At 42.7% G+C, this 144,179-nt stretch overlaps 1 protein-coding gene across 3 annotated transcripts; it reads left to right on the top strand.

Moving 5' to 3' along the window:
- The first annotated feature begins 57,869 nt into the window (after positions 1-57,869).
- On the top strand, positions 57,870-108,529 carry LOC147434819 (uncharacterized). Of its 3 annotated transcripts, none has more exons than XM_086491235.1 (8): positions 57,870-58,115; positions 58,743-59,080; positions 59,163-59,360; positions 60,000-60,272; positions 106,630-106,732; positions 106,817-106,935; positions 107,007-107,207; positions 107,268-108,529. In XM_086491235.1, the coding sequence occupies exons 2-8, from the start codon at positions 58,799-58,801 to the stop codon at positions 108,105-108,107; spliced, it is 2,016 nt and encodes a 671-aa protein (XP_086347361.1). In that variant the 5' UTR covers positions 57,870-58,115; positions 58,743-58,798; the 3' UTR covers positions 108,108-108,529. The 3 variants fall into 3 exon arrangements, with proteins under 3 accessions (XP_086347361.1, XP_086347362.1, XP_086347363.1); XM_086491236.1 differs by having other exon boundaries at positions 57,870-58,260; XM_086491237.1 differs by having other exon boundaries at positions 57,872-57,995.
- Positions 108,530-144,179: the final 35,650 nt, after the last annotated feature.

Below are 144,179 nucleotides of genomic sequence, written 5' to 3'. Positions count from 1 at the left end.
GCCACAAAGTCTTGCATGTGGGTTTTTTCCGCTTCCATGTGTCAGCTCCTGGGCTTCCAAGCCTCCAAAGCTTCAAAACTTCAAAAAAACCTCATAAAAATTTCCCTTTGAGTACCAATTTTACCCTTCCCTAGTTCCCCACTTGGTGACTGGAATTTCGAGCCGTGAAGCACTACTAACTTAGACTCCAAACTTGTTGATTCCCATTGCATTCCAAGGTCCCCAGGATCGCAAACTGAGGCCATCTAGATCGCCAAAAACTAGACTGACACCATGACGTCAGGAATGAATGTCAGGTTCAAATTGCAACATCTCTCTGGTTTGGACCCCGATTGAGGCACGGTCAGTCCCCGTTGACTCCACTCAATGTATGCTACCCTCTAGAACATTGTCGAGGCTTGAGAAATGCTAGATGGTACGTCCTCTAATGCAATCAACTGGGCACAAACCCAGCCCCTAGCAAAACTTCAACTGACCATAACTTGCTATCCAAAGCTCTGATTAGCAATCCGAGAAGATACACATGCTCCAATACTCAAGCACTACGTGTCTATATACTATTTTCCACTTGGGCCACTTGTCCTCAGCTGCCCTGTCTATCGGGAATTTGCTAAACCTTCTCACTTCAAACTTCAGTATCTTGTACATCGAGGCTCCGGTTGACGAGCCGTCTGGACCAGCTTCTAGAGCACCTCGAACACTACATCCTAGGCCAGTGACTTGGCACTTTGGGCACCTCTCCCTATCATCCTAATTGAACCATCCTTGAGTCTTTTTGGCCTAAAAAAACACTTTAGACATACATTCCCGCTGCCACCAGTCTACCCAGGGACTTCATACCTGCTCTAGCCTTCTGCATTGCACCTACCTGTAGCCTACTCCTGGCATATACCACTTTCCAGCTTGGACCAACTTTGGTTGCACCATCATTGCCCACCCCCTAGTTGAACATTTATGTTCAACCACATACAAGCTTATTACACCTAAAAAGACCATGCACCAAAACAAGCTCTCTGTACACCACAAAACACCTAGCATATGTACAAAAACTGGCTCCTGCTTCCCACCACCTTGGTTCATGTGGGTTGCCCAACCCCCTGCTTTACCTGTCATCATCTGCCTAGGTCAAACACCTTGCATTGGCCTTCTCCATCCACCTGTAACACCCTTGCATGATGCCATACCAAAGCACATAGCCAACCACATATCCAACCGCCAGCAGCATACTTCTACCACTGGCATACTGTCCACTTGCAACAAAGCACCTCCAAACACATCAACACTCCCATCAGTCAAGGACATACCTGACGCACCCTCCCAACCATGTAAAACTAGATCCTCCTCTAGCAGATCCTGTACCTTCTCAATAGCCCACTGCACAACTTCTCTTATCAGCATACCCTTCAACCACCACTCACAAATCCCTTTGGAAAGCTCAGACACCGCCTTGGAATCCGCATCACCTGTCATAGAGTGCACGAGCTGCATAGGAAGCACCTCTATCTTTGGCTCCATACTGTCCTTCTCACCTGCCATGCACTTAATTCTAGCATCGTTGAGCTCTTTCTCATCAAATGGCCCTTCAAGGTCGATCAGCACCACTTGCTTGTCGTCTTCCATCCTCTACTCTTCAAGTACTTACTCTTTAAGCACCCCTTCTATCATTGTATCAAGTTCCGCCAAGGAAGAGAGAAACTAGTTCTCTATTGTATCATCCTCGTCTTCCTCCATAGGCACAATTACTCTATCCCTCCTGGCAAAACTCTGCACCTTTTGCACCTCCATGGCACACTCCACTGCCACTTTCACCAACATGGCCATTAACATGGTACTGCACACTAGTTTTACATGTTCATCATCACTTATAAGCCTAGACTGCTCCACTTCATGCATTTTGGCTTGCACTTCATGCTGCTCCTCGCATACATTCACCGCCTCTCCACTCACATGCAAGAGATCAAACTCATCATAGCTGGATTGAGATGAGTCGATCTCCCAACTCATGTCTACATCCATAGATCTATTGTCACTCGACTTAGTCTCTTCCTCTGTCTCAAGATCAGGGATTTCCTCTAGCTTCACTGCTTTGACCTCATCTGTAAACCGTACCCTTTCGCCTTTACCATACTTCAATGGAGCTTCAACAACCACACTTGAACTTTGCAGCACATCCTTTGTCCATTCTGGAACCACCTGCACATCCTCCACAATTGGAATCGCTCTAGCTGGCATCCTCGACATATGCACCACCTTGTCTCTCTATAGCCAAAGAACCCTTGGCTCCCCTCGTACATGCACTTCTCTTTGCACCACCTGTGGCTCGGCTACCACCAAATATACTGCCTTGGCATCACAGCGCCTAGCAAACCTTGTCTAGCCTCACGCTTCTTTAGAATCTTTTTGGTCCGCCCTTTTGCTAGAGCTATCGCATCTTCGTATGACACTAGGCCATCTATCTCAACCTTGTTGCATACTTCCTCATGCAGGCAATCCATGAATTTACTCAACTTCAAAAAAATCAACATTTTTTGCAGCAGTTACCTCGATCAGCTTTCCCCAAAGGCCGTCAAACTCCCACTCGAACGCTTGAAAATCACCTTCCAAGCTCTCCTTCAACCCGTCCAGCTTCCTCTTTACTTCGTCCAGCTGCACATCCGCTACATATCTGCTTCAAAAAGCCGTCTCCAAGGCTTCACAACATGCTTTTTCTTCTTCACAGAGGCCATTGACCCATAGCCGGCTTTACCACAAACTAGGAGTGGGAACACCTGTACCACACCTTCTTCTCTCGACAAATCGCTTTCCAACACGAACAATTCGTAGTCTTCGATCTAGCTTTCCACATCTTCAACCCCATTGAAAATGGGGAATTCGGACCACACCATCTCTAGCAGTAGCTTCTCTTCAAAGGCCACACCTTTGGCATCACCAAAATCACCGCTTCGACATCAACTAGGAGCATCATACAGCTCCTCAGTGGGGGCACCAAAAGATGGAGAGGGGGAATGGGGGAGCACACCCTGCACAAAAAAGACTGCCTTATAGCCCAAGGCGTACACATCACCCCAATCCACTAGAGTTCACCTTTGAAACTCATGACACACACTGGTAGGCCACCACCCACACATGCACAGACACGTAAACGTGCACACAACAGCTAACCAAGCATTTCACTGCTCATTTCACATCACACATCACTATCACACACACAAAACCACACTCTCACTTCCATTCTGTACACAAGAAGGGGCCAGGGGGCACACACCTCCGTACCAGCATCGCACACACAAGCAAAAGAAGTATAGAAGTGGGAGCGGGAGCAAGGGAAACAACACGAGAGAAACAAAATGGAGGCTTTACCACTGCTCAAACACTCTTTGCAACTCATTTACATCAAACGGCACACCCACATAGTTGCCGGGCAAGAAAATGCACACTTGGGGCTTTGCAGGCACACACCTCTGCACAAAAAGCCAACCTAAGAACTCACACACACACTATCTTGGCTCTCTATAGATTCACCGGCTCAAGGCCCTAGCAAGAAGCCTACTGTGGCAAAAAGCATGAAAAATGGCTCAATTTTGACTTTTATAGGGGTGCCCCTTTCAATTTGGGCATCTAGGCTCTGATTGGTCCATCTTGCATCCACATTTGGTAACTTTGGGAGGGGGTAGCCTCCTTTGGCTTCATCTACTCTCTAACTGCTTTCTTTTGCACTTGATGGGGGTGCACTAGTGATGTGTTTTTTTTTTTCCTTTATTTTTTCCCCTTTGCGAGGCTTCCTCTTGCACTGCTTGTTTGACCTCTTCCACTTGCTTTTGACCGGCCTCTTGCCCACTCCTGCTCTTGGATCTGCCTCTCTCTGACACACTCTCTCTCTCTCTCTCACTCTCTGTCCTCTTTATGGGACTGATCCCCTGCACCCTCTCTCTTCCTCTCTCTCACATGGGCTCCCCCCCTACATGCGCAGGACCACTAGCAATATCGCTAGTGGTGCCTTGGCCTTTGCTTCAAAAAACTTGGTGGTGTGTGAACCCGGCCCGTAGCGGGCACCATGCCACATCACCACCATCGTGATCACCTTCGGTCCCGCCCTCTATCCACCACCATCGCCACCACCTTATCCGACCAAAACACCGCCAGGCTCCACCCATCGTGGCCGCACGCAGTGCCTAGGTGCCACCATAGCTCCCCGCCATCGCGCTGATATCCACGAGAGTTCTCTCCCCCTTCACACTCGCCTAATGGGCCATCACCCCAGTTATTATACTCTAGAGACTCCCGCCACAAAGTCCCGCATGCGGGTTTTTTTCGCTTCCAAGGGTCACCTCCTGGGCTTCCAAGCCTCCAAATCTTCAAAACTTCAAAAAAACCTCATTAAAAATTCCCTTTGAGTGCCAATTTTAACCTTCCCCACTTACATGCCTGGTGACTGGATTTTTGAGCCGTGTAGCACTACCAGAAGCCGACAACTCAGACTCCAAACTTACCGATTCCCATTGCATTCCAAGGTCCTCGGGATTGCAAACCGAGGCAGTCCAGATTGCCAAAAACTAGACTGACGCCATGATGTCGGGAACGAAAGTCAGCTTCAATTTGTAACATCTCTCTGGTCCGGACTGAGATTGAGGTGCGGTCAATCCCTGTTGACTCCACTCGATGCATGCTACCCTCTAGAACCCTGTTGAGGCTTAAGAAATGCCAAATGGCACGTCCTCCAATCCAACAAGGTGGACAAAAACTCGACCCCTGGCAAAACTTCAACTGACCATAACTTGCTATATAGAGCTCCAATCAGCAATCCGAGAAGACAGGCATGCTCCATAACTCGAGCACTACACGTCTATACACTGTCGTCCACTTGGGCCACCAGTCCTCAACTGCCCTGTCTGTTGGGATCTGCTAAACCTTCTCACTTTAAACTTCAGTATCTTGTACATCGGGGCTTCGTTTGACAAACCGGCTGGATCGGCTTCTAGAGAACCTTGAACACTACATCCTAGGCCACTGACTCGGCACTTTGAGCACCTCTACCTATCATCCTAATTGGACCATCCTTGAGTGTTTTTGCCCTAAAAAACCACTTTAGACATACATTCTTGCTGCCACCAGTCTTCCCAGGGACTTCATACCTGCTCTAGCCTTCTACACTGCATCTGCCTATAGCCTACTCCTGGCATATACCACTTTCCAGCTTGGACAACCTTTGGTTGCACCAGCATCCACATGTGCATCACAAAAGAGTTCAAAAGGGAAGGCAAAACTGCACGAGGCTACCTCTTTTGAATTTGTTTCAATGTTGAAGATTTTGAAGAGGAATTTGATGATAGAGAAATGGAATCATACATGTAAGTTGGAGAAAATTCTGGAGGTGAATTTCCAATATATGAAGATGTTATTCTCGGCCAAGATACACGGTCTAAACATCTTAAAAACCTTAAGGCATCTAGGAGCTTTTAAAGTGTAATGGAGCAATATTTCTGGTAAATTATGGTTATTAACATTTTTTGAACCCTGTAGGAAGAGCGTGAAACTCCATTGCCGTGGGTTCCACTTTGTCGATTGACAAAGTTGGAGAAGGCAAGACAAATAAGTTGGGACCCCCAACGATTGAAACCCTTGATGGGTTAGTCAATGCGGAAGCATGCTCCCTAATCACCAATGGTTAGTGTTAGGCAATGGAGGCTAAAGGCTTAGCTTAACCATGTGTTAGGGTTAGGGTTAGAGAGATGGTGATTAGGGTTATGCCAAAAGCAGACCACAAAGAGAGAGAGAGAGAGAGAGAGGAGAGAGAGAGAGAGAGAGTCAGTAGATACAATGATAGTGCTCAAAGTGCAATTGATTCAATAGAAAGTAACCTCTATGTAGGCTTTATGATTTACAATCATTGGCTAGATGCGTTGCATCCTTTTGCTATAGGACCATGTCAACATTTGTCCTTTTCTAGGTGGCTAGAGGGCTTTCCCACATGGTGCCACAAGTTGGTCTTACCTTAACAAATTATCCCTTAAGCCAAAATTGGGGTTTTACAAAGATTTGATGTGTTTTGTGGTTCATGTGTTCATATATGGGCACCATTTTGATGAGTCACATGTATCATCCAAAATACAAAGGTGTCCTCCCAGAGAATTTTCAACTGGGTGTAAGACCAAAGTCACAACATCCTCCCCAGAGAATCATCAATTGGGTGTAGGATCAAAGTGTGCAGCTCCCCTAGAGATTTGTAGGCAACTAGGTGGTAGGTCAAAATACAAATGTGGCGCTTTCAAATGTTTTTGTGTGTGTGACCACGATGTCGGAAGGCCAGATGTGTTGTTGATGCCATCTTCAAATTTGCAAATTTGTTCATCAAATTTTGCTTCAACTTCATTGTGTTGTTGTTGTTGTTGTTGTTGTTGTTTCTTGTCGTCTTTTTCTTCATGTCGTTGTCATCTACTTATTTTTTATGCTCATTGGTCCATTGTGTTGAGTATGCGGCCTTCATGGCCAATGGTGTAAAACACACATACATAGAATTTTGTGCACTTGTGTGTGTGCTCGTGCTTGTGATCATGATGATGGGCGGTCTTACCTTACACACAGTGTGTAGGCATTCTTGGCTTGATGCACATGCAATACATAATGGAGTGTGGCTTGTGCTCAAGCTTTGATGATGAGAACCTTCAACATTTGATGGGTTGGTTGCCGCTTGAAAGTTCTAAGAAGGAATGCCTTCAAAATGTGCATGGAAAGGCCTCTGTTGCTTGTCGCGGAGCTCTACAAAACTGTAGCTACAGGAAGGACCTTTAGTAAGGAGTGTGGCTCAAATTTGAAGCAAGTTGCACCGTGGGAACATTGTGCTGTGGACCCAAGATCCTCAATAAGCTTTGCTTAATGTGATTTGGCATCCGGGTGATGAGCACCAAGGGGTCGAGCATGGGAAAGATTGTTGTCGGACCTGCTAGCGCCAGCAAAGCAAGTTGAACTCCGTTTGAGATCCGCCCAAGGACCCCCACAAAATTAGAGTGTGTATTGGCCTCAAGACCCCACCACACCAAATTCAAGTATGTGCACATAGCCAACCTGCCAAAATTGGTTCGTTGCCATTGAGAGCGGGATCTGCAGATATTAGCCAAGCTGCAGTAGTAAGCTTGAGAACACAATGCTCATTGGACTTCAATTGGAGCATGCTTGGAGTCATTAGGTAGCTATGTTCAAAGGGCTCACATTACACACATCTGTAGCATAGATTTATGGCCATAAAATCTCAAACTTGAAGTACAAAAGGGAGGTTCAAAGCTTACACACACACACATTGCTACGGATAGTGTTTGTTAATATCCTTGTGGTGTTTTTTAATTGGGGACTATTTAACCTACGGAGCCTTGGGTAAATTACTGGAGTAAAATCAGTAGGGATACTTTTAAGGTGCCTTTAATAAACACCTAACCATTAGTAGCTAATTAAAGTGCTATGAAGGAAGGCGAGCAGGCTCGCTCTATCATTTTTGCCCTCTTCTGTGACCTACTACAAGTCTACAATATTGCGCATTACCTTCCTCTTTCCCATTCTCTCTTGCCCCTCTCTTATCTCTCTATCTCTCCCATCCATTGTGTTCTGTACGAGATGAGGTTGCTGTAGAAACTGGGCCCGCCTCACTAACTCAGGAGGTGAAGGAGTATGAGCGGAAGTGCAACGCGAGAGAGAGTGTGCGAGAAGAAGAGCACGACGATATGGTGAACTCGCTCTACTGTAATGTGTAGAGCATAGTGAGTTCTTATTAGGTTTATACAAAAGAATATGTGTACATACCTGGCGGCCCGCCCACTTACCTGGGTAACCACATTGGGCTTTATACCCCAACAACCTCCCACTTAAAGTCCAATGTGGTACTTTAAGTGTGAGAGAAGCTACTATACAAGCCAATATACAAAAGATGTAGAGAAGTGATGTACTACCCTACACCTAACTGCTTGCGAAAATGCGCAAAGCTCTCTGAGGGAAGTCCTTTTGTAAGTAGATCAGCAGGATTTTCTGTGGTGTGAACTTTGACAAGCTGAAGTTTCTTATCCTCGAGCATTTCCGTGATGAAATGATACTTCACATCCACATGCTTTGTCTTTGAGTGATAAACTGGATTGCGAGCCAATTGTATAGCACTTTGACTATCACAATATAACACAGGCATCTCTTCTTTGATTCCCAAATCTGTTACTAGTCGATTAAGCCAAATTGATTCTTTGCATGCCTCTGATACTGCAACATATTCAGCCTCTGTAGTAGACTGAGTAACACAATCTTGTAATCTAGAACGCCATGATACTGCTCCCACCAGCCAATGTAAAGACATACCCTGACATAGACCTTCGGTTGTCTAAGTCACCTGCTCCCATAGCATATACGCATACTCTTTGTAGCTTTCAGGTATCTCAATATTCCTTTCACTGCCTCCCAATGTTTCTTGCCTGGGTTTGACATGTATCGACTTACTACTCCCACTGCAAATGCAATGTCTGGGCGAGTAGAAATCATTGCATACATTAAACTACCCACTGCAGACACATATGGAATCTTATCCATTTCAGCATGTTCTTCCTCAAACACAGGACAATCTTGTTTGCTAAGTTTCACATATGGTGGCAATGGAACACTCAGTGCCTTTCCCTTCTCCATATTGAAACGTTGCAAAACCTTGTCAATATACTCTGTTTGAGATAACCAAATCAACTTCTTTGATCTGTCTCTCTCAATGCGCATACCAAGTATATGACTTGCCTCACCCATGTCTTTCATGTCAAACAATTTTGCCATCTTTGACTTCAAAGCTGAAATTTTTTCCAAGTTCTTGCCAGCAATCAACATGTCGTCCACATACAAAATAAGGATTAGCCAACTACCATCCTTAGCCTTCTTTGTATATAGATAGTGATCGAACTCACTATGTTTGTAGCCTTGAGAAAGCATAAACTTGTGGAACTTATGGTACCATGCCCTCGGTGATTGTTTTAAGCCATAAAGACTCTTTAACAACTGGCATACCAAATCTTCCTTGCCTTTCTCAACAAACCCTTCTGGCTGCTGCATGTAAATTTCCACATCTAAATCACCATGCAAGAACGCTGTCTTGACATCCATTTGGTGCAACACCAAATCTAATATGGCAACCAATGCAAGAAAGCATCTCAATGTAGTCATCTTGACCACTGGAGAGAAGACTTCATCAAAGTCAATGCCTTGTTCTTGCTTAAAGCCCTTGGCAACAAGCCTTGCTTTGTACTTTTGCTAACTTCATGAGCGGTGATCTTATACCTGTAAACCCATTTACAAGGTAGAGCCTTTTTGCCCCGTGGTAATTTAACTAGCTTCCATGTCTGGTTTTTATGCAGAGCTGTCATCTCTGACTGCATGGCCAATTGCCAATTCCCGGAGTCCTTCATTTGCACTGCTTCCTTGTAACATGAAGGCTCATTGCAATCATCAACATGACATAGTTCATAGATGGAACAAACCTATCAGGAGGTCGCGTGACATGTCCAGATCTACGCACAATAGGTGGCTCAGGCTCAGCCACAACCTGTGGTTCCACTCTATCCTGTCCTTGCTCCTCTTGAGCCCTGACATTTTGTCTTGCACGTGCAGGTCCATCTTCTTGGAAGACAACTCTTCTAATCTCCTCAACCCTCTCTGGTTTAGAATAATATTTGGATTCATTAAAGTGAACATCATTGCTGCGGACAACCTTTCTGGATTCGGGATCCCAAAGTCTGTACCCCATCTCACCAGAATTACCATAGCCTAGAAAGATGCACTTTCTACTCTTTGGCTCAAGTTTGTTCCTAAATTCCTTTGGAACGTGAGTATATGCCTCACAGCCAAAGACTCTGAGATGCTTGTATGAGGGCATTTTGCCTGACCATACCATCTCTGGCACTGAATCCTTCTACAAAACCTTGCTAGGAGATCTATTTACAAGATGAACAGCTGTTGATACAGCTTCAGCCCAAAACCCATTTGGCAGATGTGCATTAGACAACATACTTCTGACCTTCTCTTGTATGGTCCTATTCATCCTCTCAGCAACACCATTTTGAGGAGGATTGTAAGGAGCAGTAAGTTCACGTTTTATACCTTTTGACTCACAAAAGTCCTGAAAGGCCTTTGAAACATACTCTCCACCATTGTCAGTGCGTAAGCATTTAAGCTTCTTGCCACTCTGATTCTCCACAAGTGTCACAACGTTTTGAAAACACTAAATGCTTCATCCTTGTGCTTGAGAAAGTAAACCCATACTTTCCTCGAGTAATCATCTATAAATGTCATAAAGTAAGAAGCTCCCCTTTGAGATAGGTTAGGCATAGGTCCACACAAATCACTATGAACAAGTGCCAACTGTGTATCTCTTCTACTGCTTCTATGCTTATGTGGCTGCTGTGTTTGCTTACCATACAGACAATGTTCACAGAATTCAAAATCATTAAATGAAAAGCCAGGCAAATAACCAAAACGAGACAAGATTTCCATTCCCTTCTTGGACATATGTCCTAACCGGCTATGCCACAAAGAAACGTTCGGCTGCTCGGTTACATTGATTACATTTTTAGAGACATTTGATACATAAATCATGTAAAGTCCTCCAGACTTTACTCCATGTGCTACTGTCATAGAACCCTTGGATATCTTCCACATGTTTTGTCCAAAAGTGGTGACGTAGCCAGCATCATCAAGTAAACCTGTGCTGATCAAGCTCTTTGTAATTGCGGGAACATGTCTCACATTCTTCAGTGTGAAAGAAGAGCCATTCTGAAACTTCAATTGAACATCTCCAACACCTAAGATCTCACATGTTTGCCCATTGCCTAGCCGAACATGATCTTTAGTGGTCACATAAGAAGTAAACCACTCCTTGTTTGGAGACACATGAAGTGATGCCCCTGAGTCTATAATCCAGTCACTCAGTGCATTTCCATCAGATGTTGTAAGAAGAGCTGAGTCCATTGTATTCTTCAAGAAGTAGATGTCTCCTGACACTAGACTGTCATCCTCTGCAACAGTGTTTGTCACATTTATTTCTTGAATCTTCACTGAGGACTTGTTCTTCTCACCATGGTCTTCAGCTTTCTCTTTGCCTTATTCTGCTTTCCATTCTCTGCAGTCTCTTTTCATGTGACCCTTCTTGCCACAATGGTAGCATTCTATGTCACTCTTGCCTTTAGCACTGCGGGACTTGCTACGAGACTGGTTCCTCTTTCCACCTTTGTACTTTTCTTTGGTCCTTCCCCTAACAACTAAGGTTGTTCCTTTGTCTTTGTCCATTGTCTTTCTATTGGTTTCTTCAGTAAGCAGACTTCCTTCTACACCGCTATGTTCAAACCATCTGGAGGTGCAGAATTACTCAAAGCTGTGCAAAAAGTGTCCCAACTTTCCGGCAATGTGATCAACAGGAACATAGCTCTAACAGGTTCATCAAACTTGACACCTTGAGCTGACAATTGACTGTAGATTGTGCTGAATTCATTCAGATGATTGGACATAGGTGTCCCTTCTTTCATCTTCAAGTCAACAAGCTTCTTAAGCCAGTATACCTGTGAAGCTGCACTCTGCTTCTCATAAAGATCACTCAGCTTTAACCATGCTTGATAAGCCGACATCTCGTCTGCTACATTGAAGTAAACGCTTTCTGCCAAAGTCAGCATAATGGTAGAAAGTGCCAATTCATCCATTTCGCTCCATTCATCTTCGTCCATATCTTCTCGTTTTATCCCCTTGAGCTTTATAGGTTTATCTGCTTCTTTTGTACCAACACGTGCCAAATCTGCTTCTTCCACAATGGGAAATTGGTTCCATCCAGCTTCTTGATATTGTAAAGAGCAGTGTCCTGTGATCCAGCCATAGCTACGCTTCACAGTAGTTTACTTTTCTGGGAAAAATTCGGCAGAGTTTCCCCTGTAAACTGACCTCTGAACCAATATCAACTTGTCAAATGAACCAAGAAATCTTCAGATTCTGCATAAATTTCGGTAGAGTCTCCTTTGTAAAATGGCTCTGGTGTACTAAAAACAGACCAAAAAACAGCTCAAAAAACACTGTCTCTCTGACACTGTAAGCTGCGGGTAAACTGTCCTGCACCTGTACTGTCTGTCACTGTCCTGTAAGCATAGACTGCGACAATGCCTCAACGGCAGTAAAGCAAAGATGCAATCCCAACTGTCTAACTCAAAGTCAATACATCCTAGCTGCCTATCTAAGGGTGCTCGAGGGATCGCTCCAAGACCTGTATCACCGAAAGGATCTCAACATTCGAGAATCCCCCAGCTCAATAAAACCTCACTGACCCTCAACAAAGGCTGCAGTAAATCTGACAGTACATAGACTTCCCACAAAGTCATACATCCACAAATTTCCCACTGTATGCTGTAACCGCTGCGGCGGTTGTTTGCTGCGTGACTCACAGCCACCAAACCCTCAACAGAGATACATCATCTTTGACAATACATCCCATGTGGAAGTACCTGCAATGTCAAGATGAAATCTGGAATATCAAGCAGCAAACACAAGCTACCTGATGAACTAGTGGATGTCGCCTACAGTCTGTGTGTAGATACGCCCGTGTCGTATGTGACACACCTCCAAGAACTGTGAGCCGTCCTTCGATGTGTAGATAGCCACAAATCAACACTCTGGGAGTGTCGATATCCTCAGCACCTGTAGTCGTAGGCCGAAAACCCCAAATTTGCAAAGTCGGATCTGCACCCGCCGAGACCACGTAGTCGAAAATGGCCTGCGCAGACCTTTGTAGAAGCCGAACGGTGGCCGAGATGACCTCAGAATGAAATTTGGGGCCGAGATTTGGGGCCGTGTCTTCGCTTGTCGAATTTCACTCCAATCTGAGTTGGTGACTCTAGCCTCCTGCAGTGTTCCCGAGCCTCGATCTGAGCTTTGATACCAGTTGAAGGAGTACGAGTGGAAGTGCGACGCGAGAGAGAGATGTGCGAGAAGAAGAGCACGACGATATGGTGAACTCGCTCTACTGTAATGTGTAGAGCATAGTGAGTTCTTATTAGTTTTATACAAAAGAATATGTGTACATACCTGGCGGCCCGCCCACTTACCCGGGCGACCACATTGGGCTTTATACCCCAACAGAAGGAATGCGGACACTTAACGATGTGTGGTGTTGCTGTATCATCTTCATCTTGAAGCTGGCCTGCCACACTACTGTAATGGGAAATGGCCATGACCTCCATCACTATAAAGGTGAGTGAGTATTTTTTGCTCACTTAGCATTGGTACTGTGTGGCTTCTATGAGCGTGTGAGTACTTGTGTGCTTTGAGAGTGTGAGGTTTTTTTCCGCAAGGGTGTCGGGTTTAGTAATTGTCTATATAGCTAAAGGCAAGGATAAGCATCCTATTGTAGATTTGGCGCTCTGACTCCATCTCAGGTGAGTTATGGACTACTATCCAATTGATGTGGTATGATTTTTTGATGCTTTGTTACCATCCCTCATACTTGTACTGTAATGTGACTTCTACTGACCCCCTTTTTTTTGCTATGGTTGGCTGGTTTATTTCCTTGAAGGAAATGCTTTCCTTTTATGGTAAATCTTAAGAAGTCCAATCGTGTGTATCAACAGCCTTGGTTTGTGATTGCCTGTCAAAATGTAGGGCTTGTCAATGAATATAGATGATCATGTCATTAGCTTGAACTGTTTCACATGGAAGGAAAGTAGCCTCTTGCAATAATGGATAGCTTTTGGTGAAAGTACACTATATGAAATGTTGACCTCCCAGGATGGGAATACTCAAACTTGGTGAGGCATGGTACAACCGGTCATTGGCCTTACAAGGTCATGGCATGGTTTATAATAAAAATCATTGAATAAATCTTTCCACTTACAGTACTAGTTGATTGTTAACTTGAACATTTGTTTTGATTAAAATAAGATGATTGAAGTCCTGCCTATTACTTGGTGATAGAACCTATAAAGTTAACCTACTAGTAGGTAATAAACCATGACCTGGTAAATTTGGTTTATTTTTATAAAATTAAGCAACAAGTATGCTTCTAGTGGGTGATTCTAAGTTGGATACTGAGATTACTACTCTTGCTCAAATCTGGTTTATACCATCTGTGTAGAGGGTGATTTTGGGTTGGAAACCGAGCTTACCACTCGTGCTCAAATCTGGTCTATATACTGTCGAATTATGCTCACTTAGCCATGATTGGGTGGTTGTGATTGATGGTGGCCACAATGGTTATTCTATTGTACCTATATAGAGGGTTGATTGGTATATGACCCTTAATAATGGGGTAACCTACTTGTGGGGTGATAGACATTGGCATGTATGGTCTGGTAATTCTGTTGTGGTGGTTACACTAAGGTAATGTGACTCTGGTTGGTTATCAAGGGTTCCACTCTTGTTCAGTTAAGGTCCATGTTGTTGCGTCTATGGCTCTTGGGCATAATTGATTAAATGCACCGATGATTGGTTGGTTATAATGGATGGTGGCCAAATATGGTTATGGTTAGGATGGGTTGTGAATTATGGTAATTTTGGTTGTAAATTAAGATGATCATAAGGCCGTATATGGTCGCATATTACATAGAGGATATGGGCATTTGTGGCACACATTCATGGCTTTTTTTGAACAAATAATGAATATAGGGTTTAACACTTACTACCCTACATATGGTCTCCGACTCTGACTAAATAGTGTTGGGATTATTTACTATTTTTTTTTTATGTTACAGGTGACTCTTAGGTATAGATTGACCGCACGTATGAGTACTATCATTGACCCTGAAAAAATAGCGGCAATTAATGCCAAACTCTATAAAGGCAAGAAACAAGAATATGTGGCCCACTTTGAGGCTAAATTGCCTTTCAAAACTCGTCTCCGGCTTTATCTCATGAGAGCTTGTAAAGCACAAGGGGCTCCAGTAGGTTGTCCACCTTGTAATTGAAACCATGTCCAAATATATAACTAATTTACCTTTCGTATTATTTTTCTTTGAAAGCAGTTAAGTTGGGTGACATCTATAACATGTGGGATACCCATGCATCACCTGCATACAGTGCCAATGCTAACTGAAAGTTGTGTTGTTTCCATGGATGCAGGTGAGGGTTACCTTCTCAACTATGGTTTTCAAAGTTTTTTGGATTGAAGATGGAGGATTTATATATCTTTAGGCTCTTAACTCTTCTTGTACTTATGTATAAAGTCATTTCTATACTATAAAGGGGAATTTTACCACCTTTTCATTGACATAGTCTAGAGTCTTTTGTAATTTGAAAAAATTCTTTGGTGTTTATGTTATATTGTTACTAGAACACACACACACACACACACACAAATAAACTACCAACGCAATTTTATTATGCAATCACTAAATGCAATGAAAAAATATATGATTCACGACTAGATCAAGCAACGAAGAGAAAGTATGCTTGAATACTCTAGCTTAGAAGATGCTAATGCAAGAATGCCTAAGACCTAAGAGAGAAGAGATTAATTAGGTCTAGGTTTTTGATACCACTAGATGGGTTAGTCGATGTGGAAGCATACTATCATCAATGATTAGCATTAGGCTATGGAGGGTGAAACCTTAGCTTAACCATGGTGTTAGGGTTAGGGTTAGAGAGATGGTGATTCGAGTTAGGTTATGCCAAAAGCAAGAGTGATTTATAATCATTGGCTAGATGGGTTGCATCCTTTTGCTATTGGACCATGTCAACATTTATCCTTTCCTAGGTGGCTAGAGGGCTTTCCCACGTGTGCCACAAGTTGGGCTTACCCTAACAACCCTTGGCCAACACATTCTTTCTCAAAAGTTATTATGATCCAAAGGGATCTTTCATATGTTCATTGGATGCAGTAGGGCACTCATCAATCGACATCAACGTTTACTTCTTGAAAACATGGAATCCATTGCGGCAAGAATTGAATGATGAGTTTGAGACAGAAATTAAAGATACTTGTTGGGATTACTTGTCTGGTAAAATTCTATACACATGGGATGGAAACCATAGATTGGCCACATGGTTTTTGAAAGAAATTAAGTCTTGTATTGTGAGACGTTGAGGATAAACTCAGATATGTGTGTCCTTTATCGTTTGTTTGTTTCTTTGATTTTAGGTGTTGCTTACAAGAGAGACATCAATCTGCACCCCAAAGTTTGAGTCAACTTAGTGATTGTGGACTTCTCGAACGAGGAAAATATGTCAAGCATAGTTATTTGTATAAATAAGTAAGCCTCCTTCACTTGTTAAGACATTGTTCGTCGCCTTTTTTTTCATAACCATGTAGATTAAACAACATAAGTTACGTAGCAAAGTCTTACACAAACATGTTATAGATGGTGAAGTCAATGGGACTTGCTTCCAAAGAGGCTTTCATGGCTAAGCTTTTGTGTGTTGTATATAGTTGGATGCAAACAGGCGTTAACAAATATTTGGGAAAAAAACACGGTACAATGTTCATGTGGCTCTCATGTCACAACTATTGCATCTGATAAGTTGCATCATTTTGTCATTAATTGACCTAATAAACCATGTTGCATCTGATGGTGAATTAAAGAAACATTAGAAAATATTGTGTAGGACAAGTATGCTCTTGCCATGAAGAATATTATGGTAAAAAAAGAATCAATGCTCTCATTAGAGTTCCAAGCCCAATACAAAAAGTCCTTCTTTGAAACAAATGGGACCTCTAGAAGAATGACAAAACACACATTGACCATTGTTGATCCGGCATTGGGAGATGATTGGTGGAGATTAGCTATGAGTGATCGGTTTATAGTGTATGCATACTACCATGGAGTTTGGAAATTGATATTGATCTACAGGACATTGCAAACAGAGTGGAACAACCGACCAAAGTGGATTCAAGAAGAGTGATTGTACAGATTGGCTTGTGCAAACCTCCCTGCAAGAAAGCAGACGTACTTTCTTTGGGCAATGGCTTCAAGTGATCCTATTGATGTGAAGAGTTTGGAGATCCTTCAATCTAGTAACTCCCGTAACCTTCAAAGATTCGATTAAATTTTGAAATTGTGTAAGGCATAAGATGTGTGATTGGAACAAGAGAATTGATTGTCTTCCAAGAGTGGTTGCGGATCAAGATTCTGTGGTTGTCTATTGAAAGAGAGGCCAAAAATATCTATAACTATGTTAGGATCCTTTATTTGAAAGCAATACTTGGTTTGAACCTTGACTCATTCTTTGACGACACCAAAAAAAAACAAAGGGGTAAGACCTTTTCTTACGAGCTTGGCTTAATGAAGAAAGGAGCATCAGCCGAGGTATGGCATTGGCAAACACGGAAAAAAAGGTGTCTATGTAGGTGTGTACAATTAATTTATGTGTTGTGTTGGAGCAAGTTCATTTGCATACTGATAACATTTTCAATTTTTTTAGATGGTTGCGTAATCACAACTTCAAGATGATGTCGTATTGCTTGATGAGATGAAAGCGGATTACTTTTTCACCCCAATGCAAATAGCACGTAATTTTAAGAGCACCGTGTACTTGAGTATGTCGTGGTTCTTGGAGTATGGAGATGGGTACTTTACTCCAAACAAAGAAAAGGCACACAATGACATAGTGAAGGATAGGGAGGATTGAGCTCGTCAAGCAACACATGTGCCACAATATACCCTTGAGATGCCAACACCTACATAGTCTAGTGTGCAGGTGTCTCAAAGAGAAGAGATAGCTATTACGTCTCAGGTGTGCAATAAGTGTGTACTATATAAAAACCAAATTTCCAATTGATTATGAAAGTTTGCCTTGCCAACAATTCAATATTTGTTATGCAGATGGAGCATTCTAGAGAGGTTGGAGGCTGTCAAAAACCTATTCATGCTAAGGAAAAAAGTAGGTTGTGAACTTGTAGTGTTGTGTTAACATTCATAGAAGAGTTGACAAGAGTTTTCAATATGTGTAATTGCTATCTTTCTAATGTTGTTCAAGAAAAAGGTTTGTGATGTCTGCAAAGGACATAATTGACTTTGCTACAAGTCTTGAAATAGAAATATTGGATGTGTAAGACTTGCCAATATTTACGTACTTATCATTTGATGGATGTCCCCTAAAAAATGGTTTTTGCCTTTCGTGTGGAATAGAGTGAGGCTTGAACTGCATGATGTGTTCTAACATTTAACTTTGAAATTTTTCAAAATACTGACAAAGTGTGGTATTGGAGATATATTACAGATAGTAATGGAGGTCGCATTCAGATTGCACATTTTAGTTCAAATAAGATAGAGGAAGAAATGAAAGATACCTTGTTGAGCATTGTCAAGCCACAATTGTCAAGAAACGCCTTTGTCCGTTTCGTTATGGGGTGGCTGTTGAGTCTGTGGTGAATGCATCAATTTTATTTTTGCCTGCTAATACTTTTGTGCATGGAATTTTAAAATTTGAGGTACCAAAGTGGAACAAAATGGAAGTATGCCAATAAACGACTCACTCAACTCGTGTATGCAATAAACGAAGACAAAGACGTGTTTGCGGTTGTTTGTTAAGCTAATAATTATGCCATGGTCTATGACATCTCGTGTTCTGCTGGATGGCATGAGGACCACTTAAATGTAGTGTTCTGCAAGACACCAATCTGCAAGAAACAGACAAGGACTATGCATTCTTGCTAGTCTCTGTAATGAGGAAAGAGCTTCCTTTGCTAACCCAAGGCATACAGTTTTCCACAAGATGACACATAGTTTGATACGCTAAAAGAGGGTGATTGGACAAAACAAGAAGATGGAACACCATTACAAGGTATAATTTGGCATTTTGAAATTGAGAAAATGGTTTCACAACTTCATTTGACCATGTTTGGTTTTGCAGGAGGTATGGAACATGGACATGGCTTTGTTTGGCAATTGCTTGCATAGTCAAATGGTTACAATATTTGAGGACAACAAGGAATTTTCCACCAAAATTTGTTTCGTTGTGGATCTGCAAGCCCTTCACCTTAGAGAGATGGAGGAGCATCAAAAGAGGCACATGGATGAGATGGATCTTGCGACAGGGGAAGAATCGTTGGTGGGACAGAATTCAAGCATTGTAGAGCTAGAATCGTCAGCCCATGCCTTAAAGTAGAAATGTCTACCTGAGCCCAACAATATGCAAGATGTGAACTTTTTGTAACCCAATGTGAACGACCGCATTTCTAATGTGATTCAATCGAGAAAAAAAAATCAGATTCTCTATGCTTGCAATTGTTTGGCTTTCTTGTCAGCAAATGAAATTTTTGCAAATTGTAAGAAAGAAAGGGTGGGGAAGAGATAGAGAGAGGGAGAAATTGGGGGGGGGGGGGGAGAGAGAGAGAATTTGAGAGAGAAAGAATTTGAGAAGAAAGAGAAAAGGATGAGAGATAGTGTTATATGGCTCGACTTTCTTAATTGGTGCAAACAATTGATAGTTTTTTTATTGGAATTGGTATAACATGTGCACGCCGTTGGATAGACATAAATTTAGAAAAAATGATTTGCTCGAGAGAGCTTTCTTGAATTGTTTTTAAAAGCAAGCTCTCTAGAGCGAGCATTTTGGAGAGAGATCTTTTTCTAGTCAAGTTTATGGGGTGAACTTTTTGGGAGAGAGCTTTTTGGAGTAGTTTACCATTTGGTTCGATATCTGAAAAAACCTCTCTCTGAAGCTCGCTCCGAAAGCTCGCTTGATACCTCAACTTGATCTAATGTAGTTGAAGAATAACAGCTCAAAGATGTGTTGAGTTCTCCCACTGTGTGCACTTTGAAATTGAGTTGCTTTGTGAGAGCAAAGGACATTCAAAGGGAATCCTTTGGCTCAGAGGACTTGGTTAAAATTGAAGACATTGATGACCTAGTGGCCGCAAAGAAAGTTCATAAACCTCCTTAAATGGTCTAGGGTGAGAGGAATTGTGTGTGTGTGTGTGTGTGTGTGTGTGTGTGTGTGTGTGTGTGTGTGTGTGTGTGTGTGTGTGTGAGAGAGAGAGAGAGAGAGAGAGAGAGAGAGGATATTTCACAAACACTTTGCATTCATACACAAAAGAAACTACAAGCATGCTCTTATATAGCACTTTAGGGCTAGATTTGAGTGACATCATTGTGATGTTCAAGATACATCACAAAGGTGATTCATGCGGAGGGTAGAGATGACTATTTGACACATTAACTAAAGAGGCAAGGGCATACCACTAAGACTACATGCCATAAACAATTGCCATTGATTGGCTCATTATTGTCATATGTTTCCATACCTTGTTGGGCCTAACTATCCATGTACTGAGATTTTTGATGGACTACTACATGTAGCTAGCTATTATGCTTGGAGACTTTGACAACATTTCATCTTAATGTGAAAATATACTACATTGTGGATATGGTGTTAGCTTATGCCCATCAAAAAGCTAGGAGGTGTGCATTCTTGTTTCATTAACAACATCTTTTGTATAAGTTTGATTATTGAGGCATACTGTGAGGAAGTTTTATATAACCATGCACAAGATGAAATGATCATTGAGGCATACTGTGAGAAAGTTTTTATATAATCATGCACAAGATGAAATGACCATTGAGGAATTCTGTGAGGAAGTTTTTGTTGAGATGTCGAGCTCTACACCTTGAGCTAGCATCCACTACGGGTCTTGGCCGCTTACGGCATTTACTCACTGGCGCGTTAGGTGACCGACACGGAGGATCTCTGACAGTGATTCTACAGCTGGACAACACTTATAGTGCCAGCCTAGTACGCTTCTAGCGAGTTCACACTTAGTGACCGCATGTACATATGTGCTACTTTTCAGCTTTAGCACTTAGTCATTTTGTACTCTCTTTTCTGTGAAGAAGAACAAGAAGCTTTCCATCTCTGTGTGCTTTGTGCTTGTCTTGTGTAGCTCTCTTGCATCCTCATTCTTTACATGGTATCAGAGCCTGGTGCAGGCAAGAGAGGCTAAGAGAGCAAGAGCATCACAATCCCTTCGTTCGCAATCCACGACCAGATGCCGAGTTCGCACAAGTTTCTGAACAGGTCTCCAAAGTGCAGTATACAGAGATTTATTGTACAAGTACAGTGGTTGTATGTACGCTTGATTGTGGACACTCGTTGAGTGTATAAAGCGTTACAGGTACCACGATAGCAGGTTCAGCAGATTTGCAGGTTTTTGCAGATTACAGCTATTTTGTCTTAGTGCTTCAAGATGTCTGACGGTTTCAGTCAAATTGTTACTAAGAAGCTTGAGAAAAATAACTACCCTGCATGGAAGTTCAGAATAACAAATTTCCTAAAAGGAAAAGGTTATTGGGACTATGTAGAAGGAGACAATGAAAAGGAACCAGAGATTCCCAGGCAAATGCTACAGCAGAACAAAGGAAATCTTTGAGAGACTGGCAACAAGGCCAGAGCAAAGTGATGTATTGGCTTTCTATGAGCATCATAGATGGCATGATGGGCTATCTACAGGATGCTGAAACCCCCGCCATTGCATGGAGAAACTTAGGCAGAGTGTTCGAGGTGAACACCAAGGCCAGGAAGCTTCAACTAAAGTCGGAGCTAAATCAGGTTAAGAGGAACAACCTCTCAATCAATGATTATGCCTTGAAGATCAAGAGTATCATTGAGGCTCTTGGATCTATTAAAGTTTCAGTGGAAGACGATGACATTGTCCGTGCATGCTTGGATGGTCTAGGAGATGAGTATGTACATTTTAGGTCTTCCATGAATACAAGAGACGACATCCCCGTGTTCCAAGATTTGATTTCTATGCTTATTCTTGAGGAGAAGAACCTTGACACATCTTCTTCTCATGGCAGAAATAATTTTGAACAATTCTAACTCCAACAGAGGTAGAGGTAGAGGTCGTGGTCGAGGCCCAAGGGGTTGCAGGGGCCAATTTCTAGAAGGTCAATCAAATCAAAACAATACAGGTGGCAGGGGAAACCAGTCTCAAGGCAGGGGGAGTCAAAGAGGTCGTGGTGCAGGATCAAGCAGGCAGCAACATACTCCAGATAGCAAAGAATGTTGGACTTGTGGTGAAAGAGGTCACATGTCACGTGACTGTCCAAAGGGAAAAGCAAGTGGAAAGAGAGAACAGGGCAACTATGCATCTACTAGCAGAGATGCAGATGACAGCAAAAACGAGCGCATGTTTGTTATGCAGCATGTAATGAATACAATGACTGCAGAGAATTCCACCCAAGATGATGTTTGGTATGTGGATTCAGGTGCCTCTAATCACATGACGTCTCGTGGAGAGTGGTTTAGAGATATGCGCAAACCAGATGTGTCAGGCTATGTGCAGACAGGAGATGACACAGCTCACCCCATTGCTCATGTAGGGGACATACCTCTAAATACGAAGAGTGGGAAATCAAAGTACTTAGCAGATGTACTTCATGTCCCAAACATTACAAAGAATCTTGTTTCTGTTGGACAAATGGTTGAGCAGGGTTTGCAGGTTCGCTTAAATCCAAATGGTTGTTATGTAGAAGATTTCCAGAATGGCTGTAAGCTGATCATAGAGGGCAAATGTGTGGGCAGAATGTTTACGCTGAATGTAGACATGCCTGAGGTAAAAGCTGCATTATTTGCACAGGGCACAGGTGTTGTGGCTGATGTTGACATTTGGCACAAACGCATTGGCCATGTCCATGAGCAGAGATTGCGTAGCATGCAATCAAAACAGATTGTAAAAGGTTTGCCCAAATTCAAGGTGGATGGTATGCATAAAGTGTGTGCAGCATGCCAGTTTGGAAAACAGTCAAAGGGCTCATTTCCACATGAGCGCAATGTATGTAAAAATCCACTTGAGGTGGTGCACACAGATGTTTGGGGTCCAACCAATACTGCAAGTATACATGGTTGCAGGTATTATGTCTCTTTCATTGATGACCATACAAGGAAAGTATGGGTCTACTTCATGCGTAACAAAAGTGAAGTGTTTGGTCACTTTCAAGACTTCAAAGTCATGATTGAGAAGGAGACAGATATGCAAATCAAGACATTGAGGTCAGATGGAGGGGGAGAGTACTTCTCCAATGATTTTTCAGATTTTCTGCGAATGCATGGTATACGCAGGCAGTTTACATGCAGATATACTCCACAACAGAATGGGGTTGCAGAAAGGAAAAACAGGCACATTGCAGAGGTTGCACGTGCATTGATGAATGAGAAGAACATGCCTCATCATTTCTGGGCTGAAGCCGTAAATACAATTGTGTACATTATGAACAGGACACCTACAGCTGTGGTGCATGATGTAACACCTGAGGAAAAGTTTACAGGTACAAAGCCTGATTTGGCACACTTGAAAGTGTTTGGCTGCATAGCTTACGTGCATGTACCAGATGAGTTGCGTAGGAAATTGGATCCTAAAGCAAAGAAATGTATTCTTGTGGGATATTCCCTTGAACAAAAGGGGTACAGGTGCTACAATCCTACTACACGAGAATTACGAGTGAGCAGAGATGTAGTCTTTGATGAGATGAGCAGCTGGTACAGTAATGCACATGGCACTATTGGGGCTGATGTAAAAGATGATGTGGTTGTACAAAATGTGAGGCCACAGTCACAGGTTTTGAGTGGACCACAAGATTCCTCTTCTCGTGGCTCTGTTGAGAAACCATGGAATGGAAGACTACGTATGCAAGTTACTCCACCAACAGGTACAGGGAATGTATCACGAAAAGGAAAGGAAAAGGTTGATGAACCTCCCTTTATGGCTGATGCATCATCAGGTTTTTCACATGTAGACATGGATTCAGATGGTTCTGAACAAATTCTTGATGAGGAATTTGGAATTCCGACTGTCAGGACACCTGGTGTAAGGAAAGTACAAGAAGATGCTAGAGGGCAAAGGAGTGACCCAGGACCGCGCAGATCTAATAGAGTCAGAAATCCAATTCAGAAATTGACTTATGATGGGTATCTAGCGCATCACCAAGCCTACATGGCTAAGGTGATACAGGATGTGGAGCCCACATGTTTTGAGGATGCAGTTGGAAATGTGCATTGGGATGATGCAATGAATGAAGAGATGGCTGCATTGGAAGCAAACGACACATGGGAGTTGGTGCCATTGCCAAGTGGCAAGAAAGCTATTGGCTGTAAATGGGTGTATAAAACCAAGCATAAGGCTAATGGTAACATTGAGCATCACAAGGCAAGGCTGGTCGCAAAGGGTTATGCACAGACGTATGGCATAGACTATGAGGAGACCGATGACGACTGTGAGAGCTGTCATAGCAGTGGCTGCATCTAGAGGATGGATTATGCATCAAATGGATGTAAATAATGCCTTCTTGAATGGTGAGTTGCAAGAGGAAGTGTATATGGATCAGCCACCTGGTTATGTCGATCCAGGTTACCCAGATTATGTATGCAGACTTCTCAAAGCTTTGTATGGTTTGAAGCAAGGCTCTAGAGCATGGTATGACAGGATTGCCAAGTATCTTTTCAGTATTGGTTTTAGGAGAGCTCATGTTGATCATTCACTCTATGTACGTGAGAGTGATGTGGGGATTGTGGTCATTACCATATATGTAGATGACCTTATTATTGTTGGTGACAATGCTATGGAGATTGACCATGTGAAGGGTCTTCTCAAACAGGAATTTGAAATGAAAGATTTAGGCGAGTTGCGCTACTTTCTTGGCATTGAGGTGATCAGGACTCCAGAGGGTGTATGGATATCACAGAGACAGTATGCTTTGGACATGTTGTCAAAGTATGGTATGGCTGATTGTAAGCCAATTTCTATTCCCTTGGATGTGAATGCAAAGCTGAGTGCAGAGAAGGGTGATGTTGTTGAGGATGTCAACATGTACAGGAAGATTGTGGGTAGTCTAATCTACTTAACTATCACGAGGCCAGACTTGAGCTACACAGTAGACTTGGAGAGTCAGTTCATGCAGCTTCCGAGGAAGCCACACTTGGATGGAGTACGACGCACACTTAGGTATGTGAGGTACTCTTGACTACGCATTGTTCTATGCAGCAGATGCACCATTAGCATTGTATGGGTATACAGATGCAGATTGGGCAGGTAGCATTGTTGATAGGAGATCTACGAGTGGCTTCATGTTCTCTTTTGGGAGTGCTGCTGTTACTTGGAGCAACAAAAAGCAGCCTACGGTTGCTTTATCGAGCACAGAGGCCGAGTACAGAGGTGCAGCAGTTGTGGCGTGCGAGGTAGCTTGGCTACGCACATTACTTGAGGACTTGGGAGTGCACGTGGACCAGCAGATTTTCATCCATTGTAACAACCTTAGCAGCATGCAGTTGGCTAGGAACCCAGTGTTCCATGCCAGGACCAAACACATAGAGGTCCATTACCACTACGTTCGAGAGCGAGTGTTGGCGGGCGACATCGACATGGTCTACGTCAGCACAGAGGAGCAGATAGCGGATATCTTTACCAAGGCCCTCAGAACTGAGAAGCTTCGATGTTTCCGGACTATGCTTGGACTCTGCGACATGCAGAGCTCGAGGGGGAGTGTTGAGATGTCGAGCTCTACACCTTGAGCTGGCATCCACTACGGGTCTTGGCCGCTTACGGCATTTGCTCACTGGCGCGTTAAGTGACCGACACGGAGGATCTCTGCCAGTGATTCTACAGCTGGACTACACTTATAGTGCCAGCCTAGTACGCTTCTAGCGAGTTCACACTTAGTGACCACATGTACATATGTGCTACTTTTCAGCTTTAGCACTTAGTCATTTTGTACTCTCTTTTCTGTGAAGAAGAAGAAGAAGCTTTCCATCTCTGTGTGCTTTGTGCTTGTCTTGTGTAGCTCTCTTGCATCTTCATTCTTTACAGTTTTTATATAATTATGTACAAAATGAATTGAAACAAATGTTTTTAAGAAGCCATCCTCACAATTGTGAGTGGCATTGAAAGGCTTCTTATTGGCAAAGCTGTTGAAGGGCTGGACAATTGCTTAGTGTAATACAAAATTGTATTTTCCATTATACACACATAATCACAAATGCCTTAAATGATATGAAGGGTGGCCCCACTTAAACAACAAGGTGAAAAGCTCACATTGGCATTCTAAAACAAATTAAAATGAAATGGAAGTAGAATAAAAACAATAAAATAAAGGAACTCATTGACAAACTAAAATAAAAAAAGTATATTATTGTAACATTTAATGGCCTAGAAACTTGTGCGTAGCGAAAAATAGCATGAACATAGTGATAATTTCATTAGAATAGATTCCTAATGAGCATAGCAAGAGTGCTTGGATGGAGAGAGCAACAAAAAGTATAACACCTAGTTAGATAGGCATGAACAATACTTCAAAAGAGAGAGAAATTGAGTTATTGACAACAGTTCATGATTGGATTTACATGGAGTAGATCCCCCCTCCAAAAGGCTTTGTATTAAAGGTTTCCCCCATCAAAGGAGACATTTTACAATACAATACTTCGTGTTCCTTCAATAACTTGCTGGTGCAATGAAGATGGAACCTTCAAGCACCATGCACACACTTATAAAACACAACATCAATTCCCTCACGGTCTCAGACCCAAGACCTCACACACCTTCGAAGATGGTGAGAGCTAGCGAGGTATGAGAGTAGACTGAGAGGAAGAAGTAGTATTCTTACGATAAATAAGTATATCTCCTCACATAATCACTCATAAAAGCTTAGCATAGCTTAGTAATTAGCATGGTAGAGGAGATGAGCATGCATTGGAGCTTGGCTCTTGGTTGGATTTGCATCACAAGGCCAAGAGTTGTTGGTGTAGGCCTCCCTTCTCACAAGCTTGGAGTAGGTGATGAGCTTTCCATTTAAGCTTGATAAGGAGAGAGAGTCTTCTTTGCTTCACACATGAGATTGTGTGAGTGTGTGTGTGATAATGCCTTGCCAAAATCAGCCCCCTCTCTCTCTCTTGGTCGACCCCTATTCCATTTTACTCATGCTGGCACCACATTGGACCCTACAAAGCTTAGCCAATAATTATTAAGAAGCATAAGTGATAGCCTTGTGACATGTGTCTGCCTTTCCCCTTTTGTAAGAGCTTTAGGTATTTAATTACTGCAATTAAACTCTCATTGAACCCCTTATTCTTCTGGCCAATAGGAATCAGGCAAGCCATTGGGATGTTGAATGCTCATTGGACCCCTTGGGAGACTGTTCAATAGTCTTCTAAAGAGCTTTATTTCTATTGGTTCTTTTATCAAGTGTTTTAAAATGAATTAAACTAAATGTACTCTAGCCTAATTCTCATTGGTCCACCTCTATGGCCATCCAATAGGAATTGAATGCATCTTGGGGGCAACTGGCCTAGGGAGCTGACATGTGTCCCCTATTCCCTTTGTGTAAAGGGAACTGACATGTGTCCCCTATTCCCTTTGTGTAAAGGGATCCTGCTAGGTGGAGATCATTGCAAAGGCTAGATAGCTTTCTTTTAGTCCTTCAAGTTAGCAAGTTCACACTTCCAAATACCAAGAAACATTTGGTACAAAATAAAGAAAACAAGTGAAAGGGTCATAGTGGCTTTCTAAAACAATAATAAGATAGTGATAAAACTATTAGGTTGAGCTTAACTAGAATTATATAAGGTTTGGGAATCTCTTTGTTTTTTTTTCCCATACTCACAATTGTGAGGTGAGAGAATTTCTATTAACTCAAAAAGAATACAATTGCCCACAAGCACTACATGTGCTTGGGGGGGACTAGGGTTCCAACACAAAGGATTGTACACAAATAAAAATACAATATTAGCTATTACAAACCTACCCTCTTGAGTGTTCCAAGCAGCTCAGTGCATGAGTCCAATCTTCATCTTTACATCATCAAAACAGGCTACCGCCAGCTTGGCTTCAAAAACCCAAAGATATATAGACTTCCAAACGTGATTTAGGTAGCAAAATCTAATAATATGGGTGCATACCAAAATGGCATGACTTTGGAATCCACGCCCTCCCAAGATCAGGTCATCAGTAAAGAAAATTTTCTTCCAAGTTCTCTGTACCCATTTGCACACCTTAGCGGCCAACCCGCGTGAAGTAGGGCACATGATGAATAGATGAAGGGGATCTTCGAAGGCTGGCCTACAGCCAAAACAGGTGTTGGAGCCGAGCCCTCTAGTTTGCACCTTAATACCAGTAGGCAAGGCTCCCCATAGCACCTTTCAAATGAAAATCTTCATGTATTCTGGCCGTTGAGTCTCCCAAATCCCCTTAACACTCTTTTGCCATACCAGTTTTTCTTTCAGATTTTGGTGAGTGGGATGAACCAATGTGCTTTGTATATTAGCACATTATAGGTATTCTAGGTCTTGGGAAGCACGAACACTCGATCCTCCGGCCAATGCCACGCTCTCCAATCAATTTCTAATCCATTAACAGGTGGGGGTGAGGCTGCTAGCACTTCCAGGAGTCTACCAATCAGAAGCCTTTTGCACATACCCACGTTATGTTGAATCACTACAAGCTCCACATCCTTCCAGCAAAAGCTTCTGTCATCCCAAAGATGAGAGAGTTTAGAAACTCCTTTGTTGTTTGCCAAGCGTGCAACTTCCCTCCATAAGGGGTCCAGGGAACCCTTCCCCAATTTTGACAGCCAAGTGGACCAATTGAGAGAGGAATCCCTGAAGTACCTAAAATTCTTCCCCCATTCCAAGGTTGAAGCTGCTTGTTGCACTTTCGAGCAAGCTCCCATGTGCAGCCTCCAAGCTTTAGGAGTGTCCAAAAGGGTACTAAGATCTTATCCTACACTTTGGCATTCTTCCAAGTGCCCCCTTTTGAGGCAGGATTTGCTTCCTTAATCATGTCCCATGCCATAATAGCCCATTCCTCCTTTTGGTCAATCAATGAGGTCACCAGTTTGGCACACAAAGCTTCTGCATGAACCATGGGGTCAATAATCCCAATTCCTCCTTGACTCTTTGGTCTTGCTACCCATTCCCATTTCCCCCATTGGCAAGGGGTTGAGGATTTTGTATTGTTCTTCCACAAGAACAGTTTGATAGGCTTCAAAAATTATTTCCAATTGTATTTGCTCCTTTTTAGCAACAGTGATACAAATGAGATGTACAGGATTATAAAAGCATTGATCATCACACTGACTCTGCTATGGAAGGGGAAGAGCACAAAATTCCACCTTCTCATTTTGTTATTTATTTTGGTCAGGGCCGAGTCAAATCTTTGCTTATCCATGATGCTCTCCCCAAGAGGAGCGCCTAGGTGCCTGAAAACAGTGTCTTTGCCTATCACTTCCTAACACCATTCCGTGGGGTCAAATGAGTCGCTTTCAGAGAGAGAAATCAATCTTGATTTCTCAATACTACACATCGAGCGAGAAGCAGAAGGAAACAATTGAACAATCTCGAGGGCTATTCTCAGTACATCTGAGTTGGCTTTAAGAAAGAGAAAAGAGTCATCTGCAAACAACTTAGCAAGCAGTTGCTTTCCTCTAGGGAGTGACAGACCTTGAATTTCCCCTTTTCTCACGCTATCCTTGAGTGTGGTCACCAGAGGGTGAGAGCCGATTGTAAAAAGCAGCGGGGCAAGGGGGCAACCTTGCTTGATCGAACGCTTGACTTCAAACCCTCCCGCTATCTTGTTGTTGAAGAGGATCTCAGAGTAACTTCCTTCCTCGAGCATGCAAACAATCGCACACATTTTGGGTCCAAAGTCCAAAGCCTTCATAACAGCCTCAACGTAAGACCACAAGATTCTATCGTAGGCCTTATCTAGGTCTAGTTGAAGGAGAATACATTCTTACTTGGTAAAGGAAGTGTAGTCTATGCCAACCATGGCAACGAGGATGTTGTCAAACCCAAGTTGGTTTGTTGGGAATATCTCTCTCATTAGGCGACCAAGTTTCCTCCTCGCAAAGAAGCAAACTGAAAATACTTTGAAATTTGTAAAATTTTTTAATTAAGCTCTCACATATTTCATCGGTTTTCTTTCTCTTTACCATGGTTTGATCATATATATATATATATACACACACACATACACATACACACACACACACACATGTGTGTGTGTGTGTGTGTGAGAGAGAGAGAGAGAGAGAGAGAAATTTACAAGAATTATGCAAGGTGAAGCTTCACTTTATCATTCTAAAAGGATAGAATGCAAGAGATGTCAAGCCATGTTAGGATGTGAAATGAAAGGTGAAATAAAACGATCCATTCAATATTTCAAAACTGAAATAACTTTTAAGTAAGTCTCAATCATCACTAAAAACATTAAAAGTATGCATAACTCAACTCTCCTCTAAGGTTTCTTTTAAAAAACCAAAAATGTTTACATTATACAAACATGGCTAACACATGACAATGCGTTTAAAGTGTTTTAAAAAGAAAAGCTATAAAGAAAAATAGCAAGAGATGCTTTTCGCAACATATTTGTAGCCTAGATGTTTGGATGTGTGTGTGTGTGTGTGTGTGTGTGTGTGTGTGTGTGTGTGTGAGAGAGAGAGAGAGAGAGAGAGAGAATAACGATCCATATTAAATCTATAGTGTCGTACTCCCAAAAAGGAAAAGACTAGAATGCTTTGTTAGTTGGTTGATTTGGTGCTTGAAAAGAGTACAATAGCCCTCAAGCACAACATGTGTCTTGAGGTGGAAGGCTATAGAGCCATTTTGCTTGCACACAAGGAAAACAAGGTGAGAAGGCACGAAGGGCCTGCTAAGTTAAGGGGAGACAAGGGAGAGTAAGTTTAAATACGTGCCCATAATCACATTGAATTTTTGTTGTGCTTTAATATAAATTTGTATGATCTATTATATATGTATAATCACAAGTAGTTTATATATTACAAAGAGCCCCACTTAAATAATGTGAAAGGTGCACATTGCATATCAACATTTTGACATAAAATAAAATGAGAAAGAAGTAAAATAAAACAATAAAATGAAAATTTACAACACAAAAATAATTTAGTGCTTTTATTTAAAAATAATTTAATAAACATACTAAGACAAGATAGTGAAATGAATTTGTATTAAGTTTGAAATGAAAGGGCCTTTAACAATACCTTTTATCATGGATCAAACTATTATGAATACACTTTTTGGCTTTCTAAAAGAAACCCTTAGTGTTGGGCTCGGTTAGGGGGGCTTTCATAGTTTTGAGTGCATGATAAAGACTTACCTTTCACATCCTGTCTTTACTTTTGTTTGCATTCTATTGTTTTAGAATGCTATGCAGCATTTACTTTCTCTGCATACTTGAAAATGACTTTAGAGATCAAAACATTAAACAAAATATCCATAGGAGTTTGATTTTATGATGCAGTCTCGAGAAAATCCTTTTTGTCTAAGTGGCAAGTTTCCTCCTTATACAAATACAAAATGAAAATACTAGTAGAAATTTTTAAATTTGTAAAATATTCGAACTATTTTCTAGTATATTTTATCAAGTTTTTCTCATTTGCCATCCTTTGCAACCGGCTAATCTCTATTTTCAATCAGCTTAAGCCTAAGCTCAGACACATCTTTCTCAAACACTGAGGTATTGATAAACAATTCTCTCATTTGAGGATTTCAAAAAAAATCACTTCATTAAATTATTTAATTATTTTCGATGCTTATTTGAAAGCTTTAAAATATTCTTTTGTTGTGATTTTTAATGTGTCTTTTTATTTTACTTCCTTTTTGTTTTATTTTGTTTCAAAATACTAATGTGCAATGTGCACCATTTACCTTATTATTGGGAACCTTTCATAATATATAAGCTATTTGCAAGTAGCGAGTACCGACTAGAAGAACATTAAAAAATGGCATGATTGATACTTACCTTAAATGTTATTTAAATTTTATTTGTTTTCTCTCACATAGCCTTATGTAGACCATAATGAACTTTCACATTGTTTTTTTGGGACTCCATAAGGCCATTGTAAAAGGGTTACATTTTGGGTGCAATTGTGGACCTACGTATTATTGGAGTCCAATAAAAACCAATCCATGATGGCATTAAGGGTACAACCGACGGCTCTAAAAAATTTTAGTATACATACCTATGAGCTAGATTCATCAACATAGATGGCTATGAGCCTATTTCAAGTACAAGGAAAACAAACATAGACTGAAATTCACTCTCAAAAAACCAACTTCCTATGAATTTCAGGATCACAAACCATGGAGGGGCAACAAGGTTATCCAATTTCAAGTTCTTCTTGTTTTGTTGTGTTTCACCTTTCATTGGACATGATTTTTTGGTTGTGCAAATCAAGTGCTTTAATAGTTTAATGAGAAGCAAGGCTTCCATTTTTGTTCCAAATTACTATCCATTGATTTAGGATCAAGGATCATGGCACACAAATTGGCAAACTGGCAATAACGTGATATAAGCTCACAGTTATGTTGGGTAACAACAAACTATGATTTATCCATGCCATTACAAATCATGCAAAGCACGTATGCTACCGGCTCAAATTGTTGAGACCATCATTGACACCAAAGGCTTATCACACTATTTTTTTAAAAAGCATACATGGCATGCCAATATTGTGGACTCGTTCCACTAAAGCATGGTTTACGCTTCCGCCATAACATCAGCTATTCTTTTCAAAAAGAGTTGATTCTAATATATTTTCTTGTGATTGTTGTATATGACTATGGCGGCGTGCAATTTTCGTGCACAAGGTGCTAGAAATATAGATGATGCTTTATGTGGATAGCAAGTAGGCATGGCCTTGCTATCAAGAAATAATTTATGGGACGACATGAATAGATTAAGACAGCTTCAAAGAAGGTGATCTCTTGTTCGAAGAGTAATGTCAGGCCAAGGGCGAGCACGAACAAGCGTTCAAGGGGTGCTATATTAGTTGGCTATGAGCATATATATGGCATGGTTGGGTGCAGGGTCACATGTTGATCTCATCACAGTTTTACTTTCAAGAAAAGAAGTCTACATCTACCAAGGGTAGTGGACAAGTTGAAGTTTCAAAGTTTGGTAGACTGAATTGGTCATCATCTGCTAGTTTGAGTAGTTCTCATATAGCGTCTAACCAAGAGGTTTTACATTCTACATTTTAACAAAATTATTTGGTTTGCAAAGGCAACACCCAGGGTTACAAGTGCAATACTACTCAATTTTCACTAATCTTTCAATAAGCGGTACTACGCCTTTTCAGGTAGGAGATTTGGTCATGTCCATTTGACTACGGGTAAGTGAACAATATGTTCAACCTCTAGGTATGCATCTGATTTGGTTTATTTTCATTTTTGAATATGCTTTGATTTATTTTCCAAGTAAGATGTATAAGATTCAATGCTTTCACTCACTTTGCTCTTCAGATACATGACAAGGTCATGTAGGAGCAAAGAATTTTTGGATGTAGTGTCCTAGATACATTTTTGCATTATGCAGATACGGACCTACATGGTTGAGCTTTGTTTGGCACATGTTGTCACAAGAGGAGCAACATGGTCTAGGAACTCATGGAGTTTGGTTTAGCCACTGTGGAGCAAGGATAACAAGGGTCTTTCTCACTCATGTCGTAGAGTGTTTATATTTACCTCCACACACAACTACACCTTGTACTTGCTAGATGTCACTTTTTTAACATCATTTTTTTATACATATTCCACATGTGGAGAATATGAGTCTAACACAGTGGCACCTATTTCCTAATGGTATCATGACAAAGTCCCTAGGTGTTGGTCACATTCGTTTGTTTGACCATTTTGAGCACACAATATTAGGAACAATTTTAGTGGCCAAAAATTATCGCGGGTACTAATAAGTACACACTTATTGAGGTTACAAGTATTGTAAACAACATTGATGGATGGTTATTTACACTTATATCAAGGCCATGCTCTGTTAATGAAAATGTTTCATGGTTGGTAGTTAGATGTGATTATTTTTCCAAGTCTATGATGGTTCAATGGTTTAGCAAGACTTTCAAGTGATTACAAAGGGCTATTTACCCATTGTTTTTCCTTCTATTATTGGAGTGCTATAAGAGTACAATTGGAAATTAATATAATGAAAATACAGGTTAGCAAATGCTTACTTGGAGTGGCATGAAAATTCATGAAGTTCATTTCTCATGAAGCATTTTTGCACCATAGGTGCAGTATCTCTATGAGATTTATTGTGGATCTACCAACCACCATACGAGTTCATGGCTCAGTATGGGTGCTTGTAGATAAGTTGATTGGAATTTGTGAAGTTTTTTCATTTCTTTATTCAATCTCTAAAGTTAACCAAGTTGGTTGTGAGTCACTATGACCCCTATTTACAAGTCATTTTTGGAAGACTGTCTATAAAAGGTTGAGGAGATACAACTCACTACAATACTGCCACTCTTACATAGACAGATGGGCAATTGGTAAGTATTAATCTAGTGCTAAAGGATATGCTATGAGCATACATTAGCAAGAAGTAACCCAAATGGATAGATTATCTTTTTGGTTTGGAGTATGTTTATCATGAAGCAAAGCATGTCACAACTAGGTTTAGTCCTTGCATGTTTATGTCAAGATTTCAACCTTGATCATCAGTTTTTGTGGGGTTGTCTATTGATAGAAATGACAGCAAGTCAAGGACTTAATACAAGCTGACGAGTTATGCCTACATGTCACTTGTATGGAAAGTTGAAAAGAGGTATTCCCGAACGTTTTAGTATCTTCAAAAAGTTTGACTCTTGGTCATTCACTTAAACACCTCTCAATTGTGGTAACTTGTTTACATACTCAAGTGAATTATTAATAGAGTCTACACGCTATGTTGGATCTAAGCCGGATACTTCAACAATTGCATAGGGACAACAATGTGGAAAATCAAGATGTTTCTCTTTGTTTCATTGAACCTATTGAACTGTGTACTGGTCACATGAACAGCTAGACCTTTGAGACGTGCCACTGCAAAAAACATTAGTGTTCTTGAGAAGATCTTACCACTTTTCTTTTTGAGGAAAAAAACGCTTCTCCAAGGAAGGAGTAATGGCATTCCAAGTGTAGGACTAAGAGGACACGGCCCTGGCAAAGTGCCGAGCACACTTGCAGTATAGGGATCTATATAAAGCTAAGAGCCAGAGGGTCAGGGGCTTATATATAGGACATTTGGATGATTATTTGTAGGTATGTCTCCTCTCGTCTTACAGATTGAAGAGATAGGTAGATATATAGGTTTATTATCATCCTTGGAGGTCAAATATGACCTATGGGACCAAAGTTACATGTAATGTAGTATGTGTGTGGCTGATGAGTGATTCTCGATGCTCCAAAATTTTGGTGATGAGAGTCACAATAGGGAGCCCACACTGTGGCTAGGAGAGGAAAGTGTGTAGGTCTAAGTCATGGCTAAAAATGTGAGGGAAGCAAGTTCGAATGTGACCAAAAATTGAGAACTCTAGTAGTGTGTGGTACTCAAACTCGAACTTGCAAAGAGCATAATGTGCACAATTGATTTGATTCTTTTCCATTTTCCCAATGCCCTGTCTTGCATTGAAGTGAGTGGGAGCGCCAAATGGCTGCAATAGTGCGTACCACTGACAAAGGGATAGGCTCCAATATATAAGGGTGAGTACGGTTTCCTCTTTCAATGAAGAACATGGTTTTGTAGATGGGGGCAATATGGGTGGTGTAATGTATGAAGCATGATACATTCACGTTGTAGAAAAGCTTCATTCACTAGGAGACTAATGAGGCATCATGTAGCAAGTTTAATGCACCTCATCTCCGCACCTCATCTCCCAAACCACTTCTTTATGTCTTGCATCCATCCCATGATTAAGATCTTGCTTTTATGCATCTTCTGAATTTTCTTTTTTGCTTCCCATGAAATTGTAGGAAGTCAATGTGAGGGATTTTGATGCATCTTTATCATGTACTTCACAACCCTTTCCATGCCCATGACCTCAATTGGAAGAGATCCCAACTCAAGAAGTAGGAGCATATATGGTGTTTGTGTCTCTAAGCAGTACCAAACATCCACTATCTCTCAAATATCTCATCGAGATAAAACTCTGTGCAATCTCAAGAACATAATGCACATGTCATAGCATATAAGGTGCACCACTAAGTAATGACAAGTATACATCTCCTGCACCCTCTATGTCATATGCTGATACATCAGCTAGATGCACACAACCAAAGCTAGCAAAAGTGCTAAACCACTCATGACATGTAGTGACATGGAACATTGCATACTCATCTAGTACCCATCAAGAGCAAGTGGCATCTCTAACACGCATAAATACAAGAGGAGAACTAGAAGAAAACATGACATCATCGTCACTAGCATATGAAGCCACCTCTCTAGTCTGTGTCAAAACCGTTTCGGCATCACGCATACATCTACGTCGCTACCTCATGCATCTAAAAAAATGTTGTCTAATGTGCCTCACTTGACCACAATGCCAACATCTCTAGTGTCGACATGAATGAAACCGCTATCTCACACGAGTCATCGTCGTAGACTCAGAGTTGTCACACATATCAATTACCATAAGTAAAGCTATGGCTCTACATCATGTACCAGGGAAATGTGTAATATCCGATGTTGAATAGAAGTGCACCAAACTTGGAACAAAAGGATCTCCCCATGTGGAGAAAACACTGTCAAAAGAGTTCACCAACACTCGTAGTGCTCAAGTGCATCAATGCATAAAATCTCCCGTGGAGTGTAACCACACTGTGCTCTACAATCATCACATTGATGCAAGCCTCAATTTCCAAAAGAACATGGAACATGTAACCACTGACTACCTATAAGTTTTATATAGTAGACTCATGATCAAAAATTTATCGATTGAAATTAGTGCATTTCATAAGTCTACTTGTAGCCACTGCGAGCATACATGACACATGTTTATCATGTACTCCACAACCTTTTCTATCCCTTTAACCTCAATTGGAAGAGATCTTGACTCAAGAGGAAGGAGCATACATGGTGTTGTGTCTTAACTTGGAGAAAGTTTATAGGAAAATGCTTTTGGACATTCTCAAACTATTTCCAAGTAGACTTTGAGATGCTCTTGCCTCACACCTCAACTCCATTAAGAAGAATAGGTGTCACCAGTGTGTCAAAAAGGTGCTCCTTGAGAATTCAACATTTTATGTTTCTCGAATTACACGTGTTCTCAAAGGCATAGTATGCTCTCTTTCCGGCTTCCAAACAATGCATAGAACATTCACTTTTGTTTAGAGGAACCTCAAGGCCAAGGTACTTAAAGCTCTCAACAAATTCCAAGTGTCTCATCAAGCACCTCAAGCACCTTAGTCAGCAAGCACGACAAGCACCTCAGGCTTGGGTCCGGTTCCCACCTCAAGCTCAGTCCTAGCTTGCCTAAGGTCCTAGGTCTAAGGAATTTTAACACTAACTTTTGGAGGTCTTAAATAAAGCTAACCCTAAGGTCTTTCAAGCTCCATTAGCTAACATTGCTCTTTGACAGACCGTCTCTCATTTGGACCCATGGACTTTGGTCCGGTGGACTTTGGTCCGGTGCTGAGATAGATTCATAAGCACATGTCTATATTCTAACTCTTGTTCCCAATTATTCTCCCACATTAAATCATCAGTTTAATATGGGAAAATCATTTGGGTTAGTTAGATATTAGATTTTATGACATTACCTCTCTCTTGAAATCATAGTCATCCTCGACTATGAAGTAGAGGAGATACAGCCTTAGTCATTAGTCTATGTTTCTTAGCGGGTAGAGGATCCCTTTTTACTCTACGACATCATTCCAAGATGGACGACTAATCCATTTGCGGCTTGGGAGACTTAGCTGCCAGAAACATGTCTGCTCTTGAGTCCATTTCATTCTTAGAGTGACAAATTCTACTTGGTGTTTGAGAGACGTCATCATCACAAACATGATTCTAAGTATGCATAGTACTTAAATTTGTGCACAATAAAAAAAGAACTAGTCTTATAAGATAAAAACATTGATCATTTAAAAGAAACATATACATTTGCTTACTCTAAAGTAGCATTGTAAGCATTGACAAGGTTCATACTATCCTTAAGTTGTGTTCCTTGCATCCATCTAGCATCTTCAAAAGGATAATTTTTGAGCTTAATAAGATATCGTCTGATAGTCTTACCATGTCTTGGTACCTTGTCTTCATTCCAAAGAATCGAGTCGAGCTGAAACACCTCTTCTTGATCTTTGATCTCGAGCGGATCCTCAATGATTGGTTCTTGTGGTGGCTCTCCTTTGTAAGGCTTCAGTAGGCTCACATAAAAAGAATTCATCTCATTGATTGGTTTTAGGATTTGAAAAGGACCATAGTATCTTTTTTCTAGTTTAGCATAATACTTTTAGTGGCCAGTAGGATTTTTGTCCGTAGTCTGCCTCAATCGAGCCTTGGGAAATTTGAGTAGGACCCAATCATTTTCCTTGAAAGCTAAAGCCCTTTTGCGCTTATTAGCAGCAGCCTTTTGCCTTTGTTGCGAGATGGATATAACCTGCTTAATCTTTTGGAAAGATACTTGTAGGTCTCGGCTATACTCATCGACAGCGAAGATCTTCCCATGTACCTTAAGTAGCAAGGGACTTATTGGTCTTACTTCAATGGTTTCGAAAGGTGCCTTCCTTGTAGTAATATGGACAATGTTATTGTATGCATACTCTACAAGAGGTAGGTACTTTTCCCATTGTCAACATTGATCTATTTCGATAATATAGGTCTTAAGTAGATCCCGGGGTGGTCACTTATCAAAAGCTTCCTATATCATGTGCGTTCAAGAGGTTATTAATAATACCTCAATATACATACTATATTTACATTACGTGCCTATTTAAAAAACCCCCAGCCCCCTCTGTATGTATACATTTTGATACATTTTGATCTTTTAATAATCCTCTCCGGTTAACTCACGTGATAGCATACACATTCTAAAAAGTGATCGCCCCGGGAAGTAGATTTAGAATCGTAAGGTTGGCTATTTCATTTTGGCCATCCGTTTGTGGGTGATAGGCCGAAGAGAAATTAAGCCTAGTGCCTAGATTCTCAAAGAGACCCTTCCAAAAATTATTGGTCATTTTGAGGATCTCTATCTGACATTATTAATGTTGGAAAGCCATGGTGTTAAAATTTTTGGGATATGAAAAGGGTTGCCATTTGGTGTGCCTTAATATTCTTTTTGATAGGTATAAAATGTGCTTGTTTACTAAACCTCTCTATTATTGTCCATATTCCCATATTCCCATGGATGGACTTGGGTAATCCAAAGATAAAATATATGGATATGCTCTACCATGGTGATTTAAGAATTGGCAAAGGTTGGAGTAATCCAGGTTGCTTCCCCCTATCATACTTTGTCTTTTGGTGTACCACACATTTTGACACAGAGTCTTGTATGTCCGTCTTCATGGTAGGCCAATAGAAATACGTCTCTACTCCACAAAGGGTAGGTTGAATCCCTCAATGCCCTGCATAGGGAGGAGCATGGGATTCAACTTTCTCACGGAGAGAGTGAGTAACACATAGCCTATTGCCGTAGAGAAGATAACCATCTTTCAAGGTGAATGGTTCTTCTTTCTTCCCTACGGCAAGGGCTGAAATTACATTTTTAAAATTGGGGTCAGTAGCATACTCATATATCATAGAAGAGGGGTATCAACTTCTCAAGCTTGGAGAAGGAGATGGAGTTCTTCCTCAAAACACCATGAGAATGAGTGTCTATGTGAGTGTGAGTGTGAGAGAGAGAGTATATGGTCAAGCTACGCCCCTACTTGCTTGGATCGACCCCCCTTCCTAGCTCAAGCTTGAAGTTGATTGGATGTCATAATAATCAATATCTAATTCTCCTAAATGATTTTCTCATGTTAAACTGATCATTTAATATGGGGAAGTGCCAGGGGAGAAAAAGCTAGAATATTGGTTAAGCTAGCAGACCAGCCACAGTAGGGATCGAAAGGAGGGAAAATAGGGATCCAAAGGGGGGGCCATCTTCAAAAGAGCAATGTGCAACAATGGTGTTAAAAGACCCTAAGGTTCAGCCCATTAAGACTTCCAAAATGCTAAGGTTCCAAAATTCAAAGGTTGTGTCCAAAGACCAAACACTAGGGAAATTGGATGCTTAATGTGTGTCACAAAAAGTCTTTATCAATCCCTACATAGGAGGGGGAGAGCCTTGCAAGTAGGGGATGAGAGAGAACCTCACACACACAGAAGCTCCATTTACACAAAGGGAATAAGGGACACATGTCAGCTCCCTAGCCCAGATGCCCACAAGGTGTACTCAAATCCTATTGGATGGCCTTGGAGGTGGACCAATGAGAATTAGGCTAGAGTAAATCCATATTAACTAATTTAAAAACACTTAATAAAAGAACCAATGGGAATTAAGCTCTCTAGAAGACTATTGGACAGTCTCCCAAGGGGTCTAATGAGCATTCAGTAGCCCAATGGCTTGCCTGATTCCTATTGGCCAGGAGGCAAAGGGGTCCAATGAGAGTTTAGTTGCATTTATTAATTACCTAAAGCTCTCACAAAAGGGGAAAGGGGGACACATGTCAGAAGGCTATCACTTATGCTGCTTAATTACCATTGGCTAAGCCTGGGGAGGTCCAATAGGATGCTAGCAAGAGCAAATAGAAAGAGGGGTCGACCAAGAGAGAGAGGGGGCTGATTTTTCAAAGGCATTATCACTTACACACTCACACTAGCTCATGTGTCGAGTAAGAAAAGCTTTAATGGAAAGCTTATCACCTACTCCAAGCTTGTGAGAAGGGAGGCCTACACCAACAACTCTTGGCTTTGTGATGCAAATCCAACCAAGAGCCAAGCTTCAATGCATGCTCATCTCCTCTACCATGCTAATTACTAAGCTAAGCTTTGCTAATATGAGTGATTATGTGAGGAGATGTATATCTTTCTCGTAAGAATACTCCTTCTTCCTCTCAACCTACTCTCATATCCCGCTAGCTCTCACCATCTTTAAAGGTGTGTGAGGTCTTGGGTCTGAGACCGTGAGGGAATTGATGTTGTGTTTGATAAGTGTTTTGCTTAGTGCATGAAGTTTCCATCTTCATTGCACTAGCTAGTATTGAAGGAACACAAGAAATTGTATTGTAAAATGTCTCTCTTGCTGGGAGAAACCATAATACAAAGCCTTTTGGAGGGGGGACCGGCTCCATGCAAATCCGGTCCTCAATTGTTGTCAATTGCTTAATTTCTCTCTCTTTTGAAGTATTGTTCATGCTATCTAACTAGGTGTTATGCTTTTTGTTGCTTTCTCCACCCAAGCACTCTTGTTAATCTCATTAGGAATCTATTCTAATGAAATGCTCACTATGTTCATGCTATTTTCCGCTACACACAAGCTACTAGGACATTAAATGTTACATTAGTATCAGAGCACGAGGTTTCTCTTTTCTTGCTCAAGAAGGGAGGTCCTCAAGATAGCTATAAATGGTTGGTACTATTAATTGCATGTGAGTAATTAGAATAGGGATTTTTCAACCTTGAAGTGCACTTGCCTTTGTGCAGTTAATGGGGCATCACCGTCGAGAGCTATGGTCTTAATAGTGGAGTGCTACGGGGCTTGCCTACGGCTTAACCACTATTGAGCTATTAGAAGCTTGACAGGAGTCGGTGCTTTTTTGGTGTTGAACGACCCTCTTTTCTATTCCTTGCAATTAAAGGTATTCGAGCCACGGGTACGGTAGCTTGAGTGCTTTTTCTAAAGGGGTAAAGAGGAGTAGCAACTAGGGCTTGAAGTGCCAAAGTACACCTAAAAGTTGTTAGAATGGCTGACAATAGTAAAGAGAGTGAAATTAATGTTGATTACTTTGATTTTGCTAATGAGCAAGCTACTAATGATGCCCCGATGCTTGTTAACTATCTTTTTTCTAGGCTTCAACAAGCCATTGGAAATCCATCCCTCCAAAGTGAAGTGCAACAATAACTTCATGCTCATGGGATTCTCCAAGCTCCCCACCATGACGAGAGAACACCTAGGAAGCCTCCTTGCGAGACTTCTAAAAGAGGTCTCTCTCTGATTGGGGAAGAAGAAGAGGATCCCTATGAAGGGCTCAGAAATTTTCTCCTTGATGACGCATCTCCTTCTCAAAGGAGAACTCAAGAGCCTCCACTAAAGGAACGAGAAAGAAGTGAGTCTCCCGCCACCTCCGGAGAGATGGCTCCACGAAGACGGCGGGCTAAACGCTCTCTATCGCCTCCAAAATGGAGAAGACCATCGCATACTTCTCCACACCATACTTCAAAGAGGGATGACAAAAGGCAAGAGAAAAAAAAGGTAAGAAATAGGACACCCTCTTCTCCATCTTCTTCATCCTCTTCCTCTTATAAAAGTGATGGTGAAGACAACGAAGATCAAGGCAAGAAAAAGGCGAGAAAGAGGTCACCCTCTTCTCCATCTTCCTCAAACTCTTTATCTTCTGAAGAAAGTGATCGTGCAACCATTGAACCATAAAAAAGAAGAGGCCATAGGAAATCCTATGCCACGTGGAAGAGGTCATCCAAGCTCAATAAGTTCAAAGAGGGAGGGAAGAGCATCTTTTTCCTTACCTACAATGGCACTTTTGGTGCTACGGACAAAGTCTTGGCCTTTATCCAACAATTCGATGCGGCGTTTGGAAATGAGGGCTTCACGGAGTCCTCTAAGCTACGCCATGTAGCTATGCTCTTTCAAAAGTCCGCCAAGCAATGGTGGTCTAGCCTACTGGCCAATGGTGAAGCTCCACAAACATGGAAAGCTTTAAGAGCTTCCATTATGAAGCAGTTTTTGGTCACCTATGCCAAAGACAAACTACTCACTGAATGGCGAAGCTTGAAGTTCTCTCCTTATGAATCCATCCACAAATATGTAGACAAGTTTTGGGACCTACAACTCAAAGCCACCGTCTTCAAAAAGTTGGATTTTGGAGAGCAAAAGCAGCAAGTTTGTGCGGGCTTAACCGAAGAAATGTCGGAGTATGTCAACTCCCAAAGACCACGCACCATATCGACGGTAATACATCATACTATGGTGGCCTCTCAAATCAATTTCCAAACAGGGGCTAAGAAGAATTCTAAGCCCCCTGAAAACAAGGGTTCCAATGAGCCTAAGGGGAAGGACAATGTCCAAAAGTCTCCTAAGGGCAACTCCAACAAAGCTAAGGAGAAGGGAGTTTACAAAGGCAAAAATAAACTCTCTCTTGAAGAGCTTGAGCGTTATCGCAAGGATAACCGGTGTTTCAAGTGCGGTGAACAAGGGCATGCGTACCGCGCTTGTCCCCAAAAGAACAACCGCCATGATCCTCCTAGAGCTACCTTGGTCAAAATCCAAGAGGAGGAAACTCACCACAAGGGATCTCCTCTATTTCATGCTTGGGGAAAGGTAAGAGAACATGATGCTTTTATTCTCTTTGACCCTGGTTCTACTCACAATATTATATTTATAGAGTTGGCCACCAAGCTAGGCATAAAAGCCTACGAGATGGGAGATGTCCTACCCGTAGACGGTGCTTTCAAGGGGCAAGAAGCTTCAGTTACTCCCCTAATCGGGAAATTGAGGCTCCATGATAAGCTACAAGGGTCCACCTACTGGATTGACCTTAAAAAAGTGGCTATTATCAAATAAGGATAGTTGATCAAGACATTGTAAAGACCGCATTCCGCACTACGATTGGTCTTTATGAATACATTGTCTTGCCTTTTGGCTTGACCAATGCACCATCCACATTCAACCGCTTTATGGAGAAGCTATTCAGGCCTCACCAAACCTTTACTGGAGTGTTCTTTGATGATATCATCATCTACTCTTTCATTAGACGAACACAAACAGCACCTCCAAGTAATATTTCAAGTTCTAAGAGAGAATAAACTTTATGTTAATCGAAAGAAAAGTGAATTTTTCCTACAAGAGATTCAGTATTTAGGTCACATTATCTCTCAAGATGGCATCCAAATGTATAGAGGTAATAAAAGGATGGCCTAAACCAAGGAATCTTCATGAGTTAAGAAGCTTTATAGGTATGTGCGCTTACTATAGATGCTTCACAGAAAAGTTCTCACTAATAGCACGACCATTACATGACCTAACAAAGAAAAATGTTAGGTACACATGGTCTGCCAAGGAGAACAATGCTTTTGAAAAGCTTAAAGAAAACCTGTGCTTACATTACTGGATCTCTCAAAGCCATTTGAGGTCCAATATGATGCTTGTGGTGATTGCCTTGGAGTTGTTTTGCTTCAAGAAGGGCACGCCATAGGGTATGAAAGTCGAAGGCTCGACCCTGTTGAGCAAGCTCTAGGCATATATGAAAAGGAACTCCTTGCAGTTCTACATGCCTTAGACTCATGGAAGCACTATTTATTGGGGACTCCTTTCACTCTGCGAACGGATCACCAAAGTCTTAAGTACTTCATGACGCAGACCAAGCTCTCCAACAAACAAATGAGGTGGGCAAATTTTCTTTCGCAATTTCATTTTCATAGTGCTCACATTGCTGGCAAGCATAATCAAGTAGCCGATGCACTCTCAAGACTACCGAGAGTGAATGCGGTTTCCATAGCAACTCACAATGATCTATCTTGTATGATAGATGAGTATGCTATTGATCCCGATTTTAGAGATGTGATTTCAGCCCTTGCACTAGGTAAGAAAGAGGAACCATTTACTTTACAAGATGGTTATCTTCTCTATGGAAATAGACTATGTGTTACTAGCTCACTACGTGAGAAATTAATGTATGAATCTCATGCTTCTCCTCATAGAGGGATTTAGTCTACCCTAAAGGGGATTGAAACATATTTCTATTGGGCTACCATGAAAGAAAACATACAAGAGTATGTTTCTAAATGTGTGGTATGCCAAAAGATGAAGTTTGATAGAGGGAAGCAACTTGGATTGCTTCAACCTTTGCCAATCCCTAATTCACCATGGGAGAGCATATCCATGGATTTTATCTTTGGATTGCCTAAGTCTATCCATGGGAATACAGAAATATGGACGATAGTAGACAAGTTTAGTAAACAAGCTCATTTTGTCAAAAAGACTATCAAAGCCCATCAAATGGCAACCCTCTTCATTTCACAAATCTTCAAGTACCATGGCTTGCCAATGTCCATAGTGTCAGATAGAGAACCTAGAATGACCACTGATTTCTGGAAGGATCTCTTTAAGAATTTAGGAACAAGGCTAAACTTCTCTTCGGCCTATCACCCGCAAACGGATGGCCAAAGTGAAATAGCTAACCTAACAATTATCGATCTACTAAAAGCCTATGTAACGGAAGTAGATCAAAGATCCCAATGGGAGAAGTACTTACCTTTAGTGGAGTATGCCTACAATAACCCTGTACATACTTCCACAAAAAAAGCACCTTTTGAGGTAATTGAGGGAAGATCAAAAAGTCCCTTGCTACTTAAGGTACACGGGAAGATCTTCGCTGCAGATGAGTATAGCCGAGACCTACAAGAATCTTTCCAAAAGATTAAGGATGCTATCTCTATCTCACAACAAAGGCAAAAGGCTGCTGCTGACAAGAACAGAAGAGCCCAAGCCTTTAAAGAAAATGAATGGGTCTTACTCAAATTTCCCAAGGCTCAATTAAGGCACACGACGGGCAAGAATCCTACGGGACACCAAAAGTACTATGCTAAGTTAGCAAAAAGGTACTATGGTCCCTTCCAGATTCTTAGGCCAATCAATGAGATGGCCTATCAACTCAAGTTTCCCAACCATTGGCTCATACACAATGCTTTCCATGTGAGCCTACTAAAGCCTTACAAAGGAGAGCCACCTCAAGAACCAACTATTGAAGACCCACCGGAGATCGAGGACCAAGAAGAGGTGTTGCAGCCCGAGTCCATTCTCCGACATGAAGACAAGGTACTAAGAGGCGGTAAGACTATCAACGATATCTTATTAAGTTTAAGAATTATCCTTTTGAAGATGCTAGATGGATGCAAGGCATATAATTAAAGGATAACCTAAACCTTGTCAATGCTTACAATGCTTCCCAAGAGTAAGAAAATGTACAAATGTTAAAAATGAACAAAATTTTTGTCTTATAGGACTCTCTTTTTCTTTATTGTGCATAAAAATGAAGTAGTATGCATGCTTATATCAAGTTTGCGGAAACAATGTCTCCCGAACACCAAGTAGAGCTTGTCACTCTACTATGGAAGATGATAGGACTAATGTGCAGACATGCTTGGCAGCCTCAGGCTCTCACACGCCAAATGGACTAGTCATCCATTGTGGAACGATGTCGTAGGGTAACATAGGGATCCTCTACCCGCTAGGAAAAAAGGACTAATGAAAATGCTTTATCTTCTCTACCCCATAGTCGAGGAGGACTATGATTTCAAGAGAGAGATAATGTCATAATAATCAATATCTAATTCTCCTAAATGATTTTCTCGTGTTAAACTGATCATTTAATATGGAAAAGTGCCAGGGGAGAAAAAGCTAGAATATTGGTTAAGCTAGCAGACCAACCACCACATTAGGGATCCAAAGGAGGGAAAATAGGCATCCAAAGGGGGGGACCATCTGCAAAAGAGCAACGTGCAACAATGGGGTTAAATGACCCTAAGGTTCAGCCCATTAAGACTTCCAAAATGCTAAGGTTCCAAAATTCAAAGGTTGTGTCCAAAGACCAAACACTAGGGAAATTAAATGCTTAATGTGTGTCACAAAAAGTCTTTATCAATCCCTACATAGGAGGGGGCAAGCCTTGCAAGTAGGGGATGAGAGAGAAACTCACACACACACACACACACACACACACACACACAAGCTCCCTTTACACAAAGGGAATGAGGGACACATGTCAGCTCCCTAGCCCAGATGCCCACAAGGTGTACTCAAATCCTATTGGATGGCCTTGGAGGTGGACCAATGAGAATTAGGCTAGAGTAAATCTAGTTTAATTAACTTAAAAACAGTTAAAAAAAGAACCAATGGGAATTAAGCTCTCTAGAAGACTATTGGACAGTCTCCCAAGGGGTCCAATGAGCATTCAGCAGCCCAATGGCTTGCCTGATTCCTATTGGCCAGGAGGCAAAGGGGTCCAATGAGAGTTTAGTTGCATTTATTAATTACCTAAAGCTCTCACAAAAGGGGAAAGGGGGACACATGTCATAAGGCTATCACTTATGCTGCTTAATTACCATTGGCGAAGCCTGGGGAGGTCCAATAGGATGCTAGCAAGAGCAAATAGCAAGAGGGGTCGACCAAGAGAGAGAGGGGGCTGATTTTTCAAAGGCATTATCACTTACACACTCACACTAGCTCATGTGTGGAGTAAGAAGACTCTCTCTCCTTCTCAAGCTTTAATGGAAAGCTTATCACCTACTCCAAGCTTGTGAGAAGGGAGGCCTACACCAACAACTCTTGGCTTTGTGATGCAAATCCAACCAAGAGCCAAGCTTCAATGCATGCCATCTCCTCTACCATGCTAATTACTAAGCTAAGCTTTGCCAATATGAGTGATTATGTGAGGAGATGTACATCTTTCTCGTAAGAATACTCCTTCTTCCTCTCAACCTACTCTCATACCCCGCTAGCTCTCACCATCTTTCAAGGTGTGTGAGGTCTTGGGTCTGAAACCGTGAGGGAATTGATGTTGTGTTTGATAAGTGTTTTTCTTAGTGCATGAAGTTTCCATCTTCGTTGCACTAGCTAGTATTGAAGGAACACAAGAAATTGTATTGTAAAATGTCTCTCTTGATGGGAGAAACCATAATACAAAGCCTTTTGGAGGGGGGACCGGCTCCATGCAAATCCGGTCCTCAATTGTTGTCAATTGCTTAATTTCTCTCTCTTTTGAAGTATTGTTCATGCTATCTAACTAGGTGTTATGCTTTTTGTTGCTTTCTCCACCCAAGCACTCTTGTTAATCTCATTAGGAATCTATTCTAATGAAATGCTCACTATGTTCATGCTATTTTCCGCTACACACAAGTTACTAGGCCATTAAATGTTACATTGGACCTTCTCTAGACTAGCCAATCACATGCATTAGACACTCACACACCATGAGAATGAGTGTGTGTGTGTGTGTGTGTGTGTGTGTGTGAGAGAGAGAGAGAGAGAGAGAGAGAGAGAGAGAGAGAGAGAGTATATGGTGCAAGCTACCCCCCTCGTTGCTTGGATCGACCCCTCTTCCTAGGTCAAGCTTGAAGTTGATTGTACCTTCTCTAGAGTAGCCAATCACAAGCATTAGACATATCAAGCAACCATGGTAGCATTTGAACAAGTGTCCTCCTTCCCCCTTTGAGAGAGAGGGTTTGAAAAACTGTTTAAAAAATTAATTAAATAAACTAAATTCTCATTGGATCCCTTTAGAGGTCCACCAATAGGCTTTAGGCACTACATGAGGGAAGCATGTGTAGGTGCTTCACATGTGTCCTTGTTACCTCTTAGTTCTTGGGCTTGCCTTGAGTGAGCGCCCCTAGCTTTAGGGCTTGCCCCCCTTCTTGTAGGGATCATGTTGACTTTCAAACACTTCACCCCTTTGCACCTTAGTCATGAAGCCCCTCAAGCACCTTAGTCATAAAACATGACAAGCACCTCAAGTACCTTAGTTAGCAAGCACTAAAAGCACCTCAAGCACCTTAGTCAGCAAGCACGACAAGCACCTTAGTCATCAAGCACAACAAGCACCTCAAGCACCTTACTCAGCAAGCATGAAAAGCACCTCGGGCTTGGGGCCAGGGCTTGGGGCCAGGCTCCCACCTCCAACTCAGCCCTATCTTGCCTAAGGTCCTAGATCTAAGAACTTTTAACACTAGCTTTTGGAGGTCTTTAATGGAGCTAAGTCTAAGGTCTTTCAAGCTCCATTAGCTAACATTGCTCTTTGATAGACCATATCTCATTTGGACCCATTGACTTTGGTCCCATGCTAAGATAGATCCATATGCACATGTCTATATTCTAACTCTTGTTCCCGTTTATTCTCCCACATTAAATGATCAGTTTAATGCGGCAAAATCATTTGGGTTAGTTAGATATTAGATTTTATGACATCCATTTTTCCAAAGTCTAGTGCCAAACTCATCTGAATCTATTTATCTAGTAATTAATTCTATACCTTGTCTGGTTCTATGACATCTAGTCATGTGATCTCTGGAATTGTGAACCATTGACCATACCTTACCAGCTCATCTGGTACTCAGATTCCCTGTCCATTAAGTTTGAATCTAAATCTAGAAGAGTTGTCAAGCTCCAATTCATTCCACTTTGCTTAAGGGAGTTGGATGGGAGGAGATCAACATGCTGGTACCCAAGGCCTTTATAGAGAGGAAGATGAAAATTTTCTTTCAATCAGCCCCTAAAAGAGTAAGCCGATCCCTCATTTTAGGTGAGTAATTTCCATGCTCTTACCAAGGGTGGTTGTAGGGTAAGTGAGTTAGAAATTAGTCCTAAAATCCAAGGAAAATACAATGAACAAGAGATAGCATGGGCCAACATTCACAACACAATGGCATCACTAGGGATGAGGCAAGAAAGGTGCTTCACAAACTAGGGATGGACTATAATTCCATGCATGGATGTCCCAATGAGTGCAATTTGTTTAAAGATGACTATGAAAAAATGGAGACATGTCCAAAGTGTGGAGGAGATAGATATTGCAAAGACCTCCAAGGGGATAAAGTGCCACAAAAGTTGCTTAGGTATTTTTTGCTTGTGCCTCAAATAAATGGTGAGATTTGTAGCCTTACTGACCTCTCTATAGATGATGTGCTAAGAATATTCACAAAGATTTGGATTGGAAGCACAATTATGACATGATTTTGTGTAAGACCCAAGGAATTTGTGGCTCATCTTGGCATTAGAGGATGTCCTAACAATATGTGGCCTATCATTGTTAACAACTAGAACATCCTCCAAGAACGGAATCATAGAAGGGGGTGCATGTTCTTGAGCTTAATCATTTTATTTCCAGTACAAAGTGGAGAACGTGGATGTGTGTGTTTGTCCTTTGGTAGAATGGTAGATATGAACACACATGTTGATCAATGCAACTCATTGCTGAGAGGTTTCATAATGAGAATAATGCATGACTTAGTTGTATCCAATGAATCTGAAGGGCACCAAATATTAATAGCACCAAAACCACCAAGCTCACAACCAATGTGCTTAGTTTCCAAGGTCAACCTAGGAAACGATCAACAACATGCTTCATTGACAAATGAACATCAAATTATAGGAGCCTCCATAACCTCTAGGCCACCTACAAAGTAATAGGCAATGTCATATTCCAAAAAGCCAAAGGAGCCCCATAATACACTTAGCAAGCATAAGCTTTAAGCCACTAAGGAACAGGGAGAAGTGGGCCAACTATACCAAAGAGCACTTCACTCAATTGGAAGCACCTCCACTAGTCAAAGACAAATCTTTAAAGGTACTTTATCCTTCTTCACAAAACCTTTACAAGATATGCACCTAATGACCATGTTAAACTCTCAATGAGGATTGCAATAGTGCTTCACTATGCAAATGGCTTTAATTTGAGGTGTACCTCATTACTTGGCAAGGATGCTATATCCAACATGGTTTCCAAAGCATTTGGCATGGCACAACGCCAATGATATAGAGGGAATACTATGTTCTTAATATCCATCCCAAGTGATAATGAGCAATTTATGCTAGTACCCTTAGTGTTGAACTATGCCTTTCCATCAAAGCAAGCTCTTTCAAATCACAATTCCAACATCTTCCAATACCAAGCCAAGACATGATGATAAGGGCAAAGCCAAGTGGATCAAGCACCAAAGAACTTGGGAATAGAGATATCGCTTCCACATCACAAAATCCATAAGGCCTTTCATTGAAGCAAACATTCAATTTTGAGCCACAACAACCAACATTCTCGTAAGCCACCATGAAAGAGAGCGTGCAAGACAACCTCAAGCTTTACTACATGGTATGAGCTATCTCACATAGAGTAAAGTTGCCGAGCAGAAAAAGTGAAAAGAACTTTTGGCATAGTGAAGAGTCGAGGAAAAAGAGCCATTAAGCAAGCGAAACGTTAGTCCCAAAGCTTCAAGTAATATTATACTCTGTGTTGAGGGTCGTAGTTAATGCATTATGCTCAAATTGAAAGAGTTAAGCTACTTCTCTGTGTCACTCATGCTAGTTTAGATTAGTATAAGAGTTTAAATCTACTATTTTATGAGTAAGGTGAAGGGTCGTAGAGTCCTACACTCACGCATGAGTGCATTTAGTGAGATGAGGGCACAAAGCCTCTCCCTAAAGGGGTAATAGCTTGTAAAGCTGATCAAAATGCTTTGATATCTATGCCTCGTTTTAGAGGTACCCATAAATTCTCTCTCTTGAGAAACAAATTGTCCTAGATGCATTTCACGTGTATGCATATAGATGTACCAACGTTGGACATATGAACTAGACACTATTTTATGTTTCCACCCATGCACTTACTTTCCAACAATGGTAGCGACAATCAACCATCAAAACCATCTTCTAGCTTGATATCTCAATGAATTCCATAGCATTGTTTCTCCTATTTCATGGTAGTTCACTTCACAACTATATATATTCCTAGTACATATAATATATTTATGAGTATTTCATGGTTATCTAGGTATTGAGGTCCTAGTTTAGTTCTTCAATAATAGCTTTTACCTTTTAGATGCTAGACGCATAAATTCATAGTGTCTCCATAGCCAATTGCAAATGGATATCAATTCAAATAATCAAAGATATTCTTCTCCACAATGTTTTTGTCATAAAATCTAATATCTAACCAACCCAAACGATTTTATCATATTAAATTGATCATTTAATGTGGGAGAATAAACGGGAACAAGGGTTAGGATATAGACATGTGCTTATGGATCTATCTCAACACGGGGCCACGGTAAAAGGGTCGAAATGAGAGATGGTCTATCAAAGAGCAACGCTACCTAATAGAGCTTAAAGACCTTAGGGTTAGCTTCATTAAAGACCTCCAAAGGTTAGTGTTAAAAAGTCCTTAGACCTAGGACCTTAAGCAAGCTGGGGCTGACCTTGAGGTGGAAACCATACCCAAGCTTGAAGGTGCTTGTCGTGCTTGTTGACTAAGGTGCTTAAGGTGTTTGTGGGAACCTTGCCCAAGCTTGAGGTGCTTGTCATGCTTAAATGACTAAGGTGCTTGAAGTGCTCAATTCAAACAAGATCTCTCAAGAGGAATAAATGATTGTCATGCTTAAATGACTAAGGTGCTTGAAGTGTTCAACTCAAACATGATCCTTAAGAAGCATAAAAGACACATGTCAAGATCCTCCCCATTTTGTCCCCATCCTATTGGATAGGATTTAAAGGGGTCCAATGAGAATTTAGATGCATTTAAATAAATAATTAAGCTATTTCTCTTAAAGAGGGAAAAGAGGACACTTGTCTAAATGATATATTTAAATAATACAAAAGAGAGAGAGAGAGAGAGAGAGAGAGAGAGAGAGAGAGAGAGAGAGTTGGACCAAGCATGAGAGGGGGGACTGATTTGGGCATCCATATACTCTCCCACACACACACACACACACTCTCTCTCTCTCTCTCTCATCGTGTGAAGTGCAAAGTGCAAGAGCTCCATCTCCTTCTCCAAGGTTATTGAGAAGTTGAAAGCATACACCAACACTCTTGGCTATGGAATGCAAATCCAACCAAGAGCCATGCTTCAATGCTTAAGCTTGCCATCTTCTTCATCTTCATTACTATGCTATTATGCTATGCTAAGCAAGAAGAGTGATGATAAGTGAGGAACTATTTCTTTCTCCTATTGAATGCTTCTTCTTTCTCTTCCCTACCCTCATTCCCCACTAGCTCTCTCCACCTTTGAAGGTGTGTTTGAGGCCTTGGGACTGAAGCCGGGGATGGTTAATGCTTTTGCAAAGTTTATGTTATGCTCGTGATGCATGAAGCTTTACATTTTCATCGCATCACCTAGGTCACAAGGAACACAAAGATTGTATTGTACCAAGTCTCTCTTGATGGGAGAATCTATAATTACAAAAGCCTATTGGAGGGGGGACTGAAGGGGATCGAGGAGCACCACAGACAGAGAGTGAGAGGGAGAAGGAGACACATGACACATAGATATGGGTGGGGAGACTCAAAGAGTGAGCAACCCCCTATACACTTATGCTATGTATAAGGTATACAAGTCAGTGGGCGCCCAGACTCTGGGCGACCGGGCAAGGCACATGCGCCTATACCCCAACAACCTCCCACTTATAGGCGACTGTGCCTTTAAGCAAGAGAACCTAGTTTAAAGACTACAAAAGGCGAGAGAAAACCGCTCTCAACCAATGCCCACTGGCTGGCTGTGATCATGTGCATCTGGCTCTACTGATAGACAAACATCCCGCTGCGGAAGCCACACAGAGCTAGCTCCAAGCTCTGCAAATAGTCTATAAGAGCTCATGCACTCCTGCAAGTATCGGTCCAATACCTACAAACCTCCCCTATGCTCTATGCCGAGATCAGTCATCGAACGACTGATTAACCCTGCTGCAAATGCTCCCACTGCAGCTGCTATGTCGGGCCTCAAGATCAGCATCTCGTACATGAGGACACTGAACGTTGATGAAACCCTGGCAACCTCTGCCACCTCCAACTCAGAACTCAACTCATGGCAATCCTGTCCCCTATCATAGAGACCATGGCACTCTGACTCGAGCTCTGGAGTGACTCCTCATGCCCACCACATATCACATGTGTACCAAGTGTATCCATATGTCCTGAATCTGCATCAAGCTCTGGCATAAGCATATCAAGAAATGACTCCACAATAGCCGACATCTCAGCATCCATGTGAGTCATCTCTGTCATCACCTCTGATGACTCATCCTGCTGTGACTTACTAGAGCTGTCCCGCTCTACCTGTGCATCCGTAGACGCAACCTGCACAACAAGGTCACTGCTCTGCACTCCATGCAAAGCACCCTGCAACCCACAAGCAAAAGAGACTCGCCTGCTCTCTCGCTCTCTACCTGGATGCGTGATCACAGAGACAACACCGTCTCTCCCGTGATCCACATGCAATGTGTAACGTGTACCGCTCTTGGCACCTCTCGCAATCACTAGCGAACCCAAATGCATCACAAAATGTCGCTCTCGTAGTGAAATTTGACATCCACAATCTCTAAGCTGACCAATCGAGATCAAACTCATCGTCAAATCTGGTACATAGCGCACATGTCGTAACAAGTAAGATGCACCACTCGGTAATGATAGTCTCACATCTCCTGCACCTGCTATCGCATGCACTGATCCATTGGTCAAACGTACACTGCCAAGCATCCCGCTAGAATAGCTACAAAACCATGCACGATGCGGCGTGACATGAAACATAGCATCTGCGTCTAGCAACCACTGCGAAGGGAGTGCACTATCCACATGTATAGCATCTCGTGCATAGCTCGAGGTAAAAGTGACATCCCCGTCACTAGTATACTCCGACACTACATGTGCCTCAGCTGTCAAAGCAACTGAGTCCATGGCATCACTACATACATCTCTGAGACTGCAATGTCTCCTACGATGTCGCATACGACGAAAACAACGCCGTCTAACGTGTCCAGAATGACCACAATACCAACATGTCACCTGTCGGCGTGCTCGTGAATGTACATGTCTCACACGAGTCCGTGATGACTCAGATCTATCATACATATCATGTAATCTGTGCCAAAGTGCTCTCGAAGTAGTCTCATACATAACAAGAGCATATACAGATTCCGCAAGGTGCAAAGAGAGCGTAGATAGTGCCATCTCCTCTAGCTCCTGCCACTGATCGTCAGACATGTTTGAAGGTCTACCTACATCACCACTCAATGGTCGATGCAACCCTCGCTGTGTCAATGCATCAAGCATACACTCTCTCCATGCCGCAAAGTCTGACCCATCAAACACGCGCATCTGTGAGAGGTCACAATCTGATCGATCACCTGTCTCTGCCATGAGCACAATGTAGCAAACTAGAAAGCAAAACCACCTCACCAACAACACCTGGAAACTGTCTACAAATATGGCCAGAAACACAATGTAAAACCTGTGAGACACACTCCAAAATAGAGCTCCCGCAATGTCAATACAAGCCTCGCATGCTCTAGTATCACACTGCAATCTGTGAGCTAATCACCAAGCCCACACTGTGCGGTATCGATGTAGACACACGCACAAATCTCCCACCTGCAGAGAACACTGCACGCAAATGCTGAGTGCAACCCGCAATCTCTACCTAGATCGCATAAATGATACGCATAAAACTCCTGGGAAAATTTCGCCAGAGTTTCGACGCACAATGGCTATCAACACAAAATAACCATTGTCCTGCAAGCTCAATACAATGAGCAATCAATGCGCATCAAACTACACTCAATATACATGCATAAGCTCTGCAAAACTATGGCAAACAATGCTCGAGATCACAAGACTCTCCCACCTGAGAGCAAACCACTGTCTCAAGCAAAGAAAGATACACAACTCCTCACTCTTGCGAGAGTGGATACAAAAACACAAAACTGTGTCCAAACTGACAAAACCTGTCAAAGTGAGAGTAAACACTCGATCACAAACTATGGCGAGAATCTGGGAAAAATCGGACAGAATTTCCCCTGAAAACTGAGCAAAAACTCAAGTACAATCTCTACCATAAACCATAACACTACTCAATGCCAATGAGTAAGAATGCCAAAATGGCTCCACATTTTCACATACAATGGCAATCCGCACTCAACGTACATCAACGGAGTGACCGCGCATAAGCAAGCGCCAAAAGATTTGCAATCCGAAAACTTGATCAATGCGAAAACAATGCTCTCAAGAGAGCTCACTGGCACTTGAAAGTGCTCGCCAAAATGCATGTATAATGGGCATCAACCATGTGCCATAACCATATGCAAACCATTCGCAAAGACCATGAATCCAAGCACAAAATCACTGCCAAAGTATCATGTGAAAACCAGTGAAAGAAGCTCCACGTGTGTGCTCCAAAAACCTGCGTCTCTCAAGAGACCGCTTCGGTGGTGTGTAAACGCCTCCGTACTTCGTTGCCCAAGTCTATCAAAAAACCCTCAAACCACAAGTTTAACACAAGCTGCAATTGCATCTTCAGCTCAGAATTTATGCACTCAACTTCAAGCATCTCCCGTGCTTCCAAAAGTGCATCAAACTCGCACACAATGCGACAACCGAAAATCTGGAATTTCTGTATACAGTCAGTCTGAGCTGAATATCAGCAAAACGGTGAGGAATTTGCAAAAAGTTTCTTCTGCAAAGTTGTAGACCACGTCGAAACGGATGGGCACATTGTGAGTGAATTCTCAGATCTGCATTCTACAAGGAGAAAAATGAATATGAAAACTGTGCTGCTGCGCACACAGTTTTAGGGCAGCACCTTCACTTACACACAATCTTCCACACTCCTTTCTGAGCTTCCACAAGAGCATACATCACTCTCAACTGAGCTCACAAGCTCCCATTGCATTCTCACAGCAAGTCTTTTGCTTTCTTAATCTCTCTACCGTCGAGAGAGAGCGAGCTATCGCCTCGAAGCTCTCAAAGCCGTCGTGCTCTCCGCGGTCACCAAAGCTCTGATACCAATTGAAGGGGATCGGGGAGCACCACAGACAGAGAGTGAGAGGGAGAAGGAAACACACGACACACAGATATGGGTGGGGAGACTCAAAGAGTGAGCAGCCCCCTATACACTTATGCTATGTATAAGGTATACAAGTCAGTGGGCGCCCAGACTCTGGGCGGCCGGGTAAGGCACATGCGCCTATACCCCAACAGGGAAATCCGGTCCTCAATTTTTGTCAGGTTCTCTAAACTCTCTCTCTTGCAAAAGTATTGTTCATGCCAAGTTAATTAAGTATTATGGTTATGTCGCTACCGCTAATTAATTTCACCCTCTATGTTCTCCAAGTAGTCTCACAAAAATGCTCACGCTAATTCTCTTAATTCCGCTATTCTCAAAGTTTATAGGCCATTTTCATTACAGTTTTAGTGAACCTATCAACCAACCCTCCATTGGTAACCTCATATTTTTGCCAACTCCCTTGGCTAGATGGAAAACAATGCCATACTGACAAGTCATCGATAAAAGAGTCGTTCACACTTGGTTAACACTAACCTCTCCTTGCTCTGTATTAACTCCATTATCATCTCAATTACTATGGCATAATCAATGTGCCAACAAACAACTATTAGAGTCCATCAACATTGACCATGGACTAGTGCGTGCTTGCTTATACAACAAAGGCCGTACATAAATAACCATCTTTCTCTCTTCCATATCTTACATCAAAATTAACTCTTTTTGGTAAGTAAGTTGTGACCATATTCTAATTTTTTTCAATGCACTTTGTCAACATCTTCACCGGGTTACATCAACAATCACAAATTCATGACTACCAAAACAAACAACACTTTATACTAGTGTTCACCTATAGCTTCATGACAATCATCTTGGGCCCCTACAACCTTTTGTACCATGGAACCTAAGAATGTACACCTTTAGGAAGGGGGGAGTTGTGTAGTGATTTTGGCACAATACACAAGCTTGGAGCGCAATACTAGATTGAATGTTGAAATGGTAGGACTACCTTGCCAAGGCAATTGTCAAAATGCGTACCCATAAACATTTCTTATGTAATTTCTACAATGTGGGATCTTGAAATGTTAAATAGAATCTTTACTAGTTCCAATTTGTAATAATGATGCCAAATTAAGAGCCTAGATAATTATTGTGTGATTAAAATGAGCTTTAAACACCTTGGACACTCGGGCATTGCCACTGCAACCCACCCTTAAGTATAAATGATAATATGAGCTAATAGAAAAGAGAGTTTGGAGAAAGCTTTGGCTATGGAGTCTCCTTCTTCTTCTTAGACCCATAGAGTGTCAACCCTCAGATCCAAATTGACGGTCGATTGCCGACCCGGGACGTGTAATCTTGACCATAGATCCCCTTCCCTCAGCTTCACGTTACTTTTGCCATTTAAACTTACAAGACCAAATTTTACATAGCAAGGGTGTAGAAAGCGTCCCCGTCCTTTCAATGTCGGCGCAGGGAATTATACGTGAGCATTACACATAGCACCATCGCCATTAAGAGCAAGCTTTGGAAACGAACGCATGATCTGCGATTAGGTCTGTCGTGAGGCGTTTTGATCTCGATCTTCCGTCGAGAAATTTAGCAGGGTGTGGAGAAGTGGAAAGCTAGAGCAGAACGCATAGAGTTAGCAGTAGCAAAACCTTTTCGGAGCACAGGTTGTCCTGCTTTCTCTGATTTCACGTCGTCAACGGTTCCTACATTCTAAGAGAAGCTTTAGAAGCCCTACGCGCATTGGATAGGAAACAATTTAACTTTGATACTGCATTCACTCTTGTCGAGAGCATAGAAATTTACTTTCAGGTGAAAAGCTTCCACATTATTCAATAATGCAGGCGACATGTGTCATAACAAAGACTCTGATGTTGTATGGTTGTGTGTAAGAGTTGGCATGGACTGGTTTTAAATTGTCTCATCAATATGATAAAGCGAGCTTATGATTGTCATTCCATAAATGTTTTTAGGTCAACATTTAAAGATTAAGCCATACTCACTTCTTTGCCAGAGAGAGGGATCTTTTCTTTGATGTTTGGATGATGTTGTTTTTTGGAGACCCAGATACCCATTAAGAGACTACACTCTTTGTCCGCAGTCGAAGACTCAATCAAATAGGCCTTTCAGGATGATACACATATTTTTGCTTGCCAAGCATTTTCTATATTTTAAGTTTTCAGCTTCTGAGTGACCCAGATAGTGCACATGGATTCTGTGTTGTTTGTCTCTAGTCCTTGCTGGATGTACACAATTTCTCCTTACCAAGTTTCTCTACATGGTTTGGATTGCAGTGAACTGGTTGGATATCAATACAAAACTTGGTCCCTGATGCTCTTGAGTTGTCATTATGGCAACAGCGACTATGGCAACCGCGGCAGGTGCTGCGGCTCTGCTATATTACACTTTAAAGCGCCGTGCCGAAGGTGGTAGTGAGATGCTACAAGAGGGCGCTTCCATTGATTCAAGCAGGTCAAGAGTCAGGCTGGGGCTTGCGCGCCATGCCCCTTCTACATGGTTTGAGGCCATCGCTACTTTGTCGGAGACATTAAGGTTCACTTATGCAGAGACCCTTGGAAAATGGCCCATAGTGGACTTGGCATTTGGCATCAACTTTTTGATGAAACGTCAGGTGAGATTGTATTTTTGTGCATCTATAGAGTGGCGCTAAGAAATGCATTAGGAGATTTTAAGTGCTTACTGTATGTGTGCAGGGCCAGTCACAAGTGGTAAGTGCCTATGCAGGGGAGGGAAATCAGGAGCTAAGAGGTCCAGATGTCGTAGAAGAACTGAAGGAGCTGCTGATTCTAATCACTGCTTGCATACATTTCTCAAAAAAACCGTTTCCTCAATTTTTGGAGGCTTCTGGATACACCCTGGACTGTGTTCTTCTTCAAGAACCTAAAGCAGGGGTATGTTCATTGTCTCATTTTTTACCAAATATCGGTTTTGTGGGTGGGGGGCTTCATTTACATGAGCTATTGACAACATTCATTGGGATTTCATAGCATCTAGTTAATACCATATGTGATAAATCTGGTGATTGTATTCTTACAAAATACCATAATCTTTACAACAGCGTGGGGTGAATCCAGGGAAAGCCCAAGGGAATTATACACAAGATGGTCACTTAGTTGAGTTGTGTGGTGCTCTAGGTGTTTTTGCAGCTATTCGTGTTTGTCACCTTTTCTTCTCTTCCATGTTGCATGCATGAATCTTCTACTTATCGTTGGCATTCGTGTCCAAAGGTTGATTACGGCTTCTGTTCCGTAGGAAGATTCCTTATTCTGAGAGAGCCGTCTGCTCTAAAGTTTTTCGCGGAAAGTTCAGCAGATGTTTTAATATTTGCTCTTATATTGCAATACTTATTGTTTGGATCACATTGTGTGATCATCAACTGAATGATATTATAGTGTAGGAAATTATTATGGTTTGCCATAAATGTTTGTGTCACTCTTCAAAAACTTTGAGCAGCCCTTGCCTGTGGTGATTGTTAAAATATACAAACATTGTTTTTAATTATGAACATATGTGGTCTTGTTCATTAACAGCTTCTGAAACCGGCTTTCACTATTTTACTGGACGCAAAGTTGCAAAGCATACTTTTGCTAATTAGAGGCACACACAGTGTCAAAGACACTTTGACAGCTGTTACCGGAGCGGTGGTTCCCTTCCATCACACTGTCCTGGAAGAGGGTGGTGTGAGCAATATTGTGCTTGGATATGCTCATTGTGGAATGGTTGCAGCAGCTCGATGGATTGCTCAACTTGCGACACCTGTTTTGTTACAGGCTCAGAAAGACCACCCATTGTACAAGATGAAGGTATGTTTTCTCATGTTATCCATGGCAGCTAAGCCACTTTTCTCGAGGTGTTGAGCTGTGGAGTGGCAAGGGGGATGGAATCAACAGCTCAGCTGGTTTCAGCTCCAGTACACTTTCTCTGTTTTGAGTGATGTGCTGATGCGCTTTGAGTGAGAGCTTTGCGGTAATCGTGCATTGTTCGCAGTCTCTCTATGGCTCACATTTCCTGGTTTGAATTTAATGTTTTCAATGATTGAGGGCAACTGAATTTGCTATCTTACATTAACTGGACCATACACTTGAGTAGTCAACAAAATTCCAACTTTACTGCTTAGAATAAGAGGTGACCCAGTCTGGTGGCCATATAGCTTCTTCGTCTGACGACGTGAGTAGGGATGTCATAGCTGTTGTCCAAGCTATGCATGATAACGGTGATAATCGTATTCTTCCTGTTTGGGCAAGCAGCGAAGTTGAGGTAACATATTGTCAAATTTGGACCTTTGTACTTCTTTGGTTATTTTCAGCCTCTTCTTCGTAGGTTGTAGTAGTATTCATTTCTAGTATTTAGCTTACATTAGGACTTAAAAATTTGTTCCTTTAGAAGTTGTTGTGTGGAGTTTGATTTTTAGGATTAAGTCTTTGAGATGGCTTATTCTTTTTAATTTAAGGTTGAGTACTTGTTTCAAGGTTTAGCCAAGTAAGTTGCTTCACTTTATTTTGCGTATGGCTTTTTTTAAAACATTTTTAAGTGAATAATGGTTTGTTTTATCTAGTTTCGTTTAGTAGCAAATAAAGTGATTTAGTCCCCCCCCCCCCCCCCCCCCCCCCCCCCCCCCTTCTCCTTGTTTTCTTGTGTCCCTTTCTTTTGTAGTTTTGTGAGTGTTTTATCCCCTCTTACAATTCGTGAGTTCAGACTATTCTGAACTTATGAAGCTATACATTGATTTGTCTCATAGATCGAGTTCGTCCTCTTGAAAACATTGATGTAATCTTTGTCTTTCTCACTGTCTTGAAGGCGTTGGTCCCAAGTGTAGACCTTTTCCAAGCGAACTAAGAACTTTCGAGCATTCGTCATCTGTGAATACGTCCATGTGCTAGTTGAATACAATTTAGGAAGATAAAAAGATTGGACCCAAGCATTCAACTGGTTTCAAGAGCTTTAGTAATGCCCAGACTCTGAACTCTTGGAAAAGAGCTTACGGTCAGGAGCCTTTGGCCGACCAATCTTGTCCTTCACCATCTAGGTAAGGTTGCAGGTCTTCAGCACTGCCTCCATAAGCATTTTCCAATCCTGGTAGTCGGGTGGCATCAAGCTTTTGATCCTTGGAAAACACTAGCAACACTGGAATGTTTTTGTCTAGTAATTCTTCCAAGGCCGTGTTATGAGTAGATCTCAAATGTTCCAATGAATGTGCGTCGGTCGGCCATGAGAACTCTCTACAAAATCCTTTGGTGCCATGGTCAAGACACTCCCAAGGGCAAAAGTGAATCCTCGTAGAGAGGTACAAACTGGGCAGCCCGGGCTCAAGGCTGCAAGCAATCTCATGTGAGAAGAATCTCCAACCTCCTCAACAAGGACAGATCCAGTGGGCTGAAAAAATTTCAAAAACAGCCCCCTCTATTTCATAAAACACTCTTGGCTGCCGGCTGAAAATGAGCAAATGTACTGTGCGGGAAATAGGCATGAATCACAACACACAAGCCCCCTCTTACCTCCAAATGCAGCCACGAACCCGACCAACTCCACGTTGACGAACAGCAGCACTCCTCCGTCACCTACTGGCTGCAAAACGCAAGTTCTCAAGGATTCTTTGTGACACAATCGAAGCAAAGCCATCTCGATGCAGAAACACAGATTTGGGGGAGGTCTCCGTGATGAAAACACCACAAGTTGCCATCCTACCCGGGGCGGTCACTTTTTAGAATGTGTATGCTATCACGTGAGTTAACCGGAGAGGATTATTAAAAGATCAAAATGTATACATACAGAGGGGGGAGGGGTTTTTTTAAATAGGCACGTAGTGTAAATATAGTATGTATATTGAGGTATTATTAATAACCTCTTGAACGCATGTGATATAGGAAGCTTTTGATAAGTGACCGCCCCGGGCCCTCCTACTGGCTGAAAATTTGCCAGCCCAATCAGCCCCTTGGGACGCTCTTGATTGCAAGTCTGGCTGGACCCCCTCTTATGATCGTAGACAATGGATGAGTTTGACAGGGCCGGGCATAGCCACAAAGAAGCCCTCATACTGGCTAGAAATTTGCAGCCCAATCAGCCCCTTGAGACGCTCTTGATCGTGTAACAGACTTGGGACACTCCAAGTCAAGAATCTACCGCGATAGCACCAAAGAACCACTTCAAAACAGTTCACAGTTCACAATTTATTCGACACTGGCCCGGCGGAGTTCCGTGCCTAGAGATATTGGCCCCAAAGACTGGCGCCCCTTTCGGTATTTCTTTTTGTATTAATCTGTGTTAAAAGTACAAGAGTGCTGGCAGGCGCTCACACTCAAGACTTTGCGTCCAGATGCTCTGAGTTATGAGGCCTTGCCCACGTATTTAAAGAGTACAAAGGGATGCTAAAAGCAGAGCCCCCAAAAGCTGTCCCAAAAGCTGAAAATTAAAAGCTTTGAAAATAAAGCAAAAGCTTTCTCTGCTTTTCACAATCTCTCATGAGAGGGAATAAAGCAAACAAAAGAACTCTCTCTCTCTCTTGCTTAAATAGAAATAAAGCAAAGAGGCTTCTCTCTCTCTCTTTCTCAACTTGCGTAGGAAAAGCAAGTCCAAAAGCTGAAATCAAAAACTGCCGCCTTGTTGTCCGAAAATCACGCCGCAATTCGCGGGGGTCCGTACAGTTGCCACGTGTCAGGCCACGTCAGCAAATTAGGGTTTCTGATTTTTAGGGTTAGGGTTTCAGTAAATTAGGGTTTCTGATTTTTAGGCTTAGGGTTTCAGCAAATTAGGGTTTCTGACTTTCTTGCAGAGCGGGCAGCCACGTCATCACTTTGTGACATACCCCCCTCTTGAAAGCATTGTAATCGCCCTTGATTACGCCTACAAAATAGACAGTGGCCATAAATTGTCTTAGCAGACACTGACTGTTAGTACCTACGTACTAGGAACACACATCTAGCACATGTACCAATCGACAATCACATCACTCGACATCACAAGACATCACTAGACATCACAGGACATTCAACATTCATTCGAATCTTAGACCATGATTATCGGCAATGTAGTTAGCAATCGCATCTAGATCCGGTCGGGACCTTATAGATGCCCGATTGACTAACCCCTATTGCAACCATGTCTATTCGAGATCTATTAGATAAAAATGCTGCCGTCATTTCGTCTATCAGTTCTTGCACTTAAAAACAAGTCAAGAAAAAATCAGTTTCATATTCCAGAATTCCATTTCATAAAGTCATCCAGCAGAATACTGTCAGCTCTCAGTATCCTTGAAGCTCAAAGAGACATCAGTGACTCTAGTATTCAAAAATCGAGGCATCTGTTGACAACGGAGCGGAGTAACTTCCCTCTTGTGCAAACCCACTGCACCAGATCTCCGGCCAAGCTGAATTCCGGGTTCCCTTTGGAATAGACTATGCTAAACCAAAAAGCTTCAAGGTAAAGATTCACATTCCGAGGAATATCTGCTAGGTCTTCCTCCTCCATTCGCTTTGCGTCCATTGCGAAGTAGGTCTTGAATTTAACCAAGAACCGTCAGTTCGCTTTACCTTCTTTCTTTCTTTTCATGCCAATTTTTGTTCTGGAACGAGTATCTGCTCGTTTTCGTCCAATTCGGGTTGTTCATCAACAGGTACATCGCCTTCAAAAGGCTTCAAGAGACTCACAAAAAAAAACATTGTGAATCCTCCAAGTATTCTGGCAGCTTCAGTCCAAAGGGAATATCATTTATCTTTCCGAAAAACCTGGAAAGGTCCACACTATGTCATGCTAAGCTTACAAAGAAGCCGCTCCTTTCCCTTTTGTTTTCTTTCTCGGTCGTGCCTTCCCATAATGTAAGAGCACCCAATCCTTCTCCTTCAATTTCAAATCGCGACAAAGGCGATCTGCTGTCTTTTTCTGTCTTTCCTGAAATTTTTGCAAAGCCTTCCGGACCAAGTCCCTCGTGAACTAGTCAACTTCAAAGAAAAATCTTATCTTTCGCGCTAAGGAAGGGTAGAACCTTCATAGCAAATTCAAAAATCTCAAATGGCATCTTCCCCATCAAAGAGTCAAACGTGTTTCTGTAGGCATATTCCACCAAAGGTAAAAACCTTTCCCAAGTAGTCTTCTGATCCAACGAAGAAGACTTCAACAAATCCAGTACCACTAAATTAGCAATCTCTGATTGCCCGTCAGTTTGCGGGTGGAAGGAGAACTGCAATCGCGTGTCTATGTTCTCCCAAATAGCCGTCCAAAACAAACTTGTGAACCTGGAGCCCTGTCGGAGACAATTCTCTCAGGCATGCCATGTAATCTAAAGACTTGGGCAATAAACAATCGTGCCCACGCTGTGTTCTCGGGAGATGAAATTCATTGCAATACTTTCCCAGGGCGGGTGGGTATGGGTAAAAGGCTGTAACAAATTACAATCCCTGTGCTTTATGCTTGTCAAACTTGACCTTTGGACATACCAAGCAACTGCACACAAACTCGTCCACATCCTTCTTGAGTCTCGGCCAAAAGAACTATCCCTCTACCCGTTTCAAGGTGGTAGCAATGCCGCAATGACCTGTGAAAGGCGGACAGTGGCATTCGGTTAGAACCTTTTCCCTCAACGGCTGTGTAACGCACAACATGGTTTTCTTCATCAAGTAGCCATCCCGAATGGAATAATCCGCTACTATCTCCCCTTGTTGTATTCAACAGAATACATCTACAAAATCTGTTCTGTGGCGTACTGACCGACCATATCCTCGAAGTTCATGTGATGTATCCCGGAAATAGCTAGAACCAACGGCTTTCGGAGAAAAGTATTTGCCACCAATTTCTTCTATCCCTACACATGGACAATCCGGAAGTAAACCGTGATAAGAAGTTTTGCCCACCGCATCTTCTTTTTCCGATAGCTGTTTCCGTGACAAGAAGTAGCGTAAACTCCCATTATCTGTGAAAACCGTAAAACCGGCTCCGAGTAGGTAATGTTGCCACTAATAAGACATGGATAGCCACCAAAAGCTCTTTCTCACAAATCTGTGCTGTTAATTCTGGCCTTGAGAACAATCGGCTCTCGTAGGCAATGACATTGGCCTTCTTGCATTAAGACCGCATCCAGACTACGACCACAAGTATCACAATATACTTCAAACGACTTCTGCAAGTCGGGCAAAGTCAAAACTTGTCCCGTAGTCAATTTCTCTTTCAAAGTCTGAAAGGTAGTCACCTCTGTGGGTCCCCACGAGAAAGGGACTCCTTATTTGTGTCAAGATATGCAAAGGGGAAGCAACCTCTGCAAACTTTCGAATGAACCGCCTGTACTACTAACACAATCCCAAGAAGCTTCTAACTTCATGGACATTCTTCAAATCGGGCCAATCACAGGTAGTCTTTATCTTGGCCGGATCCATCTGCACTCCTGTTGCTTACACAATGCGTCCCAAAAAGTGTATCTCTGGTAGGAAAAATTCACTTTTCTTTGCATTAATCATGAACTTGTGATCTCGTAATGCCTGAAAGACCTGAAGCAGATGATCTCAATGTTCTGTGTAACAAACTGCTGACGTGTCAAAGCCTAAAGAAGGGAGCCAACTTACATATGCCGGCCGAGGGGCCTAAACCCTAAGAAGAACAAGTAGTAGAAGAAGAAGAAGTCCTACCAACTTATAGGGACCCCGTCCGATGGGGCCCCAGTGACATAAAGGGATTAAAATAAAGCAGGACCCGCACACACGCAAAAACTGATGACGTGGCAGATTTCCAAAAGTTGCACTGGCATGATGACGTGGAAGGTTGTACGGATTTCCGTGTTTTGCGTTGGCTGATGACATTGCAGGCTGTACGGATTTTCGTAAATTACGCTGGTAGCTTTTGGCATTGCTTTTTGGATCAGAAGCTTTTGAGTTTTAAAGGCTTTTTACTGTAACTGCTTTTCAGGCCAAGGGCCTTTAAATATGAGGCTAGGGCTCATTCTTTGGCATGCTTCTGGAGAAGGTGCAGAGTTTGGAGTACCGGCTTGTACTGTGTTGATGCGATATAAAGAAATACTATAACCGGCCCGTACAACGTAGAGGGCGGTACTATTTCAATTACCTGTTAACTTTACACAGAGCACTGAGAAGTGAAGAGAACACAGTTGCGTCCAGCGACTAGAATGTCACTGCGCACACGAGACCGACACCTTGTAGGCCCCAAAGACTGGCGCCCCTTTCGGTATTTCTTTATTCAAATTAAGGTAGACGATCCGACCACTTAGCACAAGCTTTAACAAAGCTGTCCAAACCTGGCGAGGGCTGAAAACGCAGGTTTTCGACCGGTTTTGGACAGCATAACGGCGCAAAAACCCTTGTAGGTCAAAAACACCTGACTAGGACGGATTCCCTCGATATCTGGAAGCTTTCTGGTGAGCTGTCACAGAAATTCAGCGGGCTGTAATTCTCTGTTTTTCACTGCCGGGAGCCCAAAAGCTTGTACACGCATCCCAAGGCTCTCACGAGGCTCCCCCGATGTTCCCTTGCAGTTTAGGTGCAAAACCCTAAACCTGCAGAAAAACACAGCAGGCTGTAATTCCCTGTTTCAGATCGTTTTTAGAGGAGCGAACACGCCTACGCGTGTCCCAAGGGCTCCCGCACGCAATGGGACAGTTCCCCTGTGAATTGGACGAGTTTTCACGCGAGAAAACTCTCCAAACTCGCAATCTTTCGTGATGGAACTGTGCGTACCTGTGGGGGATTAGCAATTAGCTAATCCGGTTCCTGTTCAGAAGGCTCTTGCCTTGGCAAACGCGCATAAACCCCCAGAGCTGTACATAGGTCAAATGAGAAGTCCACTAGTGGGGCATAACATACTGTACGTAGGGGAGAAAGAGAGTAGTATGTAGCGTGCGGGGCATCACTCCCGTCACCATACTGTGCATAGAGGGCAAGGTAAGCATTCCATAGCTTCTGTACCTGCTACAATCCACCTGAGGCTGAAAATGGCGCCCCCTTTGTTGATATGCAGCTCGTTTTTGCCTCCCAGAGTGGCAGAATCGCTCACAGGCTGACACGTCGCCCAGTTTTCGAGTTTGGGCTTTCCATGCTAAAAATATCTCAACTGGTGCGTCAGTTGACTTGGCAGCAGAGCAATAAAATGTTCCCCTTGTCATTCCAGAGCTAATGACGCGAACACATTTTCTGGTCAAAAATAGCAGTTCCCTAAATTTTAGGAGATGCTTCCATGGCGTCCCTATCGGTCTCCTGACCATCATTGAAGACTACCATTTGACCAACATCTACAATGTGGGTTAATTTATTGGCCCCTTTCAACTTATAAAGTTGCAGTGACTTGACAAGTGGCCCAAATTCCAATTTGGCGCACACGAGCTTCCATACTCATCAGAATTCAGTGCTAAACTGGCCCGGGCAGTCCCTGTCTGACCGACCTAGATCCCTGATGTGAGAAACCCATTTGGCTACAGCCGTTTCACACTGGCCATGCAATGTCCACTTGCACCTTTTCAAAGGTTTTGGGACAAACAAGTAAAAATAAAATAAATATATCTAATACTTATTTACGGAAGGCAACAAGAAAAATACACCTCCTGGTGACACACCCCACCCTTGAAATACTGCAAGCGACCTCGCTTGCATGCCAATAATACATGCAGATATCTCCTGATATCACATATATTCTATGATGGGAATCCAAGATATACATGCTTCCGGAAATGTAGCGTTGGACGATTAAACAATCCCACCAACCTGGCTACGACACATATATCAAGCATAGAAGTCTTCTAGTGTACTCTTGAGCACAAACTTCTCTAGCTAAATTCTGTATGGAAAGAGTAGATACAATTGCTTAACTACTCTCTTGAGCATCATGAACCATTCTCTTGCCTTGCTCCAAAAAGGTTGCATCAAGTCACTGTGGGTTCCATTTGAAAGGCTTCAAGATACAATTGCAATAGCTGAGGTGAATCAACCAATTCAGACTCTTCCATCCATTTGGCATCTAATGATGGATAGTTCTTGAACTTCACCAAATAGCATCTTGCAACCTTTCCTCTAACCTTTCTTTCTTTATGTGCCAATATCTGTTCAGGAACAAGGATTTCTTCCAATTCTTCCACTTCGGGTTGTTCCTCATCAAGCATATTCTTTGGCACATCACCAACAAAGGGCCTTAGAAGGCTGACATGAAAAGCATTATGTATTTTCCAGCCTTCTGGTAGCTTTAACCTGTAAGCTACATCGCTGATCTTTTCTGAAATCTGAAAAGGACCATAATATCGCATACTGAGCTTAGGAAACAAGCGTTCCTTGCCTTTCCTTTTCCTTAACCTGGCCTTTTCAAAGGGCAAAAGTACCCAATCACGAAGTGAAAATACAAGTTCACGACGGTGACGATCAGCAACTTTCTTTTTCTTAGCCTGAGTCTTCTCAAGAGCAATCTTTATCTTCCTGTATGTTTCATCCATATCTTGCACATACTTGTCTGCCTCAAATATCTTGTCTTTAGTCTGCAAAATGGGTGGGACTTTCTTTCCTCCTTCCACTATCTCAAATGGTGCCTTACCTGTTGATGTATGCACAATGTTATTGTAAGCATATTCAACCAATGGGAGATGGTGTTCCCAAGTTGCCTTGTGCTCTGAGACATAACATTTGAGTAGGTCCAAGACAGTAGAATTTGCCTCTTCTGATTGTCCATCAGTTTGCGGATGAAACAAAGAAGAGAACTTGAGCGTAGTGCCCATGTTCTCAAACAATGCCTTCCAGAAAAGACTCGTCATTCGTGGATCCCTGTCACTGACAATTGACTGAGGCATCCCATGATATTTAAAGATATTTCTCATGAATATCTTGACCATGTGTTGTGGCTTTATCTTCTTCCTAACAAGAATGAAATGGGCCTGCTTACTGAACCTACAAATGATAGTCCAAATCCCATCATTTCCTGTTTGCGTCCTTGGAAGATCAAAGATAAAGTCCATTGCTATACTTTCCCATGGCCTATCAGGGATCGGCAATGGCTGCAACAATCCCGGTTGCTTTTGTCTGTCAAATTTGACTTTTTGGCATACTAAGCATGATCTTACAAATGTGTCAACATCTTGACGCAAAGCTGGCCAATAGAAGAATGCCTCAACCCCTTTCACTGTCGCATCAATTCCACGATGCCCAGCATAAGGTGGAGCATGACTTTCCATCAAAATCTTTGGCCGTAACTGTTTAGTAACGCATAACTTTCCATGCATCATGAGAAAGTCATTCTTAAGCATATAGTGCTCATGATGTTGCCCATCAACAAGCTGGTCATAGATCCTTGCAAAATCTGAATCTTCAGCATATTGTGTCTTCATTTCGTCTAGTTCACAATGGTACGGAATTGACACTGCTGAAATTTGGGGCTTTCGTGACAACGCATCAGCCACCACGTTCTTTTTCCCTTGCACATGCACAATCTGAAAATGGAACATTGACAAGATGTTTGCCCATCGCATGTGCTTCTCAGACAACTTCGTCTGTGTAAGAAAATATCGCAAGGTTTGATGATCCGTTTGGACAACAAAATCAGCCCCTAGCAAATAGTGTTTCCAACTAGTGAGAGCATGAATTACTGCTAGCAATTCTTTCTCATAGACTTGCAAGTTCCTTTCAGTCTTCAAAAGAATTCTGCTCTCATATGCGACTACTCGGCCATTCTGCATTAAAACTGCACCAAGACTATGGCCACACGCATCACATTGAACCACAAAAGGTTTAGAAAGATCTGGCAAAATAATTACCGGATTTGAAGTCAGCTTCTCTTTCCAGTGTTTGAACGCTAAAATTTCCTTGGCTGTCCACTTGAAAGTAACTCCTTTTCCTTGCAGTGCATGGAGTGGAGAAGCAATCTCAGCAAAATTTCGGATGAACCTCCTGTAATAGGAACATAAGCCTAGAAAGCTTCGAATGTCATGTACGGACTTCAAGTCTGGCCATGACCTAATTGCTTCCACTTTAGCAGGATCCATGCGTACCCCATCCTTTGAAACAATGTGCCCAAGGAAGTGAATCTCTTGCAAAAAGAATTCACTCTTCTTCGCATTAATGAGTAGCCTGTTCTTACGTAACTCATTGAAAACTGCAGTCAAGTGATCCCTATGCTCCTCTTCAGACTTTGAGTAGACAATCATGTCATCAAAGAAGGTACCCACGAAGTTTCTATGTGGTCTAAAAATTCTGTCCATCATTCTATTAAATGTGGCAGGAGCATTTGTGAGACCAAATGGCATGACAAGAAACTCGTAGAGACCAAATGTTGTCCTGAATGCAGTCTTATGGACATCTTCTGGTCTAATGCGTATCTGATGATACCCGCTCTTTAGGTCTATTCTTGTAAACAATGACGCTCCCTCAAGCCGATCAAGAATGTCATCTATCCTCGGTATGGGGAACCTGTTCTTGATAGTATTCTTATTCAAGGCGCGATAGTCAATGCACATGCGCCATGAACCATCCTTCTTCTGCACTAAGAGTACAGGGGAACAAAAAGGGGATGAACTGGGCTGAATCAGCCCCTTCTCTAAAAGCTCGTTGACCTGACCCATAATCTCTTTCTGCTGGGCTGCACTAACCCTGTATGGTGGTCTATTCGGTGGACTAGAACCTGGCACAAGATCTATAGTATGATCCTCAGGTCTCTCAGGAGGTAACTCCCCTGGCAAAGAGTCCGAAAAACAATCACTGAAACCACTCAAAAAAGTTGACCTGTCTTTATCTAAGGTAGACAAATTAGATACAACTTGAGGTACTTCTTTTGCAAAGATCAAGTACGCAGAAAGATGATTCTTTATTACAGATGAAATAGCAGAAGCAGAAACAACTGGAACAGACTCGCCTTTAAGCTTTACATCAAGGACATGAGTCTTTCCTCTATGTACAAGGGTAATCTTTTTGTTGTAAGTATCCACCATAGCATGCAACCTGTAACACCATGGGATACCCAATAACACATCACAGCCCTCAAGTGGCATAATATGAAACTCTTCCGCATTGACATAACTCTGAATGTGCTGACGAAGCTTTCCCAGAATGGGAGTAACAGGCTCTGAATGTCCTGGGCATGCCAAACCTGCTTCGCCTGTCATACCCATCTCCTCTGCACGAATGCCCAACTTTGATGCCAATTCTGGTGATATGAAATTTGCACGGGCTCCTGGATCAAAGAAAACCAGCACTGTCTGGTCTCTAACTTTGCCCCAAGCTCTGCACAGCTCCGTGGCATTTGTGTTTGGCTGATCTTCTACCAAATCTGGAACAAGTTCTGCACTCGGCTTTGGCTTCTTCCCTTTATGGTCTGACTTGTCATCCTTATCCTGTGACTTCTTCTGTGGGCACTCATTTGCAAAGTGTCCTTCTTGTTCACAAATGTAGCATTTCTTGGCCTCCCTAAGAGCTTTCCTTTCTTGAAAAGTTTTGCCAAAAAAATGCCTTTTTTGTCCTTGTCCTCGTTCCGAAGAAGATTTAGACTGCTTCTTGGACGTATCAGCTTCTTGAGTGGAGGGCTTCTTTGCAGGAGACTCAGAAGGCTTTGCTGCAACATTGCCCTTGGCTGAAAACTGTTTGCCCTGGGCCCCTTTCTTGTGGCTATTAAATCCATCGGAATCTCCCTTCGACAGATTGCTGGCCACTCTTGCATTCTCTATCAACTGAAACATATTCATGACAGTAGTCTTTGTGCAGTAGTCCCTGATTTTCTTGGGCAATCCGCAACAGTACTTCTCAATCTGTTCTGACAATGGCACAAACTTGTAAGAGGTGACTGGCAACAGTGCGGCCCAAAACTGTTTATTGTACTCTTCCAAATTCGCACACTGTTTAGCATTCAACTCGTGCCATTCTGTCATCACATCCACTTCAAAAGTGTTTGTCAACCATGCAGGCGCAAAAAGCTGTTTGAATTGGACCCACGTTGTTGGGGCTTGACCCTGGTTCAACAATGCGGTCCACCATTGGAGCGCATTCCCTTTCAAGAAAGTGGCAGCCTTGCGTATCTTTGAAGATTCTGTGAAGTTGCCTCCAGCATAAGCTGCATCGAACTGTTGTATAAAGGTCAAAGCCTTTAATTGGTCCTCAGTTCCTCTGAAAGTTTCAAACTTCACTCCCTGCCCACCTTCCTTGTAAACCTTAGGCTGACTCAAAGGAGCCACATTATCATAAACAGGTGCCTGTAGCAGTGGTGCTCCATGAGTGTTCATTCCAACACTCGCATCCCTGTCATATCTGCATTTTGTACGTATGGCTGCGAAAAACCAGCCATACCAAATTGTGTTCCAGGCACTCGAAACTGGCCATAGGCACCCTGAAAACCTGGTTGGACACCCATGTTCGAGTACATAGGGTTACCCATGCCTGTTTGCATTGTCCCGAACACATTCCCTGGCATAGAACCTGTGGAAGGTCCAGCCATAGCTTGAAACACTGAACCACCTCCAAAATAACCAGGATAAGTATTAGGTAATGGAAGGGTCTAACGCATAGCCTGTTCATTGCTCCCTTGACCATTCACAAACGGTTCCTGTCCAGCTAAAGCAAGTTGCTTTGGATCATTGGACACCGCTAGTTGCTCAACCACATGGGCTTTCCCTCGAGCATCATGAGTCCTCTGCGCATTGGAAATCTCCTTTTCCTGCAACGGCTCAATCATGCCCTGTGTAGGAGGCTGAAAACCCTGTGTCGGAGCCTGTAAGAATTCCTGCATCCTTGGGTTGTTAGCCAACTGCTGAAACATGTCCATGCAACAACGCAGTTGAGTTCTAAACAACCTGTCCTCTTCTTGAAGAGTTGAAGGAATTTTCTCTGTGCCATGTGAGGAAGATCCCTCTTCAGGTACTTGGTCTCTCTTCTCTGCCATATCGACAAGCTCTGTGTTGCTTTCACCCACAACAATCCACGCTGCACTTTTTGAAGAAAAAGTGACTATCCCGTCGATGGAACCATATAACCGGCCCGTACAACGTAGAGGGCGGTACTATTTCAATTACCTGTTAACTTTACACAGAGCACTGAGAAGTGAAGAGAACACAATTGCGTCTAGCGACTAGAATGTCACTGCGCACACGAGACAGACACCTTGTAGGCCCCAAAGACTGGCGCCCCTTTCGGTATTTCTTTATTCAAATTAAGGTAGACGATCCGACCACTTAGCACAAGCTTTCACAAAGCTGTCCAAACCTGGCGAGGGCTGAAAACGCAGGTTTTCGACCGGATATCGACAGCATAACGGCGCAAAACCCCCTGTAGGTCAAAAACACCTGTCTAGGACGGATTCCCTCGATATCTGGAAGCGTTCTGGTGAGCTGTCACAGAAATTCAGCGGGCTGTAATTCTCTGTTTTTCACTGCCGGGAGCCCAAAAGCCTGTACACGCATCCCAAGGCTCTCACGAGGCTCCCCCGATGTTCCCTTGCAGTTTAGGTGCGAAACCCTAAACCCGCAGAAAAACACAGCAGGCTGTAATTCCTTGTTTCGGATCGTTTTTAGCGGAGCGAACACGCCTACGCGTGTCCCAAGGGCTCCCGCACGCAATGGGACAGTTCCCCTGTGAATTGGACGAGTTTTCACGCGAGAAAACTCTCCAAACTCGCAATCTTTCGTGATGGAACTGTGTGTACCTGTGGGGGATTAGCAATTAGCTAATCCGGTTCCTGTTCAGAAGGCTCTTGCCTTGGCAAACGCGCATAAACCCCCAGAGCTGTACATAGGTCAAATGAGAAGTCCACTAGTGGGGCATAACATACTGTACGTAGGGGAGAAAGAGAGTAGTATGTAGCGTGCGGGGCATCACTCCCGTCACCATACTGTGCATAGAGGGCAAGGTAAGCATTCCATAGCTTCTGTACCTGCTACAATCCACCTGAGGCTGAAAATGGCGCCCCCTTTGTTGATATGCAGCTCGTTTTTGCCTCCCAGAGTGGCAGAATCGCTCACAGGCTGACACGTCGCCCAGTTTTCGAGTTTGGGCTTTCCATGCTAAAAATATCTCAACTGGTGCGTCAGTTGACTTGGCAGCAGAGCAATAAAATGTTCCCCTTGTCATTCCAGAGCTAATGACGCGAACACATTTTCTGGTCAAAAATAGCAGTTCCCTAAATTTTAGGAGATGCTTCCATGGCGTCCCTATCGGTCTCCTGACCATCATTGAAGACTACCATTCGACCAACATCTACAATGTGGGTTAATTTACTGGCCCCTTTCAACTTATAAAGTTGCAGTGACTTGACGAGTGGCCCAAATTCCAATTTGGCGCACACGAGCTTCCATACTCATCAGAATTCAGTGCTAAACTGGCCCGGGCAGTCCCTGTCTGACCGACCTAGATCCCCGATGTGAGAAACCCATTTGGCTGCAGCCGTTTCACACTGGCCATGCAATGTCCACTTGCACCTTTTTAAGGGTTTTGGGACAAACAAGTAAAAATAAAATAAATATATCTAATACTTATTTACGGAAGGCAACAAGAAAAATACACCTCCTGGTGACAAATACTGAAAGGGGCGCCAAGGTTTGGGGCCTATACTCTCTGGGGTGGAATTCCGCAACTCCGTGTCGCGTGCCGTCTCTCTCTCTCTCTCTCAGTTCTGTATTTATTGAAGTGCTAAAAGTCTGTTCAGTCTGTTCTTTTCTATTGGCACGTGGTGCCCGTCTTGTGACAGTGGTATCAGAGCATCAGGCGTGCTTTTCTGGAAGCATACCAATCCTACAAAAGAGCAGACAAAGCTATTGATGGAATTTTATTTGAGGTATCTTCGCCCTCCAACCGGGACTCATTAGCCACTCCTACCCTTACTTCATCGCGCATCGGGCGCGCTCCCGTCTTCACCACTCATGTCTTACAGGGCATAAGCCAATTAAGATCACTTGCAAGAGAAGGATCCAGATTTGTTTCAAGTCAATGTTTTTCTCAGAAGCAGTGCCATGCAGATGTTGATGTCTACAGCTACCAAGCAACATACTCCAAGTACTTGGCAAGCTTTTAACATTTTTTTTTTTTTTTTGTTTGCCCGAAGTTATATGGTTTTTGACATCTTCCTTTGGAGTGTAACTTCTGGCTGAGTGGGGTATCCTGAAATGCTTGCCATGGAACCCTAGCAGATTATAACTTGAAATTTCTCGACATCTCAGTAGATGTCTCTTTACGAGCAGATGACCTTGGAGGTCCAGTGCGATTGCTATCTTGGGACTACCATCGCCGTCAAAGAAACACTGTTTGTCCAAGAGCTGATGGACCATGCTGTGCTCGGTTACGACTTCATGGAATGAACCTGGGTATGTAATTATAGTGCATCAAGATACCCGTGGAAGATCAGTACGGTCTGGGTGTGATGGTTAATTTTACTACGCCGGAATATCAAGAGTTCCGATCTGGACGAAAGGAGAAGCTAACTCCTTGATCAAAAGAGCAGAAAGGAGAAGCTAACTCCTTGATCAAAACAGCCAAAAGGAGAAGCTAACTCCTTGATCAAAAGAGCAGAAAGGAGAAGCTAACTCCTTAATAAAAAGAGCAAATTGATTGTCCCTCGGAATGACCCTCGGAAATTTTTGAGCTAACTTGAGTTGTTTTGCAGATATGCTGTAATCGTGGACGATTACTCTCTTTCAAGAAGGGGAGATGTAACAAACTGCTGACATGTCAAAGCCTAAAGAAGAGAGCCAACTTACATATGCTGACCGAGGGGCTTAAACCCTAAGAAGAACAAGTAGCAGAAGAAGAAGAAGTCCTACCAACTTATGGGGACCCCGTCCAATGGGGCCCCAGTAACATAATGGGATTAAAATAAAGCAGGACCCGCACACACGCAAAAACTGATGACGTGGCAGATTTCCAAAAATTGCGCTGGCATGATGACGTGGCCGGCTGTACGGATTTTCGTGTTTTGCACTGACTGATGACATTGCAGGCATAGTTACCAAGATCGGAAAACCGGAACGGGAACGCGGAACGGCAACTGCCACAAAATGCCATTCCCTGTTACGGGTACTCACGTTTGAAACACGGAACGGGGATTCGGAACGGGAACTTAGAATGGGAACGGGGAATTGAGACCTGAAAACGGCCATTCCCTGTTACTATGATTGCAAACTGTACGGATTTTCGTAAATTACGATGGCAGCTTTTGGCATTGCTTTTTGTACCAGAAGCTTTTGAGTTTTAAAGGCTTTTTATAGTAATTGCTTTTTAGGCCAAGGGCCAATGCTCAATGTAATGGCAACATCCCGTCCAGGTGCCACTCGAACTACCTCCGCTTGTGGCCTCAGCCTGGCGGGCGTTCATAATCATAAACGGGCTATAGCCGGTAGCCCAGTGCTTTGTATTGTGTTAAGCAAACTCAATCTGTGGGAGATAGCGTAATCAGATTGACGTTGAGAGACGTATGCTCGTAGCATGTCCTCCAGAGTTTGATTGTGCATTCGTCTGTCCATCAATTGACTCAAAAGTTTCTGATGCAATAACAACACTTTTTAAAGAAGAGAATTGCAATGAGATGGAAAATTAACAACAAAATTTTTAACCCAACAAATTGCAAGTTGTACATCGAGATCATGAGACAACATTGAAATTAACAACAAAATTTTTAACCCGACAAATTGCAAGTTGTATATCGAGATCATGAGACAACACATTGAATTCATTAGTTGAAAGCAGATCTATATCATAATTGGAGAAGGAGACCCCTTGACCACATGGTACCATCAAGCTTAAAGAAAACTGTATGCAATGCATAATCGATAGACAGAGAAGCTGTCTTATCGTAAAACCATGGCATGCCTAAAATAACATCTACATGTCGAAGGCCCATAATGTAGAAGTCCAAGACTTCGTGGTAACGTTGGATTCGAAGGTGGAGCCGCGGCACAACCTCAGTCCATCGATCGCTCTTACGTTTCGCATAATGGACCACATACAGATGGTCTGCGGGTGACGTGTCGAGCTTAAGTGCCCGTACCACACGAGAATAAATAAAATTATGAGTAGAGGTATTGTTGAATAAGATCGTTACAGCATGGCCATTGATCTCTCCATTAGCGTGGAGAAGATTATGCAGGCCAAATAGTGTCTTATTAGCGTGACAACCTTGGCAGCTACGCACGTTTACATGAAAAATCTTTGAATCAAAACAAGACAAAGTACTTGGATTGTTGATGGCATTTACCAAAGTACTCGCCAATGTGGAGGTAGACGGCTTCCTCTTTTGCTTGGGACATGCCTTACCGCCGCAGAAGTGGCCCGAAACAACGATTTTTCTTTTGATCCTCCATACGAGCTGCCTTTGATTTGCCATCATTCTTAAATTTCTTCCGTAGAGGGTCGGACGACTCACTTGTGGCTACCAAAGTGTTTGAGCGCTTGAATTTTGATGTGGAGGGACGACGACAAGAAGTCTTCCTGTCACGTGCACGTCTAACCCTATGTGTACGTGGACAAGCTACTTCAGTTCAGTTCAGTTAGATTAGGAAGTGTTCAGGCACTTTTGTGAGTCTGTTCGTAGACCGTGCATGTCCAGGCACTGAAGAGTAGATGCATATCCTCTGGTTGCACACAACATGATCATCAAAACCCATCAGGAGCATTTTTACAGTGCACATACCTATTTTCCCTATTTTAGCATTTTTTCACTTATTATTAATAAGTGACTTTGTTGAAAACTGGGTAGGGCAATTTTGACAAGCACGTATATAAGAAAATCTAGCGATAGCACTTTCTAGCAGAAGACGCAGCAGGGACCAGACATCCAACAGGCACCTTCTCAGCAAGACCCCCCCCCCCGGCATGTCAACCTAGCGTTTTCAGCCATCAACAAGAATCAGCCAGCGTTTTTCAACAGTTGCAAATCAGCCAGCGTTTTGCAACTTGCAGATTTACCTGGTGTTAGCAGACCACAGCAGAACACCTAGCGTTTTGGCATCAGATTGCAGATCAGCCCTAGCGTTTTTGGATCAGCAGAACTCCTAGCGTTTTGCAGATTCATCGTGACAGAAACCCCAGAAGCATCAACCTTTTCAGTTTTCAGCATCAAGACACCGCAGTAGAAGTCCCGAACGTCGCAGATCTCACCTTCCCGCAGTAGATCCTCACCGCACGGTCAGATCAGCGAGCGTTTGCAGTTTCAGCCTGGAAAACACAGATTTCAGTGTCTGCGTTTTCAGCGTGTCGTTGTCGCATTGTCGTCATCGCCGTCGTCACCAACATAGAGACATAATTCAGCAGTTGAAGATTTTCAGATTTCAGCCCGTCTCGTCGTCGTTCTCATCGTTGTCGACATCGTCGGCAAGTCCATTGCATTGTAGAGATTTGTGCAATCAATAGTAGACCGCTCTCGCCATAGAGAGTGGGGCCTTCGGAGGAGGATTTGACAACATTCTGGTGTCGTATTCTTCTCTCTCTATCTCTCAGTCTCAGCACCTTCACTCACAGTGTGGCACTTTGTTTGTGATCATTTGCTCTCTCTCACTAAAGGAACGGAAGGCTCTCCCTTCCGTAAGTAAAAGGAACCTTGAGAACAGTTCGGAGCATTCATCTTGAGCAAAGTTCAACATTCACATCCGCTGCACCTTACACTTCCATTTGTCGGGCCACCTCCAGAATCCGCCAAGGTATTATCATAATTCTTGGCGAACTTATAGATGTCTGCAATAGATGTGATCAGATTGTGTAAAACCTCGTTTTGATATGCTCACGGCAATCTGAGAAGGTACATCATTTGCACGATGACCGTAGGGTCGTCAAGAGCCTTTATTTATGAAGAAGATCCTTGAAGGCCTGTGAGTAAGCGTCCAGAGCTTGCTTTTTCATTTTTCTTTGAAAAAGCATCTTGAAGCACTCGATTCTATCGTTCTGCACAAAGTGGCACGAAAGATCGGGCCCAAGTTGTGGGTTGCGATCGTAGCGAGCCCACCAAGAGTAGACCTTCCCCTTTAGCATGAATTAAAGCTGCCCAAGACGTTGGGCGACAATAAAATGATGCATATCAAAGAAGGTCATTTCGCCAACCATGAGTCTATAACAATCACTTCACACTCTTTCATTTCCCCTTTGAAGGGGTTGAGATAAAACTGAAGAGGCAAGGTACCCTTGGTGATGGGCAAAAACGGGACCTGTGTAGAGCGTAGCTCCACAAGTTGCCTCTGCATCTCTGTTAACTGCTACTACAATATAGTGACAATAGATGCATCGGAGGGGGAGGCCGGGAAAGAAGAATCCTCGGGACGAACTTCGAAGCCCTTGCGTGTGTGGAATTGGCAGGAGAAAAAGGCGTCTCCTCCTCCTGCAAATGACACGAGTGTTTTGTATTATATCGAGCCTCCCCACATGATAACAATCCGACTAGGTCGATGCGTGTAAGGTACAACGGAATGAAAGATTAGTGATCTTTATTGCTCAAGGTTCCTTTTAGTTCTTAGGGAAAGAGAGAACTTTCCGTCTTATGGAGAGTGCTATGATCACGAACAAAGTGAGTGGATTGTGCGTGCAAGTGAATGAGACTGAGAGAAGGAGAGAGAAGGGATACGACACCGAGAGGTTGTAAAACCCTCCTCCGAAGGCCCCACTCTCGTCGGCGAGAGTGGTCTACTTTGATTGCACAAGGGTGTACAATGCGAATGCAATGGACTGATGCAATGGGACTATGCCGATGACGACGACGGTGATGACGACGACGACTTGATGGCTGAAATCTGAGATCCTTTATCTGCTGATTTTTGGACTATTTCGGTGGTTGAAAATGACTGTTTTGGCTGCGTTTTTAGGGCTGAAAATGGGGGAAACATCTGCAACCGTCTTGGGGGAGTTCTGCTACTGTGTCATAGGGCTGAAACTGTGTGGATCTGCTGTAGATGAAGGCTGAAAGCAAAAACGCTGACCTGCTGCAAAAACGCCAGCAAAATGCTGAGGTTTGGCTGTCTTCCCCTAGCGTTAGTGACTGCTGAAGAAAACGCTGAAAAGGCTGATGATCTAGCTGGCAAAAACGCTACAAAACGCTGATCTGTACTGGCTGCCTAGTGTTAGTGAAAACGCTAAGGGCTGGGCTGAGCCTGTCGCGGGAAAAGTGCCCAGAACGGGAGGCTTATGGCGATGACTGGCTGTAGGGAGAAAAACGCCAAGGGAGGGGTGGTGATGGCGAGGGTCTAGTGCTGGGGGGAGGGTATTGTTGAGATGTTGCCTGTTGAGCGGGAAGCTCCTGCTGTCTCTTCTACCAGAAAGTGCTAACTTGGGTTTGCTTATATATTAACTTAGCAAAATTGCCCTACCTACTTTTGTTGGAAAGTTTCTTAAAAATAATAAGTGAAAATACCAATAAATAGGAAAATAGGCTAAATGCATTGGAAAATTCCCCTAACTGATGCTAATGGATTCTAATGGGAATTCCGATGATCATGCTGTGTGCAACCGGAGGATATGCATCTATGCTAAGTGACTGGGCATGCACGGTCTACGAATAGACTCACAAAAGTGCCAGATCACTGCTAATCTAGACTTGACTGAACTGACTGAACCCTGCTGTGGTGTAGCTTGTCCATGGACACATAGGGTTGGGATGTGTCACGTGACATCCCCTCCTTTTCAAAGTGAGGTACTGGTACCGAACTGTATGGCGTCGAGGGAGATCGCTAACAGCATCCGGAATCCTGGAAGGGACTCTTCGCCGGCCCACTCTGATGTGTGGGTCGTGCGGTACTTGAACTTCATAAAGGTCTGCAACGCTTGCTTCTTTGGGCCGCGACGAAAGCGACTCAAAGTCTTCTGTGGCTCCTTCGATGCTTCAACTTCGTTGAGTCCTACTCTTTCGTCTTCAAGAATCTCCATGGCTGAAAATTCCTGAAACCATCTCCAATACAAAACCATGAACATACCCATTCCATGTAAAGTGAAGTAAAAAAATATTGTCTTCTCTAAAGACTGTGCATGCAATGTAGATGAACATATAGACGGAGTGACAACCCGTTCATCAAACACATGCAAACAATGAGGTTGAATCTTTTCTGTTTGATCGAAATCAATCAACTGTGGCAAATCACAATGGAAATGCCCATGCTTGGTGCTCATACTATCATGTGCTCTATCGGAAACCGTGTCATGCCAAGGAAGAGACATGGAATGTGACTTCCTGACATACAAACTTTTTTCAACTTTTCATGAACAATCCGCATACATTCGTGCTCATCCATGAGAGAAACGTGCTCAACATACAATATGTCATGCCTAGGAAAAGGGATCACATAACGATGCTGACTAAAATACAGGAAACCTTCACGAATGAAACACTCGAACAATGCATGCGTATCAATCATGCGAACACATAATACTTCCTGTGAGGGTTCTTTGGACCAAGGCTCGAGAGCCAAGATCGGTTCGTCCTGAATGATTGAATCGTCCTGTGGGGGTTCATTGGACCTTGACTCGAAAACCAAGATCGGATCTTCGTGATTGATCGAATCTACAACGAGGTTAACTTCGCTAGGAAAAGCATCCACTAACACATCTTCCTTGTGAACAATCACATCATCTTCATGCAATTTATCATGTTTGTCTTTTCCATCCAAATCATCTTGCAAATCATTATCATTCAAATCATGATGCTTCTCATAATCATGCAATTCCTGTGTGTCATGCTGTGGAGAAAAAGAGACTAAGAGAGTCTCCTTATCTCGAATCCTTTCAACCTTGTTCTGGAAATTAGCAATGAGAGATGGAGGAGCAGTGTCCACCCCATGAAAGACAATAGGAGAATCGCTTTTGGCATTGAGAGTTAAAGTGCTAGCCTCCCAATCAACGAGAGGGTTTATTTCACAAAACCATTTCATGCCTAAAATCATATCACATCCTGAGAGAGGAGAAACAACAAATCTTCTAGTGAAGGCAGTCTGTTGAATTGCAAACAACACATCAAGGCACTCCTTCGTGATGAGAGCGTCCATACCAAGACGAAAGCCAGAGACCTCGATAGGAGATCTCAGACTAACTTCGAGGCGGGCTCTCTCAACAAGAGAGGGGTTGATCACATCATGCATACTACTTGGGTCAAACAATATGACAAAACGGTGCCCCGACGTACGACCATAACATTTAATGAGTGAATCATCAATGAGCGGGTCATGAGAAACTTTGGGCACAATCGTGTTATCATTCATTCATTGATAGATGTAGTGGGTGCTGTGGGTTCTTTAGATTCATTCGATTCAAGCCGAGGACATGTTCTTTTTATGTGACCCTTAATGTGACAATGAAAACAACGACCTTCCTTAGAATAAGTGCTTTGTTCTTCCGAAGTGATGTAACCTCCTACGCTACCTTTTCATCCGGAGTAAGCTTAGGTTTAGCAGTTGTGTTAGCCTTACCCTTAGATTCATTGGAAGAATTCTTGGATGAAATACTGTTGGTAGATTGGTTAGAAGAGTTATCATTCTTACCATTCTTACCGTTCTTACCGTTCTGAGGAGTCTGCGAGGTACTTGTGGAAGTCTTGTTCTCCTTGGGCTTTCCCTTGTTGTGCTTCATCTCCTGTGCGAGAGCAATCGCTACCGCCTTGTTGAGATGGATTGGATCGAGTACGTCGACATCGTACTTGATATACTCGTCCAATCCAAAGAGAAAAGCCTCTTTGCGCTCTTCATCCGACATGCGTAATTGGGTACCTAGCTGCAAAACACGATTAGAAAAAGACATAACCGGCATACCATTTTGCTTGAGAGCGTGCCAATCGTCTTTCAACCGTGCGAGGTACTAAGGTGGCATAAACCGCGCCTTGCGCTTGTCTTGGAAATCAGCCCAACTAAAAGAGAGGGGCGTGAAATCGTCGGCTGCCTCTAGGTGCGCGGCTAGCTGTGTCTCTTGCCATGCGTGGTACCAATTAATGGCATCACCGGCAAGGTACATAGCTGCCGTCAAAACTTTGCTATTGCTTGTCTTCTTAGTTGTTGCAAAATAAGCATTAAATTGATGCAACCAAGAATGAATAACTGTAGCATCCATCTTACCGTCATACTTACCGAAAATCAACTTTTCTGTGACTGGATGATTGAAATCCGCATCGTGGCTTGCGCCACTTGACGAACTCCCACGATCTTTGGGTGGTTCGGTCTTGGAGGCTAGGATTTGGGCACTAAATTCTTGATTGCGAAGCTCCCTTTGAGCTTCACGCTCGGCGTCCTTTTCTGCTTTTCGTGCATTTCGTTCATCGCGCTCGTGTTCGAGAGCAAGTCGATTTTCTTCTTGTTGTGCGGCAAATCTTGCGTTTTTTTCGTCGCGCTCGCGGTCCTTGGCTGCTTGATCTGCGGCCATTCTTGCAATTCTGCCGTCGCGCTCACAATCTTGAGCAAGGCGATTTTCTTCTTGTTTTGTGGCAAGAGCAATGCGCTCACGTTCTAAAGCAAGACGCTTGTCTTCCTGTCTATCCATCATGGCCATCATCTGCTTCATCATTGCCTCCATAGGGTCTGGCGTAGATGGCGAAGGGGGAGGGTTGGAAAAATCTCCTGGTGGGGAGAATCCTTTGTCGCCTCTCTCATGCTCATCACCTGAATGCGAAGTATCCATGCCGCTTCGGGTGACGACCATGCACTATGATCTTGGGGTCTTAAGCTCGCGAGGAACTTGGTTCTTGAGGGTCTTGGTTCTTGGGTTCTTGAGGTTTTCTTTCGCTTGCAAATCGCGTTGGAGAAGGATCTTCTCTTCACCCGAGTTCTACCCTTTTCTGTGGGCACACCCCTTGGCGGCCTTGCGCTCACACCAAGGTTGCTTTTTCCCACCTCACGTCGATTGGCCGGCCGCTAAGTGCACGGTCCGCTCTCAATGAGTGAAAAGAGACACAAGGGGAGGCTGGACAAGCCCTTCTTTCGTGAGATTCCTGTCACTCTTCAACAAAACACGATTAGGAATCGCCACGCCCAATTCGTGCGATCGCAACAAGCAAAAAGAATTCTTGTGGTTCTTGTGGTTCTTTCCTTGAGTAATGCAGAACACTTCCAAAGCTCTGATACCAATGTAAGGTGCATCGGAATGAATGTTGTATTTTTCAAGATTAGTGATCTTTATTGCTCAAGGTTCCTTTTAGTTCTTAGGGAAAGAGAGAGCTTTCCGTCTTATGGAGAGTGCTATGATCACGAACAAAGTGAGTGGATTGTGCGTGCAAGTCAGAGTTACCGAGGAACGCCCCCGAGCCCCCGTTCTGACGTTCCGGGGGGCAGTTCCCTTCTCGAACGTTCCGAAACGTCCCGGAACGTCTGACGTTCCGGGTGGCCAGTGCAAACCGAAACGGCCATTCCAGAATGTTCCGGAACGCCTCCGGAACGTTCCGGAATGCCCCTGGAACGGCCAACGGCTACAAACAAATTTGGCAAAAATTGAAAAAATTGAAGTAAATGTTTGGGCTTCTTTTTGAAGTGTGCAAGGCCTCAAGGACTCATAAAATGCACCCCCCTCCCCCTTTCTCTCCACAAGCTAATCCTCAAGGCTCAAGCTCTCTCCCTGTCACACTCTCAAGATCTCCCCCTCTCAAGACTCGCTCTCTGAAGGCTCAAGGCTTCAAGCCTTCAAGCTCTATTCCTCTCCCTCCCACTCTCTCAAATCTCTCCCTCTCCCTCTCACTGTCTCGAGTCTCTCCCCCTCTCTCACCTCCCGTTCCGCGCCGTTCCCGTTCCGGACCCCTAGCCGTTCCCCCGTTCCGCGGGGATCCCGTCGCCGTTCCCGTTCCGCGTTCCGGGTAAGTATGGTGCAAGTGAATGAGACTGAGAGAAGGAGAGAGAAGAGATACGACACCGAGAGGTTGTAAAACCCTCCTCCGAAGGCCCCACTCTCGTCGGCGAGAGTTGTCTACTTTGATTGCACAAGGGTGTACAATGCGAATGCAATGGACTGATGCAATGGGACTATGCCGATGACGACGACGACGACTTGATAGCTGAAATCTGAGATCCTTTATCTGCTGATTTTTGGGACTAATTTGGTGGCTGAAAATGACTGTTTTGGCTACGTTTTTAGGGCTGAAAGTGGGGGAAACATCTGCAACCGACTTGGGGGAGTTCTGCTACTGTGTCATAGGGCTGAAACTGTGTGGATCTGCTGTAGATGAAGGTTGAAAGCAAAAACACTGACCTGCTGCAAAAACGCCAGCAAAATGCTGAGGTTTTACTGTCTTCCCCTAGCGTTTTACTGTCTTCCCCTAGCGTTAGTGACTGCTGAAGAAAACGCTGAAAAGGCTGATGATCTAGTTGGCAAAAACGCTACAAAACGCTGATCTGTACTGGCTGTCTAGCGTTAGTGAAAACGCTAAGGGCTGGGCTGAGCCTGTCGCGGGAAAAGTGCCTAGAATGGGAGGCTTATGGCGATGGCTTGCTGTAGGGAGAAAAACGCCAAGGGAGGGGTGGTGATGGCGAGGGTCTACTGTTGGGGGGGGGGGGGGGGGGGGTACTGCTGAGAAGTTGCCTGTTGACCGGGAAGCTCCTGTTGCCTCTTCTGCCAGAAAGTGCTAACTTGGGTTTGCTTATATATTAACTTAGCAAAATTGCCCTACCTACTTTTGTTGGAAAGTCACTTAAAAATAATAAGTGAAAATACCAATAAATAGGAAAATAGGCTAAATGCACTGGAAAATTCCCCTAACTGATGCTAATGGATTCTGATGGGAATTCCGATGATCATGCTGTGTGCAACCGGAGGATATGCATCTATGCTAAGTGACTGGGCATGCACGGTCTACGTAGTACGAATAGACTCACAAAAGTGCCAGATCACTGCTAATATAGACTTGACTGAACTGACTGAACCCTGCTGTGGTGTAGCTTGTCCACAGACACATAGGGTTGGGATGTGTCACGTGACAATGCGTGCTAGTGGCATCGTTCTTGTGCGTGTGATACCATGGTGCTTCTATATGTAGGTGAATACGGGAGTAGTTAGTAAAGCGAGAGAAAGTCACGTGTGAGATAGGACATCGGTGACGTATATGTCATGGCTACGCTTACTGGCGTGATTATATAAGAGGGGGGGGAGAGACTAACCGCCCTAGGGTTTAATGGGGAGGTTTCAAATTGAGGCCATTCTTTGAGTGTAAAAGCGTCCAATGTCAAGTGGCCATTCATATTATTAAAATGGCCAATTCATACTCAAGTTAAATAGAAAATGGCTTGGGGCGGTCAAAGTTACCCCCCCCCCCCCCCCCAAAAAAAATAAAAATAAAAATAAAATAAAAAAAATAAAAATAAAAATAAAAAGAAAGGGTAGGGCATTGGAAGAGTGAAACCTTGACGGGTGCGCTGTTACAGGCCAGGACACTCCAAGCGAGAAATCAATAGCAACACACGAGCAGAAACTTCAAAATCATTGAGAGAGAGAGAGAGAGAGAGAGAGAGAGAGAGAGAGAGAGAGAGACGGCGGAGTTCTGCGCCCAGAAGCATTGGCCCTAAAGATTGACGTCCCTTTCAATATTTCTTTATTATTGATCACATCAAGGTACAACTCACGAGGGTCCTTTGCTCTCAAACTTTGCGTCCAGATACTTTGCAAAGTGAGGGCCCAGGGGCTCTTGTAAACTTAGAAGGGATGCCCAAAAGCAGAGCCCCAAAAGCAATCAGTTTAAAAGCTTACTAAACCCCAAAAGCATTTGCTCCCAAAAGCTAGCACTGAAACCATCCCAAAACAGCGAGCGCTTTTTGCGAAAATCCGTAGAGCCTACCACGTGGCATAGCCAGAGTGAAACGCGGAAAATCTGTACAGCCTTGCTACGTCATCGTCTGTACGAACTGCCACGTCAAATGTCAGCGCACTTACAGAAATCCTCAAAGTTCAAGCTTTTGGTCTTTTTAGGGTTTTGGGTCCCACGGTCGGTGCTTCATAGGTTCTTTCAGTTGGTCGGTTGAGTTTCTCTTGTCTACTTGGCAATTCCTCTTCAAGTTGGTCATGCCACGTTATCACTTTGTGATATTTCCCCCCTCTTGAAAGAATTGTAATCGCCCTCAATTACGCTTGAAAAAACAACCAAAGGATAGAAACTTTCTTTAGTAGACACTGATTCTATGTACTCATGCACGAGACTCAACCAATCCAACACTTCTACAAAGACATCAGTTACTGATCAATCATTGTAACCATTTATTAGTCACATCCAGACCACACTTGTTAGGTGCAACGGAATGAATGTTGTATTTTCTCAAGATTAGTGATCTTTATTTGCTCAAGGTTCCTTTTAGTTCTTAGGGAAAGAGAGAGCTTTCCGTCTTATGGAGAGTGCTATGATCACGAACAAAGTGAGTGGATATTGTGCGTGCAAGTGAATGAGACTGAGAGAAGGAGAGAGAAGAGATACGACACCCGAGAGGTTGTAAAACCCCCCTCCGAAGGCCCCACTCTTGTCGGCAAGAGTGGTCTACTTTGATTGCACAAAGGTGTACAATGCGTATGCAATGGACTGATGCAACTGGACTATGCCGACGACGACGACGGTGGTGACGACGACGACTTGATGGCTGAAATCTGTGATCTTCTAATTGCTGAATTCGGGGACTGTTTTGGTGGCTGAAAATGACTGTTTTGGCTGCGTTTTTATGGCTGAAAATGGGGGAACATCTGCAACCAACTTGGGGGCTGATATGCTACTGTGTCCTAGGCTGAAATCGTTGTGTATCTGTGGTAGATCAGGGCTGAAAGTCAAAATGCTGCAGCAGAGCAAAAACGCGAGTAAAACGCTAGTGCTGATCTGCTACCGATGCAAAGCAAGAACGCTGGTGATCTTTTGCTACTGATGGCTGAATACCAAAACGCTGATGCCTTCTGCTACAGATGGGGCTGAAAACCAAAAACGCTAATGGTCCTTCCTAGCGTTAGTGAACTTCTGCTGCGTCTGGAGTGTTGGCGATGATGCACAGGTGGAAACGCTAGGGTGCTGATGGTTGATGGCGATGGCCTGCTGTGGAAGGAAGCGCCAAGGGTTGGGAACTGGCCCGGCGAGGATGGAATCCAAAAACGCTGGGGGTGCTGGGGGGTACTGCTGAGAAGTTGCCTGTTGAGCGGGAAGCTCCTGCTGTCTCTTCTGCCAGAAAGTGCTAACTTGGGTTTGCTTATATATTAACTTAGCAAAATTGCCCTACCTACTTTTGTTGGAAAGTCACTTAAAAATAATAAGTGAAAATACCAATAAATAGGAAAATAGGCTAAATGCACTGGAAAATTCCCCTAATTGATGCTAATGGATTCTGATGGGAATTCCGATGATCATGGTGTGTGCAACCGGAGGATATGCATCTATGCTAAGTGACTGGGCATGCACGGTCTACGAATAGACTCACAACAAAAGTGTCAGATCACTGCTAATCTAGACTGACTGAACGGACTGAACCCTGCTGTGGTGTAGCTTGTCCACGGACACATAGTGTTGGATGTGTCACGTGACAACACTGATCTTTTCACGGATATTTTGAATTACTAAATCTTGCTACTATCAGATTCATATCCTTTCATTTCACATTTCAATCAAGCAAACCATGTCCATGACCATCCTCACAAGACAGTTTATCCACATAGCATGCAGTTCTCAAATCACACACTTAGTTCACGCTGAACACTTGTGTTTCAATCATTCAATCTAGCCATCTCATTCCGTGTAGAACTCTTGATGCACCTAGATCACCGTGTAGCCATCTCATCCTTCTAGAACTCTTGATGCACTGGCAACAGTATCCAGTCATCTCATCCAGATAGATATCTTGATGCACTAGAATTTCATTCACTTAGGCATCACATCCAGATCTCACCGGTCTCTAACAGATGTTGAGATGCAGTAAGTTTAAATCACATTCATTCTTCATTCACTTAGTGTCACAAATTGCTGACGTGTCAAGCCACTGAAGAACCGAGCCAACCTGCAGATCCCGGCCAAGGGGCCTAGACCCTAAGAAGCAGAAGCAGAAGCAGCAGAAGAAAAAGAAGTTTTACCAACTTACAAAGTCTTGCTGAGTGGCCTTTTTTTAAAGAAGAGTTCCTACCAACTTTTGGGACGCCGTCCGATGGGGCCCATGGGACTTAAAGAATAAATAAAGCAGGACACAGACACACACACACACAAAGATTTGCGTGGAGCTGATGACGTGGCAGCAACAGTACGGATTTTCACAATTCGCGCTGATAGTGTTGACGTGGCAGTTGTACTAATTACCATAAATCACGCTGGCAGCTTATGGGCATCTGCTTTTGGAGGAGATGCTTTTGAGTTTGAAGGCTTTTCATGTAAACTGCTTTCATAAGCCAAGGACCTTTAAGTATGTAAGGTGCAGCGGAAGTGAATGTTGAACTTTGCTCAAGATGAGTGCTCCGAACTATGCTCAAGGTTTCTCTTAGTTACGGAAGGAAGAGCCTTCTGTTCCTTTAGGGAGAGAGTGCAAATGATCACAAACAAAGTGACAAACAATGTGAATGAAGTTGCTGAGACTTAGAGATAGAGAGAGAAGAATACGACACCAAAATGTTGTCAAACCCTCCTTCGAAGGCCCCACTCTCTACGGTGAGAGCGGTCTACTATTGATTGCACAAATCTCTACAATGGTTGGACTTGCCGACGTGTCGACGACGATGAGGACGACGACGAGACGGGCTGAAATCTGAAAACGCTAATGGCTGAAATCTGCAAATCTTTATTTGCTGAATTCTGACTCTATGTCGATGACGATGATGCAACGACGACGCGCTGAAAACGCAGATGCTGAAAATATGCGTTTTCTGGGCTGAATCTACAAACTGCGCGGGATCTGACCGTGCGGCGAGGATCTACTGCGGGAAGGTGAGATTTGCGAGGTTCGAGACTTGTTCTGATATGTCTAAGTGCTGAAAACTGAAAACGCTGGTACTTGTGGGGGTTCCGTCGCGGTAGATCTACAAAACGCTAGGGCTGAAAACTGATCTTGCGGTGGAAATTTGCTAACGCTAAGGAAATCTATTGTCTGCTGTGGACTCTGCTAACTCTAGGGCTGATCTGCTGTGCAAAAACCCAAGGGCTGGTCTGTGGATGCAAAAACGCTAGTCTCTCTTGCTGATGCAAAAAACACTAGGCTTGCTGGGGGTCTTACTGAGAAGGTGTCCGTTGAACCGAGTTCCTGCTGCCTCTTCTGCTAGAATTGCTAGCGCTAGGTTTTCCTTATATAGTCACTTACTGAATCTGCCCTACCTAGTTCCCAACAAAAGTCACTTAAAAAGTCAAAAATATGGAAAATAGGTCTATGCACTGTAAAAATGCTCCTGATGGGTTCTGACTGAAATCTGATGATCATGCTGTGTGCAACCAGAGGATATGCATCTAATCTAAGTGCCTGGACATGCACGGTATGCGAAAAGTGCCAGATCACTTTCTATTCTAGAATGACTTGGTCATGCTGTAGCTTGTCCACGGACACATAGGGTTGGATGTGTCACGTGACATCCCCTCTTTTTCAAAGTGAGATATTGGGACCGAACTGTATGGTGTCGAGGGAGATCGCCAACAGCGTCTAGAATCCTGGGAAGGACTCTTCGCCGGCCCACTCTGATGCGTGGGTCATGTGATACTTGAACTTCATAAAGGTCTGCAACGCTTGCTTCTTTGGGCCGCGCTGAAAGTTACACAAAGTCTTTTGTGGCTCCTTCGATGCTTCAACTTCGTCGATAGTCATGCGTCTACCTTCTTCAAGAATCTTCGAGGCTGAAAATTCCTGAAACCACTTCCAACACAAAAACATGAACATACCCATTCCATGTAAAGTGACTGGAAAAATACTATTCCTTCGAAAAAACTGTACATGCAATGTAGATGAACAAACTGACGGAGTGCCAAACCGTTCATCAAACACACGCAAACAATGGGTCGAATCGTGACTTTCTTATCTAAATCAATCAACTGTGCCAAAACACAATGGAAATACCTATGCTTGATGCTCAATCCTTCTTGTGCTTTTTTTGTAACTGTGTCATGCCAAGGAAGAGACATGGAATGTGACTTCCTTGAATGCATACTTTTCAGCTTTTCATGAGAAATCCGCATACATCCGTGCTCAATCATGAGTGAACCGTTGTCACGTGACACATCCAACCCATTGTGTCCGTGGACAAGCTACATCACGACAAGGGTTCCGTCAGTCCAGTCAGTCTAGATTAGCAAGTGTTTTGGCACTTTTGTGAGTCTGTTCGCAGACTGTGCATGCCCAGGCACTTAGTGTAGATGCATATCCTCTGGTTGCACACAGCATGATCATAAGCATTCCCATCAGAATCCTTTAGGGAAATTTTCCAGTGCATTTAACCTATTTACCCTATTTTTGACATTTTTCACTTATTATTTTAAGTGACTTTTGTTGGGAATAAGTAGGGCAAATTGGGTAAGATAATATATAAGCAAACCTAGGCTAGCACTAATCGACAGAAGAGCAAGGAGAACACAGGCCAAGGGCAGCAGGTTCCCCCCCTCTCTCTCTCAAGCAAGACCCTTTCCCCCTTGGTGGCGTTTTTCCTCCAAGCAAGACCCCCATCTCCCTAGCGTTTTTCAGCAAAGCTTCATCGCCACAGATCCAGCACTCTAGCGTTTTCAGCATCAGCCACGGATCTAGCACCCTAGTGTTTTCAGCATTTAGTAGCAACGTGATACCCCACAGCATGGACTAGCGTTTTTGACAAGCAAAGCCATTGTTTTTCAACAACAGCAATCAGCGTTTTCAGCCAGCAGATCTCAGCCTAAACTAGCGTTTTTGGCTTCATCAGATTTCAGCCTTCTGGCACTTTTGGACAGCAGAGCAAGTACGGAGTTTTTTTAGCCATAGAGTCGGTCTCATCATTCCCGTCGTCGACATCGACATAGCCTAGACTTGCATCAGTTCTCATTTATCCACTTTGTACCAGTTTGTGCAATCAATAGTAGACCACTCTCGCCAACGAGAGTGGGGCCTTCGGAGGAGGGTTTTACAATGTCTCTGGTGTCGTATTCTCTTCTCTCTCTATCTCTCAGTCTCATGCACTTTCACGCACAGTGTCCATTCACTTTGTTTGTGTTCGTTGCACTCTCTCACTAAGGACGGAAGACTCTCCATTCCATAAGAACAAAAGGAACCTTGAGCACAGTTTGGAGCACTATCTTGAGCAAAGTTCAAACATTCATTCCGCTGCATCTGACATTGGTATCAAAGCTTTGGCAGTGTTCTGGATCACTCAACCACAAGAACCATAGATTTTCTTTTTTGCTTATTGCGATCGCACGTAACCCAAGTCCTCTTGGGCGTGTCGATTTCTAATCGTGTTTTTGAAGAGTGATAGGAAACCCAAGAAAGAAGGGCTTGTCCAGCCTCCTCTTGTGCCTCTTTTCACTCATTGAGAGCGGATCGTGCACTTAGGTAAGAAACTATATAAGCAAACCTAGGCTAGCACTAATTGGCTGAAGAGCAAGGAGAACACAGGCCAAGGGCAGCAGGTTCCCCCTCTCTCTCTCAAGCAAGACCCTTTTCCCCTTGGTGGCGTTTTTCCTCCAAGCAAGACCCCCATCTCCCTAGCGTTTTTCAGCAAAGCTTCATCGCCACAGATCCAGCACCCGCACCCTAGCGTTTTCAGCATCAACCACACAGATCCAGCACCCTAGCGTTTTCAGCACTCAGTAGCATCGCCATACCCCACAGCATGGACCAGCGTTTTTGACAAGCAAAGCCAGCGTTTTTAAACAACAGCAATCAGCGTTTTTGGGCTGCCTAAAACAACGTTTTCAGCCAGTAGATCTCAGCCTAAACCAGCGTTTTTGGCTTCATCAGATTTCAGCCTTCTAGCGTTTTTGGACAGCAGAGCAAGTACAAAGTTTTTCAGCCATAGAGTCGGTCTCGTCATCCCCGTCGTCGACATCGACATAGCCTAGACTTGCATCAGTTCTCATTCAACTACTTTGTATCAGTTTGTGCAATCAATAGTAGACCACTCTCGCCGACGAGAGTGGGGCCTTCGGAGGAGGGTTTTACAACGTCTCTGGTGTCGTATTCTCTTCTCTCTCTATCTCTCAGTCTCATGCACTTTCACGCACAGTGTCCATTCACTTTGTTTGTGTTCATTGCACTCTCTCACTAAGAACGGAAGGCTCTCCCTTCCATAAGAACAAAAGGAACCTTGAGCACAGTTCGGAGCACTCATCTTGAGCAAAGTTCAAACATTCATTCCGCTGCACCTTACAATCGTGCTCAACGTACAATATGGCATGCCTCACATAAGGATGACGACTAAATTACAGGAAAGCATCACGAATGAAACCCTCGAACAATGTGTGTTGACTAATCATTCGAACACATAATACTTCCTTGGGGGGCGGGGGGGGGGGGGTTTGGACCTAGGCTCAAGAGCCAAGATTGGTTCTTCCCGAGGGGGTTCTTTGGACCTAGGCTCGAGAGCCAAGATCGGTTCATCGTAATTGATCGTCTCTGCAATAGGTTAGCTTCACTAGAGAAAGTATCAACTAACACATCATCCTTGTGAACAATCACATCATCTTCATGCTTGACATTATCATTCAAATCATCATGCTTGGGAGGGTCAGAAAAACCTCCTGGTGGGGAAAATTCTTCTTCGGCGACTCCATGCTCATCACCTTCATGCAAAGTATCCATTCCGCTTCGGGTAATGACCATCCACTGAAGTCTTGGGTTCTTAAGTTCACGAGGAATTCGGGTTCTTGGGTTCTTGAGGGTCTTGAGTCTTGAGGTGCTTGAGGGTCCTGAAGGTCTTGAGGGTCTTGAGGTTCTTGAGGTTCTTCTTTCGCTTGCAATTTGTGTTAGAGAAGGATCTTCTCTTCACCTGAGCTCTTCTCTTTTCCCCGGGTGTACCCCTTGGCAGCCTTGCGCTCACACCAAGGTTGCTTTTTCCCACCTCATGTCGATTGGCCGGCCGCTAAGTGCATGGTCCGCTCTCAGTGAGTGAAAAGAGGCACAAGGGAAGGCTGGACAAGCCCTTCTTTCTTGGGTTTCCTGTCACTCTTCAAAAACACGATTAGGAATCGACATGCCCAAGTGGACTTGGGTTACATGTGACCGCAACAAGCAAAAACAAATTCTTGTGGTTCTTTCCTTGAGTGATACAAAACACTGCCAAAGCTTTGATAGTAAGTGACTATATAAGGAAAACCTAGCACTAGCAATTCTGGCAGAAGAGGCAGCAGGAACTCGGTTCAATAGGCACCTTCTCAGCAAGACCCCCAGCAAGCCTAGCGTTTTCTGCTTCAGCAAGAGACACTAGTGTTTTTGCATCCACAGACCAACCTTGGCGTTTTTGCACAGCAGATCAGCCCTAGCGTTAGCAGAGTTCACAGTAGACAACAGATTTCCCTAGCGTTAGCAAATTTCCACCGCAAGATCAGTTTTCAGCCCTAGCGTTTTTGCATCATCCTGGCAGTCCAGCGTTTTGCAGATCTACCGCGACGGAACCCCCACAAGTACCAGCGTTTTAGTTTTCAGCACTTAGACACAACAGAACAAGTCCCGAACCTCGCAGATCTCACCTTCCCGCAGCAGATCCTCGCCGTACGGTCAGATCCCGCGCAGTTTGCAGATTCAGCCCAGGAAACGCAGATTTCAGCATCTGCGTTTTCAGCTCGTCGTCGTTGCATCGTCGCCATCGACATCGTCATCGACATAGAGTCAGAATTCAGCAGATAAAGATTTGCAGATTCAGCCATTAGCGTTTTCAGATTTCAGTCGGTCTCGTCGTCGTCGTCGTCCTCATCGTCGGCAAGTCCGAGCATTGTAGAGATTTGTGCAATCAATAGTAGATCGCTCTCGCCATAGAGAGTGGGGCCTTCGGAGGAGGGGTTGACAATATTCTGGTGTCGTATTCTTCTCTCTCTATCTCTCAGTTTCAGCACCTTCATTCACAGTGTTTGTGATCATTTGCACTCTCTCCCCAAAGGAACGGAAGGCTCTCCCTTCTGTAAGTAAAAGGAACCTTGAACACAGTTCGGAGCACTCATCTTGAGCAAAGTTCAACATTCACTTCTATTGCACCTTACATTGGATTTGCCCTACCTAGTTCCCAACAAAAGTCACTTAAAAATAATAAGTGAAAAATGTCAAAAATAGGAAAAATAGGTCTATGCACTGTAAAAATGCTCCTGATGGGTTCTGATTGAAATTTGATGATCATGCTGTGTGCATTCAGAGGATATGCATCTAATCTAAGTGCTTGGACATGCACGGTCTGCGAACAAACTCACGAAAGTGCCAGATCATTTCCTATTCTAGATTGACTCGACTGAATTGAACCCTGGTCATGCTGTAGCTTGTCCACAAACACATAGGGTTGGATGTGTCACGTGACAAAATAAGTGCAAAGGGCTCATTCTCTGGCATGCTCCGTGAGAGGTGCATAGGATGGAGTATCGGCATTGTATTGAGTTCAAGTAATATAAAGAAATACCGAAAGGGGTGCCAAGGTTTGGGGCCAATACTCTCTGGGGTTGAATTCTGCCACTTCGTGTCGCGTGTGCTCTCTCTCTATCAGTTCAGTTGTTATTGAAGTGCTAAAAGTCTGTTCAGTCTGTTCTTTTACATTGGCAGGTGGTGCTCGTCTGATATTAGAGCATCAAGCGTGTGCTTTTCTGAAAGCATACCTATAAACGAGTAAACAGAGCAAACCAGAGGCTACTGGAACTTTATTTGAAGTATCTTCGGGTCCCGACCCCGGACTTATTAGCCACTCCCACCCTTACTTCATCATTGCGCATCGGGTACTCCCCGTCTTCACCGCTCATGTCTTACAAGGCATAAGCCATAAAGATCACTTGCAAGAGAAGGATCCAAGATTTGTTTCGAGTTGCTATTTTTCTCTGAGGCACTGCCATGCAATGGTGGAAGTCTATAGCTACCAAGCCGCACACTCCAAGGACTTGGCAAGCTTTGAAGAAATTTTTGCCTGGAGTTATATGGTTTCTGACATCTTCCTTCGGAGTGCAACTTCTGGCAGAGTGGGGTATCTTGAAATGCTTGCCATGGAAACTCTAGCATATTATAATTTGAAATTTCTTGACATTTCTCAGTAGGTGTCTCCTCTCGAGCTGATAACCTTGGAGGTCGAGTGTGATTGCTATGTCTTGAGACTACCATCGCCGCCAGAGGAAACACTGTCTGTCCAAGCGCTGATGGACCATGCTGTGGCGGGCTACGACCTTATGGAAGGAACCTAACCCTAATTTTTAGTGCAGGTTTCAGGATGGAAAGTCAGTCGACTTTTTGAGCTCGAATGATGTCGAGATTGCTGTTTAAGTTTGAGTTTAGTTTCAGACTTGTCTTTATCATCATTGTGAGACTTCTGTGCTCTAGGTGTAGAAGAAGATTGAGAGAAGAATTACCTTCTGTAAAACAGACTTGGACACTCCAAGTCGAGAATCTACTGCGACAGTACAAAATAACCACTTTAAAACAGTACACAGTTCACAATTGATTCGACACTGGCCCAACGGAGTTCCGTGCCTAGAGATATTGGCCCCAAAGACTGGCCCCCTTTCGGTATTTCTTTTTGTATTAATTTGAGTTGAAAGTACAAGAGTGCGGGCAGGCGCTCACACTCAGACTCTGCGTCCAGATGCTCTGAGTTGTGAGAGGCCTGCTCACATATTTAGGGATGCTAAAAGCAGAGCCCAAAAGCTGGTAAACTCAAAAGCTTAGTAAAATAAAGCAGATTCCATCTTTTTTTATCTCTCAAGCCATTCTTTGACAATAAAGCAACAAGCTTTTAATAAATTAAAGCTCTCTAACTCTCTCTATCTCTTGCGTTCAATAAAGCATCTTTCAAAGTTTGCGTAAGTTTTTTTCTCAGCGTAAGCTTTTCCCAACGCTAAACTTTTCCTAGAGCTAAACACAAACTTCCGTGCAGTGCTTTTCGTATGTTGTTGCCACGTCAGCCTTCAACGTGATTTCCGGGGGCTTCCGTCACTGCAAGAGAGAATGTAAGGTGCAGCGGAATGAATGTTTGAACTTTGCTAAAGATGAGTGCTCCAAACTGTGCTCAAGGTTCCGTTTGTTCTTATGGAAGGGAGAGCCTTCCGTTCTTAATGAGAGAGTGCAATGAAGACAAACAAAGTGACTGGACACTTTGCGTGAAAGTGTATGAGAGTGAGAGATAGAGAAAGAAGAGAATACGACACCAGAGACGTTGTAAAACCCTCCTCTGAAGGCCCCACTCTAGTTGGGCGAGAATGTAAGGTGCAGTGGAATGAATGTTTGAACTTTATAAAGGTCTGCAACGCTTGCTTCTTTGGGCCGCGCCGAAAGCGACACAAAGTCTTGTGTGGCTCCTTCAATGCTTCAACTTTGTCGAGTGTCATGATTCCTTTTTCTTCAAGAATCTCCATGGCTGAAAATTCCTAAAACCATTTCCAACACAAAACCATGAACATACCTATTCTATGTAAAGTGATTGGAAAAAATCATGTTGTCCTAATAGACTGTGCATGCAATGTAGATGAACAAAGAGACAGAGTGCAAACCGTTCACCACAAACATGCAAACAATGAGATCGAATCTTTCTCTTCTGATCTAAAGTAATCAACTGTGGCAATTTACAACGGAAATGCCCATGCCTGGTGCTCATACTTTCATGTGCTCTTTCTACAAATATGTCATGCCAAAGAAGAGACATGGAATGTGACGTCCTTGAATGCATACATTTCAGTTTTTCATGAAAAATCTGCATACATCCGTGCTCATTCATGAGTGAAACGTGCTCAACGTACAATATGTCATGCCTAGGAAAAGGGATCACATAAAGCCGCGGACTAAAATACAGGAAACGATCACGAATGAAACATTCGAATAATGCGTGCTAACTAATCATTTGAACACATTGTACTTCCTGTAAAGGTTTTTTGGACCTAGGCTCGAGAGCCAAGATCAGTTCTTCCTGAGGGGGTTCCTTGGACCTAGGCTCGAGAGCCAAGATCGGTTCTTCGTGATTGATCGAATCTGCAATGAGGTTAGCTTCACTAGAGAAAGTATCAACTAACACATCATCCTTGTGAACAATCACATCATCTTCATGCAACTCATCATGCTTGTGCGAAATCACATCATGATCATGCAAATCATCATGCTTGTCAGTGTCATCCAAATCATCATGCTCATCATTATCATTCAGATCATCATGCTTATCATAATCATGCAATTCCTGTTTATCATGCTTTGGAGAAGACGAGACCGAGAGAGTCTCCTTTCCCCGAATCTCTTGCATCTGTGCCTGCACTTGAGAAAAGAGTCGCAACAACTCTTGCATGTGTCGCGCTTGTTCATGCTCACGCTCTATGGCTGTCTTTCTTTCTTTCTGCTTCTCTTTCAGCTTTCTTTCTGCGTGTCTGCGATCCATTTCTGCTTTTCTTTCTTTGCATTCACGATCAAATTCTGCCGTTCTTTCTGCTTTTCTTGCTTCGCGTCCTAACTTCCTGTTCATAAACATTTGCTCCAACTCCTCCATAGGAGTTAGTGCAATCCTTGGCGTAGATGGGGAAGGGGGAGGGTCGGAAAAACCTTCTGGTGGGGAAAATTCTTCTTCGCCTCTCTCATGCTCGTTACCTCCAAGCGAAGTATCCATTCCGCTTCGAGTGATGACCATCCGCTGAAGTCGTGGGTTCTTTTGGGTTCTTGTGGTCTTGGGTTCTTAAGTTCACGAGGAACTTGGATTCTTGTGGGTCTTGGGTTCTTGCGGTGCTTGAGGTTCTTGCGGTGCTTGAGGTTCTTGAGTTCTTGCGGTTCTTGCGGTTCTTCTTTCGCTTGCAATCTGTGTTAGAGAAGGATCTTCTCTTCACCCGAGTTTTGCTCTTTTCTGCAGGCGCACCCCTTGGCGGCCTTGCGCTTACACCAAGGTCGCGTTTTTCCACCTCATGTCGATTGGCCGGCCGCTAAGTGCACGGTCCGCTCTCAATGAGTGAAAAGAGGCACAAGGGGAGGTTGGACAAGCCCTTCTTTATTGGATTCCTGTCACTCTTCAAAAACACGATTTGGAATCGACATGCTGAAGAGGACTTGGGTTACGTGCGACCTCAACAAGCAAAAAAAAATTTCTATGGTTCTTGTGGTTCTTTCCTTGAATGATACAGAACACTGCCAAAGCTCTGATACCAATGTAAGGTGCAAGGGAATGAATGTTTGAACATTGCTCAAGATGAGTGCTTTGAACGGTGCTCAAGGTTCCTTTTGTTCTTATGGAAGGGAGAGCCTTCCGTTCTTAATGAGAGAGTGCAATGGACACAAACAAAGTGAATGGACACTGTGCGTGAAAGTGTATGAGACTGAGAGATAGAGAGAGAAGAGAATACAACACTAGAGACGTTGTAAAACCCTCCTCGGAAGGCCCCACTCTCGTTGGCGAGAGTGGTCTACTATTGATTGCACAAATTGGCAAAGTGGATGCATGTGATTGATGCAAGTCTAGGCTAGACCGATGTCGACGACGGGGCTGACGAGACCGATCTAAGGGCCGAAAACTGATGCTCTTGTCCTGCTGTCCAAAAATGCTATTGGCTGAAATTTGATGCAAATCTGCTGCTGAACCAAAAACGCTAATGGTTGAAATTGCGGGAACCAAAAACGCTGATGTAGGCGGCTTTCTACTGGCTGAAATCTGCTGGTTCTTAGGCTTGTTAAAGGTTGAAATTCTGCTGATGCTTTATCTGCTGAAAACGCTATGCAAAGGGGGGCGATTTGGGGATCTTGGAAACGCCAGGGCTGAGATTGTATGGCGAGGAAGTCTTGATGAAAACGCCAAGGCTTGGGAGGCTATGGCGATGCTGATGCCTGCTGAAAACGCGAAGTGCTGAAGTCTTCTGGTGATGCTGCTTGTTGATGAAAAACGCTAGGGCTGTGATTCTTGCTTGGAGGGAAAACGCCACCAAGGGGATCTTGCTGAGAGAGAGAGAGGGAACTTGCTGCCTGTGGCCTATGTTCTCCTTGCTCTTCTGCCAGATAGTGCTAGCCTAGGTTTGCTTTTATACAAACTTACTCAATTTGCCCTACCTACTTTCCAACAAAAGTCACTTAAATTAATAAGTGAAAAATGTCAAAAATAGGGAAAATAGGTTAAATGCACTGGAAAATCCCCCTGAAGGATTCTGATGGGAATGCTTATGATCATGCTATGTGCAACCAGAGGATATGCATCTACACTAAGTGCCTAGGCATGCACGGTCTGTGAACAGACTCACAAAAGTGCTAGAACACTTGCTAATCTAGACTGATTGGACTGACGGAACCCTTGTCGTGATGTAGCTTGTCCACGGACACATAGGGTTGGATGTGTCACGTGACAGAGAATGTGTGTGTGTGTGTGTGTGTGTGTTCGGTTTGAATATGCCACGTCACCCTGTTTGTGAGACCGTCGTTCTTACCAATGGTCTTGCCGTGCTTACCATTTGGTTGGTCTCGCGAAGTACTCGACTTGTTCTCCTTCGGCTTGCCTTTGTTGTGCTTCATTTCTAGTACTAAGGCGATTTTGACGGCGTCATTATAGTCCTTAGGGCTGAAAACTTGCACATTGAAGTTGATGTACTCGTCTAACCCAAAGAGGAAAGCCTCCTTGCGATCCTCATCTGACTTACACAATTGAACGCCAATCTGCAAAATATGGTTAGAAAAAGACATAACAGGGGATCCATTTTGCTTAATGCCACACCAATCTTCTTTTAACCGATCAAGGTACTGAGGTGGCACGAAGCGAGCCTTAAGCTTGTCTTGGAAGTCGACCCAACTCGACCCAACTGAAAGAGAGGGGTACGCCTTCCTCGGCATGCTCAAGATGCTTAGCATCTGTGACTCTTGCCAAGCTTGATATCAATTAACGGCATCACCCGCTAGGTACATGGCAACAGTCAAAACTTTACTGTTACTTGTTTTCTTGACAGTTGCAAAGTAAGCATCAAATTGATGCAACCAAGAATGAATCAAAGAAGCATCTATCTTACGATCATACTTGCTAAACGTCAACTTCTCAGTGATTGGGTTGTTGGAATCTGCATCTCTACCTGTGCTACCTGATAAATCGCCAACCTCCTTGAGTGGCTCGGACTTGGAGGAGAGTACTTGTAGGACCAACTCTTACATACGTTGGTCGCTCTGCGCCTCTCGCTCTAACTCCATAGCCGCTCGCTTCTCTTTGCCCGCTAAGCTTTGAGCCTCGCGTGCTTGCTCACCTCGAGCTCCATAGTTGCCCTTCGTTCTTCGGCCGCCAAGCGCGCTTGCTCGTGCTCATGCTCCATGGCTGCCCTTCTTTCTTCCATGGCGGCGCGTTGCACCTCTTGTTGTAGCATCATCTCCATCATCGACTTAACCAAAGCCTCCATAGGATTTGGTTCAATCCGTGGCGTAGATGGGGATGGGGGAGAATCGGGGAACAATCCTCCTCGTGTAGAAACTAGTGAATGATGGTGTATGACTCAGGATGAGTGATCAGTGGGTGCTCAAGGTTCCTTTTACTGACGGTAAGGGAGAGCCTTCCTTGACTTAATGAGAGAATGTGCAATGACCAAAGCACGAGAGTGGAATGCAAACTATGAATGAGAGTGCTAGAGAGAGAGAGAGAGGGAGACCAGATGGGGTCCCAAACCCCCCTCCAAGGGCCCCCCCCTCTATTGCGGAAATGGTGCTTTGGGTCATGTAGTTACTGTCGATTGTTCTATCCTTTCTTCGGATTCCTTGAAAGACCTTTTCTCAAGAGGTACTAAATATAGGCTCCCTTCCTCAAATGACTCTTGCCTTCTCAAAGCCATAGAAAAAGGAATTTCTAGTTTCGTAGTAAAGTTTGAGGAGTCTTTAGGAGTTCAAGGTATTTTTACCCATTGGAAGTCTGTAGTCCTCAAGAAAGCTTCTTTGAATTAGCATCTTGCTCTCGGAGCGTTTCTTCAGGAAGGAATAGCTTATCTTCTTCTGATCGTGATGCTCTTAGGAAATTTCATCGTGATTTTGTAATCTCTTACGTAGATAAGTGCTCTAATAACTTTGTTGTTACGTGCAAAAAGTTCTATTTAAAATGCTTGTTAGGTGAAGTAAACTCTGAGACTTACAATGATTGTGATCTTTCAATGCAAGAGGTTATCTTGAAACATCAAGATTTTTGTAAGTCTTTTGGTTTTAAGTGCCAGCTTAAATTACCTTTTTTATATACCATTTGGAAGTTCCACAAGAACCCTATAAAGCCTAGATTTATTGTTGCTTCTTGTAACACCTCTTTGACCGAGGTTTCCAAATGGCTTAGTTATTGTTTCAAAGCCATTTTACCTAGCGTAAATGAATTGTGGAAAAATATGCTAAAGGAAGCAGACGTACCTACCGATTCAAGTTGGATTTTAAATGATTCAGTAGGTGTGATTCCTGTTTTAAAGTTTTTGAACTCTTTAAGAAGCTTTAAGGAGAAATCTTCTCCTTTATGTCTCCAAACTTTTGACTTTACAACGCCATACACGAAGCTAAATTTGGAGGACCTTAAATTTAGAGTCAAGTCTCTTATTTCAAAGGTTTTTGCGTACAAGCTTGAGAAGGATAGGTACAAGGCATTGGTAGTAGAAAAGTCAGCCTTGAACTTTGACTATTTATGGCTGAAAAGTAAGAATGTAGATGTAGACAAAGGAAGAAGGAGATTCACCAGGATTGTAGATGACATTGACATCATATCTTGGTTAGATTTTCTTTTGGACAATCTATATATAACCATCGACGACTCTCTTTTCAAGCAAACAATTGGTATCTCTATGGGCACCAATTGTGCTTTTTTTCTTGCTAATTTCTATCTTTTTACTTACGAGTTTGATTTTATGGAGCGTCTTGTCCTTGCTAACACTTACCCAATATTTTTGCACAAGTTATGCAATGTAAGACGTTTTGTAGATGATCTTTTTGTCCTTGACGTTCCTTCTTTTCAAGATTTTATGTACTTGAATTCGAGATCCGTAGTAGGCGGAGGAATTTATCCCAAGGAGTTTTGTGAACTTAAATGTACCACAAATAGTGATTGTTGTGCCTTTTTAGACCTTAAGATTTTTCAGACCCCCTTGGGATTAGAAGTAGATATCTATGATAAGCGTCTTGAACCAGAATATGTCAATCTAAATATCATCCGTATGCCTCACATTTCTTCGAACATGTCTCTTTTAGCTAAGTACGGTGTCATTTGCTCTCAACTATTTAGATTTTCTCGTCTTTGTTCTAGTAAATCTGCTTTTGTTGTTCAATCTTGCCATCTTATTTCTTTACTAGTTGAAAAAGGATACTCATTCAAAAGAATCATGAAAAAGGTTCGTTCATTTTTGCATCGTAGTAAGTATATTTTTGATGTTTCTTCCTTTGGAATGTTCAAGATAATCAGTAGTAAATTCAATAGAAGTGGACAGCTAAAAAGCCCACTTATTGTTTGATTTAATAACACCTTATGTTGTTGTTTTGATCTTTAGCGCTTCTAGTATTTTTACTATAGCTTGACAAATGCTAGCCTTTATCATGGCTGAGTATGCCCATCACCTCCGGAGGGTGATAGAAACTCAGCTCGTTGGTTTTGTAGAGTACGTTCAAAGCATGAATGACCTCTATATAAACCTGCACCTACTCTTGGACATTGACGACGTGAGTAGGGATGTCATAGCTGTTGTCCAAGCTATGCATGATAAAGGTGATAATCTTATTCTTCCTGTTTGGACAAGCAGCGAAGTTGAGATCACATATTGTCAAGTTTGGTTCTTAGCTCTTCGTAGGTTTGTAGCAGTATTCATTTTTCGATTTCGTATTTAGTATACCCAAGGACTTAAGAATGTGTTCCTTTAGAAGTTGTTGTGTGAAGTTTGATTTCTAGGATTAAGTTTTTAAGATGTCTTATACTTTTTTGCTTAAAGTTGAGTACTTGTTTTAAGCCAAGTAAGTTGCGTCAACTTATTTTACACATGCCTTTTCTAAAAACATTTTTAAGTTAATAATGTTTTGTTTTATCTAGTTTTGTTTCGTAGCAAACTAAGTGATTTAGTTTGTTTGTTTGTTTTTGTTTTTCTTTTCTTTTCTTGTGTCCCTTGCTTTTATAGTTTTACGAGTGCTTTATTCCCTCTTATAATTCGTGAGTTCAGACTATTCTGAACTTATGAAGGTATATGAGTATTTGCTTTAGATTGCACAAAGGTCTGGTACGATGGTCTTGATGCTATGATGATGACTATGTCGACGACTAGGATGACGAGGAGGCTGAAAACTGAAGGCTAAAATCTGACAACTACCGTCCTGGATCTGCTACTGTGACGGTGTCGGGCTGATCTACTATCGCCGTGCCGGCACGAGGCCTGGGACAAGAAAGTGATGGCTGATCTGAGGTCTTGACGGGGAAACTGGCGAGGATCTGCAATCGGTGGATGCGGGTTCTCGCGAGGCCAGGGAAAACGTTGAGGTCAAAAATGCTGGCTGATTGTTGAGAAAACGTTGGAAGGGCTGGCTCTGTTGCACTTCTTTACTTGTGCACTGATGCCTTCATCTGTCTTTTGCCAAAACTGCAAACGCTAGGCTTGCTTTTATACCTCCCCCATGCTAGGTCGAGCAGCATAAAGAAGGCTCCACGATTTTGGGAACTCCAAGAGTCATTTAATAATAAAGTGACTTATAGTGATGGTTCATATGCAATGGCAGAACATGCTCATGCTAGGTATTGGGCACTGAGGCTAATGGTCATGTTGTTGTGCAATTAGAGGGTATGCAACTACTCTTAAGTGCTTGGACATGCACGGCCAGCGGACAGGCTCACAAAGGTGCCCGAACACTTCCTAAGCTATCCTAAACCCTAGAAGTAGGAACAGCTTGTCCACGTACACATAGGGTTAGATGTGCACATGACACCTCCAAAAAGGGATGTGGGTGTACTAGATGTATCGAAGGATTCTTAGATGATATTGTGGACCATTCTAGATTATCAAGAAGATTAGTGCTGTATCTTACAAACTAAATCTACCGCTTGAGCTATGTCCAGCCAAGTGTGCACATGGCGCTGTGGTTAGGGTTCCTATAAATAGGACCCTAGGTTCATTTGTGAGCTATCATGCACATGGAGGTGAGCGTGATGTCCGCTCTCTGCGCTCGTTTATCTATGACTATGGCTTGTGTCATGTCATGTGTGCAAGATGGATCTGGTAAGGGACTAATACTATCCAACTGCCCTCATAACGGTCCACGACCCACATAGTGGGAGAGAGGAGGAATATCAAGAGTAACTGACCAAAATCTGAGCGCCCCCTCCACATTGGACCAAATCTGGTCCTGACTGGGGCTGACGGGCTGAAAGCATACTGTGCCAGTAGTACATGGCTAAGCAAACATGGCTCAGGTGTCCCGATGAAAGTAACTATCTCACATAGGCCATGCACAGCTACAAAACTTCCCTTACGTCCTCTAGCAGGTGCAGCTCTGAGGTGACGCATTTTAACAGCTGGATACAAGAGTAAGTTTCCTTGTAGAAGTCTTCAGCCTCTGCATACACTCCAAGTAACCTCAAGGGGTTTTCTTATAGTACCTAGGCTCTTTTTTTTATGCTCCAGCACACTTAAAACAACAAACAAAGTCTAAAAGATAAACTAGACCCTAAAAGTTTGGTACACAGGAGATTTGGCAATCTCCAGAGAAGTGGGACCAGATAGCTAATCAGGGTTTCTAGAGTGACAAAATGTTAGGGTATCTAGAGCAGTGTCTCGAGATCATAGTAACAGGGAATGGCCGTTTTCAGGTCTCCGTTCCCCGTTCCCATTCCAAGTTCCTGTTCCGAATCCCCGTTCCGTGTTTCAAACGTGAGTACCCGTAACAGGGAATGGCATTTTGTTCCGCGTTCCCGTTCCGTTTTCCCGTTCCTGGTAACTATGCGAGTCGAGATGGCTTATAGAAATGTCTGGCTTTCATAGATAAATATAAATTCTTTCACAAAGATCATGGTTTTTAGAAGTTAGCGAAGGGACTTGTGAGAAAGGCTCCTAGCAAACATTCAGAACAGTCTGCGCTTGACACGTGATTGAGGGTGTCCTACAGTTGGCTGTGTAAGAATCTGCCTCCCATTGTGCATAAGTTGATGACAGTGGTGGAATGCCGCGAAGTAACTGGTAAAACAGGGTAAAGTGAGCCAAGGGAAAAGGGAGGAAAAAGATGGGGGTGGGGGGGGGGGGGGGTGGGGCGTGCTCATAGTCTCCAAATTGTGTGACTGACTGGATTGCTATCTGCAGATTGTTGGGCATTCTTTGGGAGGTGGCACAGCTGCTCTACTAACATATATATTAAGGGAGCGAAAGGAGTTTTCATCTGTATCTTCTGTTTGCTTTGCCCCTGGTATGTCATTATCTGTTGTATGGTACATTTTTAATTTTCTTGGATCTGGACAGAAAGAGCATTTGTTTTGTTCTGAGCTTTCAGCTGCGTGTATGACATGGGAGCTGGCCGAATCTGGCAAGCCATTTACTACCACGGTGGTTCATGGGTCTGATCTTGTTCCAACTTTCTCAGCTGCTTCTGTTGATGATCTACGTAAAGAGGTAACTTAGTGCAAAGACATTTTCAAATGGAAGTAGTTTTAGCAAGTCATTTCCCTGGTTTGGTTGAGCAGGTCACTGCTTCTGCCTGGGTAAATGATTTTCGGGAGCAAATAGAGAGGGTACAGTTTCTGAAGGCTGTATTACGCTCCACTTCAGCTCTTAGCAATCGGCTTTTATCCATTGCAAGGGCTTCTAAACCTCTTTACCCTTACTTGGAAGATGCAGCAAAAGCAGGGGCTAATGCATTGAGGCCGGTTTCTAGCGGAACACAGGTAAATAAAGCTTGATACATGTTTCAAATTTGTGTATCTTATCAAAGTTCTCTTCTTCAGGTTGTGATGAAACGAGCACAGACTGTCGTTCAAGCTGTAGTGAAAACGCGCCCATCTCTTGGACTTGCTGGCTGGTCATGTATGGGTGCCCGTCGTCGCACGGTAGTATCTCGTGTATCTTTGGAGGCTGCCAATGGCTCTTCAGGCGTGGAGAATGAATTAACCGAGAAAAAGGAGCTGCTTCCATCGTCTGGCTGGGTAGATGATAAGGATAGACATGATTTTAGAGATTCAAGTGCAGTTGGTTCTAGTGACCATGAGACGAACATTGGGATGCATGAAGACATTCATGAGCAGGAAAGTGGTGGCAGTGGTGATGATGATGATGAGATGCGAATCGGTGGAAAAATGGAAGGTAGGGGGGATTTTACAGAGGAGGATTTGCTCCAGCACTTGGAGCAAGAACTGGACCGGCAGCGGGAAGCATGTATATCAGAAAGGCAAGAGGAGGAGGAGGTTGCAAAGCGATTGACACAAGAAGAGGAGGAGAAGGTAGCTGCAACGACAGCTGAGGCTGGCAGCAACTGCATTGTCGTGGATAGCGGGGCCCATGGGCGAGAGCTTAACCGATTTTTTCCTCCTGGTCGGATAATCCACCTACTGGCATTTGATCTGGAGAAAACTGGGGGGGAAGATGAAGAGAGTACGTCTGCTCCATTGACTTCAGAGCAGGCAGTGTCTGATCCGAGGGTCTCTCATGTTGGCCTGTATTTGACTGATAGAACACTATATGGTAAGGTGCGCCTATCTCGCACTATGGTTAATGATCACTACATGCCAAACTACAAGAGAACTATGGAAGCTTTAGTCCGAGACCTTGAAAGTGAGCTTGAAACGTGATGAAGGCTACTGCCACTTCACAAATAACGAAGTAGGGCGGCGTCTTGGCGTGGCAACAAACCATGAAATAGAGAGAAGCATCCTTGTTTCTTACTCCCATTTCCTGTCTTATATGAAGGTCTGTATATGGTCAAAGGTAATTTGAATCTTGTAGCCACAAACTCTGAATGTCAAGCGATGTACAGGGACGGCCAATGGTTTGGTCCTAGATTGCAATATCTAGAGGAAGCTGAACATGATTGAAAGAGCAGTAAATAAATAAGTCGTGCAAGTTTTTGCCATGGCATTTGTAAATGAGGGATTTTTTGGAGGCCTTCAGAACAGAGCTAATCCTTGTTAAGAGCCTGGAATGGCTCTACCCTCAACGAAAAGATTTAATACTCATCAAGATTCTGAATTGACTGAAACTTTCTTCCACATTTTATTGGCGTTCCTGGTCTAATCATGTGTTAACTCCTTTTGGGTGGAGCCATTTATTCTGTGTGTACTTCCTTTTTTGGTTTCCTTCTCTGTGGTAAGTCAACAATCTGTGTGTTGATTCTTGGTTTCGGTCTGTGAGCTTCAAAAACCTGATCCATGACTGAGTTGATGTGCTAAAGCTCATGATTAGATATGGCATTGTTAAAAATTTGAGCACAGATCAACAATACCTAGTGTACATTGTACAACATTCTAAAGTATTTAGAGGATGAGACTTAGGATGTAAAAGATTTATCGCCTCTTCCATAATGCTGCGTTTGCATGACAAGAGTGTTACCATTTGAAGTTTGCAACGTCCATGGGGGCAATTGTTAACTTTTCCAATGTGTACTCGCGTGGATAATTCTCTCGCTCGTAATAGGTTTCGATTTCAAGAGTCGTCAAATAGTCTTAGGTCTCTCGAGATTGTTCCTATGAAGGTAAAAATTCTTTGTATATACAGCAGGTCTGCAGCTCAGACCCTCTCTCTCTCTCTCTCTCTCTCTCTCTCTCTAAGGTCTCTTGGGATAGTTTCCTATGACGTTAAAATTCTCTTCTTCTCTCTCCACAGACGTTAAAAAATCTCTCTCTCTCTCTCTCTCTCTCTCTCTCTCTCTCTCTCTCCACACTGTTTTTTAGGGTTTTGTAACTGGTTTTTGCTGTTTTGAAAGGTTTTAAAACTGTTTTTAACTGCTTTATAGGCTTTTGAAACTGTTTGTTGCTGTTTTTATAGGGTGTAGCCATTGTATTTTGCAGTTTTTTAGGGTTTCAACAGTTTTTTGCTGCTTTTAAGTCGTTTTTTGCTGTTTTTTGGGGTTCGCTTGGGTTTTTTAATTTGTTAGGGTCTCTCTCTCTCTCTCTCTCTCTCTCTCTCTCTCTCTCTCCAGCTTGTATCGGTTTGGTCTCAAGTCATTTTGACCTTTTGAAGACAGTAATTATCACTTCATTTCATTTCTCTCTAAATAAGGAAAAGAGAATGTCTTCCCCACTCGCACCAATTGCTAGCACGGTAAAATTCGCGCTCACGAACAAGCACATTTCGACATTGGAGATAGAAATTAAAGCTTGGAAGAAGAATGGAGAGAAGCGAAAAGCTCGATGCGCAAAAGAACGGATGGGTTGAAGTTGTCAAGAAGAACCTCAAGCAAGAGCCAAGAGAGGAAGCCGAGAAGTGGATTGAAGTTGCCAAGAAAGAGAAGACAAAGGAGCATACGCCCACCCCAGAAGAACAAAGGAGGTGGACACGATCCATGCATGTACGAATATCCGGTATTAAAGACCGTGATAATGTGGATGAGGAAGTTAAAGAGCTTATGACAATGATAGGGGTGATAACACCCACACATACCAATGCATGGAGAGGGGGGAAAAAGAAGGCAGTTAGATATAGGCACATCCTCGATCAAAGAAAGAGCACTAATTTTGTGTTTCTCCTCAATGAAAGCAAAGGAGTTCTTGAAAAAGACTCCAACTTCAAAAAAGACAGGTGTCTTTTTAGCTTACCATGGCACAACTAGCACACATGATGGAGGTCATTCTAGAGCCGTTGGATCTATAATGGACAGGATGTAGGAGCCTTTGAGGACAACTTCATTGGGAGGGACATTGTATTTTACTAGGAGACGCATTAGGCACATGGACAAAGTTTATAACATGTTAGTGGATATAGATGGGAGTCTGCCCGTAGACAGGAGACAAGATCAGAGCGTAGGGGACAAGGGTCTGGGGGAGTGCTAAACTTTACAGGGAAGTGTTACAACCGATGATAGACATTGCTCACAGAGATGATCATGCTAGGTATATGTGGGTGAGATTGAGGGCACAGATTGACATGTACCTATTTATTGCTATACGCTATTTTGCACCTAGTACATTAGCTTATGCGGCGTCCAAAGGGCTACTATTTTGGATGAGGATAGTTGATAATTCCTTTTTCTTATATTGAAAGCCAACTTGTCCTAAATCTTGTGAGCAAGGATTCAAATTTTCAACCTTATGTTAGTGGACAACATTCACAATGGGAAAGTTACTTACCTCATATTGGAGTATGCACATATGGCAACATGGTTTGAGCTACATGGTTTCTCTATGGACAAGCTCCCCCCTTTAGTATTCTTTAGTTGCTCCCCTCTCTATCTCTCTGACACATGGGGAGGTCTCTAGACGAGGACATGGGTACAGCCTATACAGGAGTTGGGGACAAAGATGACTACATAAAGAGAGCATTTCTCGAGCTCACAGAGGATGGGTTCTTATAGGCCTTCCTACATGGACACTCACTTGTCCTACCAATGTGCTATTGAACAAATTCAGACATCATCACATCATTTGAAGATTGAGATTGGCTGATATAGAGGCATTTCAATTGAGGCCAGGTTGTGCCAATTGTGTTAGAGAGAGCCAGAGACAAAGCTTCAATATATATGCCATTGTATAACATACTATGAGATACATGGCTGCTTTCACTGTCTTTTTAGAGAGGGTTTTGGGGCTCTATCTAGAGTTTTGACACACCGAGAGACAAATCACGATGTTCTTCCATGTTGCTTCTTGCTCAAGGATTGGCTTTCTGCTGATCGCCTCCTTCAAGCACTGGGAAACATTCTTGGGTCGAGATGAACTTCACTCCCTTCTGGTCATTTCATACAATGGAAGAGGCTTCATTGCAAACATATGAATGAATCTGCGATACAAAATGATATATCACAGGAATGAAGTGAGTTCAGACATATTCGTTGGTGCTTGGGCTTGCTGCACACACCTAACTTTGTCTTCCGCTATTTCAATACCGTTTCTAGACACAATGTCCTAGAAGTTGACCCTTCTAGACCATGAAGACTGACTTAAATGGGTTCATACAAATCCTCTTTTCCTTGCATATCTCAAACACAATTTCCAGAAATAGGAGATGCGTTTCCTCCGTTGAAAATATTGTAAAGTCATCCACAAAGATAGCCAAAAAGAACTCACTAAAAATCTCCATCATGCAACCTTGAAAGGTAATTGGAGCATTGCATAGTCCGAATGGCATTAGGTACATGAATGCTCCCCATTCAATGATAAAGGTAGTCTTTGCTTTGCCTTTGGTGCGATTCTCACCTGATTATAGCCATTGTAGCCATCCATGAAGCTACACATTTCGTGGCCCGTTATTTCATTCGACATCATATCTGTGAATGGGACCTTGATTGTGTGGGCATTCACTTTTGATAGTTGACACACATCCTCAACTTCCTATTTTTCTTTGGCACAACCACTATCGGGAATAACCAGTCACACTGTTTGCTACCTTTGTTACAAATCTCACCTTTAATTGGTTGTCAATCTCCTCCTTGACCTCCTTACCATAGTTAGGATTCATTCAATATCGCTTGAGTTGTATTGGTCTCGGATCTGGCTTAAGTGGTATCCTGTGCTGGCAGACCTCTAGATTGATGCCTTTCAAGTTAATGTGCTCCCAAGCAAACACATCTTTGTATTTGTGAAATAGTTCCTTGGCTTTTTCCTTAATCTTAGATTTTGGATGCTTGTTGATTTTGACCATTATGGGATTCTCTTCTGAACCGAGATTCCACTCTTTGATTTCTTGGTCGTCTAGCAGCAACTAGCTTAGTTCACCTCCTTTTTTGCCGGTGACTCAATTTCCTTGTCAGCTTGAATATTTGTTGCATATTCATTGAATGGATTCCCTAACTCAGGCTCAACTAATCCTAGCTATCCGTTTAGTACCTCTATCAAGGTTCTATGCATTGGTTTTCCCTTGATCCGCTTCTGATCTGGAATTCTCCTTGTCCTGGGTTGACTAAGTTGGTGTTCTGCACATCTAGCGTTACTAGCCTTTCACCTGGGTTGGACTCAAGAAAATTGTCAGGATATTGTCTTCTTTATCACTCAGCTCGGTCTTTGTCCATTAGTACTGCATTCAAGTCAATCTCTGCTATGGGAAATATGTTCATAGGAGCATGCGCTCAATCTTCTTTGTCCCATACTTTCTATAGAGCTCCTGTAGTCTCTTGGATTTCTTCAAAGTCCTAGTGTTATTAGTCTTCACTTGGATACGACAATTGGGTCCTTGAATTGTTAGCGTTTGACTAGCATAGTCGTGAATGGCTCCCACACTTCTGAGCCAAGGTCTTTCAAGTAGCATACCATATGCACCTTACACGTCCATCACTAGAAAGACGTTTTTAAACTTTTCCTTCCCCACTCTGATTTGCAAATTTTCTACCATACTAATGGCCTGGACAACTGGTTGATTAGCCATTTGTATCATGAATGGTGCTGATTTTATTTCATAGCTTTTTGATCTTATAATCAACTTGGATGATTGGCACCTCATCATCTTTGATGGCAGATGAGTCCATGGCCATTGCTTTCGCTGCTTGCTTCCTCTTCTTTTTAATAAACTTCATAGCCACTGGTAAGGTCCACCTAATATCGTCTAACTTGACCGTTAGCTTTTGAATCCACTCACAGACCTTCACATAAATTTCATCTTGCTCATTAATCAGAACTGCTGTGTGAACTGGAAGACATTTCTTCCAATTGATTATCCTCGTAGTGCCACTCAACAGGAATGCTATGTCTGGTGCCCTAATTGACCCTTGGGTGAGGATTTGGATTGCCCCTATGTATTTTCCATCCTTAGGTCTGTACTCTCAGCCTTGGCCAAGTCTATTATGACTTGTCGTACTCTCTCATCTAGGCTCTTCATCGATGCTATCACCAACTCATCCAAACCCTTACCAGCCTCTTCCTTACCTGACACTCCCATGGGCTTGTTTTGTGGCGGCAACCTCTAGATGGTTCAAGCCTCAGAGTACTCAGGTTGCTCTGACACCTTCTTAGCTAGATCCTATGTGATCATGGCTGCCAAAGTTCTCTGCTCTTCCCACTCATAGACCACCTTTGCCTTTCCATTGTCCTTCCATGTGGCTGATCGCTTTTCCCAATCTCCACAATCTGCTTCGTTTCTTGTTCAGTCTCGTGTGGTAGACCTTGATCACCACTCCCTTGCTTATGGTAATGACCCGCACTGAAACTGATTGTGCTGCTAGCTTTGCTTCAGCTCCTTCTGACAACACTATTAGAACATTGGGTTGCAAAATGACCATACTTCTTGCAAGTGTAGCAACTCAGATTCCTGCATTTGAAATCAGCCTTGATCATTAGTGCCATGATATCGCCTTATTTTCTCTAGAGCCAAATGCTCCATCTGTCTTTGCCACCTCCGGGTTTGTTAATGCAATCATAGAAAAATCTTTTCCCTTCTTGAAATGATGTATCCTTATTTTGCAATTATTCCAGACATGGAAAAATGCCTTACAATGTACATTGAGAGCGCTCGTCATACCTGTAATCTCTGGATTTGTATTTTGAACACGAGGTCTCTACCTTGCCGACTGAAGGTCTTGTTTTGGACATTTCTGCGATCTGCTTTGACTTGCCTCAATCTTTCTTGTTGAGGAACCTTTCTTCTTCCCTTTGACATGATCATATGAGTCACTATTAGATAAACTGGAGTTGGAGCTAGACTCTGACTCCTCAGTTGACGTTTCACTATCACTAGAGTCTCTTCATCCCTTATGGCCCTTTTCTTTCTTTGCATGTTGCTCTAGCTTCAATGCTCTCGGGACCAGATCGTTGAACTTCTCGGAATTTGTGTTGGAACCTTTTGTTTCCTAAGATTTTTACTTTTAAAACAACTGAGGAACTAGACATGCATTCTTTTCTATGAGGGAGGCTCATTAAATTGTCTAGTTAGTTCCTTGATCCTCTCCATGTAGCTCCTGTGGTGGCTGAAAGCTTTTCTTGCTTGATTTTATCTAGCTCACACAGGATGCCCTCATCACCTCTATCATCGGTATATTTCAAGCAAAATTCTTTGATCATCTTGCTACATGTTCTTAGCTTGTAGGCCAGGTAGTGGTGATACCACTTTTGTGTCGCATCCTTCAAGGTCTGTGGGAAGTATTCTCCCACTCATCTTCATCAATGTCCTTTAGTTCAGCATATTGCTCAAATGCTTGGATATGAATGTCAGGATCATCCTTCTTCCCATCCTTGAAGATTGGAAAAGGGGTTTTCAAATCATTTGAATGCTCAATGTGTCTGGTTCAGTGATGATGTGTGTCATGGTCCCCATGTCTGGATTTGTCCTTCAAAGTCAACTTTCCTTCTCTAGGCCGATGCTTGTTGTAATGGTCCATGTTTGCATCCCAATTATCATTATACTGATTGTCGAGTTTTGTAACTGTGTCCGTCTCATGCTCTTTTCCAATTTCTCGTGCGTGGATCTGCCACTCCGTCTACTCACGTCACTTCCCTCAATCAAATCCTTACCTTTGCCCTTATCTATCCTCTGAGATCCATGAGACCGAGAGCGCCTCTCCGCTCACTTTGAATGCCCTCTCTTGGAGACTGAGTTGAATGTTGAGAACCCCATAGTTCCTCGGCTTCCCTCTGGTCTAGGTGGGCATTCATGTCATTTTTCAGGTGAGGTTCATTGTTAGAGCCTCGCTTCGATTCCTCAACCACTATGCTGACATGATCTTGCTCCTCAATGAACTTCGTGGTTGATCTCCTTCTGTGTCCTACTCTTCTAGGTGGCATCGTTGAATTTGAGCTAATCCCAAACTCCAACTAGGAGATAGGTTCTCTATCAAGAGCGTTAGCTCACCACCGTGATTGCCAAAATGGAATGAGTTGGTCAATTCTGAGAGCTATTTATTCTAGGTTCGAGACTTGGAGTTATGTGCAGACTTCAAGTTCAGAATATAGATAACAGAAAAACCAGACAAAGACTAAAATGGAAACATGAAGACAAAATATTGGAATTGATATGTATTCAGATACTAGAAAGTATACAATTAGCACCAGATAAAGCTACGAAAGAGCTAATTGATGCTCAGAGCAAATTCTCATGACTAAGGCATGTTCCTAACGTCTACAGAGAGGCCACTTATCTCCATCATCTCAGGGATGATCAAGGCTAAGGCCTTGGTTCCCCATGGGATTATCCAAGTAGAGCTAGCTGTCTCTCTTCTGGTGGTGGAGGATCTTACAAGATTAGTTGCATTCATACATAGATTATTGGAGCTCCCACGAGATCGTTATGCTTGGCTACCTGTGGAGTCCTCATGGCTCTTGACAGCACAGGGAGACACATCATGCTGATATGCCAGATGGAAACATGGTTTGAGCTACCCCCCCCCCCCCCCCCCCCCCCCCCCCCCCCCCCCCCCCACCCCCTCTCTCTCTCTGTGACACGGAAGGAAGTCACTAGACTTATGCGAAAGGATCTGTTTTAGTTGGATACTCAGAGGACATGGATACAGTCTATACAAAAGCTAGGCACAAAGATGAATACATATATAGAGCATTTTCTCCAACCCATAGAGGATGGTTTCTTATTTAGACCTGCCTACATGGAAACACTCAGTTGTCCCAAGGCTTGTGATGTGCTATCGGATAGTTTTGAACATCATTACACTAATTGGAGATTAAGACTGGCCAATTTCAAGGCATTGCAGCTGAGGCCAGTTTGGGTCATCTGTGCTAGAGAGAGCCAGAGACAAAGCTCCACTATATATGCCAATGTACAACATACTATAACATACGTGGCCGCTTTCACTGCCTCTTTAGAGAGGGTTTTGGGCCTCTATCTAGAGTCTTGAGATACTAGGTTCAAAAATGTCTTGGACTCTATCTATTGGAGATTCAGGGACATCGAGCACGGTTACTGAGAGAGAGAGGCTCACAGGCCGAGAAAGACACTCACAGATAGATCATAGTGTTCTTCCATCTAGAGATTGAGTAGAGACGAGAGTAGCCAGAGAGGAGGGATACATGAGGTATTGCTAGTAGAGGTATGGTCAGTGATCGAGTAGCAAATTTGGGGAGATCCTAGAGGCCCAGGATGAGGGGATGCTCCCTTTGCCAGAGGAGGTTGCATCAGAGGATCAGGTCTAGACATGGGAAATGCCGTGTTCAGAGTCTCACCATGGAGGACATTGACATGTTCATGCATCGGTCGATGCGAGCCATCTCCGGATTCTGATACACACATATCCACCATTTTGTATCTGTTCTCTGAGATACACATCCACCTTTAACCATGATACAACTCTTTGGTCTCAAAGGTCATTTTGGCCTTTAGAAGACATTAATATATAACATTTCATTTCGTCTCTCTCCTCCCCCTATTATGTCACGCTTATAGGAGAGGGGATCTAGTCTATGACACCGTTGGGATGAGCGTCCAGTGTTCGGGCGGATGTAGTGTGAGTCCGACCACTGTGGTCGGTCACTTTTATAAAGAGAGTCCAAGCCCTCATTAGTAACTATCGACCCCTATTGGCTATGTGCCAGTGGTTAGTCGGTGAGGCTAGGAGTGCGCGACGTCACCTTGAGGAGGTGAGGCTTGGTGGTATGGGACGCTCGGTCTTACAGGTGCACGCCTACGTCCTTGGATGCTGCCCGAGCATGGGGTGGCTACCAGTTGGTGGCTATGGTTGGCGGGTGGTTCCGTCTGTGACGCATGTCCATAGCCAATCCGTGTAGCCGGGAGATCCCTCTACATGTTTGTTTCATGGTATTAGAGCCAGTTTGGGTGCATGATGGACCATGCGCACACCTATGGATTAGTTTGAGTCAAATAACCTCAATTTCACGTAAATTTTACTGGCTAATTGCTGAAATTATTGATTTTTCTTCTCGTAATGAGTGTGTAGATGAAAATTAATGTTCCTTTTGTTGATTTTTGTTGAAAATCAGAAGCTTTTTGATTAATTTTGTCAAATTTTTATGAAAATTAGAGAATTACTTATTAATTTTCCAATTAATGACTAAATTCAGTGTTGTACCTTTCTTAATCTCTCAGTGTATTCTTCTTTTGTGCAAAACACACACACACACACACACACACACACACACACACACACACACACACACACACACACACACACACACACACACACACACACACACACACACACACACACACACAGAGAGAGAGAGAGAGAGAGAGAGAGAGAGAGAGAATCGCCTCGCTAATCCAGTGTGGACCTCTTTGTGGAGGCTATTCAAATGCAACCAGCGTAGGCTTCCATGTTGGAAAAAATCTCCCTAACCATCGTTGAGATATCCCACGCAATACCCTCCTCTGTCTCCACGCCTCGTTTACTGCATCACTTGCCCTCATCAATTTTTTATGTGAAGATTTTTTTTTGCCTCTTGCAATTTACTAGAATGGCTTCTTCTTTTTAATACGGCCAGGATATTTTTTTCAAAAGGTTTGAAACCTGAGTTTATTAAAAAAACTCACTTATAGAGACTACGTATGGAAAGTGACCCAAAATGTAAGTGATGAAAACGGATGCATATCTATGGTTTTTATGATTATGCAAGTGATCCCACAAATTTAGGGATTTTTTAAAATTTCGTTTGGGAATTTTCAAATAAAAGATGGTCTTTTTTGCGTGAAACTGACGTAGTTTTGGTCCAAAGTGAAAAAACGGCCCAAAAAATTAACACATCAGTTGAAATTTCCGTGGGGAAGAGAGAGAGGGATTCTTTTAAGTGAATAGCCCTGCAATTTTCCCCTTCGGTTCAATTCCCTTCATGGTTGCTCAATCTATGTGTAAGGCAGTCCCGCTTGTTTGCAATCTTGTATCTGAGCTTATGAGGGAGTGAATTATAATTTTCCTTCTTCAAAATGGTGCGTGGGCTTCAATATGGAAGCTCTTAAATCTCTGAAAAATCTGAAAATGGTCGTCATGAAGGTGGAAGCTTGTGTATTCCTTTTTCAACTGTTTGAAGTTACGGCTTTGTAATTGGGGGCGAGGCTATGATTTAGTGTTTTAAATTTCTCATTTTAAGTAAAATTGGATGTGAATTGGCGATCCTTTCATCATGAAGTCGCTTCCAAGACTAAACAAATTCCAAGCACAATAGGAGAGAGGATTTGTGACTGTTTTGTCACGAACGCTCTTAGATTTTAAACCATCTTTAAGAAGAGGGTTGGTGATTTCCCATAAACACTTTTTTTTGCAAATTTTTTGTGATTCTTATCATGAACTCTCACAGCCAAAGGTTCCGCACCTTCCCAGCTATACCGCACATATCCTGACATTCCTTGTAAACTTGATGCGAAGTAGCTGGGGTGAGTTCAAAAACTTGTTTTCATAGGTTTAAATAGGGCAACCTGTTAGACAGAAATCCTAAAGCAAAGAAGGGTTTGTGCACAGATGTATATGGTGCGATAGCATAGACCATGGCAGAAGGGATTACGATAACTTTAGTCATGCCTTGAAAAGAGATATTGTGTTTTTTTAAGGACGGGAAGATCCATCTCTGGGAGACATGTATGCCATTAGGAGCTAACTTTGGAAAAGGGGTTATGTGGAAGTTAGTGGAGAATATGGAGACCATTCATGCCATCTTTGCAGTGGAGGCTGCTACCTATAGGTCAAAGATAGCGCTAATTCCAAAGAAAGGGTCAAAGCCTACTCCAGATGCTTTTGAGGATGTTGATAGTTTGTGGTTGTATGCAGTGGCGCTAGGCAAAAAAGAGAAGGTAACTAAACAGGTATTACATGAAGCTGGTGATTGCATATGCCATACAACAGGTTGGGATGCTCCTTTGGACTCTCTATTAGTGCATGCCTATCTTGAAAAACTCCATAACAATGAAACAATTGTGGAAGAGAAGCGTAGACACGAGAATGGAGATGCAAGTCCCTCTATTTCAAAGAGGGTTACAAGAGCTGGAGGAAGAAAGGATCCAGGACCTTCTTAAGAGGCTTCACTGTAGGTGCCTCCTCCTCTTGAGGTTCCTATGGAGGAAGCATCTACAGGAAAGAAGAAAGAGCAAAGAAAAACAAAAGTCCCTATGTGCAGACTACAATCCGACATTGAAGCTACCACAAACTTAAAGCAGGTATTGGAGGAAAGGATTTTGAATAGTAAAGTTGAGTTTACCTTGGGCGAAGTTCTTGGCATATCTAAGCGCAAGTTTCATGAGGAAATTATAGATATCATAAAAAGAAAGAGACAACTCTTACTGAGTCTATTCCTCCACAATCCTAGGGTGAAGAATAATCACTAAAGGCACAAGGGATACATGTACAAGAGAAGGAATATGATGAAAATATGGTAGGATGCTACCAGTCTTCTGGAAGAGATATGGATGCTAGATTTGTGGATGATGATGATGAATAATATGAAGCCTCCCATAAAAGCCACTACTCTAAAAGTCATTGGGCAAGAGCTACAACAAAAACTTTAGTCAAGGTGGGTGATCTTGAGGAGCCATATATTGCACTGAGAGATCATGGCTCCGAAATCAATCTTATGTCCAAGAGTCTTTACATAAAGGGCAAGTGACCGATATACATAGACCATAGGAAACTCATACTGTATAGGGAATCTCTCCATCCTTGCCAAAAGGCACTATTCATGCATATTTTTTTCCTACATCCATTCTCGAGTGAACATCCTTATCGGCTTCTTTCCCAAGAAAACCTCTTGTCGCTCATGGCTCTCTCAAAGATGTGCTCAATAAACTTCATAAATCTCCTTTCTTAGCATTGGAAATCAACTTGTAATAAGCCCTAGGCCACATGGGATGCATGCATTGTAACATGTGGTTTTAAGTCTTGCACACAACACAAAGTACTTTTATGCCCTAAACATACCATAAACTAGTATGAAAAAATCATGATTGATCACCTAGAATTTACTATGTGTTTAATATTTATCTAAGTATTTTCCAAATCTAGATAGTTATGCATCATCCACATTAGAATGCCTCTAATGAAGATGTTGCACCGACCTGCATGTTGAATCGTGTCTATTGCTTCTATGCATGCCCACAATTGTTGTATCTCTTCAAGTAGGGGGCAAATATATGCATCTGTATTCTTCACTTTATACCAACCCAACACAATCAAGCTTAAGAAAAAATTTCCTTTCTTATTTACTAGCCACGATGGAATATTGTAGTTGGCAATGACAAATAGCCATAGATTCTAGGATGTAGATTGATACCCTTCTATTCAACCCACATAATAGGTAAATATATTATAGGTTAACCCTTCAAGCAAAGAGTCTAAAATAATTTTCTTGTAGCTATCTTTATTGCTTGATATATTATCATTTTATTCCATAATATATTATCAGCTACTCAAGAGACTAAGGAGAACCTCATAGAAAATGAGTACACTAGGCTCCTCCACACTTGAGCTAGTATGTTATAGCTACATTACAAATGAATCGTTCCCATTTCCTTTGTGTGGAAAAGGGATCATAAAGGATTTATTCCCTTGCAAATTGGATGCTACATCCATTTTAGGTAGCTTGTGACCGCAACTCATGGAAGAATTTATGCGTACTTGTATGGTATGTTAGAAAGTGAAGTATGATAGGAACAAAATGACAAGACTTCTCAAACCTCTAACTATTCTAGATTTCCCTTGGGAGAGTATTGCAATGGAGTTTGTTTTTCATCTTCCCAAGGCTTAGGTTGGCAGTGGCATATAGACTATAGTATATGGATTCAATAAGCATGCTCACTTTGCACTAATGAAGAAGAAAATGAATTCTAATCATTTGGAAAATTTGTTTGTCTCACACATATTTTAGTTACATGAGATGCCTACATCTATTATTTCCAGACATGGATTGGTGGTTCACCAATTTTCTTTGGAGAGTAGCATGTAAGAATGTGGGCACTTTGCTCAAATTCTCTTCGTCGTTTCATCAACAGATTGATGGGAAATCATCAATTATCAATTCACACGTTTGGGATTGATTGAAGTGTTATATCTTGAAACATAAGTCTCTTTGGGAATGTTAGCAGCTGGACACACCCAACGGAGGATGATTGCCCGGCGGGATACTAATTTCCTTCGTAATCATTTCCTAATTGAGAAGAAACCATCATTTCACCTTTGTAAATAGTGGGACTTGCAGAAGCTTCCAAATTGTATCCCATTTTTGACATTTAGACTTAGTAAATGGTTAAATTGGAACATTAGGGTTTGAGATTGTAAGGTATTTATACCACTTTTGACCTTAATGCAAAAAAAACCTTTTATCATTTTATATAAGTTTTGTCTGTGTGAGTTGAGCGTACTCTTTGTACGAGAGGGAGTGAGAGTTTATCTTGACGCTACGCGCACACTGGTGATCGGAATCAAGTGCGGAGAAGTGCAGCGTGTTGCTCCCAAAGAGAGATACGTGCCAACATCTACATTGCAGGTGTACGACCCGGCTTTGCGAGATCGACCCACGAGCTATATCTGGTGATTCGGTGAGCATAAGTTGTTCGTTTTTGCATTTCAGTATATCCACGCATTCACAATGAGTAGAGCCACACATTAGGCACTTTAGTTTTTGGAAACGACGACCTGCAAAAACCTGTCAGACATCCTACATGATTCTGTACCAGGTGTTTAGGGTTGGGGTTTTGGGTCACGGACCTTAGGGAGAGCGACCTATTGGTGTTAATAGGATTTCCCTCAAGTTTCGTAGCGTTTCGAGAACGTTTGATGGGTATTTGGCTCTTGAAAGCGTTGTAGGAAATCTCCTCTTGTGTACTCTTAACACTAGAATGGTAACATGACACTTTTATGTCCTTGGACACTTTTGTGTCCTGTTAAGTGACCATTTTTCTTGAATTATTTGAAGAGTATGAAAATTAATTTCTAGGTGCTATATATCCACAAAGTTGCCTTATGAGCTGAAAAAAACTTGACAATTTTTTTGGAGTATCGATCTCACCATTAACCTTACTCTTGCACAACATTTTTGAACCTAAACTGTGTGAAAAAATGGGTCTTGTTTTTTGCTTGTTTTCAATTTTTGGCAACTATACCACTCTAAAACTTCATGTTTGTGAGGTTTAGATGGCTAGAGGTTAGGCCTTCATACTTCTCAACATGTTTTGATGCTTGTAGAGAGAGCTAATTGTTAAAATGATAGTTATGACCAACTTACAAGAATTGAATAATCCTATTTTTTGACCAAAATTAGCACTTTTATGATTTTTTTGGTGGCTTTCTTGATATCCAAATTCAATTTTGATTGTGTAAATGTAATGTATAACATAAAGCTAATCTTTCTTGAGCTTTGGGGGACCTAATATGCTATATAGCATAGTATATGATGATGGTTGAGTTTTTTGATTGTTGCTGAAGAATACGATACATTTTAGAGTAGCAAGGATAACTTTCTCAATATTGCTAGTTTCTTAGGCCAATTGTGTGTATTTTGTAGGTAGTAACCATATCTAATCATAGACTACAAATTTGGCTAGATATTGAGTAGTTTCTATGGGTTTCTAGAGGTCATAATGCTAAACCCAGTTTTTTTGTGTTTGCTGTATTTAGCACTTTATCATTGCCCCCAAGGTTCCACTTAGTAAGAGATCCATTATCCTTTTGACATGCTCCATGGCTCCTTTTGAATCCAAAGGCCCAAAGGGAACTAAGAAAACATGTATATAGTATTTGTATTGAGCGTGACTATAGAAACTTTGATGATAAGTCCACAGAATGGCAAAAATGCAAATTTTTTGTTACCTATTTTTTTAACCCAAAAAAAAATTAGTGTTGTAAAAGCAACCATATGTTTTGATCACCAACGCATTGAAGTTAACAGAGCATTTTATCTCATGTCCTACAAAAATCCCCACTCTTATTTATATGCAATCAACCGTAAGAAATTGTTGTTTTGGGCAAAATGCACTGGTCCATCAACTTTGGAGGCTTCTAGTGACCAAGGGATGAAAAACTTACAAGTTTCTCATTTTTTCCATATGTAGTAGTTCTTGAACTATAAGCTCATGAAAGGATTCTTCAAAATGAGTGGATCTACTATGGTTTTGGAATTTTTTTCCAAAACCCTGAAAGGACACTTTTATGTCTTGTTAGGTTATCATCTAGTGTTAAAGGCTGTAACTTAGACATTGGGTAGAGACCTCTCTGGGAAGTAGTCAATAGTCGGTCGAGTGTAGGTTGACACCCTATGCTTGCTTCCACGCGCCTGCGGGTCGAGCTTCGTCCTTAGCTGACAAATCTTGTTAGGTGAGTTCTCGCTGTGCTGACGTCCATCGCGGCGTATTCGCCAACATTGGCGCCGTTGCTAGGGACGAAAACCCTAGGTAGGTGACCGAGACTAATCCTTGAGGATAGGGATTCTCTGGTGTTGACCGCTGGGTCAACAACACAACATAACTCAAGTTTCGTACCAAAGTCTTATCTTTTGCGAGTTATGAAATGCTGCGGATTATGGCTATAAACGTCACTTGTAATGAGTAGTTATTCTAGTTTCAGAAGCCGGGGTGCAATGGCACTTCCAGATTGTAAATACAAAGCCATTTGACCCTTTCAACCCCATTTTTGGTTAAACCTAAGGTAGCCTTAGTATATAAGGTACCTAGATCATTTTGTAAAGAAGACTTTATCATAATCAAAACTTAGCGCTTCCGTCTACTGTGTGTGAGAGAGAAAGAGAGTGAGTGTGAGCTTCATCCTCCCGCTATGCCCGGCTCTCTCAACACATTGGAGATCTGACTGCACCATTGCTATAGGCTCGAGGAGAGCTACGCGACAACGCCAAGCATTCCACGCGAGACGAAGCGCACACGCTGACGCATCTACGAGCTATTTGTGGCTGTAAGTGTATCAAACGATGTCTGTTTTCTGCGTGCTAGTAGTCTCTAGAATCGTGGCGACATAAGCTACGCATAGGTACTCATAAATTTCAGTTTCGGGCACTTTCAAAATTCGGCTCTGTCATCCTACGCGTTTTCCGCAGATGGGTTTAGAGTGAGGGTTTTGAGTGTAGAAGCTTAGGGACAGGTGTATCCTAGTGAGGGGATGGTGTTCCTTAAGTTTCGTATGAAGCTGGCATGATTAGGTGAGTTACCTTCCGTATGTGTGTATGTGGCTAGGTGGTGTAGTTGAGAGCAGTGAGGTTCTTGATTGTGGTTTAGTTGGCCTTCCAGAGTGTTGTATGTGTAGGATGGTCTCAGCCTGACAAGCTAAAGAGATTTCCTCCGTGTGCCTATCGTGTCATCTGTGTCCTCGATTGACATTATGTTGATCTAGGTAGTGTTTGCATGCACTTCACGGGTGTGTGAGTCGCTCCCCATCCAACATTGGCGCCGTTGCCGGGGACACAAGGACCTAAGTAGGTTTCCTACTAACACTCGTGTGATGGTTGCTTGATTTAGTTTCGGCTAAAGAAAGCGTTTTTCTTAAGTGGATCCGGAAGAGGATATTCCGCGATCAAGTGGATAGCCAGGAAGCGTGTGTCTTGCCGAGGGTCTGCGACTAGATAGGTTTAGTTAGTATCTGTGGATTAGAGTAGTTGTTGGTGGTCGAGTGATTTGTGAGGTGATAAAAGCGTTTACTAGTCCGTGTGTGGCAGTGAAGCGTTTTTCTACTCATAGATGCAAAACCCCATATGATTTGTAGGAGTAGCTTTAGGTAAGTGATCCGATTCTGATCTAGAGCTATTCAACACTGAATTATTTGCTAAAGTGCTTGATTGCATTTGAAATCACGAAAAAGTGTGCTTTTGAGGGTAAAAATGCATTAAACAAGCTTTTGTGGATATTTTTGTATGACTAACTGATGTTGTGCATATAAAAGAGCATTTGCAAGGGTTCTGTGAAGAAAACCTGCAATTCTGTAAACATAGACATCCTACGCGTAGGATGTCTCAAGGGGGTTCTGGAGACCAAATTTGAAAATTCTGACTGCACCAGTGGGTTCAGAGGGTAGGTTTTACCCTAGTAGCATATTGACTTGGGTGTTTTTTCCTATTTTTGTTGACCAAAAGCCAAAAGGCGGAGTCAAAAAACGTAAAATTTCAGCAAAGGCTTAAATTGAGTGATTTTTGCATGTTTTTGCAATTGTGAAGTATACTTGCACTTGCTGAGAGCATAAGGAAGCATCAGGGACACTTCAGTCTCAAAAAAATCAGCAGTAGACATCCTACGCGTAGGATGTCTACAGGGCGATCTAGTGGAAATTTTGAAAATATGAGGTTACCAGTGTGTTTAGAAGGTAGGTTTTACCCTTTTTTCACCTGGAAAGTGGAATTTTGACCAAATTTTGATAGATCAAAGCCAAAAGACGAAAATTGCTAGACATCCTACTCAAATTGTGTCCAAGGCCTAATTTTGAGACCAAACCATAGGATGACTCCATAGGCATGTTCTAAATGTTGTATTGAGTGCATGTGATAAATTTCATCTCATTTGGGTCAGTGAAAGGGAAGATTGAGCGGACTTTAGCATTTTGACTGAAAAAGGCAAGGATAGCTAGTTTTGGGGTCTTTTGACATCCAAACTCAAATCTAAGCATAGCACTGGGTTGCTGACATCAAGGGGAAGCTTTGGGTCAAGTATGGGGTCAAACAGGCCAAAAAGACATCCTACGCGTAGGATGTCTTCTGTGTGATTTTGAACTCTAAACAAAATTCTGAGCACACCACTATGATCAACACCTTAAGGAGAGTCTGTGGTTCAAATTTGGGGCAATTCTGAGCAGTTAGACATCCTACGCGTAGGATGTCTAAGGCATGATTTAGAGGCCAAATTCAAACTGTGACCATACCATGCTGTCATATAGCCTCAGGCAAGCCTCCTAGTCAATTTTGGTCCAATTTGGAGTTTATTTGACTTGGGAATTCATCAAAACAGACATCAGGTTTTTGGAACAGATTCTTGATCATTTGACCAGCCTATACGTGTCAGAATCAAAAAGTAAAAATAGCTGTGAGTTTAGCACATCAAGGGGAAGCTACAGTGCAAGTTTGAGCTGAAACAGAGCAGTTAGACATCCTACGCGTAGGATGTCTCCAGCTTGATTTAGGACTCCAAACCAACCTATGAGCACACCACTGTGATAAGCATATCAAGGAGAGGCTGGGGTGAAAATTTCAAGTCATTCTGAGCAAAAAGACATCCTACGCGTAGGATGTCTCAAGGCCATTTTTAAACCAAATGAAATTCTGAGCATACCATTGTGTTGCTGGACTTAAGGGGAGTCTCTGGACCAAATTTTGTTAAATTCTGAGCATATAGACATCCTACGCGTAGGATGTCTCTAGGCCAGTTTTAGGGTCCAACTGTACGTTTGACCATACAGAAGTGTTCACAGTGTCACAGAGATCCCAAATCTTCTTTCAAAATTGAATTTGGACTCATTTTGACCAGTCTAAACTGCATTTCACTATTTTGGCCATAACTTTCACAAATGGTATCGGATCGGAAAAGTTTTTATATCAAAACGTAGCATGAGAGCGGCTCTACAGATCTTATAGCAAAACATGAACTAAATGTATGCCGACAGCAACCATTTAGTTCAACTTTGAAAAAAACGTCGTTTGAGGCCTCAAAATTCATCCGGAAGTCAGGGGTGTCTGAAAGCGACAATTTGCGAGAATTGTGACGAAACGGTTGCGGTTTTGGACATAGTTTCGACTTTTCCCTAACCAAAGAACTTGAACACAGTGGACTAAGTCTACTTGAACCAAGCAAAAGCTCTTAAGCCCAAAAATCATGTCTACCCTAGATTCAAACGCTGCTTACACAAGCTTAGAGATCCCGACGATAGAGGAACATCCTCCCACAATGGATCTTCCAAACTTGCAATTGATAAATACCCATCTTGTTGAGAGAATTTGGATGATTGGTCATGAGAGTGAAGGACTATATAGATACATTGACGACAATGAGGTCAATCTTTATAGGTGCTCAGATCCATACCTAGAAGAGATAACAGATTACAAGCTCTTATATGTCTACACATACGGAGTCGAGTGTCAATGGAGATCTATAGTTGTCGACAAGTATGGACGAGAATACAAAGTTTTAGAAAGCACAAATCCACAGACTGTACTAGAAAGAGGTGGATATTTGGTCAATGAAGGACCACAAATGCCTCCACCAAACACGAGAATTCCTATAGGAATTCCAAGAAGAGAGCCACCAGGATTCCCTTCAAGAGAGATAACGAGAGAAGGATTGGGAGAGTCTCTGGTTAGACTTGTAGACAATCGACGAGTTAGACCATCCCAAGTCCAGAAATGGGTAAACAGAAAATACTCCGGAGATAAAGATCCGAGAGATCACGTAACAGCTTTTAGAAGAGTGATTAGAGTAGAGGAAGTTTCAGATTTTGCGACACAGTTTGCGGGATTTGGATTGACTGTAGAAGATGATGCAACTACATGGTTCAACTCGGTGGAAAAAGGGGATTTTGAGACCCTAGATGAGTTGTTTGAGGAATTTATTGAAGAATTCTCGCCAAAAGGCATTGCTCACAACACGGTCTCGCAAATCCATAGATTCAAACAGAAAGAGGATGAATCAGTACGCAAAGCATCATTATGGCTCAAGAGATATGTTAAGCTCTGTCCGAGAGCGGAATTACCTACGCAAGCACGACTGATGCTGATCTTTATCCAGGGAATGAGACATGCGGGCCTTCAGAAGGGTCTGCATATGATAAGGAGGATGATGCTAAACGAGTTGATCAAAGAAGCTCTTTATCTAGTGGATAACTGTGAGGCATACAAAGAAAAGGACTTAAAGAGTCAAGAAGATGACACATCCTCTCAGCACAGTGTTTCACAAATAAGTGAGTCCATTGCCAAGACAACGGCACCTATTGATCAAGAAAAGCTTATCGACGACTTGGTCAAGAGATTGATTCCTCTTGTAAGGTATGATTCGGGAGAGCCGAAGTGGTGTGAAATTGAGAGAAAATGGACGAACCATACGGGGGAAGAGTGTTATTATAGCATGGAAAATGCTGGGGAGAGGTATGTACAACCTGTTCCAGAAAAACCTACTCCACCTAGATACATTACGGGGAATGCGCCAAGACCAGTAGGAGTTTTAAGGCCACAACTTGTCTTAGGACAGCAACCTCCGCTGCCAGGTGTTAGAATGCCGGTGAACATGACATACATGCCAATGATGGAAGCATCAAATAAACCAACGCCAGTACCAGCTACAATGTGGTATAGCAACCAAAGCGAGTACTACCCTTCGAAGCAACAAAATGTGAGAGAAACACATGGAGTGGTGAGGCAGGTACCAGCTACAATGTGGTATAGCAACCAAAGCGAGTACTACCCTTCGAAGCAACAAAATGTGAGAGAAACACATGGAGTGGTGAGGCCGGTACAATCTCCACCTCCTGGGTTTCAGTCGAAAGAAAGAAGGTATGAAATGGACGAAAGGACATTGCAATTCATTGCAAATAGCGGCTTATCTAGGTCAAAGCTTGCTTATAGCCAAGAGGAAATGCTAAAAGAATCTCCTCAACCACAGACAGATTGTCACAAAAGTCGTGACAACCACTTGGTCAAACAATGTCCTCATACGGAGATCACTGAAGTAAATGCCTATTGTCTTGAGTGTGGCATCACTCACTTGATCCCCGATTGCCCGAAAAACCCAAACCAAATCAGGAAAATCTCGACAAATGTATCAGGGATTGTTCAGCTACCTAGTAGCTCAGAAAATGAAAATGTCGTACCAGTTCAAGTGGTTACAAGAGCACAAGCTCAAAAGAAAGCTGATGAGAATCCAGAGACAAAGAACACGGAAAGTGACATGAGTCCAAAGATAGATGATGGACCAAAGACAGACGCACCTAGTAAAAAACCAAGAGCAAGCGAAATAGTTGGAAAGCTAGAAAGATTAGGATGAAAGCACGCAGGGAATGAGAGAAAAAATCCCTAGCTGAGAAGCTTACCGAAGCTGAGGAGAAGATAAAACAACATGAGGAAAAGGAGGCACCTTCTCTTACACAGATGGTTAAACCTCTAGAAGAACCATCCACGGATGAGAAACCGAGAAGTCCTAATTCAGGAGGATCTGTGTTGGCAGAGAAGGTTAATGAGACATTAGATGCCCTCTTGAAAGCCTATGATGCGAGGCTAAAAAACAACCAAACCCAAGAACACAAGTGGATGACATATCCCTATGCGGAACTAGAAAAGCAAAAATTTGAAATGTGCCAGAAAATGATTCAAACAGCCCAAGCTTTACTAGAACCACCAGTTGCAAAATGTGAGGATGTGATCCGTGTCATGCCTACACAAGTAACCCCACCAAACCAGGAACTAAAAGAGCCAGATTCTAGTCATGAGCACATACCAAACCTCAAAGACCCAACATTAGAACCAAGGATAGTACTGAATACCACGGATAACTCTTCCGAGGGATTTCACCAAGCTATACCTGAGGATTGTAAAGAGATAGATGGTCTTGACAAATTGTGGAAACAAGTCAGAGAGGCCAATGAAGCCGATGACCTAAGAAGACGAGTAGACAAGACTGGTGATGAACGAGGAGTGTTTCTACCACCAATAGAGGAATTTGAGACTGGATCTCAAATGAATCTAGACGTGCGATCGTATTGGGGCGACAAAGGATCTGTACAATCTATGGATAGTCAACCCCATTCGCTAAGAACACTACCTTCCTACATGGGAGAGTACGAGACCAAGTCAAATGTGGTTGCAGTCCCATCACAGAGACTGTCTCCCAACAAGGCCATCGATTCAAAGGGGCTAGTAGATATTCTATCTACCCCAGTCACCTGTACAATAATGTTAGCCGAGTTTCTCAGAATAAGACCAAACATGTGGGCTAATGTGGGTAAATGTCTAGAGAAATTTGGTGTAAAAACCCCAATGACTCAAATCGAGGAAGGCATCAAAGAGCTTGAAATGCCTCAACTAAATACTAGGCCAGTGCCATTAAACAAGGTAGGCGAGTATTACGAGGGAGAAGATGGAAACACCACCCTTCCTATGGAATTCAATGGTGTAAAAACCATGGAAATCCTTGACAGTGGAGCTGGTGTGGCCATTGCAACCAAAGAGGTTTGGAAAGAATGGGGAAAACCTGCCTTGATATCCACACGAATGACCCTGCAGCTTGCAGACGGACACAAGGAAAAGCCCCTAGGACTGCTAGAAAAGGTACTTGTTACTTCTTGTGGCATTGAATATGAACACACTTTTCCTGTTGTTGACTTTGGCAAGAAGAACAACTATGACGTCATTCTGGGAAGACCATTCATGCGACAATTGAAAATGGTCCAAGATTGGGGTTATGACCATATATACCTGAGACATATGGAAACCATAACAAAGATAAACTTGAGGGACCATAGCTATAGGGATGTGACAAGAACACCGGTTGAGGAGTTTGATTCCGCCACAGTAGCACGATCAGAACTTCCAGCTTGGTTAGGTATGCCTAAAGAACTGTTGATGTGTGGAGCTTCACAATATGGTAGCTTGAAACGTGAGGAATGTATCCTAGAGAGGGTTATAGAGGATATGGACTATATCCCAGAACCATTTCCTGAAGAAGAGTTAGAGCCTTTTGGATGGGAACACATCTTGGCTACTCTGGACGTGTGCGCCGTGGAGGATGCTCCCACAACAAAGTTTTGTGATGAAAATGGCTATGATGTCGGTCCTTATTTTGTAGTGAGTGTAATCCAGGAAAACGAAGAGAACCAGACATCAACAAACTCTCGAAATAAGGAGCAAACAAAGAAATGTGGAGAATCAAAAGATGAAGAAGACGACGAGTTCTATGACTCTGTAGAACACTTTGAGCTTCAAGAAGATCAATGACCCGGGAATCAATGTCATCGCTACACGAATAAAGTGCATCAAAAGTGGATTCCAAAGTCCTCAATGAAAACACAACCACCACAAGCATCCTCATACAATATGGCTCCTAATATGGATGCAAAGACTCAGCTAGGAGGAATACGACCAGAGCAACGAGCTAACAATGCTCTAATCAATGGGGTAGAAAAGTCCTCCAAGAAACTATCACCCACGAGCAAACAGACAGTAACTTTCCACTACCAGCCAAAAAATCAAGGGAAAGTACAAGAAGTCAACCTTGTTGAGGATAGTAGCGATAGTGATGAATCTTACGACATCCCCTATCATAAACTCAGGTCATCACTATCACCAACCCCTTCAACAACAACCATGACAAGTCAAAAGAACAGGACAACAAGTAGCCAAAAAGCTCGACCAATCTGGATACCAAAAAGCCAGATCGGCCAAAAACAGATATGGATCAAGAAGACAAAGATCTCTAATGACAAATCACAAGATCCAACACCAAAACAAAAACAAGGAAAGCGTGCACGAACGGGTAAGAATATCACAAAATTGCAAGCTTTCACAACTCAGGTTTGGGCTCCAAAGAAGTTGATTCAAGCACAAAAAAGTCAGGAATTCATTTGGATTCCAAAACAACCACAGTATCAACTTTCAAAGCCTGAATCCCGTCACCAACCAAGCGTACAAGGGCTGAAGCAAAGACCACTGTCGACTCACACAACAAAAAGGTGGATCCCAAAGAAGTCTCTTCAAACACAAACGAATCACGGGCAAGTATGGGTTCCCAAACGAGAGCCAGCAACAAAACAGCTAATAATCACAAAGAAATGGGTCCCAAAGAAGAACAACAAAACTGCTGTCAGTGCATCGCCGCTTGAATTCTTACAATTCTTCCTACGATTACAGTACAGTTAGAAGAGAGCAAGTCACTTCAATCAAGCAACGATACAGAAGCTTCAAATACCATTACATTGCTTAGAATAGGAAGCCTCGCCAACAAATGCCAATAAGCAAATTGCTTATACCCACATCTTGCACAACATAAATCTTTTCCATGCATTGACTGTGTATGCATAATAGGGCTACGTTACAAGTCCTACATAGGCACAACTTTTAATTGCCCAAGCACAACACATACCCTTTGCGATACCCTGTCGTAAAGGATGACTCCAAATAGGAAGGGGGGAGGCATTCTGAATGCGGACCTAACATTATGACTATTAGAGGGCAATGTTTTGTGAGATGCATTGAATTTTTGCGTTTTATTGTGATAATTTTTTGACGAAATTTAGAGTATATGCCCTCATAGTAGTGTTACAGAGGAGTATGGGGACAAAATCCATATATGAGCCCCTAGGGACATGTGTACAGTGTACATAGCATTTAGATTTCTATTTGAATGATTTTTCTTTTGTTGAGTTGTTTTAAGATTTTCTTTGTTTATTATTAAGAAAAAATAAAAAAATCCATAATCCACATGAAGAAAAGACTGACGAGAGGCCTGAGCACTACAAAGAGAAGAAGGTACAGGAAAACGATGAAAATTCACGAAGTATGTCTCAGCAGCCACTACAACAGCCGAAGAACTTGTCAGAAAGCAGTGTCAACATGAAACCGACAAGTCATAAAAGTCAGAGTCGAGTAGCTAAGCCACAAAATGAGTGAGGTGTTAGTCCCAAAGCTTCAAGTAATATTCTCTGTGGTCTAAGTGTCTTAGCTATTCTAGGTACTGCTCAAGCTGGAAGAGTTGAGCATATTTACATTGTGTCGCTCATGCTGGTATAGGTGAGCAAAAGAGTCGAAGTCTAAGTACTTAAGTCTGGTGAAGTGAAGGAGAAGGTCCAAAAGACACTCACGTACTGAGCACAGTGAGATATGAGTGGAGAAACTTCTACATCGAAAACCCTTCTTGGAAAGGTGCAAGCTATTGAGACATCTTTTGATGTCACATGTGCTACATTTATTCCTCGAAACATCCATCATCTCGTTCTTTCACATTGCATGCTTTTGTTGACAAATTTCTCATATGCATATAGAGTGTCCCATAATTGACACTTGCATCAGGCACTCTTTCCGTGCTTCACCCAAGCACTCACCTTTCATGAACATGTACTTCACATCAACTGCTCAACTCCAATAAGTGCGTATACCAAAGGCAATTTTTTCCCACCGGGTTTTTTCCTTTTGGTCATCCAGGTTTTAGACCCTAATCTAAAGACACCTATCACCATCCTCTTGTACATATTCCTTCTACATCAACAATAAGGAAATGCTACTCAAATCAATTGACAAATGAATTGGAGCACCAATTTTAGATCATAGCATACTTCTCCTCAATGGCGAGTCGAAGAATGGCCTACAATGACAAAGCTGCAGACAACACTAACAACATGATTGCACAGGAACAAAGAAGTCCCCAATGAAGAAGAGCAGACATATAAGTAATCAGAGGATCTCAAAGGATAAATGGTTACGATGATAGACGTCCGCTCTAATGGATCATAGTTCTTGTTGTGGTTCGACAAAGATACAAGCAGTGCAACCGATGAAGCCAAAACAACAGCAAAGTGTTGACCGCTGGGTCAATAACACAAAATAACTCAAGAACAAAGAAGTCCTCAATGAAAAAGAGCAGACATAAGGGTAATCAGAGGATCTCAACAGCTTGTCCTTGATAATGTGCATCGAATGCTTGGCAGGGTTTTGAACCTCAAATTAGAATAATTAAGTCCTGGATTCGGCCTGACAGACAGACTTTACATTGGAGTGCAACTTGGCCTAAAGGAGTTATGGGTTTAACCATACAATTTCTACAAAATCCTTACAAAGTTTTCATTGGCTCACAAGATCAGAAAGCCAATCACTCAATTCTACAGATTGTAGAAGTTGTTTCTGAGAATCACAAATACTCCGAATTGACAGATTTGCTGGAGCAAGTGATGGATGGAGGTTTCTCTATCCATGATGATAAGAGTCAAGCTCAACGACACTGGGTTCTTTTTGAATTTAGATATGGCAGTAGACTTATAATGGCAGAAACAGATGCTGCAGCTCGGAGCGTGGATGTGAAAGACATAAAGTTCATCATCAATTATGATTTTCCTGAATCATGTGAAGACTATGTACATCGGATTGGACGAACAAGACAAGCTACTGCAAAGGCTATAGCCTATACTTTCTTTCCAACAACAAAACGACAGCAAAGACCACATCGCCATCGACAATCAGGTCATGTCGGGGACGACATGAACGCAGAAGGGGGGAATGTTGACCGCTGGGTCAACAACACAACATAACTCAAGTTTCGTACCAAAGTCTTATCTTTTGCGAGTTATGAAATGCTGCGGATTATGGCTATAAACGTCATTTGTAATGAGTAGTTATTCTAGTTTCAGAAGCCGGGGTGCAATGGCACTTCCAGATTGTAAATACAAAGCCATTTGACCCTTTCAACCCCATTTTTGGTTAAACCTAAGGTAGCCTTAGTATATAAGGTACCTAGGTCATTTTGTAAAGAAGAATTTATCATAATCAAAACTTAGCGCTGCTGTCTACTGTGTGTGAGAGAGAAAGAGAGTGAGTGTGAGCTTCATCCTCCCGCTACGCCCGGCTCGCTCAACACATTGGAGATCCGACTGCACCATTGCTATAGGCTCGAGAAGAGCTACGCGACAACGCCAAGCATTCCACGCGAGACGAAGTGCACACGTCGACGCATCTACGAGCTATTTGTGGCTGTAAGTGTATCAAACGATGTCTGTTTTCTGCGTGCTAGTAGTCTATAGAATCATGGCGACATAAGCTACGCATAGGTACTCATAAATTTCAATTTTGGGCACTTTCAAAATTTGGCTCTGTCATCCTACGCGTTTTCCGCAGATGGGTTTAGAGTGAGGGTTTTGAGTGTAGAAGCTTAGGGACAGGTGTATCCTAGTGAGGGGATGGTGTTCCTTAAGTTTCGTATGAATCTGGCATGATTAGGTGAGTTACCTTCCGTATGTGTGTATGTGGCTAGGTGGTGTAGTTGAGAGCAGTGAGGTTCTTGATTGTGGTTTAGTTGGCCTTCCAGAGTGTTGTATGTGTAGGATGGTCTCAGCCTGACAAGCTAAAGAGATTTCCTCCGTGTGCCTATCGTGTCATCTGTGTCCTCGATTGACATTATGTTGATCTAGGTAGTGTTTGCATGCACTTCATGGGTGTGTGAGTCGCTCCCCGTCCAACATCTGGCTTGCCAGAGTCTTATTTTACATTTAGATAGAATCAGAGGGTGGGGGACTCTCTAGGTCTTAGGAGGAGTCTAGGGAGCGTGTGTCTGGCCTAAATCCTTCGACTTAGGTAGTATTAGGTAGGAGAGTAGGAGTTGGAGTGGTAAAGGCGGTGAAAGGATAGCTTGAAAGTCGGGAGAGGCCAGGAAGCAACCGAGAGACCAAAATCACAACCTCACATGATGAGTAGGAGTAGGGTAAGTAGGACATCATGATTTATGATCTGGAACACTTCATGCATGTTATATTTGCTATTAGGCGCATCAAAGAGCTGTAAAAGACGGAAAAGAGTGTTTAAAAGCTGAATTGAAGTTCAAAAGTTTCTGTGAGTATTTCTGAGAGAGTTGCAGAGCATAGGGAGTACTTCTGTCAGAAAAAAATTAAAATTTAAGACAGTAGACATCCTACACGTAGCATGTCTCCATGGGGATTTTAGCAGGGAATTTGGGGAAACTGAGGTCACATGTCTGTTTAGAGGGTGGGTTTCACCCTAGTAACATATAGACTTGAGTGTTTTTCCCTTATTGGATTGCCCAAAAGCTAAAAGGCGGACTCAAAAAATGTAAAAGTTTAGAAAAGGTTTAAATTGAGAGAAATTTGCATATTTTTGCACTTGTAAGGCATATTGGCACTTGCGGAGAGCATAGGGAAGGCAAAGTAGCACTTTAGTCAGAGAAAAGGAGCAGTAGACATCCTATGTATAGGATATCTACAGGGTGTTCTGGTGAGAATTTTGAAAATTTGAGTTGACCAGTGTGTTTAGAAGGTAGCAATACCCTATTTTCACCTGGAAGGGGGAACTTGACCATATCTTGACAGGATCAGACCAAAAGACGGAAATTGCCAGACATCTTACCCAAATTGGGCCCAAGGCATTATTTTAAGACCAAAACCATAGGATGTCTTCATGAGCATGATCTACATGATTTATTGAGTGCACGAGAAAGGTTTCATCTGAATTGGGTGAGAAAATTGGGTTTTAAGCAGACTTTAGCATTTTTGACTGAAAAAGACTAGAATAGCTAAATTTGGGGTCTTTTGAAATCCAAACTAAAATCTAAGCATAGCATTGGGTTGCTGGCATCAAGGAGAAGCTGTGGCTCAAGTTTGGAGTCAAACATAGCACTTAGACATCCTACGCGTAGGATGTGTTCACAATGATTTAGCACTCCAAATCAAACTGTGAGCATACCAAAGTGATCAACACCTTAAGAGGAGTCTGTGGTTTGAATTTGGAGCAATTTTGAGCAGTTAGACATGCTACGCGTAGTATGTCTAAGGCATAATATTGAAGTCAAAATCTGACTGTGGACATAGAGTGATGTTCCAATTGACTTAAGAGTTCCAGAACTTCTTTCAGAAGTGAAATTGGACCTTGTTTGACCTTTTGATGGAGCAAAGACGGAATTAAGACTTTACCTCTAGACTGATAAACACTTGGGTGGTGTATAGTTCCAGATTAGCAGACCTAATCAAGAACATCCGATGTGTATAGAGTACAGTAGTGGTTGAGGTTAACCCTCCAATTATACCAATCATTACTAAGACCACCTCTAGCGGTTAAATGCTTTGATTTGATTGCCGAAATTAAACGCTTGTGTACAGGTATATTTAGTGGCAAGGCAAGAAGCTGTGTGGAAACTAATCCCTTGCCAGGTGAGTGGTTGGATTTGTGATAAATTGCATTGCTAAGTTTGATGAATTTAAGATCAGGAAGACACATTCCTAGAGACCAAAAAGTGGCGAATGATCAGGGTAGCTTAGTGTCCATTGAGGAGAGTGTAACTCAGGCAAGGCTAGATCCATTAGCACCGATCATTGAGGAGGGTAGTGATACTGACACTTCATCAGATAAGTCCTTCTTCATGATGGATAGTCAACAGCCAGAAGATTTCTCCGGTGAAGGACCAATGCTAAGAGGAAGTACCTCCCAAAACCCTTTGAACGATGTCAAGTTCACTATAATCTTCTTAGAAGGAACAAACCCTAGGGGAGCCCTAGTTTATTCTGACTATTGGGGACGCAAGTATATTTGTATAGAAGAAAGACCTTCTCAGAGACCGGAGATAATTCAAGTCTATGATGATGGAGATAGATTCCGAGACGAAAAGGGGAACCACTATCTGATACTTAGTAACCATGAGGATTACAACAGATATGGAGATAATGTGGCAAAAAGAAAAATGGTCTCAGAGGCTCAAGAGCCGCCTCCAAAAATTGATCGACCTGGAGCTCTTTTTATGTATGATAAAAAAACAACCAGGGTCTCTACCTATAATGAGAATGTGGGAATTTACAAGCATGAGAGCGAGGGAGTAGTCTCTTATTTTCGATGCAAAGAACCCTACCCAAATGAATTAAGCAAAGAAAAGGTTCTTTACTTATTCTCTTATGAAATTGCTATGGGGAAGGATATCATTTTTGTTAACAGGTACGTGTGAGAATACAAACGAATTCTCCCAGAGGAGGTAGAAAAGGCAACAGTTCCAGAAACATCAACATATGCCCCCGAAGAAGTATCAAGGTCCACCTATACCCCTAGCAAGTCAACAAATCCATTTTCAGAAGAGTACGAGACAACATCACATTCTAACCGACAACAGACGTTCAACTACCATAACCAACAAGCAACCCAACCATCATTGCAGGCATGGCTTCAACAAAGTGCGACATTAGAACAAGACCGAAACAGAGATGGTTATCCAGCAGCAAGAGGGCTAAGAGATTTACAAGAACCACCACTCTATTCATAGTATCAAGGCGAGAGTAAGCCAAAAACTCGAGTTGACAGAGCCTGGAAGACAACCCATAGAACGAGTTCGAAGAGATGAACCACCTCTTCCAAGAACCATCAGAAATTATTGCTTAGGGGAACCTCTAGGAGAGGAACCCTCCCAGTACCGAAGGCCAGAGGAGGTATATCGAGTAGGATGAGGAGAACCAATGATGAGATTTGTAGACCATCGTAGAATTAGACCTTCCCAGGTGCAAAAATGGGTAAACAAGAAATACACGGGAAACAGAGATCTTAGGGATCATGTAGCAGCCTTTGTGCGTGTAATTAGAGCTGAAGAAGTGTTGGACTTCCCTAATCAGTTTGCAGGGTTTGGGCTTACCCTAGAAGAGGATGCCGCTCTGTGGAGCGTCGAGATTTCGAGTCTATGGAGAAGGTTTTTGACGAGTTTATTGAGGAATTCTCACAATGGGGGATAGCTCATAATATAGTCTCATAAATCCATAAATTCAAACAGAAATAAGGGGAATCTGTGCAAAAGGTAGTCCTACGACTAAAAAGATACGTGAAGTTCTGCCCTGTGGAAGAACTGCCAACTCAATCCAGACTTATGCTTATATTTATTCAAGGACTAAGGAACGCACATCTTCAGAAGGACTTACATATGAAGAGGAGCACGACGTTAAATGAGTTAACTAAGGAGGCTCTTTACCTTGTAGACAATTGTGCGGTCTATAAGGAGGGTGAATTCAAGGATCTTGATGATGATTCGTCCTCACAACAAAGTGGAAGCAAGTCCGCTAAGACAGCACCGAAAGGAGAAGTAGCTGTAAGCCAGGAGCAGCTTGTAGAGGAAGTGCTAAAAAAAAATAAAATGTATGCCAAGCCTCAGGCTAAGCAGCCGAAGTGGTGTGCTGTTGAACAAAAATGGACAAACCATGTGACGAAGGAATGTTATTATAACAAGGGATATGTGAGAGAGCGACCATATGCTTCCCAAGATCAGGTAGCATCTCCTCAACTTCCACTGATGCCTAGGTATCAAGCAGGCTACCTACCAGGACCTGTAGGTGTTGAAAGACCACAACTAGTATTTGGGCAACAACCACCCTACCAGGATTATGACCGGTTGGCATAAGATACACACCAACGGTAAACAAACCATAAGAGAAGGCTTGTACCTATGCATGCATATTACAAAGATTCCAATGGATATGCAGAAAATCCTGTCTATTATCCACCGGAAGAACCCCCAACGCCAAAACCTTGGAGCATGATTGGAAGTACAGGACCACCAACAGCTGCACAGGCAGTAGGAGAAGGAAGATACAACTTGGATGAACGAACACTGTTGTTCATAGCCAACGGAGGCATGGGAGGGCAGAGGCATGCATACCAACAAAGAGGAGCTCAAGGATCACCTCAACAGCCTAAGGGACCCTGCTACAAGTGTGGTGGAGACCATTGGCTAAGATACTGTCCTCATGATGAAATCATTAGAGTCAATGCGTATTGCACCGAGTGTGGAATTACTCACTTGATTCCTGATTGCCCTAAGAACCTGACTAAAGGAGCAAAAACTAATTTGAACATGCTGGAAGCAGTGCCTTCCAGTGGACGGCCAGAAAACGAGACAGTAATACCTATTCAGGCAGTGACACGAGCCCAAGCTCAATGAATGACAAACGAACCCATAATTGAAGAGCCAAAGACCGATGCCCCAAGTGCAGAAATGAAAAATCAGAGAAGCACTTGGAAAGCTAGAAAGGCGCCTATGAAAGCCAGGAGAGAACGAGAGCAAATGGCTCTATCGGAGGAGTTAAAACACACAAAGGATAGATTAGAGCGGTTAGAGGATCTAAGTAGTTTAAGCTCACACACTGCGGCAACAATAGGGCCCAAGGAAGTAAAGGAACCCTGAAGTGCAGGATCAGGAGGATCAGTGCTGGTAAAAAAAGTAAATGAGCAGTTGGACGCACTTTTAAAAGCATACGAAGCCAGACTAAAAAACAACCAAACCCAAGAGCAAAGATGGATGACTTATCCATATGCAGAAATAGAAAAATAGAGGTTGGAAATGTGTCGAAAGATGATTGAAACAACCCAATTCTTGATAAAAAATCCTCTTGGTAAACCTGCAAGCTGGTACGAGATACCAACTCCAATCCCCATCAAACCAACTCCAGAGAAACAAGTAGACACGAAGGAGAGACTCACGACTACCTCTGAGTCTAGGAGAGAACCTATCATAGTGCCAAATACAACAGATGAGACAATTGATGGTTTCCAACCTAAAACATTGGTAGAAATGGGTAAGGATTGTAACAGTCTAGATGACCTGTGGAAGCAAATCCGGGAAGCAAATGAAGCTAACAGGGTGAACCACCAAATAAATAGCACGAGAAAGGAGAAAAATGAGATCTTACCTCCCATTGAAGAGTTTGAGGCAAGATCACAAATGAACTTTGATATGCATTCACAAGGGGGAGACCAGGGATCAATTAGTTCGGGGCACAACCAACCAGACTCGCTAAAAACTCTACCCTCTTACCTAGGGGAGTATGAAGCTAACTCTACCCTCTTACCTAGGGGAGTATGAAGCTAAGTCTGAGGTAAGAGCAATCCCATCTCAAAGACTTTCTTCCAACAGAGTGATGGATTCACTAGGGTTGATTGAGTTATTGTCCACCCCTCTGGCATGTACAATCACGTTAGCCGAACTCTTGAGGTTACAACCAAACATGTGGACCACCGTAGGCAAATGCTTAGAAAAATTTGGAGTAAAAGTCCCTACCTCAAAGCTTCAAGAGGGGATCAGAGAATTGGACAAGCCTCAACTAAACACTAGGCCAGTACCTTTAAACAAGGTTGGAGAATATTGCGAGGGAGAAGATGGAAATACCACCCTACTAGTAGAATTCCAGGGAGTGGTTTCCAAAGCTATTCTTGACAGTGGAGCGGGAGTCTCTATTGCCACCAAAGAAATCTGGAAAAAATGGGGAAAATCGGCTTTGAGAGCTACCAGAATGAAATTGCAACTGGCAAATGGGTTCATGGAAAAGCCTCTAGGACTTTTAGAAAAAGTAATTGTCACCTCTTGCGGAATCGCATATGAGCATACATTTGCAATAGTTGATTTCGACAAAAAGAACAATTACGAGATCATCTTGGGAAGACCATTCATGAGACAATTAAAGATGGTCTAGGATTGGGGTTACGACCATATATACCTCAGACGTGGGGAGACTACAACCAAAATATACCTAAAAGACCATAGTTACAAGGATGTGAACCAGACACCAGTGGAAGAGTTTGATTCAGCTACATTGGCAAGGTCCGAACTCCCAGCATGGTTAGGGTAGAAAAAAGAGCTATGGATGTGCGGAGCTTCACATTGTGGGAGCTTAAAAAGAGAGGAATGCATCTTGGAAAGAGCTATCGAGGACAAGGATTACATTCCAGAACCTTTTTCCGAAGATGCCTTAGAACCTCTAGAATGGGAATACTAGCAACATTGGATGTCTGTACCATTACAGATAGCCCAACGATAAAATTTTGGGATAAGGATGGCTATGATGTTCTACCTATTACATGGTAAACCTTATTCTAGCAAGAGATGAGTATGTAGACTCACCAGAACAAGAAGAGTTTTATGACTCCTCTGAGCATCTGGAATTAAGTAACGATGCAGATAACGAGTGTTCAGACACCTCGAGCGAGCGTGGGGAGACAACCGCAAATATCAAGTTTTATGATTTTGCAAATCAACACCCTAGACGCCAGGAACGCTATAGAAAAAAAAGAGCAGAAAACAAAATTAGAGAGAACCTGATGCCCAGGATAAAAGATAAAACTCACTATCTAATGCTTGTCAAGGCAGAGGATTGTGTAAAAGACCAAATATCAGGAAGATTCTCAAGAGTTCAAAGGGAAAGGACACATGAGGAAATAAAACAAGCACGGAAGACTAAAACAGAAACAAAATCAAGAAAATCTCAACAATCAAATAGAAAAAGAAAAAAGATCCAGAGTGGACCAAAATGGAGCGTAAAAAGAAATACCAAGAACTAAAACGGTCGTTACGAGAGGTATGGACTACTGAGGGAGAAAGTGACGGTAAGGAGGATTCAGAAAAAGGAAACATGAATGTACCATCCCACTATCGAAAATTCACCATCCAAGACAGAAAAATCATAGTGACACCACCAATAAGGGAAAGAATAAACCAGGAATCTTACGATGGGCCGAAAAATGCAAAACGGATAGACCTCGTTGCGCCAGGCGAAGAGCCTCAGCCTGTCTATATAGCAACTGATTTAGAGCCTGAAGAAGAAGAAAGGCTGACACAACTTCTAAAATAAATATGTGTTTGCATGGTCTTACAAAGACCTCAAAGGAGTTGATCCATCGATATGCCAACATACAATTCCATTGAAATCAAATGCCAAACCTAGAAAATAGCGTCCTTACACATATAATGACACATTCGCTGAACGAATCAAAGAGGAGATTGACAAGCTGATGGATGCTAAATGCATCTATGAAATTGAGCATACAGATCGGGTGTCACCCATTGTGGTTGTCCCCAAAAAGAACGGAAATTTGCGTGTGTGTGTGAACCTCAAAAAAGTGAACGTAGCCACAATAAGGGATAATTATCCCTTGCCGATCACACAACATGTGCTTGAGAGGGTGGCTGGAAAATGGGCTTATTCCTTTTTAGATGGATTTTGAGGGGTATAAACAATTGGCAATTGCAATAGAGGATCAACACAAAACAACATTTGCCATAGAGTGGGGAATATATGCGTATAGAGTTATGCCTTTTGGCCTAACCAATGCCCCAGCTTCCTTCCAAAGGTTAATGACTCATGCATTCAAAGAATACCTGAGAATATTCTTAGAAATATATATGGATGATCTTTGTGTCCACTCTCTTATACGAGAATAACATATTGACCATTTACAAAAGGTATTTGAGAAGTGCAGAACATATCGAATCTATCTCAACCCGGAAAAGTGCATTTTTATGGTAAGGCAAGGCCGCATCTTAGGACATATATTCTCAAGAAATGGCATAACCACTGACCTAGACAAAATTAGAGTCATAGTAGACTTGCCCAGGTCTACTAACGCCAAACAAGTACAATCCTTCATGGGACACTGTGGATATTATCAAAGATTCATATATATATGTATGCGATCATTGCACAACCACTATATCGCTTATTAGTCAGTTTCGACTGGACTGAGGAGTGTGAAACTTCATTCCAAAAGCTTAAGGAAAACCTTGTATCAGCACATGTACTTAAAGCACCAGATTGGAAAAAGATATTCCATGTTCACATTGATGCATCTACATACGCAATTGAGAGTATTCTGGCTCAACCTGGAGATGGAACAATGGATTTCCCAGTTTGTTATGCGAGCCGACAACTAAATAGTGCAGAAAAGAACTACACCACAATTGAAAGAGAGGGATTAGGAATGATTTATGCTGTAAAGAAATTTCGGCATTACTTGCTTGCAAACAAATTTGTGTTCTTCACAGATCATCAAGCTCTTTTGTATCTAGTAAATAAACCATGCAATACTGGGAGAATTGTACAACACTGATTTATTATATTGCTAGAGTTTGACTTCATAGTGGTAGTAAAATAGGGTAAAACTCATCTATGGACGGATCATCTTTCAAAGCTACAAAACGGGGAAGCTCCTGAAGGAGTAGATGATGACATGCCTGGTGCTTATCTTTTCAATATTGAAATGATACCCAAATGGTCTCAAGAAATTGTTAGTATTCATTCCTTTGGAGGTAGATTTGATAACAAAGAAGACATATCCAAACAACAAACATTTCGACAAACAAAAAATTTTCAGTTGATTGCAGGACGACTGTACCATCTAGGCTCGGACCGAATTCTACGA

The sequence above is a fragment of the Adiantum capillus-veneris genome, chromosome 19 (assembly GCF_014529385.1).
Source record: "Adiantum capillus-veneris isolate H3 chromosome 19, ASM1452938v2, whole genome shotgun sequence".
NCBI lineage: Eukaryota > Viridiplantae > Streptophyta > Polypodiopsida > Polypodiales > Pteridaceae > Adiantum > Adiantum capillus-veneris.
Note: the sequence above shows the minus strand (reverse complement) of the source record. Positions and strands in the feature narration are given on the sequence as shown.

Bases quoted from the DNA above. Each gene is read 5' to 3' on its own strand.
- LOC147434819 (XM_086491235.1), top strand. From the start codon at position 58,799: ATGGCAACAGCGACTATGGCAACCGCGGCAGGTGCTGCGGCTCTGCTA. The intron at 59,081-59,162 runs GTGAGATTGTAT...GTATGTGTGCAG, and splicing joins ACTTTTTGATGAAACGTCAG to GGCCAGTCACAAGTGGTAAG. The intron at 59,361-59,999 runs GTATGTTCATTG...GTTCATTAACAG, and splicing joins TTCAAGAACCTAAAGCAGGG to CTTCTGAAACCGGCTTTCAC.